The sequence below is a fragment of the Protopterus annectens genome, chromosome 1.part1 (genome assembly GCF_019279795.1).
Source record: "Protopterus annectens isolate FY-2018-M chromosome 1.part1, PAN1.0, whole genome shotgun sequence".
Lineage (NCBI taxonomy): Eukaryota > Metazoa > Chordata > Ceratodontiformes > Protopteridae > Protopterus > Protopterus annectens.
Genome location: NC_056726.1, coordinates 775,878,200 through 776,022,378, shown reverse-complemented (window position 1 = coordinate 776,022,378; position 144,179 = coordinate 775,878,200).

The window sequence follows — 144,179 nt, the reverse complement described above, 5'->3', positions numbered from 1 at the left end:
CCTGTTTCTATCAACATTTTTGCTACTGGTAACTCTGGTAAAGCAAATAATCCATGGACCAACATGTCCCTTATACTTCTACCTCTAACATACGATGTAGAAAGATGTCTTGGCAAAACATTTGCCAAAGATTTATCATACAACAAAAATTTCCAATAATGCTCTAACATCTCAATTATTTCCTTACTCCTAATGTTATACATAGAAACAAAGTAAATCTGTTGTATTTGATTTAATTTCGATTCCTTCATTTCATGTGTTGTTTTATTTTTTCTTAATTTGATTATTTACATTCTTATAATACACCCTATGTATTGCCTCCTTTACCATATCTGGACTGTAACCTCTATTTATAAACATATCTGCCGATTTACAAATTTCATTCTTTAAAAGGTCTTCATTATTACAAATTCTTGTCTAAGCTTAAAATTCACCTCTGCAAATAGCAAACACTCACAAAATTAGCTGCTATTTGGGTGCAAGGCTAAACAACCATGACAGAAATGTTATTTATAAATGTGTGTTTTATAGTTAGAATTGTAAAGTTAAATAAGGTAAACACTTGAAATATTCAAGTTGAAGTATGTTTTGCACTGGTTATATTTAAGCATATGTAATCTAAAACAAGACACAATCTGAATGGTACAAACTATTACATTAAAAGGAGCTTAATATAAGGATTATTAAAACAAGAATAAGGAAAAAATGTTAGAATTACACTAGTATGAAGTGTTTCATAAGCTGAATCACTTGTTTAAGGGATGAAATCACAAACTGTAGCTTTGCAAACAACACACTAAGCAAAGTAATCTATGTTTTCCAGTTCAGGCAAATTTTCACTCAAATTCTTCAGAAAGGTATCACCAAGCTGAATGTTTGCATAGCAGTTCAGGAAAAAAATTAAAGCATTCAAAAGTTTAACGCACAATTTTGAGATCAATATTTCACTGGATTACATGATATGTCATTCTATATTCTATATTCATTAATTTAATTGCATGTGTACAAGAGAATAAATGTGATAAGTTTATGCAGTATGTAAACATGTGCCCTAGTCTGTGTGTAACATTTCACAAGTCAGAAACTAAAATATACTTTTAACCAACTATAATGGATCTCATACTGAGATCAACTAAATGGCCAAAAATAACTGTGCGAAGGGTAACAGACTCATGGCAACCACAACAAACTGAACACAAGCATTTTTAATAAGTAATATATCACCGAGCAAATTGCTTTCATTGTCTAATAACTAGCAGGGACTTCTTCAGAAAAAAAGAAAGTTTATTTTGTAACATATTTAAACATAGATGTTACATCCTTTGCAGACAGTTATTTTTGGTGAAATATATTTTTGCAAATCTGGCATCAGTTTTTCCTTTTTTTTCTACTCACGGATTCCCTCTGTAACTGTCCATTCAAGAGTATGAAAAGGCTAACATGGATTTTGACTAGCTATGGCACTGATGTCAAAGTGTTAATACATCCAAAATAAACATAGAAAGAAAGATTTTCATGGTAGATCTGAATCACTTGAGCAGACTAGTTCATACATTTTCCTACCAACTGGATAAGGATTCGATTTCCTCCCTGCTGACTACAGTCATTTGGGGTTTTTATCATAGCCCCAGCTCCTGTTATCCTCATAATATCCTTGATTGAACACTGCCCCATAATGTTAGATCAGCAGTTTTTGTGCGCTTTCATACATGCACTTATTCTGTCTCCAACTACAGTAGGTTTGCTACATGGTTGATATGTGGAGATTATGAAATCAGTAAAGCAAATCAGAGTAGTATTTCTGGAACTGAATTCATCCTCAAGTCTCAGTGAGTACCTTCACAAGGTAAACCAAGACAACACTGACATATAGACTGTATTTCATATAGCATATATCATGGACAGAAGTAGGTTAAAAATAAAAAAGATAGCTGGGTGCACAAGTCCCAGGATAAAAAAGTGCCCAATCCTGATAGGTGCACTAGTGCCAGGAATGGAAAAAATGACAGTGTAGAATCCTCAACATAGAAACATTCCTACAATTGGGTTAGGCCAGGCTCAGGGGGAGGATGCTCCTCTGTTATAGAAAGTAGTAGTCTACAAAAAACACAAAAACTGACAGGCCAAAAAGGAGCCATAAAGACAACAGAGTTTACAGCTGAAGATAAGAAAGAAATTATGTATTGTTACTATTATGCAAGAAGCCAATAATTTCTGGACAGAAGATATATAGAAAGATTAAGAGATAAATTAAAGGAAACAAAAATACTTGCACAAGAAAAACTATCAAAAGCTTCAAATACAAATTTGTGTTCATTAATACAACAGATTCATGAAAAACATTATATAGAGAGCAAGAAACATTGGGCCATTTGGCAAAAGAAGCAACTGAGGAAGTGCAAAACTATAAAGAGATTTTTCAAAGATATAAAAAAGAAATATGCACATGGAAAAGAATGATAGATCTGATATGGAGCAATATTTATGCAAAGGAGCATGCCAAAATAATCAATACAAAAAATATATTTGAAGAGAAATACAGGCAATGGCATCTGGATATGAAAAATTTTACAATACAAAAATAGGAAATCAAAATGGAAAAGCAGGAAAAAAAAATAGTAATGTAAAAGTTAAAGAAATAGAAACTGAAGTTGTGGATTACCTGCAAAGTGAAGGAGTTAGTGCAGAAAATGTAATTCTGATAACATCGCAGCATAATCGAACAATGAGTCCCCAAATTAAGAAGAAAGTAGTGGAGCAAGCAACATTTGATCAGTTATCCTATAAAGATTCTTTAAAGCCTTCAGTAGGAAACCAGTAAAAAAATTCAGTTGAAGTTGCACAGCAATGGAAGGAACAGGAAACTATGGCAACTCTGGTGCAGTCAATGTTGTGGAGTGATCGGCCAGTGAGTTCTCATATGAAAGAGCAAAGGATAACTCAGGATGAAGCTGAAGAGAATATGGCACAAGAAGATTTTCTGGAACTTTCTACAGAATGCCTGCAGGAAACGAAGAACAAAGAATGTGCTCCTAGTTTAGAAGAAAATGATCTAGGGGAAAAGTTGATTGATTTAATGGCAATGGATAAACATATTAAAATCAGTGAAAGAAATAAAGTCAATAAGACACAAAATGTAAGCAGATTGATAAAAAGAACACAGTAATCAAAACTGTTCATAGAAATTCATGCAATATAACATAAGTAAATAGGATGTATTACTGTGCAGCTATATTAATATTCAGTAACAAAAGGCACATCACGACCATCCATGTAAAACAGGGTTTAATACATCCCTGTTTTATATGGATGGTCATGCTGTGCCTTTTGTTACTGAATTTTGAACTTTGTCTTGGTTTACCAGTATGTTCAATGATTCTACATCTGTCCTTTGGATTTTGTCTTGCCAGCTATATTAATAACAATAGGCAGGATTCACGAAGCCTCCGTGTAAGAGTTACAAGGCTTACACAGAGGCTGCAGTTAAACGGTGTGACGTCAGCATGTCATGCATATGCATGAGGGCATGCTGAATCACACCTAAGGCTTACACGGTCCATGGAAGACAGTAGGGGGCGTGTCCGTAGGCCGAGCCCTGCAAACGGACACGCCCCCAGAAGAGTAAATGTCCCGAAAGTAAACCCCCACGACAGAGTCCATGGAAATGTGAATAAACACAACACAACACATGCCCCCACAGACTATGAACATAAAATATATAAATGAACATGTTATATTTGTTTTAAATTGTAAAGATGTTTGCCCGTGAGTGCGCTCGTTTGCGCGGGCGTGCCCGTAGCTAAGCCACAGTTAGCAGTCAGTGAAAAAGCATATAAGAACTAAATATGCAAAGCAAGCCAAAAAGCAATAGCGTAGCGGTAGAGACATCGGCTGAAGAGCAGGCAGTCATGGTTCGAGCCCCCACAACATCAATTTTTAATTTTTAGTGAAATAAGCACGAAACAAGTCCCTGACATATATGTACACATATAAAAGTATATTTTATGTAAAATGTAATGAAATGGGCCATTTATTTTGAAGAAATGTGAGATAACAACATAATAAAAAATGCCAGATGTGCCTATAGCTGAGCTGCAGTTTAACAAGTTGAGTGTATCTGCCCGTAGGTGAGCAGTGGTTTAACAGGTGTAAAATGAGTGCCCGAAGGTGAGCAGTGGTTTAACAGGTGCAAAATGAGTGCCCGTAGGTGAGCAGTGGTTTAACACGCTGAAACTGTGTGCCTGTAGTTGAACTGAGTGTAATATGCGTGCTGACAGCCAAAAGAAGCGTAAAGCAGCATAACCCATTTGCGTGGAGCTGCGCACCGCGCCAACAAGCTAACCGACGGGTAACGTTGAGCAAGCTGTAACAAAACTGCCTTTACACAGACACACCTCCTAGCCTGTGTAGACAATCATAAAATATAAAAAGCAGTGACCAGGTTCGAGCCCAGGATACCATGCACCATAGTCAAGGTACTGAACCACTAAGCCATGACAGCTGTGCTTAGAAATGCAGTAATAGCAAATATATAGGAATGAATAGAAAGAGGAGCATGACAAAGCAGGTTTTGTGAAGCTGATACAATTCCAAAATGGCCAATCACAGATAAGTGCAGGAAAAACGGCATATATAAGCCCCATAGGCGGGAATACACAGCATAACCGATTGTAGAACCAACTTGCAGCCAGAATGTCAGGTGTAGGTGAGGGTAGTTGCTTTCGAGCACAGAGGTGGGGCATTGAGGAGTCCAAATATATGGTTTGGCTCCTTGTCCACAATCATGAGGCCCAACTCATGCAGGGCCAGGTCCTGTGGGGAGCATATAGGGCTGAGGCGTGGGACCGGTTGGCTCATGATCTTACCAGTGCCACAGGGATACCAAGGACTGGTGAGCAGGTCCGTCACCACCATGCGGACCTGAAGAGATGGAAGCAGGACCAACTGAACCATTGGATCCAGGAGGCCCGGCAAATGCCCAACACCCCACTACTGACTAAGTTACATCTAATTATTTATGTAAGAAATTAACCTAGCTGATATTATGGAGATGTGTATTCCAATATTACTTTATTTATATTACAGCTGCAGGTGTCCGTTCTGCGAACCGCAGAGCCTATGGCGATAGGCTGGTGCGGTTGCGCCACCAGGCAGGTCAGTAATCCTCTCCCTGTAACCGTAAATAAATATAAAAGTATGACAGTTAGCAAAAGAGTGCAGTGTAGTCACTAAGTAATAAAATGTGCAAGTAACAGTGTAAGATGGTTTGCAAGTATTGCTTGATTACAAAAGTGTGTTGCAGTCTGTAATCCAAACAGAAAAATGAAAATGTCTGAAATAAAGTCTGAAATAAAGATGTCCCACCTGTAATATAATAGTACACAACCTGCAGCAGGCTGAAAAGTACAGCTGCAGAAGCTGAGTAAAACACGTGTGAAATATATCCCTGTTGAAATACAGAAACATGACAGAAGTGAGACTGTTGGAAAGGATTGCAATAACTACAGGTAAAACATGTCAATAAAGTCTAGAAGTAAGTACCATCCTGAATTGTAAAAATAAAACAAGTGAGAGAGTGTGAGAAAGAGTTATGAATCCACCAATAAAGTAGTAATAACTCCTGAATAAAGTATACTGCAGTCAGTACAGAATGAAATGAATGTGACAAGCAGAACCAAATTGCGAAATGTGTTCAAAATGTTCCTGCAGCTGGAATGTGTATCCCAAAATCTGGATATGTTGCTCTCAGTCTGCAATATGCAGATAGTATGGTTGTCTGAAATACCAAACATCCACAGTTGTCTATAGCTATATAAAGCAAATGTAGCAGGATGATGTAGCCGAACAGAGCCAGATATGAATGTGTATGAATAAAAATGTAAATGTATATAGATGTAGCTGTAACATTCCTAGCACCAACTTGAAGTAGTTATCACATAGGAAACTGTAGGTAGAACTGTAGTGTGTATATATCTGCAGCTATTAGAAATGTACAGCATATGTATTGGTATTTGAAGGTGTTAATTAAATTTTCTTCACCCTACCCTATAACCACATATAATCCATTCCACGTGAAATTGGTATGTGCAATCACAATTAACACCACTGGACATTTGTCCTGTTGGGTCATACATATTTGCATGTACGTTGATGCATCTGTCCTGTTCATACATCCAAACCTGATGGCCTGTTGCCATCAATCAACCCTGCATGTTGTTGGACTGTGTATTGCTGTTCAAATTATGCATGTGTTATGCTTGCTGTTCAATGGTTTGAATATCTGGGTGTTTGGTTAATGGGAATACTAATGCATGCTGTTACAACTAATTGTGAATGGTATTATATGTTACTAACCCAAACTGTCATGACATAATGTAAAACATAGGACGACAGGGAAGACGGGTTCCAGCGGACCCACCTCTCCCACCTCAGCTGGCGAGTGCACCTGGCAGTAGTGCCCAGTCCGGACCCTCCTGCGGTGGTCCTGTGCCACCTGCGGGTGGAAGCGCTGCAGGGGATGGGGCTCGTCCCCCCTCTGCAAGTGTGGCCGGAGGAGAACAACGACTCACCCTCCGTAGCGTCCAGACTGTGGTGCGTAGGGAGATCCAGGAAGCTGTTCTTGGGCCCCTACGCCAGCTTGAGGCACAGGTGGCACAACTAACGGGCATGCCTGCTGCCCGGCCTACACAGCCCCCAGTACAGCCCCGTCCTGAGCAGTGAAGGCACAGTGGCAACTGCCCATGGGTGGGGATATCAGTTCCACTGTTGCCATCTGTGGGCTCATGGGCTATAGATATCCAAACATCCATCCCCGTCAATTGTGTAACCCCCCCACACGTGTCATACACCGCCCCTGTATGCGTCTTGTTTGTCTTGTCTGTTGACCTACCCAACCTACCTCCCCAGCTATACTGGCTTCCTTTACCTGACATACCACGCTCACCTGAAAAAAAAAAAAAAAGGGCACTCTGTACCCACAAAAAAATTACGCCCCATACATAGCTGCCCATGTCGCACACATGTCTGCTGGACATGGAAACTGTCAATTACAATTGGCTGTACAAGTATTATTGTTGTCCTTACACCTCTCTCAGGGGTGGAAGGTTTCAAATGTCACACCAAATTACAAACATATGCACAGCTGTTGCTGATGAAGAAATGGGCAGCTATGGGCCTTACCTACATCCCTCCTGCAAAACCCAAGCTTGTTTCCCTACTGTCTTACCCTCTTTGTGACCCCTTTTCACCACTTTCCTGTCTCCCCATTTTCATTTCTTTCAAAGAAAATAGTGGGTGTAAGCAAGAGTAAGCACTGTTAAGCAGTTGTAAGCGGTGTGCGCAGAGCTGAACGCCAGTGCGCATCACGGGAGCTCAGCAAACTAGCGCTAACCTGGTTACAACTGCTTAAAAGTGCCTTAGTCACTCTGAATGACAGGTCCTGTAGTTTGTTCAAAAGAAAAATAAAATCCCACTGTCAATCCCAAATCAGGACCTTGGAAACAGTAGTCTGCATGACTTACCACTAAGCCATGACTGTTATATAAGAACATTGTGCTACAATAAATATATCATGTAATAGTAGGAATGAATGTAAAGGGAATATAGGATGTGTAGTACACAAAGCATGTCATGTATATTTACTGTCAAATCTAGTGGATTTCTATAATAGTAGTGTGCGAACAGAAACAGCCATGCTAGTTGGTAGCTAGTAGGTAATAATGTCACTGTAGCACCTTGCAAGCCACACACATACTCACAGCAGGATAATCACTGCCCATACCCCACAACCTCTTACAGGAACACATCCGGACCAGGTAATAAAATATGTGGAGCAAAGGGCCAAAAACAGGGATACATTCCAAATAATGTTACAACAAACTTAGACAGTTCAGAGAGTAACAGGCTCTGCATTTTGTTGGATGTTTGGAAGGGTATGAAGTCTGAAACTTAAATGTTTGTCACTATAGTCTGACTTGAGCCCAGAGTGATTTGCCAGAAAGAGCTGTTCATGAGATATTGACCAAAATATGAGGCAGAAATGTGGACAACTTGCAAATATCTGTACACTTGAGAGGTCTGACACTGCCATATTTAAATAGTTAAGAGCCTGCACATAGCAACAGTGACTGAGTTACAGGGATGCCCCACAGACTTCATGTGAAATGTACAAACAGTAGGCAGAAAGGTGTTACAACACATGCAATGGTAACTATGAAGTACTGAAAGTATGCACCACTTGCACGGCAGAAATAGTGTAGTAATACATATGCTCATGCTATCCCACAGTCACAACTGCAGAATACCAGACAATTTAATGGGTGTACCCCACTGATATGTACCATTCCATGAGGCAGATAAAAGATGCACCTGAGAGTCTCTGGGGCCTGCTCAGCAGCATACTCAAATACCCTAATAGATGTCAAGGCCCACACCATGGCCAGACCACACTGCATGCAGTAACACCCTAGCAGATATAGCAAGCATTCCAAGGTGTGAATGTACATGGAAAATAGCAAAGCCACAGCAACACACTACAGTCAAGACACCTAGCAGGCATACAAGTAGTGAATGTAAAGGGCAAATATTGAAGCCATAGCAACAAAGTGCAAGAGCCACTGCTATACACCAGTTACACCACATGTCCCACAGGAAAGCACACACACCCACATTAACAGCAGTAGTAGTCTTAGGTGTCAGTGTACATACACACTTAGTACAGGAAACTGGAGAAATGAATGGAGAAATGTTAATCTACAACACAGCCGGAAATATGAGAGAGATACTAACCTTTAAACTCACAGAACAGTGTCCACAGCATACCAGCATGGTCCCTGCCCTTAAAATCTGAAAGGGCTATGCCTATCTCACATACCTTTTTATAGCACTGTCCTGAAATCACAGTGAGAACTGCAATCAGTACACAACTGGCTGCATGCAATTAGCAAATGCTGGCTAACAATCGGTGCAGAGGCCATCACATGGACATATGCAGATACCTACAAAAGCATGCTGTACTCCCAGTCCACACATGCAATACTTTCATTGCACCCTGTGGAGGTAGGGAGAGACAGAGAGAGAGAGAGAGAGAGACAGAGAAAAAAAATTAAACATACACAAACAAAACCGTTCAGCAACAACCACTTGAAAGCTGACAACTGGCAAGTGGAGCAGCAGGGCACAAAACCAGATGGCAACACAAGCAGCTGTGACAAACACAGGTAATGTAAAGTAATACTATAAAAGTCTACATACTGAGAACCCTCCATATGTGTCATTGGTCTGTATCCATATGTATATGAAGATGTGCAAAGGGCAGGGGACATACAGCAACTATCAGTGAAGGCTGTACATACATATGTATGTGAGAGCATCTATGTGCACATATCAATGTAGGTTGAATGTAGGTTGTAGTGCAATGTACAAAGTAGGTTTCACAGTTATGTATGTTTAGCAGTATGTTAGTGTGTGTATACAGTTTTGTAAACAAACATGTTGATATACCTATCTATCATATGGATACGTATGTATGTCAATATATGTATGTATGTATATATATATATATATATATATATATATATATATATATATATATATACATATATATATATATAATATGCATATATGTATACATACATAGAGAGAGATGTAGGAATACATAGACAGATGTAGATAGAATATGTACAAACATATATATGTAATACACACATACAGATATAGATATATGTAGATACATATACATAGACAGACAGATCTGACTATCTACAGGTATGACTGTATATGACGATCTCACACTCCCCCTGTCCCAACCCCTCTGTCACTCTCACCTCCTCTCTGTCACAAACCCCCCCCCTCTCTCCATATCTATAGCAATATATGTACATCAATATATATATGTGTATATGTATACAGACAGAGAGAGAGAAATGTATATATATTCTGAGTGAGGCACATGTGTACAGATGTATTGCAACAGGTGCCTGGTGACAATGGCATGGAGTGAACACCAGTGTCAAAACTGGAGTACCATACCACATTTCAAATCACCTACACCAGTAACCACCAGATATGTGATTGGCTGCCCACCACTGCATGTATCAGGGGTGAACAGGGTCATAAATGCGTACAATAGTCCCCCCAATGATATTCACAGTGGCTCACTATTCCTGGAATACCTGCACATGGTATGTGTCAGCAGACATGGTGTGTCAGCTATGGACATGTAGGTCAGTGTACCCCTCCACACCACATAATGGCTGCCACGTTATGTACCTCACATGACAGCTACAGATATGGAGAAGGACACAGTGACATGTACAACACTGTGACAATGCACTCAAACACATTACCAATGCACAGTGACTGACAACACCACAGAGTACACACATACTACCCAAATAGAGGTTACCACTCCTGTATTTACATACTTAAGTCACACCCATGACAGATGTCCAACAACCATAGTAACACCTCACACTATCCACAACCTAAATGACTGCTGTGTGTCGTCCGTGACACTGCAATAGAGAGCACATGGTGGAGGTACAGGTTCCTACCCACAGATAAGACATACCCTGCAATAAAACACACAGTGTTAAGAAGCAAGACTCCCCATGAGTACATGTCACACATACCCCTGCTGAATGTTAGTCAGATAGGTAATATGCCATATGAGTCACCCTGTGTAACTGTTTGACAGCAGCAGGTACCATCACATCACATGTGTCACAATGGTCAGGGTAGCAGAACAGTATGCTGCTGTAGTCCCAGGGGCAATAGCATATTGTATTGTATTGTATTGTAATGTATTGTATTGTGTTGTATTGTACTGGTATGTAGAGGTGCCTCCTTCGTGGAGTGGAACCACTGCTGCTGTGCGCCAGTGTACAGGTACATATCCTGTAGTCAGGCTAGTGTTACATAGCACTTCTATATGTGTGTTTAGCTCCTCTTGGAGTTCATGTAGCATGCAACCGGGGATACCATCAGGTCCCATTCATGTTGTGTATTCTGCTTTCCTGAGGGCGGCTCTCACCTGGACATCTGTGATGACAGGGAGGTTACAGTCAGCTGGGATAAGTATGTCTTATTTTGGGGGAGAGGGAGGGGGGAAACCTGCATTGAAACTGTCTGCCACAATGTTGCCAATATCTGTGGGTTCAATGAATTATTTGTTGTTGTGTACTAACTATGAGCATAGTGGAGGGTTTCTGACCAGGTTGCTAACATAACTGAAGAAGGCCTTGTGGTTATCTGTAGTGTCCCTGTTGATTTCCCTCTCAAAGTTGCCCATGGATGTTTGTATGAGAGAAAATAGCTCCTTACTAGTGCTGATCAGACATGCCTTCCCTTTATGGAATTATGCTCTGTCTTGCAGTAGCTTCCATCTTTTGTTATACAATCTGTCTATGGCTGGGGTCCACCAGACAGGATGCTGTCCCTTTGTGAAGAGTGTCTTGGTCTTATATGGGATTGCATGATCCATGCATTCTCGGAGATGTCCATAGAAATCATTTTTGAAGGGGTCAGCATTGTGGGTTGTGTCTTCCACTGGCCCAGTGGGCTGAAAGGATACCATGTCACTGTTACAAAGTGTAAAGTTTGCATTTGAAATGTTATTCACTATAGTCGTTTGTGCTGGTGGTGGAGGTGGGATATGTATATCCAGGGCAATTAGTTTGTGGTCAGCTCACAGTAGTTGATGATGTACCCCATACAGTACCTCGATACAAACCCCCAGAGTGAGGAGGTGCTTTGGACCTGAATCAGTGTTCTGATTGCTGGGGTTTGGTAGTATGTCGTATGGAGTGTGCCAGGTACTGTTGCACAGTTGTTGGCTTAGCACTGATACCTGGCCATTTACATGTGTATCCACCAATAGACAGACAGATGCTATATATGTGAGATATGTTCTATCACAACAGTCGAGTAGCATTTGTAGTATGTGTGCCAAATTCTGCTGACATATATTGCTGATATCATGTTATTTCCTTTTTCAGGACCATGGCTCACCCGCGCAATCCAGCTTACTCTGCAGCTGAGGATGAGGAGATACACCAGAGCCTGGTGCGGGATTATGCAATACTCTTTTCCCGCACCAGCCAGAATCAGCAGGAGAGGGCTGCACTGTGGCAAGACCTGGTCCGTCGGGTAAATGACATAGGCACGCATAATAGGACATATGAGCAGGTACGACATCACTGCAGTGATTTAATCAGAAATGTCTGTCAGCGTGCATCGGATATCCACAGGCAACAGGTTGCCACAGGTGGTGGGGTGGCTACACATCCCCCACTCACCAGACTGGAGGGACTACTCATAAGTGTTGTGGCTCCAGCCCGCCAACAACAACAACAGCAGCAGACATGCATTATGATGGAGGCTGGAGCCACGCAGCAGCAAGACTACGAGCGTGCAGGTAATATGCCATATGTATAGTTGACTGTTGTGTACACTTGTAGTTAATGCATGTGTGAGGTGTGTCCTTGGTTTGTAGCTGTCATCATAGTATTTAATGTGCAAGTGTGATATTCTCAATATCAGCAGCTGACCTGTGAAAGGCGACTGTTGTACTACTGACCTGTATCATACTCAGTAACAATAGCACAGTTGTGCCCACTGACATTAGTTTCCTCACTTCTGCAGGTCCCTCCGGTGTAACAGCAATGCAGCCTATCCATGCTGGTGAGTGTGTATTAACAATACCTTTAATAGTCTTGATAGTAATAGTAATATTAGGCTCACTGAGTAGTGCTCTGTGTATGCATGCAGGTGTGTCTGTGTCTGTGTGTTGATATCTCACATACTGAGTAGTGTGCAACTGTGTGCAACTGTGTGCATGTGTGCACATGTGCATGTGTGCATGTGTGCATGTGTGCACTTGTGCATGTATGCATGTGTGCATGTGTGCACCTGTGCACCTGTGCATCTGTGCATGTGTGCATGTGTGCATGTGTGCATATGTGCATGTGTGGACCTGTGCATGTGTGGATGTGTGCATCACTGGTAATATTGTGCAGACATTGTAAACTGTGTTTCCTGTTTCCCTCCCACAGGTTCTGGTGCTGCTCTGGTGTCATGCAGCAGGGAACCTGAATCAGGTGCCATGGGTACTGATAATGATGACATCTGTGTAATGGCACAGGAAGGTATGCCAGGGTCCGTCATTGGTCAGCCAATTGACAGTACACAGCTGTCAACCCCATCAATGCGCACAGTTATCCTGCCAATACACCCTTTGTCACCAATGTCCCTAGGTGATGGACAGGATACAGTGGGCATTGACCAGGGTAATGTGGTATCTGTGGCACATGCGTCCCCACACAGCAGCCATGGGCATGGCCCTGAGATGGTACCACACAGACAGATGTCCAGGGGTTCTCGTGGGAGGATCCGTGGGCGTACTGCCCCTGTCAGACGTGCCCACAGAGGTCTTACAACCTCAGCTATGTTTCGGGCTGTCATGCAGGCACAGTCACGTATGGAACGGTACACCAGACAGGGTCTGAGGGAGCTGACAGCATGTCGCACAGCCATGACTGACAGTATGCGTGACATTGCGGCTGCCATCCGTAATTTCACCGATGTCATAGACAGACGTTGTGGGGACATATTAGACTGGTTCCACAACTACATGTCCATGAGCCAGGGTGATGGTGGACAGCTGAGGTGTTGACGTGGGCGTATGCCAGCAACAGCAGCAGTTGGCAGTCGTCGCGGATGACAACAGGGCCGCGGCCGCCCCTATAGTGCCAGCAGCAGCCCCAGCAATGCTGGGTCTGTGCTGTCATCAGACCGCCCCAGGAGACCACGTGCACATGGCTCTGGCCAAGCCCGACAGGGATCTGTGTCCAGTCAACGAACACCTGCTTCTGATGACAGTACCCAGTCTGGGTTGGTACCGGATACGGTCCGTAGCACCCCTGCAAGGCACAGGTACCGTGTCCGTGGCCAGAGACACTGATCTGTATGACCTGGCAGGTACAGTCTGTGGCTGTCCACAAACACCAGTATATGGCAGCCATGAGGTGGAACTGTGTGCATCCATACACACATGCGAATTGACAACACCTAGGGCTACCGATACATGCGCACACACTGCATCAACATTGCCCCACCTTGTACTGCTGTCCCTCACCGACACACATACACATACATGTCAATTGGTGGTATCGGTGGCTGACTCAGGCATACCAAGTTCACACCCTGTGCATATGATGAAACTGTGCCACCTCCTGCAATCTGTAACATCAGCGCAGGTACAGGTTAACATGTTGCTGATGCACAGAGTGACTACATAGACGTGTAGTAATAGTATCATGTTGTTAACAGTACTGTGTGCTGATATAATTGTGGGTATATCCCAGCATGCCTGATGCAGTAAGGGTATGATTGTCATGCACTGTTGTCTACACCCATGGTAAGTACCATAGTGTATCATCTGCACATGGCATACTGGTGGTAAGGATGTCAACAGAAGGCTACATACATAGGTAGCACAGGGGATAAGGTAATGAAAGTATTGATACGCAATGATGGACATGTAAACTGCAAGTGGCATGTTGCCCACACTGGACTCTGCAATGCGGATGTTTGAGGATGTTGATATGTGTGCAGTACTACACGACTGGTACAGGACACACAGGAGCACCCTAGCACTGCAAGCTCACATCTCATAACATGCTAGACAGCCCCAACACACAAAACTAGCTGTCACAGGAGGGAGAGTCCCCATACATGTCAGGGATACTGTGGTGGCAGGCCAGGTAGCATACATCCTACTAAGTATGGAATCACTGAGTGAAGGCTCAGTGTCTGTTATTTAACATGTGTATTACTGCAGGTATGAGCACATGGGTTTCCATCCAGTTATTGTACATCCTGACGGTGCATGGTCTGTACACTTGTGTGCGCTGAGACTGGACCCTAGCCATCTGACCTGTGTATTTCCATGTACATGTGTATAGTGCCTGCATATTTGCAGTGTTACCTACTGGAAGTGGTACAGCTTGTTTGTTGTACAATGGACTACATGCAGCCCTGTTTACTGTAGCTTTGTTTGCATGCATGTTTGCTTGCAGTTACCCTGGAACACTGATCCCACCTGCAATGCAGAGTTACAGAGCTTCTGTGGACTCCTAGTGACATCTGCATAGCTTACTATATGTATGTCCATGTCTCACTTGACAGAACATCACTGTTTGTCCTGTTCACATGTACGTTGCCTGTGACACATTGCATATGACTTACCTGGCATTTGTCCATGTGAGCAGTCATATATGCCAGTGCTAACTAATCACAGGCACTACACCCTCACATACTCACCTTCTGTTGAACCACCTGCTTCACTAGGGACGGCTTGCACCTGTCACCCCTGGGCTTTCGGATATTGGCAAAGGCTCTTGCTACCCCCATAGTGCCTTTGTTAGGCAAGGCTCAAAGGACAAACCCACCTCCATAGGTATCACAAGGGCTAAGAAACTAAGAGTAATGCTACTCAACGCCAGAAGTCTAAACCTTAAGATGCACGCACTTGAAACTCTCCTTAGCATGGAGAACATTGATATCTGTGCAGTAACAGATACCTGGTTCAGGGCTACTGAGAGCAGCCCAGCACTACCAGGTTATACCTCATACCATGCTTTTCAGCCCCACAAAAGGAGGGGGAGTATCGATATTCATCAAATATACCCACACCTCCAGGTTGGTGGCAAAGCACGAAGCATCAGAGACTATCCATGTGCAACTAACAGTGGGTAGAACTGCCTTCCAGGTTATAGCCTGCTACAGACCACCCTCCCAAACCCAGGAACCGGACTTGGCCTTCCTGAGAACACTGGAAAATATGAAGGTCTCTCCAAACACCATTATATTGGGCGACTTCAACTACCCAAACATAGACTGGGAGCATGACTCTAGCTCCAACACCCTAGCGTAAAGGTTCCTAGAATTTATGAACTCAAATGCTATGGAACAACTTGTTACCACTCCCACAAGAGGGGAAAATATACTGGACCTGATCATCACCAACATGAGGACTCTATGCTCCAGACCAGAAGTGTATCCCTCACTGGTAAGATCAGACCATAAACTAATCTCACTGGATATTCACATCCCGACCCCACCCCCTGCCCAGAAAACCACAGTGAAAAACTTCTCTAAAGCAAATTCACACTCCTCAAAACCGAGGTGGAAACCTTCAAAGCCCCCGGGCCTGTGGAAAATACAGCCCAGACCGCAGATTCCTCTATAAACGCATTCTATGGACACCTTCAGGAATGCATGGATCATGCAATCCCAAATAAAAGCAAGACCCAATCCTCCAAAGGCAGACGTCCTGTCTGGTGGACCCCAGCCATAAACAAACTATACAATAGAAGGAGGAAGCTACTAAATGATAGAGAAAAATCCCAAAAAGGGAAGGCATTACTGATCAGTATTAGCAAAAAACTACGGGCACTCATAAAATTGTCTAAGGCCAGCTTCGAGAGAAAATTGCACAAGACACTAAGGATAATCACAAGGCTTTCTTTAGTTATGTTAGGAACCTGGGTGATAATTCCCAGATATGCTCAGAATTAGTCCAAAATGTCAAAAGAAACACTGAACCCACAGACATTGCCAACATCCTAGCTGACAGGTTCAGCGCAAACTTCTCCCCCCCTCCACACCGAAAGGGTAAATATCTATCCCAGCAGAGTGCTGCCCCCCTGAAATCTCAGATGCTCAGGTAAGAGCCGCCCTCTCCAAAGCAAAAAACACAGCATCAATGGGACCAGACAGTGTCCCGGGCTGTGTCCTACATGAACTCCAAGAAGAGCTAAACCCAAACATAAAACTACTGTTCAATCTCAGCCTTACTACAGGATATGTGCCCAAAGAGTGGCGTACAGCAACAGTGGTCCCTCTCCATAAAGGTGGTGCCTCAACGGATCCTGGAAACTATCACCCCATAAGCCTGACTAGCTTGGTCTGCAAAGCTATGGAAAGGATCATCATGGACCTCATAAATAAAGATATTGGGGACCTACAGAGACTGGATCCTACCCAGTTTGGCTTTGTTAAGGGCAGATCCTGCCTCTTAAACCTGGTTGATTTCTTTGAAACAGTCACCAAGGCCATTGACGAGGGGAAGGTGGTCCACACAGCCTACCTGGACCTCGCAAAAGCCTTTGATACAATACCCCACTCAGGCATTCTAGAGAAGCTCACCAGCTTAAATATAAACCCCTATGTCACTAGATGGATTGCACACTGGCTCAAGGACAGAACCCACATAGTTAGAATTGCTGGAGCCATGTCAGACTCCAAACCAGTTACAAGTGGTGTCCCACAAGGCTCAGTCCTGGGACCTCTCTTGTTCGGTATATATTTCTCGGAGGTACAGGCCAACACAGAAGGACTGTGGCTGACCAAATTCGCAGATGACTGCAAACTGGCCGCCATAATCGACTCTCCAACCGACACAAGCATCCTCCAAAATGGCCTCATGGAAACAGACAACTTGTGCCAGAGCCATGGCCTCAAGCTGAATGCCAAAAAGTGTATAGTCATCCCCTTTGGCAAAAACAAAGTGCCCACAAATTACCACATAGGTGGTAATCCATTAAGTACAGAAGAAGTAATTAGGGACCTGGGGACCCAAGTTGATAGCAATCTCTCATTTGACAACCACGTGGCCAAAGTGGTTAGAAAAACATTTTATATAGCCCACCTCATCATGAAGGGATTCACATCTAGATCAGGGGAGGACATCGTGCCTCTTTACTCATCCCTCATTGGGCCCATAATTGAGTACAATGCCCCTGTTGGGATGTACCTTACCAGACACCTGCAGCAACTGGAAAGACCCCAAAAGTACCTCACCAAGAGGATCAAAGGGCTCAAACAGATGCCATATGCTGCCCGGTTAAAGAAACTCCAGCTCTACTCAGTGGCATACCGCCTGTTCAGAGGCGATCTGTGCCTGACGTATAAAGCCATGTCCAACCTGGAATTAATGGGCATGCTGCACCTCAGAATATCCAAATCCCATTGAGCTATGCGCTCGAGAGACTTGAACCTCAGCACTGAAATAAATAGGACATGCTAGAGGGACAGATTCATAACCCAGAGGCTCCCTTCACTTTGGAATAATATCCCAGTCCAGGTTAGGCAGAGTCCCTCATTGACTCTCTTCAAGAGGAATCTTGATGAGTGGATGGGAGATCGTAGGTTTACCCCGGGTATCACTTCTGTGTCACTGTTAGACAGAGGCACAATATATTAACCTTGAAAAAGGGCATAGCAAAATAAATTTAAAATGGGTGGCGAAAGCCAAACACATTCTGGCTAGGCTTATAAATGCCCTAGGGCAGATAGCCTAGTATGAACCTATGAACCTATGAACCTATGAACCTATGTACCTTGTTCCCCACTGGCCCTATGTGCTGTTAATCACCATGGCAATCACAATACTATGGTAGCATGTGCAAAGGTCACTTGTCAGTCACCTCTATGGTACAGTTGTGGAATATGTGGGTCATGTGGCAATGTAACAGCTGCCACATGTACACAGTCAACCCTCTCCCCTACACATGGACGTACAACACATGTATGAGATGCAACCACATAGCCAAACTGGGGACTAAGCACTCTGAACCCAGTACTGGCATAACCTGTCAGGTGGCATGAAATACTACAGTGGCTACAATACCAGTCTCATGTAGACCTACACTGACAGCAATCCAAACAAGTGAACACACTAGGCCATTTGTAGAGCCTAAGAATAGCATCCTGCCTGAGCAGCAGACACCTCTGCAGCTGGCACACAGGCATACGTTAAGCCAGAACACAGCACGTGCAACACATAGCACACAAATCCTGTGTGCCAAACAGTCACAGCCTGTACAGCTAGACAACACACCTGCTACAGTTGTGTTAGGTACCTTTATTGTCCGGTACAGTGAGGGCCAACTCACCAGGCTGGACAAGGTGAAGGTCACAGTGATATGCCCGTGGGGCACTATGGTCCAACACATAACACAAGCATACAGGTCAGTCAGAGGCATGGACACATATGACTCAGTCATTGTCCATGCCACTATGGCTGACCTGTGATGTACCTCCCTGGACTATATGATAGGAAACATGGAAGGGCTCTCTGAGCATGTGGCACAGGCTGGTATGACCCTGACCTTGGTTGGCATCATACCCTCACCAGGAATGCTGACGTATTACTGAATGCTGATGAATTACTGTAGCTACAACACCCTAGCTGAAAGGTTACTAGCATGTAGTCACTGCATTGCTATGGAACAACTTGTTACCACTCCCATAACAGGTGAAAACATGCAGCACCTGTTCATCAACAACATGTAGACTATATGCCCCAGACCAGATGTGTATCCCTTGCTGCTAGGATGATACCATATACATCTCACACTGTATATACACATACCACATGCAGCACCCGCACAGAAGACCACAGTCATAATGTTATCCAGTGCAAATACCATGTATTCACATGTGGCAGGCGTCAGACATGGGAACTATTGAAGGGCACAGGTACATATGTGTATTTGGCACACACATACATCATCTGTGTCCATTGCCATTACTGGTTTAATTGATGTCATGCATTATTGTGAACAACAACCCACACACATGGGCATTCTGTGTGACAAAAACACACGTGGCATGCATGGAATTCAAAGCCATAACTAACTAGGCTATGACAGTAGTGGGAGACGCAGTAGCAGAGCATGCTATTTGCATTACTGGGAGATTTGCCCTCTTCCGCTGTACTTGTAGGGTGCTGACATCATCTCTGTGTAGAGATTGGAATATGCAGCAGCTGGTGTGTTGTACTGGTTGGCAAAAGGGTCAGTTCTCTCACACATGTAATTGCACACACACTACTTCCACCACACACCCCCCAGACCAGATGTGTATCCCTCGCTGCTAGGATGATACCATATACATCTCACACTGTATATACACATACCACATGCAGCACCCGCACAGAAGACCACAGTCATAATGTTATCCAGTGCAAATACCATGTATTCACATGTGGCAGGCGCCAGACATGGGAACTATTGAAGGGCACAGGTACATATGTGTATTTGGCACACATACATCATCTGTGTCCATTGCCATTACTGGTTTAATTGATGTCATGCATTATTGTGAACAACAACCCACACACATGGGCATTCTGTGTGACAAAAACACACGTGGCATGTGTGGAATTCAAAGCCATATATAACTGTGCTATGACAGTAGTGGGAGACGCAGTAGCAGAGCGTGCTATTTGCATTACTGGATGATTTGCCCTCTTCCGCTGTACTTGTAGGGTGCTGACATCATCTCTGTGTAGAGATTGGAATATACAGCAGCTGGTGTGTTGTACTGGTTGGCAAAAGGGTCAGTTCTCTCACACATGTAATTGCACACACACTACTTGCAAGATTCAAACCCCTACCTAACTATGTTATGACACTCGAGACGGACGCATTAGCAGAGCGCGCTATTCGCATTACTGGGAGGTTTCTCTTCTCCTGCTATACTTATAGGGTGCTGACATCATCAGTGTTTAGAAATGGGAATGTGCATCCTGTAGTGTGTTCTCCTAGTTGCCAAAAGGGACATTTCTTTCATACAGAATTGCACACACACTAACCCCCCTCCACACACACTGAGCATTTGTAGGATTCAAATCCCTACCTAACTATGTTATGACACTCGAGATGGGCGCATTAACACAGCGCGCGATTCACATTACTGGGAGGTTTCCCTTCTCCTGCTGTACTTATAGGGTGCTGACATCATCAGTGTTTAGAAAGGGGAATGTGCATCCTGTAGTGTGTTCTCCTAGTTGCCAAAAGGGACATTTCTTTCATACAGAATTGCACACACACTAACCTCTCTCCATACACACTGAGCATTTGCAGGATTCAAACCCCTACCTATGTTATGATACTCGAGATGGACACATTAGCCGAGCGCGCTATTCGCATTACTGGGATGTTTCCCTTCTCCTGCTGTACTTATAGGGTGCTGACATCATCAGTGTTTAGAAAGGGGAATGTGCATCCTGTAGTGTGTTTTCCCAGTTGCCAAAAGGGACATTTCCCTCACACAGACTTGCACACACACCAACCCCGCTCACCCACACACACACTGAGAATTTGCAGGATTCAAACCCCTACCTAACTATATTATGACACTTGAGGGAGACACATTAGCAGAGCACACTATCCGAATTACTGGGCATCTGTTCTGCACCTGCAGTATTTATAGGGTGCTGACATCATTATTTCTACAGAGGTATGTACATCTAGTACTACCTGTCAGGTGGGGGATAGCATATATATGCATTTTCAGCCACCTACTTCAGGGTCAGATATGCACATCGCACTGGCAGGTTATATTCTATACCATGCTTCGTGACCACAGGACCTGTAACACACAACACAACCAGTCCAGACCACCCCTCCCACATCCAGGACACACACATTGCTTCCCTGGGAACAGTGCCAAGATATGGAGGTGTTCACATACACCATTCCAGTTGTTAATGTCAGGTACAGGTATATTGTGTGTGGGAACTACTCAGGCCTCTACAACATTACCCTACAGCCACTACAATTTGTGAGTCCATGTGCTATGGCAGAACCACTCACCACAGCCACAAGGGGCAATACATATTGCACCTGACCATCTGCAACATGGGTACTCACTGTTCCACACCAGAGGTAGACCACCATTGTTTATATCTGACCATACCCATCTTTCCCTGGACATCCATATCCCATCCCCACCCCCAGGCAAGGTTGTCACTGCAAACAAAGTGTATTTATCAAAAGCAGACTTTACACTTGTGAAGACTGGGGTGGAAGACTTCAAAGGACCCATGCTGGGGGAGTATACAGGCCACTCTGCATAATCCTTGACAATTGCATTCTATGAGCATGTGGAAGGTTTGCATTGATCATGCTATCCCAAATATACCCATGACTGCTCCACAACAGGACACCTGTCAGGTGTACACCAGCCATATATGAGCTGTCCAACAGACAGAGTGAGCTAATACATTGCAGAGCAGTAGCCCACAGAGGGAGGACATCTCTGAACAGTACTGGCATGACACTTCAATCCCTCATATTCATCACGACACAGTGTTGACAGTGAAATTGTCCAGACAATGCAGATAAGGCTCCCCTCAGTCTGTTATTGATGCCCACTTACTGTTAGAGGTCCTCAGCAACCCTCTTCCAGCACACACCAACAACATGGATGTGGCTTAGCAAATTCAAACCCTGGGATCTCCACTGTGTCCCTGCTTGACAGAGGCACAGCACACTAGCCTCACACGGTGCCTTATGTGACCTACTTTACAGTGGCACAGTAGCCTACTATACTGGGGAGGCAGACGCCAAGCACACTCTGGCTAAGCTGTCATTCCCTAGAGCAAACAGCCTAGTGTTGACCTCTACACCCATATGTTTAATTGTCAGATGCACATTATTTGTTGCTGATAGACTGTTTGCAGGTCTTTATTGCCATAGCATTCTGTTTCTATGAACAACTTGTGTATCTGTGGAAGATGTTTGAATATGGGAGGGATACACTATATCACGTATGTCTCTGTAGTCATTTAACTGTGTGCACTGGGCAGATTGCTGTAATGTGGTTGGTTCCTGGAATAACACGTACAAATACCAGATATGTGTGGCCAACTGCTAAACTGAGATTTGGCCTAAGTGTGTGAGCATGCCCAGTTCAGGCTTCCCATGGCATGTTGTCTGACATATGTCTCATTTATCAAAGAGTGCGAGCATGCCCAGTGTGAGCTTTCCATATGTTGAACTCTGCAGCCCACCACATTTGTGGATGAGTGTGAACTTCAACAATATCTCCCATTTATGGTTGTGTGTTGTGTGTCATGTTGTGTAGTTACTGTCCAACTGCTTTGTGTCTGAACACAACAGGGATTATACTCTGCCTGCAGGGTTTGCATGGGATACTTTGCATACAGTTGTCAACATCCTTTCATACTGACCTAACACTGTAGTACCGTATAGTGTACTGGTTCAGTACTTTCACTGTGGTGGACAGTATCCTGGGCTTTAGTCCTATCACTGCTTTACATTTCCATAGTGAGCACAACAGCCTGGTTAGGGGCCAGTTGTGCACATCTGACCATGTTGCATTATGTTCAGATATGAACTACTTAAACCAGGCTTGTCCAACATTGGTAGTGTATTCCACAACATAGGTGTACATTGGCAAACACTAGCGATGTGCCCTAGGCCATTTCTAATGCTAGTCGGAGAGTGTGTTTGTCCTTCGACACACATTGTAAGCGGAGTTTGCCATGACATATGTCATGGTTAGTATACTGTGCCTCCGTCTACCTGTGACATAACAGTGATACCCAGGGTAAACCTACCATCTCCCATCCACTCATCAAGATTCCTCTTGAGGAGAATCGATGAGTGACTCTCTGGCTAACCTGTACTGGGAGTTTACTCATGAGTGGGGGTGGCTTCTGTGTTATGGATCATTCAGTACAGCTTGTCCTATGTATGTCAGTGCTGGGGTTCAGGTCTCTCATGTGCATAGCTCACTGCCATTCAGATTGTACAAGGTGCAGCATGTTCATTGATTCCAGCTTGGACATGGCTTTATACATCAGGCACAGCTTTCCTTTGGGTGGGCAGTATGGCAGTGTGTGGAGCTGCAGTTTGTTTAATCAGGCAACACATGGCATCTGTTCAAGCTCTTTGATACTCCTGGTGAGGTACTTTTGGGGACTTTACAGTTGATGGAGGTGTCTGCTGAGGTACATCCCACAGGGGCTATTGTAGTCAATTGTAACGCTGATGAAGGATGACTGCAGAGCCACAATGTCCTCCCCTTATCTAGATCTGACAACCTTCATGATTAGGTGGGTATATGGTATGTTTCTGTAACCACTACAGCCACATGTTTGTCCAATGCAGGATATCTATCACCTTGAGTCCCCAGGTCTCTCATTACATGTTAAGTACGTAATGGGTTAACACCTATGTGGTAATTGGTGGGCACTTACTGTATATCCACAGGGGTTGACTATACACTTTTCTGCAATTAGCTTGCTGACATGGCTATGGCACCAGTTGTCTGTTTCTATGTGGCCCTTTTCTGGGATGCTTGTGTCAGCTGGAGGGTCAGATATGGTGGCCAGTTTGTAGTCCTCTGCAAACATGTTCAGACACAGTCCTTCCATGTTGGCCTGTATCTATGGGATATATATACCAAACGAGGGAGATCCCAGGACCAAGCCTTGTGGGATGCCAGTTATATCTGGTTTGTAGTCTGACATGGCTGCAGCCAGTCTGACCATGTCAGTTCTGTCCTTGGTCTGGTTTGCAACCCCTCTACTGATATCGGGGTTTATATTTAAGCTGGTGAGCCTATCTATAATGAACACGTAGGGTATTGTATGGAAGCCTTTGCAAGGTCCAGCTACGCTGTGCGGACCACATTGCCCTCATCAATGACCTTAATGACTGTTTCAAATGAGTCAAACATGTTTAAGGGGCAGGATTTGCACTTAAGAAAGCCACACTGGGTAGGGTCCGGTGTCAGTAGGTCCCCAATATCTTTATGTCTGCGGTACATGCTGATCCTTTCCATAGCTGTGCAGACCAAGCTTCTCAGGATTCTGGGGTGGTAGTTTACAGTATCCATTCAGGCAACACCTTTGTTGAGAAGGACCACTGTTGTTGTACACTGCTCTTTGGGTACATATCCTGTGGTAAGGCTGACATTGAGCAGTAGTGTGATTTGGCATTCCAGTCTTCTTGGAGTCCATGTTGGACTCAGCCCAGGACACCACCTCATACCATTGCTGCTGTGTGTTTTGCTTTGTAGATGCTGGGTGTTACCTCAGCATCTGCAATGTCAGGGGGCCAGCAGTCTGCTGGGATAGATATTTTGCATTCTGGGGGAGGGGGGGGGGGGTTGCACTGCACCTGTCAGGTTGTATGTTGGCAATATGTGTGTGTGTTTGGTATGTTGTTTGTAATATTTGTGTGATTCAGAGCATATCTGTGAAGCCCCAACATGGTTCCTACCATCAGATGAGAAAGCCTTGTGATTATCCTTAGTGTCCTGTACAATTTGTATCTTCATAGCTTCATAGGTTCATACTAGGCTATCCACCCTAGGGCATTTATAAGCCTAGCCAGAGTGTGTGTGGCTTTCGCCACCCTTTGCTATGTGAATATTATGGCCATTTATGATTTACTTTACTGTGCCTCTGTCTGGACGTGACACAGTGAAGACCCCCAGTGTACATCTACGATCATCCATCCACTTGGCAAGATTCCTGTTGAAGAGTGTCAGTGAGGGGCTCTGCCTAACATGGAGTGGGATTCTGTTCCAGGGTGTAGGGAGCCTCTGGGTTATGTATCTGTCCTTCCAGCACACCCTATTTCATTATGTGTTGAGGTTGACATCTCTCACTCTCACAGCTCCGATGGCTTTGAGTTTTTTGGGGTGGAGCATGTCCATTACTCCTGTGTTGGACATGGCCTTGTACAACAGGCATACAACACCTCTGTGTAGGCAGTATGTGACTGCATTCAGCTGGGGTGTCTACAGCCAGGCAGCATATGACATATATTTGAGACCTTTTATCCTCTTGGTGAGGTACCTTTGAGGTCTTTCTAACTGCTGCAGGTGTCAGGTAAGGTACATCCCAAATGAGGCATTGTACTAGATTATGGGTCTGATAAGAGAACAGTATAGGGGCACAATGACCTCTGTTGACGTAGATGTGAATCCTTTCATGATACGGTGTCCAATATAGACAGTCTTCCTAGCCACATTGGCAATGTGAGTGTCACATAACAGGTTACTGTCCACTTGTGTCCCTAGGTCCCTGATTACTCCTTCCATACATAATGGTTTACCACCTATGTGGTAATTTGTGAGTACCTTGTTTGGTATTTGGTGGGACATTCATACTGTCCAGTGTCTTCAGGATGGCTGGGTGGGGTTCCTGTGTGTGAGAGTGTGGTCTGTAGCATGCTACAGACTGTACAGCAGTTTTGCCTACCGTTAGTTGCACATGGGTGGTCTCCGATGCTTTGTGCATTGTCAGTTACCTGGATGTATGGGTGTCTTTGCTAAATATGGATACTCCCCCTCCTTTTATGTTTTGGTCTAGGTTTTGGGGCCATAACGCATGATATGAGGTATAACCTGGTAGTGCTGGTGTGCTGTCAGGAGGCTTGCAGCAGGTTTCTGTCACTGCACAGACATCGATGTTCTCCATACTGGGGAGGGCCTCGTGAGCATGCATATTGAGGTTTACATGTCTGGCATTGGTCAGCATTACCCTTATGTTTCTTTCCACTTATGTTTTCTAGGGTGGTGGGTTAGTCTTTTCAGCCTTGCCTGCGAAAGGCTCTATGGAGGTGGCAAAAGCCTTATCCAATATCCAGACGCCCAGGGGTAACAGGTGCAAGCCATCCCTGGAACAGCAGCATGGCTTGTCAAGCATGACATCCCAAGCAGACAGACATTGGATCCCCTTGGAATGACACCAGTAATTGTGCCACTTGTTAAAGCTGATCATTCTGTGTTTGTACTGTGGCATCACTCTTGGTGAGAGTAGGATGTTGCAAACGGTCAGTGTCATACCGGCCTGGACTACATAATCGGAGAGCTCATCTATGTCTCTTTTCATGTAGTCCAGGGAGGTACATCTCAGGTCATTCACACGAGCATGGACTATGACTGCATCATATTTCTACTTGCTTTGGGGTGACCTGCGTACTTGTGTTATGTGGCGTATTGTAGCAGCCTGCAGGCAGCTTACTGTACCCTTTCCCTTGTTCAGTCTGGTGAGCGGGACAGCAGTGTGTCTGACTATGGAGTCACCTATTACAACTGTATCAGGCATGTTGTTTCTCCTTCTGGCCTGTGACTGTTTGGCACACCAGCTTTGTGTACTATGTGTTGCATGTGCTATGGTTGGAGGTTGTGGTTGCTTGGGTGTCTGCTTTGGAGGCCTCTGTTGGTGTGGTGTGTTTGTAATTAGGGCCTCCGGGAATGTTTTTCTGTGTTTATGTCTTTGGTTTGCAGTTGTGATAGGTCAATGTGGGACTTGGTTTGTGGTGTGTGTGGTTACCTTCTCCTCCTGACTAGTTTTGACAGTACTGAGTTGAGGGAGCTCAGCCTCCGGTTTGGATAAATGGTTGCATCTCTCACATATATTTGTATTTCTTGGGGGGAGTTGAGGGTTGTCTGTGTACTTGGGGCAGGTGTAACATTGCCTCAAGATTCACAAATTCAACTTGTTGTAGCTGGCCTTAGTGGATTGTATGCGTGGACATATTTTATTGCCATACTACTGATCAGTGATTACTTCCCTTTTTATGTTTGCTCTATCATGTAGTCGCTTCCTCATTCTCTTGCATGGTTTGGTAATGGCTGGAGTCCACCATGCCAGATGCCTGTGTGTATGGCATTGTGTCTTGCTTTAATTTGGGATTGCATAATCCAAGCATTCCTGGCAGTGTTCATGGAATGCCTGTGTAACAGGTTCTGAGGTGTGGCCCATATTTTGCACCTGCACAGGGCCTTTAATGGATTCCACATCAGTTTGGAGGAGTGCAACTTCACTGTGGTTTTCTGGCCAGGGACTGTGGTCAGGATGTGTATATCCAGTGTGATTACTCTATGGTCTGGTCTTACCAGTGAGGGATACACTTCTCATCTTGCCATCCAGTACCCATGTTGCTGATTATCACATCCAGTATGCTTACCCCTCTTGTGGGAGTGGTACGTTGTTCCTGGGCATTTTGGTTTATGGATTCTAGGAACTTTTGTCCTACAGTGTTGGAGCTAGTATAATGCTCCCAGTCTATGTCTGGGTATTTTCAGTCACCCAATATAATGTGGTTTGGAGGGCTTGATATATTCATGTATTCCAACATAGGCCAGGTGCAGTTCCTGGTGTTAGGATGGTAGTCTGTAGCAGGCTATAAACTGGGAGGCAGTTTTAGCCACTGTTACTTGACCATGGCTAGTCCATGCTGCTTCTTGTTGTGGTACCAACATGGGGTGTGGTTATCCTTGACAATTATTGCTAGTCACCCTCCTTTTGTAGCTTGTTCCATGTTTTGAGGCTGTACAGCACAGTATGAGGTGTAACCTGGTAGTGTTAGAGTGCTGTTGTGAGCCTTGACCCAGTTTTCTGTTACAGGACAGATATCAACATTCTCCATACTGGGTGAGTTTAGACTGCATGCATCTTGCTGTTTAGACTTCTGGCATTGGGTAGCATTACATCTAGGTTCTTATCCCTTGTGATACCTATGGAGGTGGGTTTGTGTTTTGAGCCTTACTTATTCAGGGCACGCTGTGGGTAACAACAGCCTTTGCCAGTATCCATACAGCCTGGACTGATAGGTGCACGCCACCCCTAGCAGGTGGAGCATCATGTCATGCTCAGCATGTCATCCCAGGCTGGCACACATTGGATCCCCTTTGACTAACTGCAATACTTCAGCCAATTATTGCAATTGATCATCTCATTGTCATATTGTGGCATCATGCTTGGTGAGGGTAGGATGTTAGTCAGGGTCCTCAAGTGTGCATATACTACATGGCATTCATGCCTCAGGTGGTGCTGCAGGGCTGCCTCTGTCGGATGCACATACTACACTCCCTGTACATGTTTAAGAGCAGGTCATGTCATTTTAGGCATCCCTGTTATTATATGAGTGAGTCAGAGAGGGGTATCATTCCCAGGGTTCCTACTGAGCCAGTGTATGTGCTATGCGTTGCCTCTTTGCCAAGGCCAGGGCATACTGGGCACACCTCCTTCTGCCTACTGGGGCAGGCTCAGGTTGTTCCTCCTCCGAGTCACGCTCTGCCTGTGATGGCCTTGGCAATGGTGGGGGGCTGTCTGGCCCGGCCCTATGCTGGTCCTGCTGCAGCTGTTTTCGCAAGATCATATTATGTAGCATAGCACATACCATGACAATTTGGGTACATGTAGTTGGTGAGTACTGCAAGGCTCCACCAGATGTGTCCAGACACCGGAACCGTGACTTGAGCAGCCCAAACACACGCTCTATTACATTACGTGTTTGTGCGTGTGCCTCATTATGGCGTTCCTGTTCAGGTGTGTGTGCGTTTCTGATGGGTGTCATCAGCCACGGCTCCAGTGCATAACCTGCATCACCCACTAGGTGTCCATGTGGGATGTCCCCATTGGCAAATGTCTGGTACAGCTGCGTCAAATGCCAGATATGGGAATCATGGTAGCTCCCAGGGCAGCCAGCACACACATTCATTATTATGCCCTGGGCATCACACATGACCTGGCAGTTGATGGAGGGGAAGCCCTTGTGGTTAATATAGGCCCTACCCCGCTCACCGGCTGGTGCTTTGATGCATATGTGCGTGCAGTCTATTGCACCCACTACCTCAGGGTATTCCGCTATTTGCTGGAAGAGATGCATATTGCTGGCCAATACCTCACAGGCATTGGGGAAATATACATGATCACCGACATGTGCTGACATGGCATCCAGGAACTGGTGCAGTACCCTGGAGGCTGATGCCTGTGATATCCCCATCATATCACCAGTTGGTCTCTGGAAGGTACCTGTTGCTAGTATTCTTATGCCAACACATACCTTGGTTTCCACTGGGATGGGTTCCCCTCTGTTGGCTCTGTGTGTGAGGCGTGGCCTGCACAGCTCGACAATTTGCTGCAGGAGGTCTCTGTCCACTCTATAGCGCTCTACTATCTCCAGCTCATATAACCCATGGTAGGTGACCCTGGGCCTGTACACTCTTCTCCGTCTCCTCACTATGGGTTGTCTGGCACCATCTGCATTGTCACCACCCTCAGCAAGTCGCCTATGTCTCCTTATGACAGCTATGGCAGCCCCTAGCATTTCTACTCTGAGTTCAGCTTTTTCAGTTTTCACCTCTAATAGCTTACTCCTGTCTTGCAGTGTCTCTTGAGAGAAACATCCTGCACTGCTGTTTGCAGAGTTTTAAGTGCTTGGCTGAGCTACTATTCTGCCTGTGTAATTGCCTGCTTCTAATTGTTTTCACCTGCTAGCTCCAGCAGTATTCCTGGCTAGCTTCCTACTAATTCTGTTGCTTCCTTTTTCCTCTCTGTTTCCTCAGGGGGAAGCAACGCGCATACCAGCAGAAACACGCTCACAGTGGCTTACACACGTGCACACATGCTTACACGGTTCAGAATCTGCTTATTCGGGTTAAAATGCGCGCACACCAGCGCAAACAGTGTTACAAGTCTGCCAACAGGCTCCCACATGCTCAGTCTGCCTTACACGCGCGCACACTGCCCTACTCGCGCTTCATGGCACACACATGTGCGCATGCATGCCCAGCATGAAACTTTGGTGCAAGCAATAGTGTACACCTTCCATTTCTTGACTTCCCCATGCTTATGTTGTGGCACTCCTCTTTTCATGATATGTGTCTGACATCTGTCATGTAACACTGACCTCCAATGAACTGCATTTCTTTCTACCATTCCCCCCTGTGATGTCACCTATCTCCTACTCTATTCCTCCCCCTTATGTATCTCTTACACTACTCAGAATGTGCTCATTTGCTATGTGACAGTGGAATTCAGTATCCTAACACTCATTTACATCAGATTGCCTACTAATGCTTAGTTACATGTCTTAGACTCAGCTTCCCCCCTTAGCAACCACTAAACTGTGGCCATGTTGTTTTTGGTCTGCTGGTCCCTGCATTGTAAATCCATGTATTGCATAAAACCCACATTTGTGGGTTTATAACCTTCATTTTTATGTTTTATACAGCGCAGCCTGTTTGCGCGGGGCTGCGCTGCGTTTAAACATCGGCGATCGCCGAAAAAAATTATTTATTTTTCATATTTGCATCAGGGTACCTTGTCAATGGCCACATATTTGGCCATTGGCATGCTGCCTGACACATATGCACCCTTTATTTGGAGCTGACATGGCTCCATTGTGATTTTTGCAGAAACGTACTCAGTTGTCAACTGAGTACATTTCTGCAGCTAAAACGGCTCTTACACGGGCTGCTTTGGGCTTCGTGGATCGCTAATCTACCTCATTTGCATGCCTTTGGGCTGCAAGTGAGGTGATTAGCATATCCACGCCCACTCCGTGTAAGAGACGTTTTAGCTGGTCTCTTACACGGACTTTAGGGCTGTTCCTGGATCACGAAGGCTGCATGGAGTCTTGCACTACTCTTAGACTCCGTGCAAGCCTTCATGAATCCTGCCCAATGTCTTACCACAAAAATATAGGGTAGTAAGGGAAAGAAAGGGGAGAAATCAAATGCCATCATGGGAGTATTGATTAGAGAAAGCTATAAAGCAATTAAGTTAAAAAGTGTTACTGTTAGAAGAGTACAGAAGAGGGAACAATTCAACAAACATACTCAGAAAGATAGACATGATAAAAGCAATAAACAATATCAGAACAGACCAGGATCTATTGTACAATACTGCAAATAATAAACTAAAGATATCAACACAGGCAGAAAAAAATAGAACACATGCAGATAAATATAAAGGAAGAGTACAAAATAAGCAATTTATTGATGACCCAAAAAGTTTTATAGAGAATTGGGAAACAAGGCAAAAGGAACATAAACACAACCAAAAAATAAAGAAATGGACACATTTTGGAGAAATTATCTATTAGGATCTTGAGGAATATAACAAAGATGCTGAATGGATAGAAGAAGTAAAATAAAACATAAGAAGTTCAAATGTACAGGATATGAAATGGGATGAAGTAAAGGCCATAGAAATTGAAACAAAATTAATGAAGTTCCTAACTAGAAAACCTCGGGCCCAGATGCAATACCTAACTTCTGGCTAAAAGTATTAATATCTTTATGTGAAGATTTAGCCATGACGAAGAACTATTTTATACACACCCTGAACAGACACGAACCTGGTTAAGAACAGGAAAAAATGATACTCCTCCTTAAGAGTGAACCTGCAAGATATCCTAAAAACTATAGAGCAATAACTTACCTTTCAACAATGTATAAACTATATACTGGAAGTGATGCTAATGGAGTTTATAGTCATTTAGAAGAAAACTCAGTCATGGCAATAGAACAAAAAGGGTTACAAAAGAAAATCATGTGAAAATGATCATTTGTTGTTAAATAAAGTCAAAATGGAGTATTGCAAAATGGGGAAGAATTTTTGTATGTCATGAATAGACTACAAAAAAACATTTGACAGCATCCCACATTCATGGATAGGGTCTACTTTAATTAAACAAAAGTGCAATCCATCGAATACAAATCCGTCGACACTTAAACAGCGAAACGCGGAAATGTCAAACACACTAAATAGCGAAATCGGAAATGCTGAATTGTCATAGTTGGCCCATCTGCAGTATAGCTCTGTAAGGTAAGTGTGTGATAGTTATGGACCTTAGGGTTAGGGTGCCGGTTAAGGTAAGTGCATAGATAGGTAATGTATGTAAGGTTTAGTGTAGGGTTTTGTTACGTGTATGTGTGTGCAATATTTACTTTGTGTGGGTAAAGTTCTGTAGGGTAAGTGTGCAGTAGTTACGGACCTTAGGGTTAGGGAGGGGTTAAGGGTAGTGCATAGATAGTTGTGTATGTGGGGTTTAGTGTAGGGTTACAAGTGGGGTTTTGGTGCTTTAATTTAGGGTTAGTAGTAGGGTTTTGGTTAGTGTATGTATGTGTTTTTTGTTGTTGTGTTTGCGTAGGTAGTATGTTACGGGCAGTGGGGTTGGCCGACTACTGAGGTTTTGATGTTTAAATTTTGTGGTTTTGCATGTTCGACGTTGTCGCGTTTCACTGTTTATGTGTCGACGGATTCGTATTCAGCAGATTGCGCTTTCATTTAATTAAAGTAGACCCCATGGATAAAGGAGTGCTTATAAATGTATAAGTTACACCCTACATTAATCAATTACATTACACTGACCATGAAACAGTGGCAAACCACTTTGCAGCTAAGCCATGATAAAAGAAAAATTAATATCTCATGAATAAAAATTAAAATGGGGATATTCCAGAATGACTCTTTGTCACCGCTGCTTTTTTGTTTTGGCATTAACCCATTAAGCTGTCTACTTAACACATTAGGTCATGGCTACAATTTGGCTCCCAGAAAGCAACAAAATGTAAATCTTCTTTTTGTGGATGATTTAAATCTATATAATTCATCAGGTGAGGAACTGAAAGCACAACTGCAAATGGCCAAAATGTTCTTAGATGATATAAAAAATAAAATAAAATAAATAAATAAAATAAAATATAAGAATGTCATTGGGTCTTGATAAATGTGCAAAAGCAACCTTTAAATCAGGAAAACTGCAGCACCAAGAAAATATCAGTTTGGGACAGGAATGTGATGTAAAAGAACTTGAGCAAGATGGAGTATATAAATATTTATGAATTGATGAAGGATCAACAACAAAACATGAACAAATACAAATAAAACTTAGGAAGTAAGATTTCAGAAGTCTAAAATTAATACTGAAAACAGCCCTGATAACTAGGAACAAACTCCAAGCTATAAACCAATTTGCTCTTCCTCTTCTAACGTATAGTTTTGGGGTGATTGACTGGCCCCAAAATGTATTAGATCAGTTGGAAAGGAAAACAAGAAAAATGATTCATGCTTATCAAATGATTTACAAAAATCAGTGTATACCAATATGATATATTCCTCATTCTGAAGGTAGTATGGACCTCATTGAAACTGATTATCTGTAACGATCTGCAGTCATAGGAATGCATACATATCTGTTGACCTCGCAAGAGCCAAACATAATGAAAGTTTTAAAACATGAAGCAAACAAGTCTAAGATGACTTCCCTGCTTAGTTTAGCAGTAGCATATCTGTATCAAGCAGGAATGAAAATCAATCTAGAAGTAGATAAAAATCAGGCAGCAGCTGAATGTGCTAAAAAACAAAAGAAAGAATATAAGGTGAAGGATCAGATGAGAAGGTATGAAATGTGGAAAATGCATACATATGGTTGCAAGTACAGAAAACTCCTGCAACAGCTTCATATTTATCAGGATCTAATGCAGGAATGGTTAAGGAGAGGTGAATTTGAACCAAAAGATGAAAGGTTAATATTAGCAGCCCAGGATAGTGGACTATGTACACTTCGTTTGCAAAGTCCATTGAAAATGTCGGCGAAGCAGACAAATGCAGGTTTTGTAAAACAGAATTGGAAACAGTTGCTGGGGGTAATACATTAATAGCAGAAGGCATGTGTACTGAAAGGCATAATACTGTGGCAAGACTGTTGCATTGAGGATTGTTCAAAGATTACAATATTGAAGTAGCTGAGAAGAATTGGAAACATGAGCCACAAACCATTATGGGTTCATAGGTTCATAGGTTGGTACTAGGCTATCAGCCCTAGGGCCTATACAAGCCTAGCCATAACAATTCCCTAGCTATTTCTTCCCACACTATTTACTTCCCCTAGAAAATGATGAAGTTTATATCACATGGGAATCACCATTATCAACAGTTCAAAAATAGATGCAAGAAAACCAGATATAGTAGTCCATGAAAACAAGACAAAAGTAACATTGATCACTCAAATCACTGCACCCAGTAATTACAGTGTCTTACATACCAATAAACACAAAGTCATAAATACCAGGATTTGCAGCCAGAAACAAGGGCAATGTGTACAAAGGATGTGCAGCCACAAACAAGGGCAATGTGGACAAAGGATTCTCATAGTTCCAATAGTAGTAGGAGCAATGGGTGTCATAAAAAAAAATGTACAGGCCTATTTAGATATGTTACTGATACATGTAACTCTGAATGAATTTCAGAAGGAGTCACTTCTGGGCATACTGCGGGTGCTGTGAAGAGCACTTTTGGCTAACATCAAAGATTGAAACAATACTAATTTCATAAACTTTAATCATACTTTGACTTATGAATAGGGTCCATTCCCGTCATGGTATTAGAAACCCAAAAGACTTAGAGAAATTAAACCAAGCGTGAATTGATATTTTTCCTTGGTCCTTTACATCATTGCTGTATATCCAGCTTCCACTAGGCGACATTTTATGCTGCAGACTGACTGCCTCCTTCTCCTCAGGAAAGGTAAGATAATATTTATTTGTAATTCCAATCCCCCATGGTCAGGTTTGGTGTTATAACCAAACCCAGGCTGTCCAGGTCACAATCAGAGCTTTATCCCTCTATACCTTAGAGATTAAATGTAGACTCTGTGTAACCTACAGCTAATATGTCAACACCCATAATAACTACTTTAAATGTGTTCCATTCATTGAATTGTTTGACTGTTTCTGAATGTTCAGGAAGTTTACTGCATTTGTCCATCTTTTCAGTAAAAAAAAAAACCCTGCTTTGTATCACTCCTGAATTGTCTACTGTGCCTGTCTACATTGTATTCTTACATTTTTCTACATCATGGTTTATATCTATGATGCCCTCATGGGCAGACTGTACATCACCCAAAAGTAGTGGATTGTTTCTATGTCGTCCCTTCACATTATTTTTCCAAGAATGTATCTATTACGCTGAACTAACATGATATGACATGATTTCTGCTGAAGTGTGTAATATGATCTTTTTGATCTTGTCTGAACTGCTTAGGTCCTGTCAGTACACTTGAAAGTATTCAGCTTAGTGAACTGTACACAATAGTCTAGATTGTGCTGGACCAACTGTCAATAACAAGAGGAGAAGTAGAATTGCTTTCCACCAGAGATGCCACATTCTTTGCAAGATCATAACTGCAAGCCTTGAAACAGACAGAAAAATTATGCAGAAAATAGTTTGTGTATAGTAAGTCTGAGCTCACTGCTGGTGTGGAGAGTACAGCTCCCCTGTGTCAGAGGTGCAGGGTTAACCTCATGTCAAGAACACATTAAAAGTATAACTCAGAGTTTCATTATTTACTAAACTACCTGTTATTTGCTGTCTGTTTTTCATGACTGTGGGACTCACAGTTACTGGTCTCATAATGCCACCCTCCCTCTCTCCTTTATTGATGTTTGTCACATTGTTTACTTATTTCACATTATCTGAGTTGCTAGGTATCCTTCCATCTTTGTAACTTGTATTGTTTCCTTTAGTTGCATATTGCTATCCTGGGTTATTGAATCCCAGACATACAGTTTCATGTTTTGGCAAAGATGAGTGAACATATGAGGCAGAGGTTTCTCCTATTTTTTTTTTAATGTTGGTAGAACAGTCTCTTGCACAGCATTTGATATATTGCTGAAATGATGCCTTTCAGGAGGCAGTTTTGATATTTACTAGTAGACGAATCAGTGCTTCATGTTTTTCAGTGTGTTTCAACCTTTTCAGCATTGCAAGGAAGGCTGGGACGGTCTCTGTGAACTTGTAAACTTGTATTGTGGTCACCATTTTCAAAAATGAAGACAAGAAGATAAGTTACCCTTACAGGATATGACAGTTAGAACAATGCTTAGCATTTCTGACAAAGAATATTCTAGGATGCTGGAAAGAAGATTTCATCCACTAATTGACAATTCCATTCGAGAGGATTAACACAGATCTGCAATGGTCATGAAAGATTGGACCAGCACGTGATCCTTGAACTGATGCACAAGTCGTCATGTTTGCCAGATCTGTGCAAAACTGACCAGTACAGATCTGCAGTAGCAGCAGTTGTATTGCAGATATTTCAAAAGGATTAGATGGCAAAGCAAGAACAGAGTCATGTGATGCATCTTTACCAGTTTACGCCACCATCATCACTTATGGTCATGAGCCAGTGAAATGATGAAGCAACAAATGCAGGTTATACAATTGAGGTTGCATTACAAGAGTAACTGGGCTCTTTCTCCATGACTAGTTGAGAATGTTAGCAATTGAGGAGGACCACAGAATGCAATCACTGCTCCTTCATGTTGAAAGGAGTCAGTTTTAGGGTTAATTGGGCCCATCCTTTAAATACTCACTGGGTATCTCCTATAGGAGGCACATAGGCATAACCCGATGGGATAATGACCTGGTTCATGGAGATTACAGTTCTCCAGGCCTGTCTGTAAACATATGGAGAGCTTACATTATATGTTGAAGACTGCTGCTTGAACTCAAGAAGTGTGGTCTACCCTGCTTAGCTTGTTACAGGAAAAGTGGTTTAGGAAATGAATGAATGAATGGATGAAGGAACCTGTAACCTCAATGATGTCTAGTATGATTCCTCTAAAATTATTAGACTGTGAAATATTTTCCCATGTGACCAATTGTTGTCACCAGTGGTTTATTAATAGAAACAATTTTGATGTGGATGTCTAAACATTACTTGGTTAGTACAGAAAAGTAAAACTTAGTAGGCATAAGTTAATGACCTCTGACAGCTAGATCAAAACAGACAAAAATCAAAAAAGTTCAAAGCACATTCTCTCAAAAAAAGATTCCCTGAAAACACGCAAAACAATACTATGCATAATTCTCCACAGTATTTCCAGTGGAGGGCAAAGATTCTTATAGAACACATATAGGATGTAACACCCCATAACTCTAACCTTAAACCTAATCATATCCATTATTCTAAACCAAACCTGAACCCTAAAGTGAAACCAAATCCTAACCTCAGAAGAAACAGTAACCGATTCCGAACTCCATATCAAAAACTAACTTCAATTTTACCCATCCCACAGACTTGTAGAACTACATTTGGAAAAAAACTACATTCCACTAAATGTAACATTAATAAAAAAATTCTCATTAAGTGTAACATCTGGACAAGACAAGCTAACCAAAATGAACAAATCATATTTGATCCAAAAGGACTCAACCAAACTATTCCTGACCAAACTGCCCACAAGCACGTAATCCAATCTAAAGTACAAGCAATAATTTTTAATTAAACTGAAGCAGCATAAATATAATAAACTGAAACTGCTTACTACCATGGATAAATCCTCATTCTATAGAACGTCACTGAAAGAAGGAAGAAAGCTATGCAGTTGTTATTATGCAGATTTTCAGGTTAACGTCAAAAAATATAGGAAGCATTGCTACATTCAATAGATTAGTGCTTGATAATCATGATTTTGTTTTGGATGGCCAGTTGTTTCATCAAAAGTAAGTCACTGTGATGGGTGCCATTGTGGCCCTCGGTTATGCTTCAATGTATATGTCATGTGGGAATATTTGTTTGTTTTTACCTTAACTTGTTTTTTGTTTTCTTTATTTTGGGTCAGGATGCAAAAGGTCTGTAATGCATGCAGGCTTCTATCGTGGAAGCAACGCAAGACCAATAAAAGATTAATGCTGATGAACAAAACAGAAGCATGTTAGAAGCAAATAATAAAAATGAGGGCTGTTTAGAGAATGAAACCAGAAAACATGATAAAAAGGAAACAAAGAAGAAAGGGAAAGAAAGATAGTAACAGGCAAAAATGGTCTGAGCTGGAAAATTAACCAGTAAGTGTTCAAGAGTTGGTTTAAGTTATTTTACTTTTTCCTTATTACTATACATAGGATCAATTCAAAGGAGATTTTGAATTCAGATGACAAAGAAATGTTAATCGATAGTGATTAAGTAAATAAAGTGATAGACCAGTGCATATTCAGAAACCATAGCGATAAACTACAGTGGTATGTATATCTACCTAGTGAAAAAAACAAACTGTATCTCTTATGTCTTACAGAAAGTAGTCAAACAAACCAGTGATTTCAGAAATATAAAGACTGTCTACATAGGTGCAAACAATATATCATTTAGAAATACAATGCCTGCAGTCAGGGAAATTGGAGAATTACTCACATGGAGTAGCGTCTTCTGTGTGGAGACATGCGTGAATGGGCGTACCTTCGTTGAAGGTTGTGCGTCAGGCCTGGCAAGCCAGTACGTAAAAATAAACTGCCAATCATTAGCGGACGGAGTTCCGCTGTGGCGACCCCTAACCGGGAAAAGCCGAAAGACACAAACAAACTCACATCGTGGTCACTCACTGGTATGAAAGTACTTTTTTCTGAAACTGTTCAAACAGAAACTGCATGCTCTAATATCAGTTCTAAGACTGACTAGGTTGATTGTTATTTATTTAAAGTGGCACTTCTTAAAAGATTGAATTATATCTCAAACCAGAACTTGTACCTCATTTTGCAACAATACCTACAGATAGGATATACTTAACTAAGAAAGGGTGAGGATCTTCTTGGACCAAAATATTTCAGTTTGCCCACTTGGAATCAAACCATACTTATATATTTAATTTGAAATGTTTAAGTACAAGCATTTAGAGCATTAACAACAGGATTTTTCCTCTCAAGGGTCTTCGGCTCTGCAGTCACGTAGACATAATCATTATCACAAAAAACACAGTTAAGGGTCTGAAAATGTTGTGCCTTCCTCTGTCAAAGGAATGCAAACACAGGGATTAATGGAAATAGTCATGATCCTGGCCAAAGAACATATGTATGCTGGAGTCTCAGTTATTTAACAGTAAGGTTAACAAAACTAACAGTGCAACTGTGATGCTAAGGATAGGCAGCAGATGTATTCTAGTTATAGGCATTTGTGGAACTCCTGGATCAAGAAAGTTGTACTTGGTAGAGATCATAGATTTTGTATATTGCAGAAACACAGAGAAAGGAATAATTGCTGGGGATTGTAATCATCACTGGACAAGCTGCTACACAGAGGATAAACAACGCGAATAAGAAAAGTTTTCAGCATAGTTTTGCTAGATAATGACTTGACACAAAGTTTAAACAAACCAGCTGGGATAAAAATATATTAAATATTCTATGTATTCCACTATGCATTAAGAAAAGTAGCTGTATGTTCTGATAACATGGTCATTCTGGCATATTTATGTCTATTTGTATACAGTCATACTGAGTATAAAATGTCACCTAGGAAAAATAATACCATAAATTACAACAATGCTAAGTTAGTGTGTCTTGGAAAAATATTTAAAGCCAATGACACACATAGGATATAGGGGACTCTAAAAACCAAGATTCTAAAATTTATGAAGAAAAGGGGGTAAGGATGGGGAAGAAATATTTGCAATCAGATGGGAATATAAAGCAAACAGGCTAAGAATTTTACCAGATGTAGACATCAATTGATTAAGAAGAGAAAACAGAATAGGTTTAAGAATAACAAATTTACTAACCTGGAAAACAGGAATAAAACAAGCGAACAGGGATCAAACAAAGTACAAAGAACATCTGATTCATAATATGAGGGTTAATAATAAGATTGCCTACAAATGTATTAGCAAAGATAAGGACACATAGGGTCTGATTCTAAAAAGACTTCTTTTTGTAAGCAACTTATTCATTGTAAGACTGCTTTACAAATGTCTTTACACCAGAGTAAATCACTTACAATGACGGCAAGTCTTTTACAGTCTGGATCAGGGTTGCCAAGTGATTGTTTCATGGAGAAAAGTATAGGAAATCCCTGAAGTTGTAGAGACTATGAGCCTGCTTTCAAACTACTTTATAAAACCATTAGGTTCAACTGGAACAAAATTACATACAGTGGTCAGGAAAAACAGAATATGATAACAGTAAATGAACAGGATAGTTTAAACAACTGTGGGCAAATCAGACTATCATACCTCTTAGTTTTGCAGAACTGTGTAGGCATCCTTGATTTTACATCATATTTTGCCCCCCCCCCCCCTGTAAAATTTTTGATTTTCTGGTAAACCTCTTTGGATTAAAATCATTCAATAATGTCAGAATTTAGAGTTTCATACTCGTATTTCTTATTGTTCAGAAAATGTACATTGTTGCAAAAGTGTTTGTTCTATTTACTTTTCAAGTGAATTAGAGTAATATTTAACAATTGTCCCTGAATTGGGGCCTCTTCTGCATCACAGTTTTTGGTTTTATACAGGATTAGATGAACTCCATATTACTGATAGACAAAAGTACTTGACTGTTCTTGATTTTGGGAATAAAACTATTTTTCTCATGCATTGGCCTACATTTCTTATGGTTGTGGACAAGACAGGTGGATATTTATTTTGTTCAGAATTCTTGAGCAGAGGAAGTGAGAGACATATATGAACTATACAGGTCTGGTTAGTGTCATAGAAATGTAACAACTCTTCTGGATGTTTTTAACTAAATGCAAAACTGGATCTTTGTGGTACCCCACTACCATATCCCATAATATCCCTACAGTAGCACCATGCCCCAACATCCCCTAGATATTTTTTATATTCCATTTTCCATTTCTTATTATTGACCCATGCTGCTCTCCAATTTACAAGTGGTCTTGATAACCTTGTTTTGGTCAGTTTACTAATAATGTGAAACCATTATTATACCTTTTAGGAAAACACTGCCCCCATCAGGTAAATTGGAGAAATGCTTACAATATTGTCACTAACTCAAACCCTGTCAAACCCACAGAGAAGTTGATAAAAACTGTATCCATTTGTATGTTCAATAAGTACATTACTATAAAAGTGCTAGTTACAGGTTGTGACAAATCTGTTTTTCATGTAAGTATGTTGGAGAATATTTGGCAATCATATAATTGCCAGTTCTTCAAGCAGTTTTGTTAACACCAGCTTCTCCATGACGTTCCCTGCACTGGTTTGTACTATCATGTGGACCCTTTCTTCTGTAAATTGGCTTAACAATGATGCATTTCAAATCCACAGATATTTCAGCAAACTCACTGCTGGTTATATAGTAGTAGTTTAGTGGCTCTACGTACACCACACATCCCAGGAATGTTGTCCCTTAAGTTGGGGGAAATGTGCTCAAACAAATTTTTGGAGGCAGTGAAAAGTATAAACTCAGGAATTTTGGCCTGAAAATTTTCTAAATAGGCCACTGTACCCACAAATCTGGCATATAAAATGCAGCTGAGACCACCAGTCTGCACAATAACTTGGTAATTAAATACAAAGAGAAAACAATCCAGGGTCTTCCCAAATAATCAAGTGGAATAACAAAACAAATTAGGGTAACTCTCAGCACAGTCTTATATGGCAGGAACACAATCTGTTTTAGCAAATATCTCTGAGCTTCTCAGAAACTCTTTTTTCTGGTTTTCCTTTGAAAGGATAGGTACCCAGGTCCCTTTTTTCTTCCTATAGGATTGTCCACACTCTGCATTGCTCCAGCAGAACTACTGACCTGGGCACAGTACCTGACAACTGGAAGAGTCAAAGAATACAGACTGTCTGACTTTAGCCCTACCTTTGTACACAGCTGATTGGCTGTCTTAACTAACCAGTTTTTGAGAACCTACTCTATTATAGCAAAGTCTTATTTTTTTAAAAAGAGTAGCTCAATTTAATGTAACAGTTTTATTTACAAAATATCCCACAACAGTTTATTATGTGACATTTACATCAACATTACTTACATTAGTTTATGGTAGTTTCACTTCCTTCTGACTTGTCACTTGGCAAGAACTGCCACACTACGTAAATATATATATATATATATATATATATATATATATATATATATATATATATATATGTATATATCTGTGTGTGTGCATGTGTGTGCGTGTGTGTGTGTGTGTGCGTGTGTGTGTGTGTGTGTGTGTGTGTGTGTGTGTGTGTGTGTGTGTACTATTTATATATATATATATATATATATATATATATATATATTTGGGTCCCCTTCGAATGGTCGACATTTCAAAATGTTGACATTCATATGGCCGAGACCATATGATCGACATTTGAAATATCGACCATGGAGAACCGCATCACACTACAGTGCGGAGTGGGAAGATTTCCACTTCTGTACTGTAGTGAGATCTTGGAGTTGGTATACTTAAGTTACGGGGGGTGGGGGGGTGCAGGGGGGGCAAAGCCCCCCTGCTAGCAGCGTTAAGGTAAGTTTTATTTTTTGTGTAATGTGTTTTACTTGTATGGTCGAGATTTCAAATGTCGACCATATGGTCTCGGCCATATGAATGTCGACATTTTGAAATTTCAGCCATATCAAGTAGACCCATATATATATATATATATATATATATATATATATATATATATATATATTTATATATATATATATATATATATATGTATACACACACATACATACATACACATGTATAACTTGGTTGTTCTCACCAAGTGTTTACCAATATCTATCTATCTATATATATATATATATATATATATATATATATATATATATATATATACATACATACACACACCCCCACACATAACCTCAAGAAAGCTCCTAACTAATATACCCCTCCTAATAAACATCAATGATACATAGGGACAATCTTTACCTATATTAAGGTGAAAAAGAAAAAAAATGCCAAGTGTTTTGCCAGCTTTCAAAGGCATAAAGTACAGAAATCACTGTCAGAAACGCAGAGTAACATAGTCCCTCTTGCTTGCACTCACCTTCCCATGCCTCTAAATTGTCCAGATTTCCACAGAATGTCCAGAATGTTGCTTTATATATCTGGTCAGTTACTTATAAAGTCTTTAGTTTTTGAACAAATTATTGAGGACTGCATTACTAATATAATGACATAGATTTATGTTTCAGAATTTGTATTCTTCAGAAACAGCAGGTGAATATACGTCCTGCTATTCTAGCAACTTTATTTTTAATGGGAAGACAGGGACATGTCATAATGGACAGCAAGCAGAAACAAATTTTTTATTTCTGCCACTGTCATTTGCTGGTCCATACTGGCAGATTTTACTGCTGTGCACTAGACCTGACCTTAACAACTTAAGCAGGGAGTGCTTAACCTTTATTAAATTCAGGTCTCATGCCACTCTAGTGCATAACCGATGTGTCTTTTTTCCAATTATCAGAGCATAATCACTGTGCTCCATGCACTACAATACTGTTATACCTATTATTTCAAATAGATTTAACCACATTAATAAATGTTTCATTAAATCCATGTTGTACCAAAATCTCTACTAAACTCTCATGATTAACATTATCAAACTCTTTTTCTATGACACGACACAATTTTCCATTCTCTTTTCTCATTTATAATACTATTAACTACTTCCTTAACAATTCTAAGCATATCCTTAATGTCCTTTCCTTTTATACCAAAACTCCCTTTATACAAGACACTCTTTTAATATCGTGTACATTTCTGAATAATTTTTGTAAATAATTTGTGAACTATATTATTTAATATTAAGGGTCTCCAGTTTCTTCGATCCTTTCTAGCTCTTTTTTATAAACAATCTTCATAATTCCTTCACACATTTTCTTATTATGTAGCCATTCTTGTAATTAATAAGTCATAATTTGTATAATTATTCTATTTTTTTCTCCTTCCATTTCCTTATAAAATTTATATCTCAAGCCATCAGGTCCTTGGCATCCTCATATATTTTATATCCTGTAAAACTGTTCAATCCCTGAACCTCATTTTTTTTTTTTTTTTTTTTTTTTACTATTTCTTCCACAATTTCTTTTTTAATCTTCTTAACATTCAAATTTTGACTAATTAAACTCTGTGATCTGGTGTATAATTCCTCCACACAGCTTTCCATCCTAATCATAATACCATTCATATCACATATTTCAGTCCCATCATTCAATAAAATGCTACTTTTTTTTGTTTATCCTTTTTAATTTTCCCCACAAATGGTGACAGTTCCTCATTTCTACCCATTCAACAAAAAATATCCTTATGTAACGAGTAACTTATTTTACCCAACTTTTCTTCTTTAAGTTATATTTTCCTTTTCTCTTGTATCTTTTTTTCAGATAAATATAAGCTTTTTTCACAGTCACACAACACAATTATATTTCTTGTGTTTACCCTTCCAAAATCCTGTTTCTATTTCATATACGTATTTTTTAATTTAATTTTAAAACATATCCACCAATGTTCAACATTTTTATAAAACCGAAACATATTTAAATAATCCTTCCATAGTTTATCAATATGCTCTTTATAAAAAGTTTCCCTAATAAAAACCTTCATTGCCCCCCCTTAATATACTCTGTAACATTTTTAAATCCTGCTTTCATAGCACAATGATCAGAAAACCACACCTTGTCAGTCTTTTTATCATACTCTTGTCAATCCCTCAGAAAAAATAAAATAATCTTTCTCTGTTCTACAATTTGATTTCTTATAAATAAAGCCTCTTTTATCACCTGATTGTAGCTGCACCACCTTAACCATTTGTTGACACACATTAATATCCTTGCCTATCTTCCCTACAGCTTTTCTTAGATGACAAATAAAATTACCTACAATAATATTCTTTCTTGGCATAACATACATCTTCAGTTCTTCAAATAAAATTCTCACTTTTTGTCATGTGTATAAACATAAATACCAGTTACAATTCAAACCTGATTATGAAGATGTAAATCACATACAACTCCTATGCCTGGACAAACAACTATATAATCCACAAACTTTATACTAATATCCTTAACTAATACTGCAATACCCAAACATAAATATTTCCCAAAACTTCACTTAATCTCTTTCCCCCAGCAAAACCCAACTTGTTTTTGTTCTTCATTTAACTTATGAATGTCTACTAGGAATATAATATCAACTTTCTGGGTTTTTTTCAGCAATTTAATATATAATATAACCAATTTTCTCTTTTTTTAACAATAGTGTTTACATGTATCAGCACAGCTTTAAATCAGCCTTTTCCTTTCTTAGAAATTTTCTTTGTATCTTCCTCACTTTTTTACCAATTGAATTTACTTCATTTTCCTTACTTACAGCCTCTTTTTCTTCTTTTTACACTAAAATATAAAACCTATTTTGCACGTCAGTATTTCAAATGACATTATCGTCTTTTCCATTACTTACTGATCTTCCATTATTTTCAACATGGCTATCCCTTAAATAACCTTCCTTAATTTCTGTGTCAATATTTTCATTATTTTCTTTCCTTCCATTAGCACATACTTCAAGATTCTTATTTTTGCAATCAAACTATAAGTGGTCTTTCTGTCTACATAATCAAAGTTCTATTTTACTTATCTCCCTCCTATGACTAGTATCCCCACATTGCTCACATTTTTTTCAAACGTAGACTAATCGCATGCTTATCATGCACTTAAAGAAAATATGTTTTTGGTTGCCCTAATACTTAAAAAAATGTTTCCATTTGCCATAATAACACTTGGTGTATGCATTATTTTCCATCTTTATAGTTTAAATACACATTTATCTCCCACCTCATCTCATAGTTTCTTTCCATGATGTGTTTTTTATTATTAAAGACATTTTTTACAAATAGTCTCAAAAACATCTTCTCTCATGATTAACATTATCAAACTATTTTTCTATGACACATGACATAATTTTCCATTCTCTTTTCTCATTTATAATACTATTAACTACTTCCTTAACAATTCCAAGCATATCCTTAATGAACTTTCATTTTATACCAAAACTCCCTTTATACAAGACACTCTTTTAATATCATGTACATTTCTGAATAATTTTTGTAAATAATTTGTGAACTATATTATTTAATATTAAGGGTCTCCAGTTTCTTCGATCCTTTCTAGCTCTTTTTTATAAACAATCTTCATAATTCCTTCACACATTTTCTTATTATGTAGCCATTCTTGTAATTAATAAGTCATAATTTGTATAATGATTCTATTTTTTCTTCTTCCATTTCCTTATAAAATTTATATCTCAAGCCATCAGGTCCTGGCATCCTCATATATTTTATATCCTGTAAAACGGTTCAATCCCTGAATCTCATTTTTTTTTTTTAACTATTTCTTCCACAATTTCTTTTTTAATCTTCTTAACATTCAAATTTTGACTAATTAAACTCTGTGATCTGGTGTATAATTCCTCCACACAGCTTTCCATCCTAATCATAATACCATTCATATCACATATTTCAGTCCCATCATTCAATAAAATGCTACTTTTTTTTGTTTATCCTTTTTAATTTTCCCCACAAATGGTGACAGTTCCTCATTTCTACCCATTCAACAAAAACTATTCTTATGTAACGAGTAACTTATTTTACCCAAATTTTCTTCTTTAAGTTATATTTTCCTTTTCTCTTGTATCTTTTTTCAGATAAATATAAGCTTTTTTCACAGTCACACAACACGATTATATTTCTTGTGTTTACCCTTCCAAAATCCTGTTTCTATTTCATATACGTATTTTTAAATTTTATTTTAAAACATATCCACCAATGTTCAACATTTTTATAAAACCGAAACATATTTAAATAATCCTTCCATAGTTTATCAATATACGCTTTATAAAATGTTTCCCTAATAAAAACCTTCATTGCCCCCTTAATATACTGTGTAACATTTTTAAATCCTGCTTTCATAGTGCAATGATCAGAAAACCACATCTTGTCAGTCTTTTTATCATACTCTTGTCAATCCCTCAGAAAAAATAAAATAATCTTTCTCTGTTCTACAATTTGATCTCTTATAAATAAAGCCTCTTTTATCACCTGATTGTAGCTGCACCACCTTAACCATTTGTTGACACACATTAATATCCTTGCCTATCTTCCCTACAGCTTTTCTTAGATGACAAATAAAATTACCTACAATAATATTCTTTCTTGGCATAACATACATCTTCAGTTCTTCAAATAAAATTCTCACTTTTTGTCATGTGTATAAACATAAATACCAGTTACAATTCAAACCTGATTATGAAGATGTAAATCACATACAACTCCTATGCCTGGACAAACAACTATATAATCCACAAACTTTATACTAATATCCTTAACTAATACTGCAATACCCAAACATAAATATTTCCCAAAACTTCACTTAATCTCTTTCCCCCAGCAAAACCCAACTTGTTTTTGTTCTTCATTTAACTTATGAATGTCTACTAGGAATATAATATCAACTTTCTGGGTTTTTTTCAGCAATTTAATATATAATATAACCAATTTTCTCTTTTTTTAACAATAGTGTTTACATGTATCAGCACAGCTTTAAATCAGCCTTTTCCTTTCTTAGAAATTTTCTTTGTATCTTCCTCACATTTTTACCAATTGAATTTACTTCATTTTCCTTACTTACAGCCTCTTTTTCTTCTTTTTACACTAAAATATAAAACCTATTTTGCACGTCAGTATTTCAAATGACATTATCGTCTTTTCCATTACTTACTGATCTTCCATTATTTTCAACATGGCTATCCCTTAAATAACCTTCCTTAATTTCTGTGTCAATATTTTCATTATTTTCTTTCCTTCCATTAGCACATACTTCAAGATTCTTATTTTTGCAATCAAACTATAAGTGGTCTTTCTGTCTACATAATCAAAGTTCTATTTTACTTATCTCCCTCCTATGACTAGTATCCCCACATTGCTCACATTTTTTTCAAACGTAGACTAATCGCATGCTTATCATGCACTTAAAGAAAATATGTTTTGGTTGCCCTAATACTTAAAAAAATGTTTCCATTTGCCATAATAACACTTGGTGTATGCATTATTTTCCATCTTTATAGTTTAAATACACATTTATCTCCCACCTCATCTCATAGTTTCTTTCCATGATGTGTTTTTTATTATTAAAGACATTTTTTACAAATAGTCTCAAAAACATCTTCTCTCATGATTAACATTATCAAACTATTTTTCTATGACACATGACATAATTTTCCATTCTCTTTTCTCATTTATAATACTATTAACTACTTCCTTAACAATTCCAAGCATATCGTTAATGAACTTTCATTTTATACCAAAACTCCCTTTATACAAGACACTCTTTTAATATCGTGTACATTTCTGAATAATTTTTGTAAATAATTTGTGAACTATATTATTTAATATTAAGGGTCTCCAGTTTCTTCGATCCTTTCCAGCTCTTTTTTATAAACAATCTTCATAATTCCTTCACACATTTTCTTATTATGTAGCCATTCTTGTAATTAATAAGTCATAATTTGTATAATGATTCTATTTTTTCTTCTTCCATTTCCTTATAAAATTTATATCTCAAGCCATCAGGTCCTGGCATCCTCATATATTTTATATCCTGTAAAACGGTTCAATCCCTGAATCTCATTTTTTTTTTTTTTAACTATTTCTTCCACAATTTCTTTTTTAATCTTCTTAACATTCAAATTTTGACTAATTAAACTCTGTGATCTGGTGTATAATTCCTCCACACAGCTTTCCATCCTAATCATAATACCATTCATATCACATATTTCAGTCCCATCATTCAATAAAATGCTACTTTTTTTTGTTTATCCTTTTTAATTTTCCCCACAAATGGTGACAGTTCCTCATTTCTACCCATTCAACAAAAACTATTCTTATGTAACGAGTAACTTATTTTACCCAAATTTTCTTCTTTAAGTTATATTTTCCTTTTCTCTTGTATCTTTTTCAGATAAATATAAGCTTTTTTCACAGTCACACAACACGATTATATTTCTTGTGTTTACCCTTCCAAAATCCTGTTTCTATTTCATATACGTATTTTTAAATTTTATTTTAAAACATATCCACCAATGTTCAACATTTTTATAAAACCGAAACATATTTAAATAATCCTTCCATAGTTTATCAATATACGCTTTATAAAATGTTTCCCTAATAAAAACCTTCATTGCCCCCTTAATATACTCTGTAACATTTTTAAATCCTGCTTTCATAGTGCAATGATCAGAAAACCACATCTTGTCAGTCTTTTTATCATACTCTTGTCAATCCCTCAGAAAAAATAAAATAATCTTTCTCTGTTCTACAATTTGATCTCTTATAAATAAAGCCTCTTTTATCACCTGATTGCAGCTGCACCACCTTAACCATTTGTTTACACACATTAATATCCTTGCCTATCTTCCCTACAGCTTTCCTTAGATGACAAATAAAATTACCTACAATAATGTTCTTTCTTGGCATAACATACATCTTCACTTCTTCAAATAAAATTCTCACTTTTTGTCATGTGTATAAACATAAATACCAGTTACAATTCAAACCTGATTATGAAGATGTAAATCACATACAACTCCTCTGCCTGGACAAACAACTATATAATCCACAAACTTTATACTAATATCCTTAACTAATACTGCAATACCCAAACATAAATATTTCCCAAAACTTCACTTAATCTCTTTCCCCCAGCAAAACCCAACTTGTTTTTGTTCTTCATTTAACTTATGAATGTCTACTAGGAATATAATATCAACTTTCTCATTTTTTTTCAGCAATTTAATATATAATATACCCAATCTTCTCTTTTTTTAACAATAGTGTTTACATGTATCAGCACAGCTTTAAATCAGCCTTTTCCTTTCTTAGAAATTTTCTTTGTATCTTCCTCACTTTTTTACCAATTGAATTTACTTCATTTTCCTTACTTACAGCCTCTTTTTCTTCCCTTTACACTAAAATATAAAACCTATTTTGCACGTCAGTATTTCAAATGACATTATCGTCTTTTCCATTACTTACTGATCTTCTGTTATTTTCAACATGGCTATCCCTTAAATAACCTTCCTTAATTTCTGTGTCAATATTTTCATTATTTTCTTTCCTTCCATTAGCACATACTTCAAGATTCTTATTTTTGCAATGAAACTATAAGTGGTCTTTCTGTCTACATAATCGAAGTTCTATTTTACTTATCTCCCTCCTATGACTAGTATCTCCACATTGCTCACATTTTTTTCAAACGTAGACTAATCACATGCTTATCACACCCTAAAAGAAAACATGTTTTTGGTTGCCCTAATACTTAAAAAAATGTTTCCATTTACCATAATAACACTTGGTGTATGCATTATTTTCCATCTTTATAGTTTAAATACACATTTATCTCCCACCTCATCTCATAATTTCTTTACATGATGTGTTTTTTATTATTAAAGACATTTTTTACAAATAGTCTCAAAAACATCTTCTCTCATGATTAACATTATCAAACTCTTTTTCTATGACACAGGACATAATTTTCCATTCTCTTTTCTCATTTATAATACTATTAACTACTTCCTTAACAATTCTAAGCATATCCTTAATGTCCTTTCATTTTATACCAAAATTCCCTTTATACAAGACACTCTTTTAATATCGTGTACATTTCTGAATAATTTTTGTAAATAATTTGTGAACTATATTATTTAATAATAAGGGTCTCCAGTTTCTTCGATCCTTTCTAGCTCTTTTTTATAAACAATCTTCATAATTCCTTCACACATTTTCTTATTATGTAGCCATTCTTGTAATTAATAAGTCATAATTTGTATAATGATTCTATTTTTTCTTCTTCCATTTCCTTATAAAATTTATATCTCAAGCCATCAGGTCCTAGCATCCTCATGTATTTTATATCCTGTAAAACTGTTCAATCCCTGAACCTCATTCTTTTTTTTTTTTTTTTTTTTTTTTACTATTTCTTCCACAATTTCTTTTTTAATCTTCTTAACATTCAAATTTTGACTAATTAAACTCTGTGATCTGGTGTATAATTCCTCCACACAGCTTTCCATCCTAATCATAATACCATTCATATCACATATTTCAGTCCCATCATTCAATAAAATGCTACCTTTTTTTGTTTATCCTTTTTAATTTTCCCCACAAATGGTGACAGTTCCTCATTTCTACCCATTCAACAAAAACTATTCTTATGTAACGAGTAACTTATTTTACCCAAATTTTCTTCTTTAAGTTATATTTTCCTTTTCTCTTGTATCTTTTTTCAGATAAATATAAGCTTTTTTCACAGTCACTCAACACGATTATATTTCTTGTGTTTACCCTTCCAAAATCCTGTTTCTATTTCATATACGTATTTTTAAATTTTATTTTAAAACATATCCACCAATGTTCAACATTTTTATAAAACCGAAACATATTTAAATAATCTTTCCATAGTTTATCAATATGCTCTTTATAAAAAGTTTCCCTAATAAAAACCTTAATTTCCCCCCTTAATATACTCTGTAACATTTTTAAATCCTGCTTTCATAGCGCAATGATCAGAAAACCACATCTTGTCAGTTTTTTTATCATACTCTTGTCAATCCCTCAGAAAAAATAAAATAATCTTTCTCTGTTCTACAATTTGATCTCTTATAAATAAAGCCTCTTTTATCACCTGATTGCAGCTGCCCCACCTTAACCGTTTGTTTGCACACATTAATATCCTTGCCTATCTTCCCTACAGCTTCCCTTAGATGACAAATAAAATTACCTACAATAATGTTCTTTCTTGGCATAACATACATCTTCACTTCTTCAAATAAAATTCTCACTTTTTGTCATGTGTATAAACATAAATACCAGTTACAATTCAAACCTGATTATGAAGATGTAAATCACATACAACTCCTCTGCCTGGACAAACAACTATATAATCCACAAACTTTATACTAATATCCTTAACTAATACTGCAATACGCAAACATAAATATTTCCCAAAACTTCACTTAATCTCTTTCCCCCAGCAAAATCCAACTTGTTTTTGTTCTTCATTTAACTTATGAACATCTACTAGGAATATAATATCAACTTTCTGGGGGGGGTTTCAGCAATTTAATATATAATATACTCAATCTTCTCTTTTTTTAACAATAGTGTTTACATGTATCAGCACAGCTTTAAATCAGCCTTTTCCTTTCTTAGAAATTTTCTTTGTATCTTCCTCACTTTTTTACCAATTGAATTTACTTCATTTTCCTTACTTACAGCCTCTTTTTCTTCCTTTTACACTAAAATATAAAACCTATTTTGCACGTCAGTATTTCAAATGACATTATCGTCTTTTCCATTACTTACTGATCTTCCATTATTTTCAACATGGCTATCCCTTAAATAACCTTCCTTAATTTCTGTGTCAATATTTTCATTATTTTCTTTCCTTCCATTAGCACATACTTCAAGATTCTTACTTTCGCAATGAAACTATAAGTGGTCTTTCTGTCTACATAATCGAAGTTCTATTTTACTTATTTCCCTCCTATGACTAGTATCTCCACATTGCTCACATTTTTTTCAAACGTAGACTAATCACATGCTTATCACACCCTAAAAGAAAACATGTTTTTGTTGCCCTAATACTTAAAAAAATGTTTCCATTTGCCATAATAACACTTGGTGTATGCGTTATTTTCCATCTTTATAGTTTAAATACGCATTTATCTCCCACCTCATCTCATAATTTCTTTCCATGATGTGTTTTTTATTATTAAAGACATTTTTTTACAAATAGTCTCAAAAACATCTTCTCTCATAATTAACATTATCAAACTCTTTTTCTATGACACATGACATAATTTTCCATTCTCTTTTCTCATTTATAATACTATTAACTACTTCCTTAACAATTCTAAGCATATCCTTAATGTCCTTTCATTTTATACCAAAACTCCCTTTATACAAGACACTCTTTTAATATCGTGTACATTTCTGAATAATTTTTGTAAATAATTTGTGAACTATATTATTTAATATTAAGAGTCTCCAGTTTCTTCGATCCTTTCTAGCTCTTTTTTATAAACACTCTTCATAATTCCTTCACACATTTTCTTATTATGTAGCCATTCTTGTAATTAATAAGTCATAATTTGTATAATGATTCTATTTTTTCTTCTTCCATTTCCTTATAAAATTTATATCTCAAGCCATCAGGTCCTGGCATCCTCATATATTTTATATCCTGTAAAACTGTTCAATCCCTGAATCTCATTTTTTTTTTTTTTTTTTTTTTTTTAACTATTTCTTCCACAATTTATTTTTTAATCTTCTTAACATTCAAATTTTGACTAATTAAACTCTGTGATCTGGTGTATAATTCCTCCACACAGCTTTCCATCCTAATCATAATACCATTCATATCACATATTTCAGTCCCATCATTCAATAAAATGCTACTTTTTTTTGTTTATTCTTTTTAATTTCCCCACAAATGGTGACAGTTCCTCATTTCTACCCATTCAACAAAAACTATTCTTATGTAACGAGTAACTTATTTTACCCAAATTTTCTTCTTTAAGTTATATTTTCCTTTTCTCTTGTATCTTTTTCAGATAAATATAAGCTTTTTTCACAGTTACACAACACGATTATATTTCTTGTGTTTACCCTTCCAAAATCCTGTTTCGATTTCATATACGTATTTTTAAATTTTATTTTAAAACATATCCACCAATGTTCAACATTTTTATAAAACCGAAACATATTTAAATAATCCTTCCATAGTTTATCAATATACGCTTTATAAAATGTTTCCCTAATAAAAACCTTCATTGCCCCCTTAATATACTGTGTAACATTTTTAAATCCTGCTTTCATAGTGCAATGATCAGAAAACCACATCTTGTCAGTCTTTTTATCATATTCTTGTCAATCCCTCAGAAAAAATAAAATAATCTTTCTCTGTTCTACAATTTGATCTCTTATAAATAAAGCCTATTTTATCACCTGATTGCAGCTGCACCACCTTAACCATTTGTTTACACACATTAATATCCTTGCCTATCTTCCCTACAGCTTTCCTTAGATGACAAATAAAATTACCTACAATAATATTCTTTCTTGGCATAACATACATCTTCACTTCTTCCAATAAAATTCTCACTTTTTGTCATGTGTATAAACATAAATACCAGTTACAATTCAAACCTGATTATGATACAACTCCTCTGCCTGGACAAGCAACTATGTAATCCACAAACTTTATACTAATATCCTTAACTAATACTGTAATACCCAAACATAAATATTTCCCAAAACTTCACTTAATCTCTTTCCCCCAGCAAAATCCAACTTGTTTTTGTTCTTCATTTAACTTATGAACATCTACTAGGAATATAATATCATCTTTCTGGGTTTTTTTCAGCAATTTAATATATAATATAACCAATCTTCTCTTTTTTTAACAATAGTGTTTACATGTATCAGCACAGCTTTAAATCAGCCTTTTCCTTTCTTAGAAATTTTCTTTTGTATCTTCCTCACTTTTTTACCAACTGAATTTACTTCATTTTCCTTACTTACAGCCTCTTTTTCTTCCTTTTACACTAAAATATAAAACCTATTTTGCACGTCAGTATTTCAAATGACATTATCATCTTTTCCATTACTTACTGATCTTCTGTTATTTTCAACATGGCTATCCCTTAAATAACCTTCCTTAATTTCTGTGTCAATATTTTCATTATTTTCTTTCCTTCCATTAGCACATACTTCAAGATTCTTATTTTTGCAATGAAACTATAAGTGGTCTTTCTATCTACATAATCGAAGTTCTATTTTACTTATCTCCCTCCTATGACTAGTATCCCCACATTGCTCACATTTTTTTCAAACGTAGACTAATCACATGCTTATCACACCCTAAAAGAAAACATGTTTTTGGTTGCCCTAATACTTAAAAAAATGTTTCCATTTGCCATAATAACACTTGGTGTATGCATTATTTTCCATCTTTATAGTTTAAATACACATTTATCTCCCACCTCATCTCATAATTTCTTTCCATGATGTGTTTTTTATTATTAAAAACATTTTTTTACAAATAGTCTCAAAAACAGCTTTAAGATAGTCTCTGTAACTTCTGCAGATTGAAACTGCACTTTTAGTTTTCTTATAACATAAATTGCAATCCTCCAATAACAAAGTTATTTCACAGTGAACAAAAAAGATTTAGCATCAAACGATGTGACAAAACATTCTGCAGAGTAAAAGATTCAAATCTTACCTCACAAAATGACTCTGAACCAAACTGAATAATATTTTTTACATCCTCTGGCTTGAAACTAAGTTGTGCTATGTCAAACCCAGAGCTGTTGGACATGCTACACCTAAAGAAATCCCAATCCCTCCAAGCTACACACTCTAGGGACCTAAACCTTGTCACCACAATAAACAGGACATGCTGGAGGGATAGATTCCTGTCCCAGAGACTTCCTATACTCTGGAACAAGCTACCCATCTATGTCAAGCAAAGTTCTTCATTAGCACTCTTCAAGAAAAATCTTGATGAGTGGATGGGAAATAGGAAATACACTCCAGGGATCACTTCTGTGTCTCTGCTGGACAGTGGCACAGGAAAATAACTTTCTTGGGTGGTGTAAGCTATGGCACCTTGCTGGCTAGGCTTATATAGGCCCTTGGGCCGATAGCCTAGTACCTACCTATGAACCTATGAACCTATGAACAATTACATTGTCCCAAGCATAGCATCTATCAAGCTATCCTTCCTTTGATTCAGTCCTTGCCACTGATTTTCATTTTACAGTTGACTCAATGGTTTTAGTTATTTATTTATTTAATTAGTTAGTTAGGTGATGTGTATAGGGAGAGAGCTAGCTGATATGATGGACCAAAGGAAGGTTGGTATATTGTGTGTGCAAGAGACCAGACGGAAGGGGAGCAAGGCTAGGTGTATCAGAGGTGGTTTCAAATTGTTTTATCATGGTGTGGATGGGAGGAGAAATGGCGTAGGCATTATCTTGAAGGAACAGTATGCTAAGAGTGTTTTGGAGGTGAAAAGAGTGTTGGATAGAGTGATGTTTATGAAGCTGGAAATTGATGGTGTAATGATGAATGTTGTTAGTGCATATGCTCCACAAGTTGGGTGTGTGATGGATGAGAAAGAAAAATTATGGAGTGAGTTGGATGAATTGGTGATGACTGTACCCAAGGGTGAGAGACTGGTGATAGGAGCAGATTTCAATGGGCATGTTAGTGAAGGGAACAAAGGGGCTGAGGAAGTGATGGGTAGGTATGGTGTTAAGCAAAGGAATGCAGAAGGTTGGATGGTAGTGGATTTTGCGTAAAGGATGGACATGGCTGTGATTAATACGTATTTTAGCAAGAGGGAGGAGCATAGGGTGACATACAAGAGTGGAGGAAGATGCACACAGGTGGATTATATCTTATGTAGAAGGGCCAGTCTGAAGGAGATTGGAGACTGTAAAGTGGTGGCAGGGGAAAGTGTAGTTAGGCAGCATAGGATGGTGGTTTGTAGGATGACGTTGGTGATCAAGAAGAGGAGGATGAGTGTAAGGGCAGCAGCAAGGATCAAATGGTAGAAATTGAAAAAGGGTAATTGTGAGGTGACGTTCAGGGAAGAGTGACGACAGGCATTGGGTGGCAGTGAAGAGTTACCGAATAGCTGGGTAACTACAGCAGAGCTAGTAAGAGAGATGGCTAGAAAGGTGCTTGGTGTGACATCTGGAAAGAGGAAGGAGGACAAAGAGACCTGGTGGTGGAATGAAGAAATACAGGAGAGTATACAGAGAAAGAGGTTGGCGAAGAAGAAGTGGGATTGTCAAAGAGATGAAAAAAGTAGACAAGAGTATAAGGAGATGTGGTGCATGGCAAAGAGAGAGGTGGCGAAGGCTAAGGATAAGGCGTATGAAGAGTTGTATAAAATTTTGGACACTAAGGAGGGAGAAAAGAACCTGTACAATTGGCTAGACAGAGGGACTGAGCTAGTAAAGATGTGCAGCAGGTAAGGGCGATAAAGGATAATGAGGGAAACGTACTCACAAGCGGGGAGAGTGTGTTGAGCAGATGGAAAGAGTACTTTGAGGGGTTGATGAATGAAGAGAATGAGAGGGAGAGAATGTTGGATGATATGCAGATAGTGAATCATGAAGTGCAGTGGATTAGCAAGGAGGAAGTAAGGATAGCTATGAAGAGGATGAAGAATGGAAAGGCTGTTGGTCCAGATGACATACCTGTGGAAGCATGGAGGTGTTTAGGTGAAATGGCAGTGGAGTTTTTAACTAGATTGTTTAATGAAATCTTGAAAAGTGAGAGGATGCCTGAGGAATGGAGAAAAAGTGTTTATGAATAAGGGTGATGTGCAGAGCTGTAGTAACTACAGCGGGATTAAACTGATCAGTCACAGCATGAAGTTATGGGAAAGAGTAGTGGAAGCTAGGTTAAGAAGGGAGGTGATGATTAGTGATCAGCAGTATAGTTTCATGCCAGGAAAGAGCACTACAGATCTGATGTTTGCTCTGAGAGTGTTGATGGAGAAGTACAGAGAAGGTCAGAAGGAGTTGCATTGTCTTTGTGGATTTAGAGAAAGCATATGACAGGGTGCCTAGAGAGGAGTTCTGGTATTGTATGAGGAAGTTGGGAGTGTCAGACAAGTATGTAAGAGTGGTACAGGATATGTACGAGGGTAGTGTGACAGTGGTGAGGTCTGCGGTGAGAGTGATGGATGCGTTTAAGGTGGAGGTGGGATTACATCAAGGATCAGCTCTGAGCCCTTTCTTATTTGCAATGGTGATGGACAGGTTGACAGACGAGATCAGACAGGAGTCCCCGTGGACTATGATGTTTGCAGATGACACTGTGATCTGTAGTGAGAGTAGGGAACAGGTGGAGGAGACCCTGGAGAGGTGGAGATATGATCTAGAGAGAAGAGGAATGAAGGTCAGCACGACTAAGACAGAATATATGCATGTGAATGAGAGGGAGGATAGAGGAATGGTGAGGATGCAGGGAGTAGAGGTGGCAAAGGTGAATGAGTTTTTGTACTTGGGATCAACAGTTCAGAATAATGGTGAGTGTGGAAGAGAGGTAAAGAAGAGAGTACAGGCAGGATGGAGTGGGTGGAGAAGAGTGTCAGGAGTGATTTGTGACAGACGAGTATCAGTAAGAGTGAAAGGGAAGGTCTACAAGAGGGTAGCAAGACTAACTATGTTATATGGGTTGGAGACTGGCATTGACAAAAAGGCAGGAGTCAGAGCTTGATGTGGCAGAGTTGAAGATGTTAAGATTTGCACTGGGTGTGACGAGGATGGACAGGATTAGGAATAAGTATATTAGAGGCTCAGCCCAGGTTGGAACATTTGGAGACAAAGCCAGAGAGGCAAGATTACGGTGGTTTGGACATGTGCTGAGGAGGAATGCTGAGTATATTGGGAAAAAGATGCTAAGGATGAAGCTGCCACGTAACAGGAAAAGAGGGAGGCCTAAGATAAGGTTTATGGATGTGGTGAGAGAGGACATGCAGGTGGTTGGTGTGACAGAGCAAGATGCAGAGGACAGGAAGAAATGGAATCAGTTGATCTGCTGTGGAGACGCCTAATGGAAGCAGCCGAAAGAAGAAGAAGTTAGGTGATGTGTCCTGTGTTGAAGTAGGAGCATTTGGGTTGGATGGAAAAGTGCTTTTTGAGTTCCTTTCTGAATTTGAAGTAAGTGTTGGTTTCTTTAATGTTGGTAGGGAGAGCTTACCAAAGAGTAGATGCCTGAGAGGAGAAATCATGTATAGTGCTGTGGAGTTTGGTTCTAGGGGTAATGAAAGTTGATATGGCTTGAGAGTAGTGTCCCAGGATATATGAGGAGGCTTTTTCATGGAGTCTGGCTGCACAGGGAGTAAATGTGTAGAGTTGGAGGAGTTGTTAGAATTGGGATCCTAAAACTTGATTAGATCTTACTTGTCTTTCAGTCACTGCCACTGCACAGGACTTGTTTTTCTTTAACAGTGATCCTCATCACCATTATCAACAAAGTCCTGCAAATACTATCCAGACCACTATACTATCTTCCTTCACTTCCTTCTTCTGTCTCCTCCACAAACACTTCATTAACTATGTCCAACCATGCAACATGGTTGCTCCTCATTAATCATCTGAAGCAAAATATCATCTTTTAGACCATCTTTGGGGATTTCTCTTACCTCAACATGTGGTAGTCAATACTTGCATTATTTGTACACTCCACCACTGTATTTACTTGATCTACTACATTATTCCATAAAACATCATCACCTGCTTTATTCCATGAAACATTACCTGCCATATTCCATGGAACATCATCACCTGCCATATTCCATGAAACATCATTGCCTGCCGTATTCCATGAAACATCATCGCCTGCCCTATTCCATGAAACATCATCACCTGCCATGTTCCATAAAACATCATAGCCTACCATATTCCATGAAGCATCATCACCTGCCATATTCCATGAAACATCATCGCCTGCCCTATTCCATGAAACATCATCACCTGCCATGTTCCATAAAACATCATAGCCTGCCATATTCCATGAAGCATCATCACCTGCCATATTCCATGAAACATCATCGCCTGCCCTATTCCATGAAACATCATTACCTGCCATGTTCCATAAAACATCATCGCCTGCCCTATTCCATGAAGCATCATCACCTGCCATATTCCATGAAACATCATTGCCTGCCATATTCCATGAAACACCATCGCCTGCCCTATTCCATGAAACATCATCACCTGTCATATTCCATAAAACATCATCGCCTGCCATATTCCATGAAACATCATCGCCTGCCATATTCCATGAAGCATCATCACCTGCCACTTTCCATGAAACATCATCCCTTGCCATATCCTATGAAACTTCATTGCCAGCCATATTCCATGAAACATCATTGCCTGCCACATAACTCAAACCAAACTCCTCCTCATTCTGCTCTTCCAAAGTCTTCTCTTCCTATGAGCATCCCACCAGCATCATCCTCCAGAAAACAGTAGCAGAATGTCTCCTATCCATTGATAAATTTCCTGTAATAGTATAAATACCACTTTGGGTATTCGCTGCAAAGAAATCAAATAAAAAAAATAAAATAAATTATAGAATTAAAATCCATCCTTTCAGGTTGTTAATTGAAAATAGCTATACAAATGTCCATATTTTTTCTCCTCTGGTAGTGAACTGCCTCCATCATGGATTACATATGATGGCAATGCAGTGAACAGTCATAGAACCTACTGACTTATTTTACATACTTTTTCTTTAAAGCTTTAACTCTGACAATAAAGCCACACTGTTTTGTTGCTTTGAATTCTTTCCCTTTTAATGAGCTCATTCCTCCTTAATAATAAGATTGAGTTTCTTTTTCACTTCTGGAACAACACACTGGAGAACTCCTAGGCAGCCTGTCTTTCTACCTTCTACCCATACTGTTGCCTTTCCCATGACCTACTTGCATCTGAACCATCTTCTTTGCTCTTTGCTGTTAATCTACAAATATGATCTAACCATTTCCTATGTGTCTGTGCCTCCTGACTGTGACATTTCCTTGTCTGACTACTTTGGCTAATCAAACCTATCAAAAACATAACCAAAGAAACTGTGTTGGGAATTTTCTTAGTCTCTGACGTGTCCATCTTGCTTTCTGACATGTTATACTGATGTCCTTCACAACAAGTCCTGTGAGCTTATTTTCTATACAGCTCATGGTTCGGCTACTTCAACCACACCAGTGTGACATGCTTCAAGGCACTTCTTCTTTACTCTGGACTTGCTTACATCCAGCACATAATGTCTTCACACCTCAGCACCATTCTCCTCCCCTCCACTCTCTCTCTCTCTCTCTCTCTATATATATATATATATATATATATATATATATATATATTATTCAGGCTGAATAGTGCATCAAGATCTGTACCATCATAGAGCTCAGCTCAATTTGCACATCACATATACAATAATTCTAGCTAGCCCTGAAACGCATAGAGAGTGTAGTTATCAGCTTATTCCCTTTTAATAAATTTGTTCCCTTTTCAAAAGCCAGTCTTTGGCTGCTTAAGAGTACAATGTTTTGATGATGTGCCAAGGTTTCAAGACTCCCACACCCACCAACCCCACTTTCAAGACATGATCAATTGAATAGTTAAGCATTTTGAATATTCGATAATTGCCATAAAATCCTACTTTTTATGATTCCAGACACAATGGCAAGACAGACATTTTCCTTTCTACTCCTGTTTTCTAGAGTTCATTGAGTTGTTAGCCTGACATTTGTAAGCTTTTTGAGCTCGATTATTTTTTTCTTTCTGCTTAGCATTTTGGGCTTCATGTCTAGCAGCTTTAATTTGCAGCTCCTCTATTTCATATAAAAGCTTTCTTTGTTCTTCTGGCATTTGGGCAACCATGTTCTGAGGCCCTCTGTCTCTTTATTGACTCCTCCAAAATCTGCATCATCTTTTCTAAAAGCCATTATCCCCTTCTCATAGATCTTGTGCTCACATTAGAGCCAATAGGAAGGGCCATCATCCAGGTATACAAGAAGGGAGTTCAAGTACTTTAAATGCCACCCATATGCCAGACCATCCTCATTCCATTCACCTGAATGTTTAATTTCATACCCTAAAAGGGGCTACATGTGTTAAAGTGTGAACACTAATTTTTTCCAGTATGCAAAACTGATATTAATGCTGTGTTTTGATTAGACAGGAGGATTCTATTTAATTTTAATTAGTCTTGCCCCTCACTCACCCATCTGACATACGCATCGCTTATTTAAGAGGGCACACCATAACAGCCCCCTGATACATGCTCATTTCCTCTCAGGTACTGAATTCTAGCCACAGTGTCATGTACTACTTATGTGACATGTATTTGCCATGATTCTTCACACTGTAGCAGAAGTCCTAGTCTCTGGTACAGGCCACTATAGCAGGAGGCTGGCCCACCTTACTCTGCTCAGGTGGATGAGCTAGCTGAGGATGCTCATTTAAAATCACTTATCAGCTCCTGCAGCACCAGAGACAGTATCTGAACCCTGGGTATTTCTCTCATAGTCAAGGATTTATACCTTTGTGTCCTATACCAAGCATATTTCTCTACATTTTTGCTATGAAATTGTACTTTACTTCATTCTGTGCCATCACCGGCTTTCTTCCCATATGGAGTTTCTCCTAGTGGAGTCACTCTTATCAAAGACACACAAACACTGACAAGAGCTTCTAACAGATTATTCCACAATCCTGTTCTCCTGCTCCTACCACATAAAATCAAGCAAGCCACAAAAATGGTTAACCAGACACATTTTTAAAGAATGTGTTGCAATAGCTGCAGATCTAGTGAAATGGCATATGACAGCTTCATTCAAAGACTTGTAGTTTTCATAAGAGACAAATAATACGATTAGCCATCCATTTCAAAAGTGCCCATTTAGTGACTTGGGCATCTTGCATTCCCTTTACAGATAAAAACATAAAATTGTTCAGACAGTCACACTGGTTTTGTGCTCTTAGTATAATATAATTTGAGAACCACCTTGGTATGGGAAAAAAAGTCTGACACATTTGCTTTCTTACTCAGAAAAGATGACTGGAAACTGGATGTACTGGTTCAAAGAAATTTCAGATTACCTTAGGCATAAAAACAAGAATAGCTTTCCAATTACACCTATCTGAAGATGGTACATGACTCTTTAGACATTAAGTTATAAAGCACACAGTTCTTTCTGGCTGAGATAACAGATCCTATGAAAACAGTTTTCTAGAAGGGCTATCTAAGCTGAAATAGTGCTAGCATAATCATAAAATTAAATTCTAAAATAAGTTATACAGGATGCTTTAGAAGCCTTAAATAAAGGATACCTTAAATAAGCATTTTAGTGAATATGAGATGCCAGCTTAGGGTATACATGCATTTAAGTAGAAATGGTACACATGCACACAAATGCACACACGTACACACACACACACACACACACACACACACACACACACACACACACACACACACACACGAATATATACACATACACACACACACACGCACACACACACGCACACACACACACACACACACACACACACACACACGCACACACACGCACACACACGCACACACACACGCACACACACACAGTTTTACAAAACAGTGAGACACATCAGTTTTAAACAAAGTAGTAAGATATTTCCAGGTGTGAAAATTAACTAGAAACCCCTTCTAAACAGCTGGCATGACATAAGATGGAAACACATCTATGTAGGTATTTTTTTATTGTGTAGTGTAGGGTTCTTGACTTCTTTTAAAATAAACAACACCTTTGGAGGAAGAGATGACTATTACCCATCATCTTATGCTATGCTGTCAGGATGATAAGTATGTAGAGCTGATAAAGCACACTGCCCTCCTGCTGGGTTAAATTTAGTTAAGAAAAAGAGCCAGAAGCTGGCCATAAGCATGCATGCCTGGCATTGTGTGGACATGGCTTGTCTAGACCAATGAGGAGTGACTGGAATCATGCTTATTTTTTCCTATTTTATACTTTCAGAAAGAGTCTTAGAATCAGAAGGGCTGAAAGGAATATGTATTTCAGGGCTCATTTCCAAATGAACATGTCTTGAACAAAACAAATTATTTTCATAGTTCAGATGAATGGCAAACAGATCCATCTTTGAAAGACTCCACATTTATGTGATCATGAGAAAAGCATGCCCACTTACCATGTAATCATGAGAGAATGATATTTCCCTCCTTATAATGTCTCCGAAATATTCTAATTACTTGAAGTGAAAATGAATTAACTGACTCTGTTTTTCGTATCATATTACAGTAGTTGTTGTGAAATAATTTTATTTAGTACAATTAATTGCAAAAAGAATGCCTCCTAGGTGTAAGGAGGTAATCACTCCATAATATTCAGCATTAATCAGAACAATTATTGAGTACAGCGCCCCCATCAGGTTACATCACACTAAACAAATATTAAACAATTACAAACCTAAACAATCACAGGCCTAAAGTCCCTGAATTATCAAGAGAGGCTGGAAACTCTGTCTTTTTGTTCAGCATCTTATGGGTTTTTGAGGGAAGAACACTATCTTGCTCAGTGCATTATAACAGACTTGGTTATCTTGGGCCTCCTGTACCTCAGTTAAATCCACCAATAATGAGGACCTAAATCTTCACCGACATAAGAATAAAACATAGTGGAGGGACAGGTTTATAACTCAGCACTTCCCAAGCCTCAGGAATAAACTCCCCTTGCTTGTTAACCCTTGCAACTCACTATGTTCTTTTAAGTATAACCCAGATGATGACTGGATGGGTACTCACAAATTTACATGGGATTGACTGTTATGGTCCTACTGGAGAAAAGAGATGCAGCCTGAGGGAAGGTACTGGAAAGTCTTAAATGATTAAAAGATTAAATTGCCTTAGAATATCCTTGCAACCCATCAAATTACATTAGACAGAAAAAGGCAACAGCTATCTAATGTTTTTTATATTACTTTAACAGTACATGCATTGTCAAGTCCATATGATGCATCTACTTCCAAATTATCAGGGCTACTCTATATTCTGAGAAAATGGATGCTCCTATGCTGCATGACATTGACTTTTATTTGTGACTCTCTTAAGAGTTTTTTTCAGTACTGTCTTGAATACACAAGAGAGAGACAGAGACCATACTTCTCAACTGTCCAGATTTTCACAGAATGTCCAGATTTTTGCCTCATATTTTCAGTCTGTTACTCATAAAATTTGTAGTTTCCTGACAAATCACTGGGGTGATCTGTGGATTGAAGTCACTAAATAATGATATACATTTGAGTTTCTGGCTTCATATCCTTCAGAAAAAAGGCATGCAAAGACAACACCTGTTATTCTGTCAACTTTTTTAAGTTTATAAGGGCGGCATTTACAATCAGTCCTTATTTTTGGACATTTCCCCCATTATGTCAGGCTTTGTCCAGATTTCTTGGGCTAAGAAGTATGACAGAGGCTGTGAAAAAGAGATAGAGACATATGTATGATATGGACATTCATATATATATATATATATATATATATATATATATATATATATATACACACATACATAAATAAGATAAGAATCTAGATCTATTCATTTCTCAGTATAGATTGATAGATAATTAGATATATGGGTCCATGTCAACTTACCAAAAAGCCTTATACAGAAAGTCATAATACTGGTTGATCAGTTTTGAAATGTCAAAATGTTGATATGTTAAGTGCTAAAATCAAAATACTTACTCCCCTACATGTGAAGAGAGCTGGACATGACACATACACACAAAAACAATTCAATACAACAGCATATTTTTCTTTTTTTTTTATCCATGCATGCTGACCATCAAGTCCTCTTCTCATAGATCCTGAGGCCATTCATTCCTCATGAAGGGAATCCTCTTGCACTAAGGAGAGCCAAAGGGGGAGGTGTGGGCATCATCCAAGCAACTTCAGAAGAGGCTTTCTTGCAAGCATCTGTTGGGCTTTGAGGGAATGACACTATTTTCCCAAAGACCTGAAGGTCTAGCTTCACCCCCTCAGACTATCAGATTGTGGTTCTGTATGTATCAAGATTAACTCTAATTGTGCCCTCATGGGGTACCACATGATACAGCTCCCCATTGTACAGTCCCCTTCAGTCATGGCACAGGCTAGAGAAGTATTTCTGTTATGTCTATAACTTTCAGCTGTTAGGTGTCTGATGTGAGCACCACCTCTATGTGAGTTATCCAAAGCCCTTACTTATGTGTATTCAATCTCACACACATGTCCATGGCACTTACCATCATAAGCTTAATATTTCTGGTTTGTAGCCATTGCTGCTATGCAATCCTCATTTGCATAGGATCAATTAGCTGACTGGAAACCACAATACCTTCCTCCAGGATAGGCAAGCCAGCATAATCCACTGACTCCCATTTCTTCTGTACAGGCCTTCCTGTATCTAAGCCACTATTTGTACTTAGGCTGTTTGGGTTGTCAGAGCTTTGTACCTCTGCAATACAGAGCTGGACAACATGTGTGTCATTTGATTTCTGCTATCTTTGATGTACAATGTATTGTGCTGCATGCATGCAGTATTCTTATTTTTCTTGAAGAGCTATAGCTTGTGGAATGTACTGTTACTTTGATGTAGATGCAAATATCATGGGCTTGTCATAGATGCATAAAACCCTTGATCCTGCTATTTAAACGTGTTCTTGTTAGAAACAGATTTACTTGCTGTAGTTAGTTTCAGGTTTGAAAACAGCCTTACCTTTTGATTATAAAAGTGCTTACAGTGCATTTTTTAAGGTTATTTTTCACGAGTGTTTTAATATCTTTAAAATCCACCTAAACTATTAACTAAAAAGGCACATATAACCTTAGGTTTGAAGCACCTCCACTGAAGGACTGGACCTCAGGAGTGCAAATTCCCACCCCATTACTGAAGTGAAGTATCAGTAATTAATATGAATCCAAATGTTTGCTGTAGAGATAATTTCCCCAGTATTTTTGTCTTTCAGCGATAAAGGTAAATGAAAACCCCTGAGCTACTTATACTATGTGTGTGCAAAGCAAGTTGTAACCAGTGATATTTTAATATTCTAGTAAATAGACACAAAATAGCGTAGGCTACCGTACTGCCTTAAACACTAGCAATACATGTCAGTGCATTATTGCTGTTATTGTGAATAAATTAAATATTTCATGTTACCTGTAATAATACTACACTTTTCATAGCTTTTCTCCTCCAATTCTCTTTGCCAGAAACCTTTGTTATCAGTATAACAATATATGAGCAGGGGCATACAGACTGAATTTCAGATAACTAATTTAGAAACAGTAATCTGATAGCTTGCAGCATTTCTTTTTTGAAGTGACTGGCAATAAGTTGCGCTTTTATATAATGGCAGCATTATATATATTTTTAAACTGTTTAAAGGTGCTTATATGAATAAAGCACAATAAAACGCATTTGGAGCAATGATTGCCATTTTTTGTCAGTACAAGAGAATAGTTTACAAAGCTTTTCTTTCATATGCATAATACAGAAAAGTCAAAACATCTCTAGTCTTTGAATTTCTTTTATTCTGTATTCAGACTGTAGAACAGTATTAGTAACTCAAATTAATGTTACTAGAATGCTAAGAGCCCATGGCGCTAATGTATTTTTGAGATGCTTATACAATGCTATTCATGGAATGCATGTGAACTGCCCACTGCATGAAGCACAGGATATCAATAACTCATTCAAGTGCAAATAAATTAATAATTTTAAAACATTTTCCTGACAGTGTATGTCTGGCAAGCCTGCAGAATGTACTGTCTAACATCAAAACTTTAAAAATAGGTTTTCCAGGACTGAAGATCAAAACTTGCAGTTTTATCGCAAACCTGGAAAATGAATTAGCGTTTCATTACAAGCCAGGCTAAACAGTACCAGAAACTAATGAAAACACTACAGAAGGGCAAATAATCTGCTGTATGACTGCAGGATGTCATAAAACAAAGTACTGTTTAAGGGAATGTTTTACTAGGTGACTATAGATGTGCTCTTTAATTGCAAAGCAAAAGCAGATAAATGCCAAGGTACCATATACTGCAAAGACCACACATAGCATCTTACATGGAAATGTGTTTGAGTGACTTTTGTGTCAAGTCTGAAAAATAGCACCTTAACTCATTCAAGCCTATAACACCTTTTTTGCATACTTCTGGTTCTCCTCCCTAGTTCCTTGTGGCATCCAGAACTTTTTGGGGTCTGGCTTCTTTAACTAAGAGGCTTACTAGCTAAAAATAGACATTATTAGAAAGTGCAAGGAGATATTAACAAAATGACACTAAGACTGTTACTCTAGGATGTCCTGAAGTAGAGAAATAAATCACTCTTTGTCACTTATTATGCATATTTTCATATATATATAATATAGATATATATTTATTTAGATATATATATATATATTCACATTTTCATAACTGAGAGCCCTATTTATCATTGAAGGGCATGGTGTGAAATGTTATGGTGAAGGGCAGGAAAATGTTTTGTCAATGTTCATTTATATTATACTATACCTGTGATATTGTTAGTTGTTTGTTACTAATTATGAAAATAAACAATATTTCCATATGTACTTCATACTTCAAAAACCAAGTGACATAAAGACTGTTAAATGACATCTGGTGAAACTTTAGATGCTACTAAAGAAATTTGTATTTTATATTTGCACTGTAAGCAGTAAATATCGAGGGATATTCAATGTTATTTATTTTGCAATTTATTTATTTTCCAGGTCAGAGCACCAATCTGCATGAACCATTTTCAGACTCAAATCTGAAGAGCAGTGTCTGGTTAAGTAATTTGCTCAGAGTAGCACAGTTAGTCAATGGAAGCTGTGGAAATCAAACCTTGCACCACTGAACCACAGGAAACAGCTTGTTAACAAATCCTTAATCCTCTAAGCCAGTGTCAGACTCATTTGCAGTAATGTAATAATGTATAATTACACCCTTGTAATTATACAATTGAGCATATGTTTTCATATTTTTGTACTTATTTCAATAAGCATGCACTTACAGATTAATTTCTTCTCATCATGTGAAATCTTTTGTCTTTGTTGTATCTTTCGGCTTTTCCCGGTTAGGGGTCGCCACAGCTGAACTCCGGTCCGCTAATGATTGGCAGTAGATTTTTACGAACAGAGTTGCCAACCCTGACGCATAACCTTCAACGAAAGTACACCCATTCACGCATGTCTCCACACAGAAGACGCTTTCGCTGAGAATCGAACAGGACAACGTCTTACTGTGGGGCGACAATGTTACCGCAGCACCACCACGGCAGCTTATGTCTAGTTAACAGAAATATGCTATGCTATAACAATGTACATCTAGATTGTAAACTTTCCAAGATATGACAATTTGTTTGTGAAAATTTTGCAAGAAATATATTTTGAGGTTTGTCTGATTTATAATATACTATAATATTTATAAAAAGGCTATGAATGCAGGGGGCAAGCCCCCTGTGCCCCCCAATATATATATTTCTTATGTGTATGTACTGTACTTCTTTGTATTGCAGCTTATGTACTATAATTGTCTATATTGGAGCTTCGAGCTTATGCACTGTAATTGTCTGTATGGGAGCTTTTCTCCTTGTGTCTCCACTGAAAATGGTCTCCTAGCCTATTTGTACCAACTCAATTAACAAATGTCAAATAAATAAAAAATAAATAAATAAATAAAAACACTACTGTTTATACAGTTGTGATAGCTTTTTTTGTTCACAAATATTTACATTTGTTTATCTTATATGCTTTTTAAGTTTACTTTTCAGAAAATGCTCTGGAATGCAAGATGGGTATAGACTGCTATTGGTGTGACATTCCAAACCACTTTGATGTTAAAGAGTTAAGAACATTAACTATTCTTAGTCCTCAGTAGTCATGTCAGACATTAGCTAAAGAGTTAAGAACATTAACTATTCTTAGTCCTCAGTAGTCATGTCAGACATTAGCAGGCGCACAAAAATTAAATTCTGTGTTAGTGGTGAAAAACAAAGCAGATGCCATTATAAAATGATAATGTCTTGATGGATGGATATTAGTTAGGAGATTGCTAAAGATTTTATAAGGGTGAGGGGGCATGTTAGTCAAGGAATATTGATTGTCAGCCTCTTTCCATCAGAGACATGAAGGCCAGACTAGATTCCAAGCACCCCGAAACCCAGTAAACACTTTAGAATATACTGAGCCATTTACAAAATATCTGTCCAGCCATATTAATAGCTTTATATAATGAGCTGTGACCACTCGTATTAAGAATAAGACAAACTCAAAAGACAAACCACCATGGTGGAATCACAAAATCAATTGGTTATACAACAAAAGAAAAAAAATTTGGCAAGCATAGGAGGAACAAAGCCATACATACTAAAAGCCCCAGACCAATCTAAACAGGCAGCTAAGACGATTAATTAATACTTTAAAGGCTAAATTTGAAGAAAAAAGCAGCTTCTCAGGCAAATGACAACCAGAAAGCTTTCCCCAGCTATGTCTGCAACCTCAGAGGAAATACACAACAATGTGCAGAACTTTTGTAAATGGCATCACCCACACTGAACTGGAGGCCATTGCAAATCATTTGGCTGCAAGATTCAGCTCAGATTTCTCCCCCCCGACAGTCCAAAGGAAATACCTCATAACACAATCCCCCATAGGGAGCACGTCACCACTGCACTTTCCAAAGCCAAAAACACTGCATCAATGGGACGCGATAACATCTTGGGATGTTTAATAAATAGCATGAAACATGATCTCTGTGGTCCACTTGAATCACTCTTCAGCTGGAGCCTACAATCAGGTTTTGTGCCCAAGGAATGGAAAATGGCTACAGTCATTCCCCTGCACAAAGGAGGTCAAACCACTGATCTGGGTAACTACAGGCTCATAAGTATTAGCAACCTGATATGTGAGTCCATGGAACAAATCATCATGGGTATGATAAATGAAGATATAGGTAATCTGCAAATTCTGGACCCTTCACAGTTCAGCTTTGTTAAAGGAAGGTCACGCCCATTAAATCTGGTGAACTTTTTTGAGAGGGTCACCAAAGCATTAGATGAAAGTAAGACTGTGTACACAGCTGGCCAAGGCTTTTGATACAATACCCCACTCAGACATTATAGATAAGCTCACTAATTTAGGTATAAACCCTTTTATCACCCATTGGTTAGCCACTGATAAGACCCAGGAGGTCAAAATAATTGAGGTCACCTCCACCAAGAGGTCATTTGCTAGTAGAATCCCCCAGGGCTCAGTACTGGGCCCACTTTTTTTTGGCATCTATTTCTCTGACATGGAAGCAAATGCTGAAGGTTTATAGCTGAGTAAGTTTGCAGATGCTTGCAAGCAGGGGGTTATCACCGACTCCCTTGTAGACAGTAGCATTCGTCAAGAAGGTCTATCTCTGATTAACAAATGGAGCCAAAGCCATGGTCTTAAACTCAATGCTAGGAAATGCAGAATTGTAACCTTTGGGAAGTCAACCATCCCAGCTAATTACCATGTTGATAATATGCCTTTAAGAGTCAACCCAGTGGTCATGGATCTGGGTACACACATAGACTGTAGCCTTACCCTTGACCACCATGTGGCCACAATGATGAGGAAATCCTTTTATGTTGTGCAACTTATAAGTAATGGCATGGCATCTAGGTCCAAAGAAGTCATTATCCACCTGTACGTCACCTTGATCAGACCAATCATGCAATGGTCCCTTTGGTATGTGCCTGACCAGGCACATGCATCAACTAGAGCGATCTCAGAGGTTCCTTACAAAAGGAATACAAGGCGTAACAAACCTGCCTTAATGCCCTTTCCCTCTACTCAGTCTCCTATAGATTGTTAATGAGTGCTCTATGCCTTACAAGGCATCTGCAGACTCCACACTGATGAATCTCTACATATTCGTAAGTCAAAAAGTATCAGAAATACAAGGTCTAGATACCTAAATTTTGGCTGTGACTTAAACAGAACATGCTGGAGAGACAGATATGTGTCCCAGAGACTGTCCCTCCATATGGAGCTGAATTTGTCTATTACCCAATTTCCGGGCAACTTAGACCAGTGGATGGAGAATAGCAAATTTACACCAGGCGTGGCACCTATGTTCCTTATGGATAGAGGTAGCTTATAAATGCCTGGCTCTCAATGTCCTATTTGAATATAGGATATCATTATTCTTTCGGGAAAACTTGGCTAGGCTTAGAATGATACTTTGAGTCATTAACCTAGTAACAGTCTATGAATCTATAAATCTATTTCCCATCCAGTGGTCAAGGTAACATTTGAATAGGCTCAGGGAGGAACTCTGTTTCACATGAATGGGGAGCCTATTCCATAGCATGGGGATCCTTTGGGACACATATATTGGTCCTGCTAGCATGTTCTATTTATGTCGCAAGTAAACTTTAGAACTTTGGATCTAATGTTTCTGATTTTTGATAGTAAAGTTCAATATAGCTTGAGTAAAACATGAGTTACACAATTTCAAGAATGCTATCTATATAAATTCTTTTTAGAATCATGTATCCATGACTGTTAAGTAGCTTTCCTTTGATTTACTTGTCTGGATCACAAGAAAATCTCAACATGACATATTTTTTTTAAAAAAATGAGCTACAATAAATAATATAGTCAGTACAGAAATTTATGAATATTAACCCATTTTCCATTAAAATGGATCATATTCAGGAGAACTGTAACAAGCAAACAGAACTTCTTAAATCAGTATTACAAAAACACTGAGGATTTCACTTTAAAGATATATATATATATATATATATATATATATATATATATGGGTCTACTTCAGAATGTTGACCATTCAGAATGCCGACTTTCATATGGCCGACACCATATGATCGACATTCTGAAATACCGACAACCTGAAATAGCACCGTTTACCTACCTGTAAACACGGTAAAACTGTGTTATGCAGGGGGCAAGCCCCCCTGCACCCTCACACCCCCTGCTACTTAAATATTCTCACTCTAAGATTGCACTACAGTGCAGAAAAGGGGAATCTCCCAGTCCTGCACTGTAGCGGGATCTCCGCTATCATTTGTCAGCCTTTCAAACGTTCGCTCATATGGTGTCGGTCATATGAGTTTCAAACATTTGAAAGTTCGAACAAATGAAGGGCTCCCGTGCATATATATATATATATATATATATATATATATATATATATATATATATATATATATAGATATAGATATTTCTGATGTAGATTACATATTAAAGAGGAAGACTGGAATTCAGAGATAGCTGCATCCTTGCTTATTGGCTAACATAGGTTGATCAAATAGCACAACAGGAAAAATTTGCAATTCAGAGACAAGATAAAGGCACATAAGCACATACCTCATTAACAGCTTGTTATTATTAATGACAACGCTAGCTATTCAGACACTGTGTGCTGTTCCCCCAATCCAAAGTTGAGGTGCAAAGAAAAAATAAAGACCTATTACCCCAAGCAGCCATCCATGGAGCACTAAATGAACTCCTGGGGGGGGGCTGTTTTCTCCTATTAAACTGTAGTAACTGCTTACTACATTTGTAGCAAAGAGCTGGTATAATCTACAGATGGAGTGCTAAACAACTTCATTTCTGAAGCTCTGAAACTGAACTTTCTAAAAAAATTTTGTTTTTCATGTTGCTTCAGTTTTATGCCACACACAGAGCGCTAAAGCAGTTTACTTCAGACTACAAATGCAATACTGATATTTAAATGTCATTATTGTACTGAAAACCAATTGAGATCTGCAGATCGGGTCCCTAATGCTTTGACCCAGAGCAACTTCCTCCTTTGCCCCACTCTAGCTACATTACTGAATACCATGTCTCTAAATCAGTCTGCAGTAAGACCTGACCATGCCATGCTAGAGTACCCCAACACACTTTGCATGCGCGTGCACTCACACACGCACACATGTGCACACATGCACACACACACACATGCACTCACACGCACACACACAGCAGTGGCTACAGTTTTATGCCGCACACCAAGTGCTAAAGCACTTTAGGTCAGACTGCAAATGCAATACCAGCATTTAAATGCCGTTATTATATGGAAGACCAATTGGGCTCTGCAGATTGTGTTCCTAACACTTTGCAACCAGGGCAACTGCCCTCTTTGCCCCACTCTAGCTACACTACTGAATACCATGTCTCTGAATCAACACTCTGCAGTCAGACCTGACCATTATAGTGATAGCATGTACACACCAAGACACACACACACACACACACACACACACACACACACACACACACACACACACACACACACACACACGCACACACATACAGTCTTTGCATACCTACTTCCCACACACATGCATTCACATGTCCAAACACTCACACACACTCACACACAGGCACGCACCAACAGCTTTGCCATATGTATATTTAGTCGTAGTAGCAGCCATGTTAGAAGATGGTGTTCACTTTTTCTACCTAGAGAAAGTCACCTCAGTAAAATGATTTTCTTAGTTGCTGTATTTTGATAATCTGCTGCCACTGCCATTTCTTTGTAGGAGAGCATATGGTTCATTTGCATTAGTTCTGCCCACTGGATTGCTGTATTAGCATATGGCTTCCCCAACAAGGCCAATCTCCATGCTGCAGTCACAACCAAGGGTAAAATGGTAGCAGGAGAATGGACTCTGTATCAATCAGGATTTGAGAGATGTGGAAGTCTTCCAAGTTAAGCCTTTACTATGTTGCAGGCCTCATTGAATACCAGGAGAGTTGTTCCAAACTTATTGAATTCTTGTTAAAATAAATATGTTTTGTTGCTTGATAAAATGGATGATTTAAAGAACAGAGAAAGGAGGAACATTTTTGCAATCCATGAACTGCTAAAAATGTAGGGTAAAAAATATAGTGATCTGCTTAACCACCTGGCTTCTAAACCATATTAAGCCATAAGCAACTACAAGATTCATAACAATAAAGTTTTATTTCCAATTTGGACAAGGAACATATACTAAGAACTGTATGCTCTAACACTCCAGTCAAAGTGGATAATGATATTGTGAGAGCTGAAAATCACTTTTCCATTAAAACAAAGGTAAAAAAAGTAAATACTGGTCCCTGGTAAATGCCCTTAAAAGGAGCACTATCAAAGTGGTTATAAAGGACATATTTTTCTCCAATTAAACTAAAGCCTTGTCTTTCTATTATGTCAAGAATATTTAGTACATCTGAAAAGAAAACTGTGTTTTGTGAAAAAGAAAAAAAAAACATAACCTACTCTCTAAATGAGAAGATGTAGATTGGAGTTACACTTCTCTGATGAGTTGTATTGAGAAAGACAGCTTGAAAAGATGCTGTTACTCCAGAGAAAAAGATAAATAATGTCCAAGTATTAAACTGAAGTAAAATACAAAAGGGAAATACTCAGGTAAAGTATACATAGCTAGGCTGTATTTTTGTTTCCTAACAGAGGGGAAAGAAGTGACACCGGGAAAGAAAATGGTTGAAAGGTTTGTTTTTAGCACTATTTTATTAATATATTTAAATCTGTCCATGTTTTAAACCTCAGATAAGCCAGTCTCAGAAATGTAATTTGGACAGGGTGAAGGGAGTGTCTGCCCTGGGCACAAGGTGTTAGGGGCACAATCAAAAGCTGGCATTCTGAAATGAATGCTGATACTGTACCTGAGGTCAGAGCCAAAGAACGTAGTGCTGAAGCACTTTGTGGGTAGTATTCTTACTGTAGCAAGGTGCAACCTAGCATTGAGGGCTGCCAGACTGGGGAACCGCACCGGGCTTTAGAAGAGATAGCTAAGGCAGTGGCCAGTTTCATCATTTTTGTTATGAATATTAATGCTCTTTTTTAAAGATTATTCAATCTGTTGACCACAATTCTGGTATTAGAACAAAGACATACCTTTAACTCATTCACTCCAACGGAACTGTAACTTCTAATGGGTAGAACCTAAGCCTTTTGACAGAATCAAATTATGTCCTCACATTTCCATCAAATACTCATATTTCTGGAATCATAGGAGTTATGAAATAAGTATAAATGGCAAACTCTTCAGCACAAACAATTTTTATAGTGGTAGTATTCTTTAGTAATATTCATAATATCATATCATATCATAATATTCATTTGTAATATTTTGTAAACAACTTACAATATCTCAGCAACCACTCAGGTTACACACATACTGTCAGCAGCATTTTATTCATCTTGCTGAGAGCTTTCATATGAGGCTAAGGAGTTCTGTCTGTGTTACGTGGTTGTGGAGATATTTAGAAAAATGTGAAATTATATCTATATAAATTAATATCATAAAAAAACATCAGCTAATTTCTATTTACCTGTACTAGATAGAGGTCAAATATTAACACAGTTGAGTTTGCCATTTTGTAAGCTGTAAGATGAAATCTTTTAAAACCTTGTACATAGCATGGTTTGGGAATTATTTTTGCATACTTTGCTTGGAGCTTATCTCCCTGGGCATCTACTGAAAAGGGACATGTATCCAGCTAGACTAGCCCAGTCAACACATGTAAAATAAATAAAATAAATAAAAAATAAGCAATATTTGACACCTAAAGGCGACAGTAGGAGTTAACTGCAGATGTGCCTGGAGGCGTCACTTGGATTTAATACATACACTGCTGGATTACTCTTTAAATATACTTTAAAACATTAAACTGATTATGTCATTTAAACATTGATGAGCACAGACCAGTCTCAGAAATACTTTCCTGTCATCTTTCAGACCAAAAGTTGCACATTTTAGGTTATCTCTGAGACACATGAGATGATCTCCTACAGGGGTAGGCATTGTTCACATAGCTGGTTTGTCACTTGTTTGTGGAATGGTTGTAAGTTTAGAAAGATGAGCCTAAGCTCCAGATTAAAGAAAACTGAGGTTAATGAAGTTTTACATTTTTAGCTTTTTACACACTTTAAATTGTTTGTAGTTATTATATGTAACGGAAAGTGAGAGCAGGTTTGGTTGGTAGAAGTAAAATACAGAGTATACCTTCATAGCAACAAGAAAAACAAAATAAAAGGGTGTGCATTTTTGTTTTTTTAGCATGGAGATATAGTTTCACTCAATGTAGTATTTTACAAAAACATAGACACTATAAGGTATTGTGTTAAACAGATTGGTTTAATTAAAATGAGCAAATACTACTTCTGTTTGGAGTACTACTGAAATGTGGTTACGTGAGTTAATATATAACATGCATACATTTCTTTCTGTCAAGTCATGCAGTTTGGTATGTGGCTAGATTGCAGAGTTTACCTCTTTTTACTGAACATTATATGCATGCTGCTTCTTCTGTCATTCTGCAAATGTTTATTTATATATATATATATATATATATATATATATATATATATATATATATACACACACACATAAACATGCGCAAGTGTGTGTGTTGCTTTCAGAAAAGTGTAAAATAGCAAGGGAAGACAGGTTAAAAAATGTGTTTGGTTGTTGAGTGATGTATTGAAAATTTAAATTCAATAGGAAAGGAAGATATATGCACCTCTCAAAAAATTCAGAAGCATTTATTACATCATGTTAGATAATTTGCATGATGTGTGGCCATAAGCAGTGTGTGTGTGTGTGTGTGTGTGTGTGTGTGTGTGTGTGTGTGTGTGTGTGTCTGTGTAATTCACAGACACCTTGACCATGGGAAGCCATCTAAGCAACTTGACTGCTCACAATATATGGTAATGGCAGTATAATCACTTGATAATGAGCAACATTATTAAAATGAACATGTCTGTGTATGCAGATGAGGAAAGCACTGGTAGAGTGGTTCAGAAACAGGTAAACTGTGTGATGTGAAGCACCAGCTGCAGTGAAGTTTGTCCAAAGTGAAATCACTGTGTTAATGCATAGGGGTAGCAGAAGTATGTTAGGGGTTGCCACAGCCTTAGATAATGTGGATATATATATATATATATATATATATATATATGTACAATGCCTTTGCATTCAGATTGAATATTAATCATAATAGATTAACAATAATTATTAGAGTTCATTGATGGAAATAATTTAAGGAATAACTCAACAAGGAAAAGACATTTCCTAGCCAATAATAATGACATTGCCTAGCCTATAATAATGAGGAAATAAATGGCATTATAATTTACTGTATCGTACTGTACTATACTGTATAGTTATCTTTAAATTTCTGGGTGATACCATAAAAAATAAAACAACAGGACAAAGATTTAATTGAAATAAAAGAGGAGTTAAATGCAGTAGCAGTTTGTAAACTTATTAATGTATGTCCTGGAATAGTTAGACGTAATGTGCAACAATGTGACTTAAAAATATTAAGTCCATGATCACTTTGCCTTAGATAATTTCCCTTTCTGAAAAGCATGGCAGTCTCAGAGCTATTTTACACACACATACACACACACACACACACACACACACACACACACACACACACACACACACACACACACACACACATACACACACACGTGCTCACATGTGTGTGTGTGTGTGTGTGTGTGTGTGTGTGTGTGTGTGTGTGTGTGTGTGTGTGTGTAGATATATATACATACTGGGGGTGTTGGGGTATAACCCACTTAAAAAAAACAACAACTTTAAATGAACAATTTTAAGAAAGACCAGCATTTGTCAACATTTGCTGTTCTTCTGGTTTTTGTTTTTTTTTTTTTTTTGCATAATTTTTGGACTCTCATTTGCAAGTCTTTGAATTACAATAAAGAGCCATTAAATGCTGCCAAATTAAATGTCCAAAAAGGGGAAACTCCTTTCTAGACTTAATTAATGCAATAAATGGGAAAAGAGAGACAGCTTTTAAAAAGATGAAGCTTCAGGCATAAGCGATATCTCCAGTGAGTTTGCATAGACTGTCAACTAGGTCCAGAAGTCTATCCAGAGTTAATCAAATAAAAATCTATTAAAACTACAACATGTAACACATTGTAGATATGAAGGATATCCTTCAGAAAATATGAAATTATTTTTAAAGTAGATAGGAATTAGAGATAAGTGTTAAATGAATAAATACATATTAACATGGTAAAAGACTTTTGAAGGAGAATATCACAAATCTTAGAAAACGTATTATTAACCTAGAATTAGATAGACAAATGCAAAAATAATAAATAAATAAAAATAAAAGGAGATTGCTGCTGAGCCATGGAGCAGTATGACTTCTTAGTGTCATAGCTCATTGACTGCTGTAGCAGTAGGATGTAGGATATCTGTTTGTATTTATTTATAATAGAAAGGGTGGTATGGAGTTTTTGGTGGTGCCAGGACTGTGTGGCTCAAATTGGAAGAGAAATCAGTGGTGTAAACTGAGATGAAAAAAAATCATAAATTAAAGCAAATGCAGTGGCTAGCTGTTAAAAAGAAGCCTTGAGGGCAGAGTTGAGTGACTCAAGGAGGGAGGTTGCAGTGTCAGAAGAAGAAGTGTCACTTCTGGATGCAAAGGTGAATATGGTAGAGCAGCATGAGACTAAATAAATAAAGCAAAGTTCAGAAATGATAGCAGCTGAGTGTGAAAATCTGGATAGCAGAACTTGCAGAGACAACATACATCTTAACTGAACAATATCCTGTCTCTGTTTTGTGTAAGCAAATGCTCTCTGCCAGGACAACCAGCAGCTATAGCCATGTATACTACATCCCCTATACTCCCAAATTAGCATCTCTGTTGTAACACTCTCTCCTCCTTTTATCCATTTAATTCCATTTTTCTTCTCTCTTCTCCTATTTCCCTCACTATTACTCATTTTACTTTTGAATGAGCATTATTTGACAGTACCTAAAGTGACCACTAGAGGGCAGTAGTACCCTTTACCTTTCCATTACTTCCTGCATTCTAGCCTTGGTTATTAAACTAGATTATGACTCTTTTTGCCTCAGTCACCTACATTACCTTTCCCTTTGCCACTACTTTTTACCCTTTTTCAGCTCTCTACTCCCTTACGTCATAGTCCCTAACAGCCTAGATACCTTACTTGACCTCACCTCCCTACCTGTCTGATTCTTTTTCCTTTGCACTGGTCTTCTTGGTTCTACCCCACTCCATTCGCCATGAGGGCTCACTCCGCTCCCCTAGCCTACCCCCAATTCCCACCCACCCCCATTGGTCTTAAATTTATACCTCCTTAACCACACCCCTTCTACTACTCTACCCTATCCTATGCCTTGACCAATCTATACAACTTAACCACACCCCTCCTCAACCCTTTTCTCCTCATCCTACTAGCTCAAATACCTCCACCTCCAGTATACTTCCCTACTTACTTCCTTTTTTCTTTTTCCTTCTAACACTCCATCATACCTTCATTCCTTTCTATTTCCTCATCCCTGTTCAACCTCTTTCCTAATTGTACAAAGAACCATGCTACAGTTGCACAAGTAATAGTAGTAATATGCCCACAAAACTAAACCTGTCCTAATTATGTTAATGCTCATAGCCATACTTATACCTGTCCTCACCTCTGCATATCTCCTTACCTCATTTGAAACAGTAAATTATTACCACTTCAACTACTCTCCAAAACACACAAATTTTCAAAACAATACCCTTACCCATACTCATATAAATATCACATCCACACCATGTTACCTACTAGCCAAATACCACCGACTCTTGCACATTAAATTCCATAACCCCACTGTAAGGAAGCTAAAATACCTAACTAGCTATATTTACAGCCCAGTCTCCAGGCTAAAAGCTCCAACTTTAAAAGATGGTGATATTAATCTTCATGGATTTAGTCAAACAATCACCATCACTACTAGAATAAACAAACCAAACAAAAAAGAGAGTATCTTAGATTGGATTCTTATTAACAAACAACAACAAACTTACAAAGTAGGAACTTTACCTGACGATGTAAGTGATCATACCTTAACTTACATTATTAGACATAAAAATGATATTCCAAACACCCCCATTTATATAACCTCACAGTCCAATAAACACTTTAACCCTGTTTATTTTCAAAATGAACTTAACACCTGCAACTGGAACCCTTTAAAGACGCTTCCACTTGAAGAAGCTGTTAAGTATTTTAACACTAAATTCTTAACAATCCTAAATGAGCATGCACCCAAACGGTCTATTAGAATATGATCCAAAACTGCCCTGGCTGTCAAAAGACACAAGAGAAATGATATTGTTTAGGAACAAATCCTGGGTCAGGTGAAGAGCTAACAGAACTATCTCTGAGCAACATACCTTTAGACAGTTGAGAAATATTACAAAAAAAGCTATACTCACAGCCAAAAAGAACTACTATTGTAAACTACAGGAAACCCACCATAGTCCACAAAAGTTCTGGTCAAGCATAAATAGACCTCTACACCCTGGGCACACTAGTAATCCATCCCCACTAGGAGCTGATAATAATACCTCCCAACAAACTGCAAATGCCTTCAATACCTACTTCACAGACACCATACAATCACTAGCCCATCACCTATCCACAGACAATGCTAGTTTCCCTATCTCAATGAATGACACTCTACCATCTTTCCAACTTCAACCCATCTCAATCTCTTCCATCCAAAAACTCATCCAAAAACTTAAACCTTGCACCCCTTCTGCTGACCAGTTACCATCTAAATATTTGCAAGTAGCAGCTAAATCGGTAGCCTATCCTATATCCATCCTCATAAATAGAACCATAAAAGAGGGAATAATCCCAGACATCTGGAAAATCTCACACATAATCCCTTTACATAAAGGTGGTAACTCTAATGATTATTGCAACTATAGGCTTATAGCCCTCTTATCACTCTTAGCAAAAGTAATGGAAAAATGCATTCGCCGTCAGCTAATGGACTACTTAACACAACACAACATGCTAGCTAATTGCCAACATGGCTTTAGGCCTTTTCATAGTATCACCACTGCTCTCCTATCTTTCACCGACTCTATTAACAGAAACAGTAATAACAACATCTTCTCATCAGCACTCTTTATTGATCTGTCAAAAGCTTTTGACATGGTTAACCATCCCCTACTCATAAAGACCCGTGAATCCCTTTCTCTAGACCCAAAGGCTATTGTCTGGTTCAAATCCTACCTTAACAATAGACAACAAACAGTTCTCTGGAAAAATAAGATATCTTCCCATCTGCCAGTTTCCCTTGGAGTCCCTCAGGGCTCCATTCTGGGACCTCTTCTTTTCTCATTATTCATTAATGACCTCTATGTAGCAATCCCTCAAGCCACCTGCATTCAATATGCAGATGATTCTACACTCATATGTTCTGCCAAATCCACAAATGAACTACATTCTCTAACCCAGAAAGTATTTAGCACAGTAGAGGCTTGGTTCTTAAAATGTTGCCTCCTTTTGAATGCCAAAAAGACCAAGCTCTTACTCTTTACACCTAACAGTAAGTCCCCCCCAACAGATTTCTCAATCAAATCCAACAATGGTACCCTTATATCCCCTGACACTACCACCAAACTTCTAGGAGTCACAATAGACAATATCCTTACTTTTGATAACCATATTAATATTAACACCCTTAAATTAGTTAATAGAAAATTGGGCTCTCTATATAGAATAAAACCCTTTTTAACTCCAACAGCCAGAACCACAATTGCCCTCTCCCATTTAATCTCAACCCTTCTTTATGCTTCACCCATTTACACTAACCTAAAAATAAATAATCTTGCCAAACTAGCTAACTCCTATAATAATATAGCCAGATTTGCCACTGGGAATCCATTTAGAACTCATCATTGTCAGAACTTAAAGCAACTAGTCTGGCTAGAACTAAACAATATATTGATATTTTCCCAACTTACCACTGTTCACAGGTTATTTTACCAACCTTACAACACTTCTGTACTTTCTAACCTAATTACCTCCTATAGTAATCTGAATTCCTTATACTCTTCTAGCAAACTCCTAGCTACCATAAGCAAGTCTAATAACCTGGATGGTGATTCCTTGTTCTCCAACACTGCTGGAAAAAAATGGAACCTGCTGCCAACTGATCTAACTTTACTACCCCCTCTTCCACTCTTTAAACAAAGGCTTAAGAAACAACTTAAAGTACACTGGCTATGACCCTCTTGTAACCCTGACTAATCTTCTGCTTTCACTATTGCTACCTCTTCACTGGCTACCTCTTTACTGTCTTCTTTCTCTATTCAAAACTCCTTACCCTCCTAAAGTGCATATAATCACTTCTTCTTCTTTCAGCATTTCCCGGTTAGGGGTCGCCACAGCGGATCACCTGTCCGCTCATGATTGGCAGTGGAGTTTTACAGTGTCGAGTTGCCAGCCCGACACCCAACCTTCCGCAGAAGGCACACACACACACACACACACACCTATGGCCAATTTAGAGTGTCCAATCCACTTGCAGCATGTCTTTGGGATATGGGAGGAAACTGGAGCACCCGGAGGAAATCTACGCGACCACAGGGAGGACATGCAGACTCCGCACAGAAGGCACCCTAGCCGAGGATCGAACCAGAGAACCTCTTGCTGTGAGGTGACAATGCTAACCACTGCACCACCGTGGCCAACCAAAGTACATATAATCACTAGTAAACTAAATGTACTTATGAATTTAATCTTGTATGTAATGTACATTAACTCAGATGACATAATGTAAAGTGACTATTCCTATATTGTTTATTGATTAGAATTAAGTGTATTTTTTTTCTCTTCTCTTGTCATTCATAGTGATTTTTTAGTATTTTAACTTCCTTTCTTTGTTTAATTACGCATGAGATACATTGGTGTGTTACTACTGGAGCTTTTCTTCCCGGGCCTCCACTGAAAATGGAAATATATCCAGTTGGACTAGCCCAGTCAACAAATGTAAAATAAATAAATAAAATAAATACTTGGCATGGCTGAAGGCATGCAAGGCCATGATTCTATCTCTTTCATGGAGCACCAAATTAAAGAAATGACAGCGAAAGCATTTTACCTAGGCGGTCATGTGGACAGGGTCCACAGAGTTGGAAAACAAGTACCAAGTGGTAAACTGAGAAATTTGATTGTTAAACTACATATTTAAATATATAAAGGGTAATTAATGTGACGAAGTATATTGAAAAACATACTATAACCAGTATGCATGGTTTCTTACTGAATAGGTATAGTCTAAACAAATGGTACCTGCACAAGAAGGGCAGCTGTGTGAATGATATATCCACTCTTTCTGAAGATGAATTAAGGTGTCAGGACTACTGGGTTGCAACAACACCAGAAGTATTTCACATTTATTCCCATGTATTCAAGGATTGTGGAAGGATGACAAAAATAGAAGCTGCTTCTAAGGGTAATGGGCTTTGTATATATTCAATGAGATGACAATTAAATGCAGTATGGGGTGGGATTGGGTGAATGTTTGGTCAATGAATAATGCAGACAGAAATGGATAAGAACTCTGTACAAGGAAATAAATTTGTGAGTGGAAACAGATTGAGATAGAAAAAGAAAGATATAAATCACCTTTGAACAGCAACATTTAATAGTTTTGTATGACAGAGCCTTTATGAAAGGAATAACAAGGGAAGAGAGCAACCCAAGCATGTGAGACAGAGGCAGGTCTCCTTTGAAGGACCTAGGTCAGTTAAGTGGGCTTGCGGAGATTCACAAAAATGTTATGAGGACGAGGAAAGGAGCTGGAATGAGAGGGAAGAATGCAAGTGACAGTGTGGGTGGACCAGGACACATTCGGCTTCAATCCCCCAGAGGATGGGCAGTGACATGGTAAACACCCTGGATAGAGGTTTTTCAACTCATGAATCCATGAAGATAAGATGGATGGAGAAGAGAGAGAAAAGAGGTCAATGGATTTTTGAAAGGCTGACCACCCAGACAGAAGCCACACATCAGCAGCTATCAGGTACATTCAATGCAGAGTGGGATGGCTGCTATGACTGAAACTTATTATTATTATTTTTTATTTCAATGCCCCTGTGCATCCTAATCATGTGGTCAAAAATAAGTGAAGGGAAGGAATGCAGACTGTGATAATAGGTACTGCAGAAAGAGCTGTGGTGGAAGAAGGCAGAACAGATTAGCAGTGTGAGATGGGGAGCAGATAGAAGAGAATGGGTGCAAAGAGACATTGGCTTGGTAAATTCCAGTGACCTATGGTAATGGGAAAATGGGCGGAGTAATATCTTTTCTCACATGGGAGCATACTGAACTCTGAATATGATCATTCTGATCTTGTTGATTTTATTAATAATGAAAGGGATGGCCAACTGGAGAGTGCCAATGGACAAGTGGGGTAGTCTTCCATTGACATCAGGTACATTAAACTTTGAGGAATTAAAAATCGCCTGCAAGGATGGTCAGAAATATGCAATTTTATTGAAAGATTGTGTTATGTGCTAAATAGGAGAAGAAAGGAGTAAGTATGAAGGTCATATTTTGCAAACGTGGGCACGTAATGAAGGGCAGGTTATGATAGGTCTTTCCAGTAACATAACAGACAGAGTGTTATGAAAATATGGGCATGCAGGCTGAAACTGGGTTGTATTCTTGTTAAGTATCTTATTGCATTCACACCATGTTTTTACTTAAACTTTTACCATATTGGGGATTTTGGGATTTTTTTTAGGAAAATTGTGGGAAAAATTATTTGTGATCTACAGTAAACAGAAATTGTATGTAGTTTGACATATATGTCCATATTCCTTGCAATGAAGAGCAAAAGGGAATGAGTAGCCATGATAATGTCTGTTGCAATAAGTGTGAGTGAGGCAAGTCATAATTTAGTATCAGTATTTTTAAGGTAAAATAGTATATGCAAGTTAATGGGAGTTAAAAGACTTAAGGATATGAAAATAAGAGTAAAATGTTACTCTGGAAAAGAGTATTAAAATTCCGCTGGAAGATGAGTACCAGTAGGAGCAATTGTCTGGCAGGTACAACTAGCCTGACCCATGTTATAGCCTGGCTTACAGGGGCTGGCATTCTACTTGGCTGGTGCGGGCATAGGTGGAGTTTTTCCTCCTATCAAAGGGACAATGAGTCCTAATATCAATGGAGTGATGTGATGACACAGAAGGGGTTATAGTGATTAGACTGTCCACCTGAAAAGTTGGTGGTAGAGAACCAAATAATAAAGAGATAATTGTTTAGCAGGTGAATGAGGGACGGAGATAAGATAGCCCTTTTGCTGCAGTTGAAACTGAGAAAAACAGAAATGTTGAAAAAAGGGTATTTATGGTTAGGGAGAATTATGTGTAAAGTAGAACAAAAACAGGGAGTAGGGATTCTGGCAAAGAGAAAAACATATATGAGAAGTTGAAGCAGGATGCAGAAGGCAGGTAGACAGATGGAAAAGAGAAGGTTAATGTACATTCCTAGCAGGACTTTATGGTCATAATAAGGACAGGAATTAAGTGATTAAGGAATGTATGGACTGCATCAACAATTTTAAGGTGGTGCGGATTCAAGGGGATTGTAATGGGGTTTTGGAGTCTGACAAGGATGGATTACTCTAAAAAAGATAATTCCACACAGTGTCAAATCCCATAGGTTAGTAATGATGATTTTTGGATGAATGAATGTATGGTGATTACTAGGTAAATTGGGGGGATTTACATTGTCAATAGATGAGAAAATGCAGTCCAGTATCTTAGACAGTTTTGTAGTGGATCAGGTGAGGTGAGAAAAAAGATATTCAAAGATAAATGAGAGGCAGTTATCTGATCTTAGTACGTTATATAGTAGTTAGATTGCTGAGTTGGAAATAAAGATGTAGGTGAAATTATGGACATTGCTACAATGGAAAACAAGTTGACTGGTTGTAGAAGATCACAATGCATGTGATGAAAGAAATTAAGACAAATATGGAATTTTATGGATTAAGGAATGAGATGGGATGGGATAAAAGCTGCTTGCAAAGACATAATATTGACATGAAGGGAAAAATGAAGCAGGAATAGGAAGGCAAACTATGGAAGATGGCAGATAGATTAAGAGTGCAGGATAGCCCAAGGGGCATGGAGGAACCATTATTCTCCATGTAATATTATCCTTCAATTAAAAAACAATGATCAAAAACATTTACTAATCTTTTCATAATTCAGACTCCTTACAATCGCAAAGGCTACCATATACTGTTGCTTTTTATGAGAGATCCTTTTCCGACATTGCACCTGCAAGTCAAAACGCAATCCCTGACACTATAACAGAAATCAATGAGCTTAAAAGTTTAAAAGACTCTTTGGGCATATCTAGTCAAAGAAAGCAAATTCAGCTGATTCAGAGGCACAGACTGATTCTTATAATTACCTCCACACTAAGACAATCTCTCATGTTAAAGGCATACTTTAAGTACATAAGAAACTATTGTGTTTTACTCTTCATTCACTAACATCTTTAATGTCTGACTATGTTACTGAATTCTCTCTTTAAATTATTACAGTTCATTTATTTGTTTTCCATGAAAAGCATCAACTGGTTCAGAGTAAACACTCCTGATATTTTCTATGCAATGCATACATTATATACTGCAGTAATATTTGCATTATGCAGAACTCTGTTAATCATTTGCATATGTTTTCTTAATTATGCACAACCGTGTTAATTATTGCTCTGTATCTTGTATTTGCCTCCATGGGTGGGTCACAGCTGAAAAAGGTATTTGGACCAGTCCACTCACCTAGTTAGCAAACATTAAATAAATAAAAGAAAAGAAAAAGGAGGCTATTGAAAACATTAAGATGCAATTAAGTGACTAGAATAATTCATGAATGAAAAGGAATTAGCTAGAAAGGAGCTAAATGATAAGGAACATAGGCAACAGATGTTAAGATATTATAATTTTTGTTGAAGGACCTGAACAAAAAGATTTCAGTGATGGAGAATGAAGAGGCATTGTTTAGGATGAAATAGATTAGGAAAACGATGGGTTTTATAAGAAATTATGTTTAGAGCACAATGTAATAAAACAAGTTCGTACACTAAAGTCAAAGGGAGACATTTTCAGAGGAAGACATTTAATAAAAATATACGGGTGGGAGATGTGGTAGTGGCCACTAGATATTTAAAGAATGGCAAGGCTGAGGGATCAGTTCATCACTTATTTTTGCAAGTATGAATGGTAAAAAAAGAGCAGGGTGGGGTGTATAATAAGATCTTCCTCAAAGGAAAAATTGACAGATTCTCTGCCCAAGGCAACAATTGTCATTTTGTGTAAGGTGGGGGGGGGGGGGACTCCTGGGAACTATAGACTAATCTGCCATATAATGCTGATATCAAAATATTTGCTACAATTTGCCAAGATGTCTTGAGTATTATTTACCAAATATTCTTAGGAAAACAGAACCTGGATTTGTTGCAGGAGGATCTTTAGCAGATCATCAGAGTTTTGAAAAAAAATGTCCATATCACTCAAATTACAAGGCATGGGGAAGTAGATGGAGGTTTTATTGGGCAGTTAGAAACCATTCAGTAGAAAAAGGTGATGAGTTATATCTCAGTTTTTAAGATAAGTGTTGGGACCTGGAAAGTAGCTAAATAGAAAATAAGAATTATAAAAGAAGCAATAGTAAGAGGGCAGCCTTATAGAGAAGGACAAGGTAAGGTTGCCCACTCTGTCAGAGTTTGTTTTGATAGTGATAGAAAGTCTTATGCAAAGAGTTAAGCTCACAATTAGGGGAGGGAATACATTTGGAAAGAGGGAGAGTATGCATTGTTTTGTTGGTGACTGCATGATTTTAACAGAGAAGATGGAGAAGGAATTGCCAAAGGTTCTGCATGCTTTTGGTAGTTTTGAAGATGATTCGGAATTTACATTTAAATGTCACCCAAATGAGGTCAGCCACTGTTAAAATGGGGGAATGGAGAGAATATAAAGTTGCCTTGGTCAGAGGGATAGGATAAGTATTTGGAAACTATGATTTACAATACAGTAGAAATTCACCAGATACGATAGCTAAGTTGTTAGGTTATGAGAGTGAGTTCACTAAGAAGAAAGTCTGAAGCAATTCAGACCTTGATTTTTGTCTCATGTCATATATTTGGAGAGATACATTGATATTAGTCCCAAGGAAAATGTTGAACAGGACCTTTCAAAATTCTGCAAAAAGGTTACATGAAAAGGAAATTGGTGAAGGATTTCAAGAGGCATATGGATTAATTTTCCATTACTGGTGCTGTAGTACAGTATTAGGGAGTGTTTTCACTCCTGAGTAGTGTGCCATCCTTTGAATGAAATGTTAAACCGAGATCTCATTTGCCTTAAGGGAAACTGCCAGCCTAGTGGGAATAACATTGTAAACAAAGAATAAGATAAATAAATAAGACAAAAAAATTTAAGTGGGTAGGATGACGACAGGCTGGAAATTAACAAATTTCCACCATGATCTATTGCAGCAATTATTGTAGTGCAGAGGTTAAAGGGTGCTGAAAATGGTAATCTTTGCTGATTCAGGTGGGAAATTAAAGTATTAGGTAACGGAGGTGTTTTAAATGTGAAGGAAAAGACCATAAACAAGATTGTTTATAAATTAATGGGTATAAAGAAAGGAAGAAGGGATACAAGTTCAGGATGTCCTGCTGAGATATTAGGAGTATTGAATGGGAATTGCAGGAGAAAGATTTTGAGTTAACATCATTTAGGCATAGAAAAGATAGAATGTGTTCTAGTAAAAGGAAATGTATGGAAACAGTTGGATTTTAAAGATTTTGAATAATTGAGGAGAATATATGAAGTAGGAAAGGGTAACTGATTATTTTATGTAGGATTTATGAAGATGAGTAAGTGGTATTAGTCAAAGAGGATTAAGGCAGTGGTACTAGAGAGAGAGAGAGAGAGTGAGAGAGGTGAATGCAAATGCTGTGGGGATGTAGATGGGAAGTGGAGATGTGATTAGGGGAATATTCAGAAAGGTGTGATAGAAGTGATCCATAGATCATTAAGGCAGTTAATGATAGAAGCAGCAATGCAACAGCTAAGAGAGCAATGGAAAAAGCTAAGTGGAAATGGGGCTAGAAAGATTTATGAGCACCCCATGCATGATGACTAAGAGGGTGGTAGTCTGTCAAGCAGTAGAACTTTAAAAGAAGAGGTAGTGGCCAGGTAATAATTGCTGTAGGTGCGGGGAAGAAGTAGATTTGTTATATAAGTGATGAAGTTATTAGGAACCGGAGAATATTTTGGGACAGAGCCTAGATCTATGTTAACTAGTTCTATATTTGTGGTGAAACAACTTTAAGTCATATTTGTGTTTTATGCCCAAATATTTAATTGGGCTCAGAATGTTTGATTGTTGGGAATATGCAGACTTCACTGTGCTTTTTGAGGACACAAAGGAAGCAAAGTTGACTTGTTTAAATTTAGCTTATAGTTTGAATTTCTGCTATAATTTTCTAACATTCCAAATATATATTTTAAATATGTGATAAGAGTCTGGATTAATTAAATTATCAATTGCCACAAAAATACTTTTAGAGATTGATATTTCAAATCCTGTTCCTTTTATTAGTACATGTTTCACTACGTTGTCAAAGAGGGATTCCAGATATGACATGAAAAGATACAGAGACAGCAGGTGCCAGTATAGATTTTAATTGGAAGACAGGTATGTCCACTGATGGTACAACAAGTAGAACTATAAATGTATAGAAAATTAAGACAGCACCATATGGAAGATAGTGTCAGTTATCTAACAGTTAGGAAGATAATGACTATGTACTTTTCCAAATGCTTTGCAGCCATAACAAAGACAGCTTAATTGCTGAAGTTTTTCTTTTTGTAGGAACATGGTTCTAACATTATATTATTGTCTTGATTTTGTAGTTATTCCAAAATATAGGATATTACAAAACTGCCAATAGCTCAGGGTCTTTTAGGGAAGATCATTGACATTAGTTTTATGGCAATATTTATTAAAATGGTCCTTGGTTCTTAAATAATTAAAGATCAGAGCTTGATTTAAGTATAAAATTTGCTGTGGAGTGATTGAGGTAGATATCTTTAACGGCATATATCCTGATGTAGCTGTAGAGATTATTATTTTTTTAAATATAACTGCCTAATTCAGATGCTTTGCCTAATTTGAAATTATCACGAGCTTCCTCAACTTTTGTTTTCCAAAATTCTTTATTTAGATGAAGGAAAACATCAGCAAGAAGAAATATGGCCTGAAAAGAATTTGAGTGCTAGTCAATCTTGTTATCAGTTATTTGGAAGTTTTATTGTAGAATAATGTGCATATGTCATAAACATATTTCAAAAATGTCAGTGTAATTCAAGTGGGTGAGCTCATTGCTTTATATTAGGCAAATACAATTACTAGAATGGCTGTGTTTTACTATACTGGTTAGTTGCTTGGATTAGTATTTCCTCATTCTGAATATATCTATTACAAGACACTCACGTTGCTAAAGTGGTTAGAAAGACCTTCTACATTGCCCACCTGATCATGAAGGGATTCACATCCAGATCTAGTGAAGTCATTGTTCCCCTGTACTCTTCACTTATCAGACCAATGATCGAGTACAATGCCCCATTCGGGATGTATCTCACCCGACATCTGCAGCAATTGGAGAGACCCCAAAAGTTCCTCACCAAAAGGATAAAGGGACTCCAAAATCTGTCATATGCTGCCAGATTGAAGAAACTCCAGCTCTATTCAGTTGCATACCGTCTGCTCAGAGGTGACATGTGCCTGACATACAAGGCCATGTCCAACCCGGAATTAATGGACATGCTCCACCTCAAAAAATCCAAATCCACCAAAACCACTAGAGCAAGCGACTTAAACCTTAGCACGGATATAAATAGGACGTGCTGGAGGGATAGATTTATCACTCAGAGACTCCCTATGCTGTGGAATAAAATCCCAATCCATGTGAGGCAGAGCACCTCGCTGGCTCTGTTCAAGAGAAATCTTGACCTGTGGATGGGAGATCGTAGGTTTATCCCGGGAATCATCTCTGTGTCACTGCCGGACAGAGGCACAACAAACTAATGGGCACAGTATTTTTTCATATAAGGGGTGGCGTAAGCCACAAAAATTTGGGCTAGGCTTATAAATGCCTTAGGGCAGATAGCCTAGTATAAACCTATGAACCTATGAACCTAAGAGGTTTAAGGTATCACACAGTGAAATAGCTTGGCTAGGTTTTACTTGTAGTTTTTTTGCCTTCTGAATACATCACAGTAATCCTAAATTAAAAAAAAAATGAAATATCAGTGGCATGAACTATAAATTTGTTAGTATCAAAATGTAATCTAATTAACTTTGACTTGTAGATCTCTATCAATTTTTTGCGTATGCTTTTCTATTTTTTGAACTTGCTCAAAATAGTTTATTTTGATAAAAAAGACATTTTCAACTGATCTGTATTTGTGGCTTTGAAGACTGTCCTTCCAACATCATACACAAAATGTTTATCTATGTTTGAGGTGACAACGTATTTTAATTCTGATTCAGTTTTGTCTATCTGCATATTGTGTAAAAGACTGTAGTTTAATCTGTAATCTGGAAAGCTGGACAGTACATGGCCTAGTAGAAAAGAGGTTAAAGAGTGAGCCCAAATGGCATTATATTTCATCTTTAATTCAAGAGAAAAAGAGGTCTTAAACTTAGAAATAAAAAAAAAAGTTTTGTGAAAAGCAGTGAAAATGTAAACCTGTAACTTCAAGAAGCAATGTTCTATAAGGATCAGAAGGATAATTATGTTAAATTTCATCTTGAAGTAAACTAAGGTGCCACTTGTAAGTTGGTGGCACTGTACCAGGCTTATCAAAAGAAGAACCCATTGCTAGATTCTACTTTTTAACTAATATAAGAAGTGATTTTTGCACTCTGATTGTGATAATTTGGAGAAAGATGTCTATTTTGACTAATTGAAGGTGAGAGCCAGTTATGTGGATTTCTTGGAAACAGCACACACATTAGTGTGTACAATTATAAAGCAAATGTTAAAAAGCTTTCTTTTGGAGGTGTTTGTATGTCACCGAGATTCTGTGAATATATTGTCATAGCTATAGCTATCTGTCACAGTTAAATACAGTACTGAAAAGTAGACTGCTTGTATAGGTCAGGAGTAGGAAATGGGAAATGACACAGGGTAGTTTGTTAATGAATATATATAAGAGGTAGGAGCAATAATGGATCCTAGTGGTACACTTTTGATAATCAGTGTAGTTTCTGATTTAGAGGATCCCATTTTATCTCTGAAGTGACTGTAAGTGAAAAAAAATTTAAACCTGGGATAGATGTTTGGGCTAATACCAACTTCAGGCAGTTTGTTTAGGAGAAGACAGTATGGTCTATGAGGTTGAATGCATTTGTTAGCTCTATAAATATGGTCCCTGTAAGGAGGTCTTTATCAGTATTTTGCAGAATGTCATCAGTTAGGGACCAAAGTACTGACAGTACTTCATGCAGACCAGAATCCTTGATGTTTGGAGAATATCAGGTTGTACTGCTGGACATAGTGAGAGAGTTGAGGGTAGATTATTTTCTAAACATTTTCCCAAAGTTGACAGAATAAATACTGGATGGAAGAGAGAGGCTATTTTTTGTTTACTTTGCTTTGGGAGTAGCTTAATTGGAGCAGGTTTTCCAAATTTGTATCATTGGGGCTTGTGTGTGACATAGATTATATATTTATGTGTCCATATATATATATTTATATATATATATATATATATATATATATATATATATAGTTGTATGTTGTTCACCCTGGGGATCACGTCAGTCACCCTGATAGACAGGGGTCCAGGGAAGTAAATATTGTGGGAAGAAATAGCCAGGGAACTGTTATGGCTAGGCTTGTATAGGCCCTAGGGCCAATAGCCCAGTACCAACCTATGAACATATGTGAGTGAGAGAGAGGAAAGCATAGGTGATCTCTGCAGTGATATATAGACCGGGCGGTTATACTCTTAGAGCCAGGACAGGTGTCAGTAGGACCATTTCCTAGTAAAATAATGAATTCTTCAGGATGTATGCATTTGAAGTGGAAGAGAAGGATGAATGGTGGCAGCCTGGGTAATTCGTGATCTGTGTGAGTGGAGTGTATTGACAAATGGTTGTTAAACTCTTTAAAGAATTGAATGGTATTTGGGCCTGGAGTGTCATGACAAAGTTTTACTCCTGTAAGAAGGTTAACGTTTTCCCAAAATTGTTTGGGGACTATAAGAGAGTGCTTTCTTTCTTTCTTTGGAAATTGCTTTTGTGCCTTCAGATAGACAACTTGGCTTGGTTACATAAGGCTATAAAGGAGGCTTGGTTCTCGGTTGTGTGGTTTGTTTCCTTTTTGCTATGTTTCATCTCTTAGAGTAAAGGGGCATTTCAGTTTAGTGGATATTCATTCAGTTTTGTTGGGTTTAGAAAGCCTGTAGATAAGTGGGAAGAGTTTGTCTTGCCACTAAAGAAGAAAGTTGGTTAGGTTACAGTTACTGTATTAGGGTCACCTAAGGACAGAATATTGTTTCAATTGTAGACTATGAGAAAGATTTTGAGTTTGTCAATATTAGGGCTAAACTGGTTTCTAAAGGCTTTTAATATTGGTGGTATTTTTAGAATGGCTAATACCTGTAAAATTAATGGGCAGTGGTCACTTAAGCATGATGAGAGAATGTTTATGTTTGAGATGGAGTTTTGTATGTCTGCAATATTGAGACTGAGTGTAAATGCTTGGAGCATCAGATGTTAGGTCTAGCTGGTTCTTTTATAAGTTTAAGCAGACCTAGGTCTGCTAGGAAAGTACTCATGTTAGGTGAAAAGGGGTCATGGCAATTAAGATTGAAGTCATCGAGAATGATTTTGTTATTATTTTTGGGACAATTATTCAGGAGGTTCATGATAAATGATTTAAATTTGTTTTGTGGTTAAGGATAGCAGACAGGATACAGCAATCCATACTGGTAATGTAATTTCTGACATTCTTGTGGGAGGTTAGAGTGTTGAAAGTTGGGGGGGGGGTCTGGTTTGACACAGGATTCTGTGCTTGATATAATGTCTGGATTGTGCTGAAAGATAAAAACACTTGTGCATTCTAGCTCAATTCTGATGCCATGAGCATTAAGGAGGGCACAGTCCAATGAATGGAAAGAATGGTTTTGTTGTTAAGGTAAAGCAGTTGTTCAACCTGGGTTGGGTTCACTGTTACTCTTTACAATGAGTATAAAAATCGTGAAGAATTGTCTGCAGGATTTTTTATTTATTTAGCATTTATTTACCGGGAAAGTCTAACTAGGATAGACCCCATTTTCAGCAGAGGTCTGGTGAGAAATGCTCCAGATGTATGTTTTTGGAATGTGGGAGGAAACCGGACCACCTGGAGGAAACCCACACAAACACAGGGAGGGCATGCATACTCTGTACAGAAGGCACCCCAGCCAAGAACCAAATAGGAGAACATCTTGCTGTGAGGCAATAAGGCTAACCACTGCACCACATCACCCCTTCTTTCGTTCATATTTTTAGAGAAAAAGAAACATGTTTCTGAGTTTTTCATTTTATATAAAACATTGATACTGAGAGTTGCAAGCTGTGTATGGGTTTGGCATGTTTACCAAGGGGGGGGGGGGTGGTAGTTTGCTACTGTGGACGTTATAGAGATAGTGGTAATACTTGTGGATCTGTTAGTGTTCTTTAAAGATGTATGGTGTTGATTATAAGGGGTGAAGAGATGAAAATGAAAGCTGAAGAATGTAGAACAGGGTAAGTTGTAAAAATATGAAATTTTATTATGTGGGTATGTGATGCGTTTGTTAACAAAGTTGTACATATGCATCATTAAGACCTACTATTATTGTAATAGTGAATTTCAGGGCTGTGAGGTACAGAAGATTATGTGATTTCATGGTGTTGTATCTTTAAGAGGTGTATCTTGATTGTGTGACTATGGATGGAGATCCTAGCAAACCAAAAGATCTCCAACATGACTGATGCAATACATTTCACCAAACTAAAACTGTGAAACTATATTTTACTATTTATGATGGTTGTCCATTTATTATGGCTGTATGCTTACATCTGCATTATCATCTATAATGGAAATTTTAATATAACTGCTTGCTTTCATCTGTAAAATCTTGGTTTCAAAGGATTGTGCTTTATTTCCAGTGATCATCTATAAATATCTTTGCCCCTGCACCTGAGTCATGGCTGTAATAGGTCCAATGACCAGTCCTCTACATGGTTAACAAAGAATGATAAAAATAAATAATAAATACCACATGCCCAGCTAGATAAACGTAAAACTAGTAAAGAAGACAATTCAGTAAAATTAATGGATTAAAAATGCAGTCATCTTTTACAAAGTACTATCTACATCTGTAATCAATGGAAGGGGAAAAGCAGAAAAAAAAATTCCTGCCTAAATGAGGTTCTAGTCCTGTACATACACTGATAAAGATTTATTTGTAGAAATCACATTTTAATTTTTCAAGGTAACCACAACATTCTCACAACATGTATAACTAATAATGTGAAAGTCAGTCTGGCTGATGGACACAGCAACTATGTAAAAAGTGAAAAGCTGCAGAAAATATGATAGTATGATTTCCACAATGGTTTATAAAGAAAATAAAACTTGACAATTTAGCACAAATGCTAATTCTATGAATGACATTTAATAATAAATTAAGATTTCCATATAGTTAAGTTAAATAGTCATGTACTAAGGAAACTGATTCAGTTTCCATAATTTCCTTACGTAAATCAAAGGTAACAGAAGGGTTTTAAAGATAACTAATTTATTTATTTACATTTGTTTACCGGGAACATCCGACTGGGCCAGAAGCCCATTTTCAGCAGAGGCCCTGGGATAAAAGCTCCACAGAGATACAAGCAATATACAATAATTAGATAGTACAACCGTATACATGCAGTAAGATGCAGAATACATATATTCTAGTTAGTCTATACAAAGTAGTATTCAATACAGTTTTCTAGTAGATACAGGTTCAAAAAGAAAAACACAAGCATTTCAGTGAAGATGATTGTAAGAAAAAATAAAGTTAGTAGTGTGTACATATTAAATAATAGTTATGACCAAATGACATTTCCTTTATATATATTTATTTTTGAGTAGCAATAAACACTGAGAAGAGGGAGACATGAGATAAGGAGTGGACAGAGTGTTGAGAGAGTGACTATCTTATATGTTATATCTGAGTAAATAGTAAAAGTGACATGACAGATGATAAAGCAATAAGAGGATGTGAGCATATCTGTCTCAGAATAGGTCAAGCCTCTTATATGATAGTATTGAAAATGGCAAGATTCCTTACTCCAAAACTGTAACCACTCAGTCAGCTAGAGTTATAAATTATTGGGTTAAGATTGTGCCTCAAATTAGGAATTGTTAAATATGTGAACAAAGTGGGGCAATTCAACAATGTCAAATACAGTCATCTGGTGTATTCTGTAGTAACATCAAACTAACTTTTAAGACGTATGACCCTTAGAAACATTAGGGTGGTCATGGTAACAATTCATCACTTTAAGCTAGCAGCAGACTTATGCATGAGTATTGCATCTAATAAAATAGAACATGATGTTGTGACGCCCGTGCACTGGCCCAGCAGTCAAGGAGCCTCAATCATCATCACTAACACTAGTGAGGGGCATCCATATAGGGAAAGGATAATAAATACACACACATTAAAATACAATTTCCCTTAAGAGCACACAGAGATCAGAGTCAGTCTGGGGCTGGTTTCTCCCTTTCTCTCCAGGTCCCCAATAAGACTCCCCACTGGCACAGCTGTATGCCTAGTGGGCAAGCTAAAACCTCTAGCACCCTCTCTGTCCAACCAGTGCTTCATGTCCCTGCCCAAGTAGCTGACACACACACACACTTTGAGATAGGAGTTATATATAACCACACAGACACTCTATGGGAAGGCTGGCACGGGTTCTCCAGCTCTGCCCCTTTTACCCAGACTATATGGTAGAAATCACTGTCACCACCCACTAATATTTATCAGCTACCAAACGGCCCTTATAAAAGTGTGTCCAATTACACTGTGCAATATTATTATCCAAATGGTAAGTGCTATATATATGCAATGTACTCTAGAGATTAAACTATTGCTACGCAAAACAGCCACAGTTGAAAGGTTTAAAAATATTAAATAATAAATAATAAAAACATAAGGCAATACTTCTTACTTCACAGTGCTAGTCAAGAGTTCAGAGATCACAGGAAAATGCTTAAAATAATACAGTAGAATAGTTCTGACATCAACACAAACAAGACTAATCTAATCTTCCGATTTCCTAGCTATATCTAAGAGAAAACACAGTTCTAAAATAGACTTACATATAGAGCAAGACAGTGCTGGTGAGTTGGATGTTCTTAAGACAAATGCTCAAATGCTTTCATTCTTTCTGTCCTTAAATTGATAACACAGTACCATGGATTCATTTCAGATTACATCATTTCTTTCTGGTTCACAGGCTAACAGAACTCAGAGGTTAATAGCCCTTTTGATCTTGCAGCTAGTCAGGAAGCCAGAGTAATAAAAGAAATTATACATGCAAATTCTAGCCATTAACTCTGGTCTCTAAACAATAGGCAGAATGCCTTTATCTAGACATCTCAGCTCCAAGTTTTGACATCAAAGAATTGACTTATCAGCTTTGTTATGGCAGAGTGCACTGTTGTTACATTTTTGCAGTTCCACATCTAACAGCATTTTCTTCCATTTAAGACAACAAGCCTGTGGCTTATATTAATATTTACAAATGACAGAATTATCTACAAAATTCTGTCTGGCTTGGCTGGCAGCCTTCACCTTTCTTCACAGATGTGTTGACAATAATGTTTGTCAGAACAAGTCAGTCAATTGCCTTGAATGAGGAAAAGAGTAATACCTTTTTTCTATGAGAAAACAATAAAAAAAATGTTGCTGGTAAACTCATTCCAATCCTTAACCAGAACTCTTCCTGTGTCTGTGGAGTTGTGACAATGACAACCTTCCACTATAGTGAGCTCATGGTTTGGTATTTGTAATATAAAACACACCAGTTCATGTAAGCAGTAAGAAAAAGGTAAAAGAAAAAAACAGTAAAAATTAAAAATTCACTTGGCAAGCAGGTTGGCATTAACCCAGTTGCAAAAAAGTAGCCTACTACTTTATTAAAAACAATGCTGTTTTTATAGTCTTTGAAGAAACCACCTGAAAGAATTTAAAAACATACAATGACTTCATACTAGGAAAATTACAGTATTGGAAAAATTTAATTATACTGTTCAGAAATGATGACCTCTTCCTAGTCTGTAAGTGAATCATAAGGGATTATGGAATGTGCCTGGATCATACCACTAAATAACATAACACCAAATCAGAAAATTCAGTAACAAAAGTAATTAAAATAAAGAATAAAATGACAGTTCCATTACACAGTACAAAAACTAAATAACCATGATAAAACTAAGAACCAAAATTGTCCAGAAAAATACAAACAGGCCACGGGTTTCACTCGAAAACTTTAATTGAGCGCTTTCATCAGTATAAATTTATTGATTTTTTCATAACAACTAAAACAAATAGTTTTGTTTGTTTGTCTTTTCGGCTTTTCCTGGTTAGGGGTCGCCACAGTGGAACTCCAGTCCGCTAATGATTGGCAGTCGATTTTTATGGTGCCAAGTTGCCAGCCCGACGCCCAGCCTTCAGCGAAGGTACACCCATTCATGCATGTCTTTTGGAAGCCACTCTTAAAGACATGCGTGAATGGGCGTGCCTTCGCTGAATTAAAACAAATAGTAATGTGTATAAAAGCCCTCGCTTAGAGTCACATGATCTAAAAAAATCAACAACTGCAACAAATAATTATTCATTAAACAAAATCATCTATTCTCAAACATTAATCTACTATCTAATTAAAATTATATAGAACATTATTTAACAATGCACATTAAAACAATATAAGAAAATTCATCAAATAACTAGTTATTGATCAACTGTTTAAATTTCATACAAAGTCATAACACACTATTAATAGGCAACTGCTCATTCAAGCCTGTCAACCATTGCACATTTAACTTGATTTGCCAGACCAACTCCCTGTAGTCAATCAAATCTAGGGTCCATAATTACCCCATCCACTACAAAAAATCAAAAATCATGTAAAGGGAAGTTAATAATATGAACAGTAAAAATTAAAGCAGGAGGTAGCAGCCACAGCTATGTAGAATAACAGCTTTATTAGTAAAAGAGATGAGCGCTTTCGTGGCACCAGCCACTTCATCAGACAATCAAAGAACAGTAAAACACAGCATTTATACCACGCTTATCATTGCCATCAACTACCCAATTAATCCTTAAAACCATATACCTATTATAAAAAGTTTTATACTTAGTGTGAAAAATTTTAAAAGCTTAAAATTAAAAACAGTCTGACAATAGAAACAGCATATCACATCATACAACTTAATACATACAATATAAAAGTATAAGAAAGTATAAAAGGTCGAGGTGGGGGTACTACCTACTATTTCTTTAAATCTCTATTTAGAAGAATGGGTTTAATATTAATTTTGTCATTCAGGCCTACCCCAATGTTAACTTGTAGCTTTATAAATGCTGTGTTTTACTGTGGCTTATATTAATATTTGATTGTCTGATGAAGTGGCTGGTGCCACGAAAGCACTCACCTCTTTTACTAATAAAGCTGTTATTCTACATAGCCATAGCTGCTACCTCCTGCTTTGTTTTTTACTGTTCATTTCATTGTTGTTGGAGGTAACTCTTGCCAGCACCGTTTGGTTTTTACTGCGAAGTTAATAATATGTTTTGATGGAACGTTACTCTCTTTTTATTGTTTATATACAATGTATGTTCATATATCTATTCCTTAAATTTTATCTGGTTTTTACCGATATAAAACAGGCATTCAGTGCTTGAAGCCACATAAATGACTGCCCTGGAGTCACAAGTGTAAAATATATTATGTTTAATAGTTTGGTTGTTGATTATAATATTATCTTGGTTGATAATGTATTTGCATTGTTTGCAACTACCACATGCAAATGTATCTGTTTTTTTCTTGTGTGTCCCCCTTATACAGGTGTCATTTTTGGGCTTCTAACAAGTTTTTATTTGTTCTGCCTCTCTTAAAAACTAGTTATCACACTAGTAACACCATCAAAACAGGTAAAAATGCTTCAATTATTGTGTAGTATGTTCAATATATATGTATAATCTACACTGAATCTGGTAATGAAAGAATACATGTATTTCTTTTCCCTTAAGCCTGAGGACTCCATACCACCATGTCCTGTCCTGTCAGCCAGCAAAAAGGGGAAATAAATCCTTTGGTTTCTTTTTGAGGCAACTTCTTCTTTAATGTTTTCAACTAAGTTTCTTGGGTATCCCCCACACTAAAACATGCTTGCCAATATTTCACTCTGTTCTAGTAATTTGGTATTATCAGATACCATCCTTGCCAACCTGACAAATTATCCTTTGACAATCCCAAACTTTGGATGTTCTGGGTGGGAGCTAGTATAATGAAACAAGCTGTTTGAGTATGTTGGCTTCCTATAAATATTACTAACTAGTTTTCTGTTAATAAAATCCTTGAGTTTGTTGTATTGTTAAGGTATTTAACAAAGGTGTCAATTTCAGTAATATCCTTGTTCCACACTATAAAGATGTCATTCAAATAATGCAAATAAAGACTCCATGGTGGTGGTAATGAACCATTAAATGACTCGAACAATGTACCGGCCCCTTCTGGATAACTGTCTTTAGGCCAGACTTCACTGAGACTGCTAGAAAGAATAAATAACTGACTGAAACCTTCAGCAACCAATCAGAATCAACCCAGGAGAGACACAAGTGCTCACAATTGGCAGAACAACAACAAGCAGAATCCGAGGTGGAGAAAGAACTATGCTTGGATAACTTTTCATCAGTAAGCTGTTTTTTGATTCAGTTGAGCAGTACCCGGTTATAACTACCAATGATAAAGGTGATTTTATGATTTACATTTATTCTGAGTTTGATTTTGAGCCTAATTTATAGGTTCATAGGTTCATAGGTAGGTACTAGGCTATCTGACCAAGGGCATGTATAAGCCTAGCCAGAGTGTGTCGGCTTTCACTGCCCCATTGATTAATTAACTGAGCCTCTGTCAAGCAGAGCCAATGAAGTGATCCCAGGGGTGTATTTTCTGTTACCCATCCACTTGTCAAGGCTTCTCTTGAAGATTGTTAGTGAGGGGCTCTGCCTAATGTAGTTAGGAATTTTGTTCCAAAGCATAGGGAGTCTCTGTGACAGGAATCTATCCCTCCAGCATGTTCTATTTATTGTTGTGGCGAGGTTTAGCTCACTAGAGTGCGTGGCTCGCAGTGACTTGGATTTCTTTAGGTGGAGCATGTCCATCAATTCTGAGTTGGACATGGCTTTGTAAGTCAGGCAGAGATCACCTCTGAGTAAGCAATATGTCACTGAGTACAGCCGGAGTTTTTTCAGTCGGGCTGCGTAGGACATATGTTTGAGGCCAGTAATCCTCTTGGTGAAGTGCTTTTGTCGTCTTTCCAGCTGTTGGAAGTGTCTTGTGAGGTACATCCCAAATGGGACATTGTACTCTGTAATGGGTCTGATGAGTGACGAGTAGAGGGGCACTATAACCTCTTTATTTCTAGATGCAAACCCCTTAGTAATTAGATGGCCCACATAGAAGGATTTCCTAACTACTTTGGCAATATGATTGTCAAATGAGAGATTACTATCTAACTGGGTCCACAGATCTCTTATTACCTCTTCTGTATTAAGGGGGCTGCCACATATGTGGTAATTCGTGGGTGTTTTATTTTTCCCAAATGAGATGACTATGCATTTTTTGGCATTTAGCTTGAGGCCATGACTTTGCCACCAGGTGTCTGTCTCAGTAAGGCCTTTTTGAAAGATGTCTGTGTCAGCCAGAGTGTAAATTATGGCTCCCAGTTTGCAGACATTGGCAAACTTATTTAGCCATAGTCCTCCTGTGTTTGCCTGTACTTCTGAGAAATATATGCTGAACAGTAGGGGCCCCAGAACCGAGCCTTGTGGGACACCACTTGTGATTGGTTTAGAGTCGGACCTGGAGCCCGCTATTCTTACCGTGTGAGTTCTGTCTGTAAGCCAGTTGGCAACTCATCTTGTGACATAGGGGTTTATGTTCAGGCTGGTGAGTTTTTCTATAATACCCGAGTGAGGAATGGTGTCGAACGCCTTGGCGAGATCAAGGTATGCTGTGTGAACCACCTTTCCCTCGTCTATGGCCTTGGTGACTGTCTCGAAGAAGTCAACCAGGTTTAGTAGGCATGATCTGCCCTTAACAAAGCTGAACTGGGTCAGGTCAAGTGTTTGGAGGTTCCCAATGTCTTTGTTAATGAGTTCCATGATGATGTGTCCATAGCCTTGCAGACCAGGGTAGTCAGGCTTATGGGGCAATAGTTACCAGGGTCAGTTGTGGTCCCTCTTTTGTGGAGTGGAATAACAGTTGCTGTGCACCATTCTATGGGCACATAGCCTGTGGAGAGGCTGAGGTTGAACAGCGTGTTTAGGTGGGGGGGTCAGTTCGTTCTGTAGTTCATGCAAGACACAGCCTGGGACACCATCTGGCCCCATTGATATTGTGTTTCTGGCTTTTGAAAGGGCTGTTTTTACCTGTGCTTCTGTGATTTCCAGGACACTACACTTTTCCGGTATTGTTGTGGGCCCTTCTGAAGGTGAGGGGGAGGTGAAGTTTGCACTGAATCTGCCAGGATGTTGGCAGTATCAGTAGGTTCAGTATATTTTGTGCTATTTTGCACTAGCTCAGAGCATATCTGCAAGTTGCTACTTAGATCCTTGACATAGCTAAAGAAGGCTTTGTGGTTATATTTTGAATCCTTGGCTATTTTTCTTTCGAAGTTAGCCTTGGATCATTTTATGAGGGACCTTAGTTTCTTACTGATACTGATCAAGGATGTCTTTCCTTCTTGGGATTTTCTTTTTTTCTGAACTAGTTTCCTCCTTTTGTTGTATAACCTGTTTATGGCAGGGGTCCAACAGACTGGTTTCCTTTTCTTAGTGGAGTGAGTCTTGGCTTTGCTAGGGATGGCATGATCCATGCATCCTTGTAGGTGCTCATAGAGTGCAATTGTAAAGGATTCTGCATCTTGGGCAGTGTTCTCCTTTAGCATGGGGGCTGTGAAACTTACCACCTCTGCCTTAAGTAAGGTGAAGTTTGCTTTAGAAAAGCTTTTCACTGTGGTTTCCTTGGTTGGGGCTGGTGGTGGAGTGTGGACATCCAGGGTAATTAGTTTATAGTCTGATCTAACCAGTGACGATCTCCGATACGGAACACCTGTCACCTATGTTGGTGATGACCAGGCCTAATATGTTGTGGTCTCTGGCAGGGGAGTTTACCAGCTGATCCAGGGCATTTGAGTTGATAAATTCTAGGAAGCGGTGAGCCTGGGAGTTACTGAAGTAGTTTTCCCAGTTAATGGTAGGGTAACTGAAATCGCCCAATATCAGGGTGTTTAGTGGGACCTTCATGTTTTCCAGTGTCTCCAGAAAAGCGTAGTGGTGGTCCTGAGTCATGGATGGTGATCTGTAGCAGGCCACAATTTGCATTGCAGATTTGCCCGATGTTAGCTGCACATGGATGATCTCAGAGATATCATGCTGCGCCACTAACCTGGAGGTGTGGGTATCCTTGATGAATATGGATACAGCCCTCCTTTTGTGTTTCGGTCTGTGTTCTGTGGCTGAAATGTGTGGTATGAGTTATAGCCCAGTAGTGCTGGAGTGCTCTCAGGAGCCTTGAACCAGGTTTCAGTTACTGCACAGATGTCGACTTTCTCCATACTTAGGAGTGCTTTGAGTGCATGCATTTTGAGATTTAAACTCCTGGCGTTGTGTAGCATAACCCTCATTTTTTACTTGTGCAGTTTACGGAGGTGAGTGAATTCTGAGCCTTGCCTAAAAAGGGAGTATGGGTGCAGCAAGAGCTTTGGCCAGTACTCGAAAGCCAAGGGATGACAGGTGCAAGCCGTCTCTTGTGAAGCAACGCAGCTTGTCGAGCATGTCATCCCTGGCTGACAGACACTGAATCCCCATTGAATGACACCAGAAGCTTAGCCAATTGTTGAAATTGATCATTTTTTCTATATCATTCTTGGTGAGGGCAGGATGCTACTCGGGGTCAGGGTCATATCCGCCTGGGCTACATGATCAGAGAGCTCTTCCATGTCTCTTTTCATGTAGTCCAGGGAGGTACATCTCAGGTCATTCACACCAACATGAACAATGACAGAGTCATATTTGTACTTGTTCTGGAGTGACCTGAGTGTGTGTGTTATGTGGCGGATTCTGGCTCCCGACAGGCAGCTAACAGTAACCTTCTCCTTGTCCAGCCTAGTGAGTGGGGCATCAGTGTGCCTGACTATTGAGTCAGCTATTACTAGTGTGTTAGATTTGTTATTTCGCCTTAAGGGCTGTGATTGTGTGGCACATTGATTTTGTGTTTTATGTGTTGTCTTGTTTGTGATGGGAGGTGTAGGTTTTGTGGGTGTCTGCTTTGGAGCTCTCTGATGCTTTTGCAGGTTTTTATTTAGAGCCTCTGAATATGATTTTGTGTATTTATGTGTATTTTTTGCCAGTGCTGGTTTAGTAGGTCTATGTGAGGCTGGAGGTGTGGTGCAAGTGTTAACCTTCTCCTCATGACTGTCTATTCCAATCTTGGGTGGAGAGACCTTAGCCTCCAGTTTGGCTGTATAATTGCATCTCTCACATATGTTAGTGTTTTGTGGTAGGAGGAGAGGGCTGTCTTTGTACATGAGGCAGTTGTAACATTGCCTCAGGATACCCAGATTCACCAGCTGGACTGGAGAGTACACCTGAAGTTGCCCTTTGGTCATGCCTGAATAGTAGGGTGAGCTGCTTAGTCACTTGGTTGGTGAGGGGTGGATAAAGAGCCTTGCCCTGCTGGGCACTCAAGTGTTGGGGTATATTAGTGCTTGCTATTAGGTCTGAGCAAGTGCTGGACTGTAGGATGCTTTTTGAGTGCTTAGGTTGAGAGTTAGACTAATTTCAAGTGAAAAACTGAAGAGGAGACTTAGTGGAGCCTGGAATAATTTAACCCTAGATAACCGGTGCTGCCCAGCGCGCAAAAACGTGCAAACGCGTTTTTTAAACTACTAATTTCTGTGCTGGAACAACTCCTCCAGGAACAGATGGCTGCTCAAAGTTCCCCTCTCTCACAGTGAACAGAGAAACTTCCCTCTATCCAAGTAAGGTATGGGTACCTCAGAAACTTGTAACTCAGCCCGGAATTCAGCACTAACCTGAAAACTGGACTATACTAGCTTAGAAAGGCAGGAAACAATAATTTTTTTTTTTATATAAGAGAAGGCAAAAACAGTAAAAAATACACTTAAAACAGCTTTAAATGACTACAAGCGATCAGAAAATCAATTTATTTAAACAAAAAACAACTTTTTAAAACTACAGGCAGAAAAATAAGTACAATATGTGAAAAAAACAAGCTTTTAAATCACAATACGTGCTGGAAAATCAGCGTTTCGGTGGAAAACAGTTAAGTACAGCAAGAAAATACAGAAAACTGATACTCAAATCACTCCAAAGTCTCTCTTTTAAGCTAGAAAGCTTGTATCAGTTTAAGGCTTTCTAGTGCTTTCCAGTAGGTTAGTTACAGGAAAGATGGGAAACAAGTGCAGATGTGGTCTTTTAAACCAGAAAGTTGAAAGAGATGGACAACTTCCTGAATGATCAATAAACTACAATTCCTGGGCCAAGAACCACTCCTCTTGTGGTAGACAGGCTACCTAGTACTTACCACTCCCACTGATAAGCTAGAAGGCTGCACTCCAACACAAATGCTTGGGGGACTCAGAAGCATACAAACAGTCCTGGATACAGCAAATCTTTACCTGGGCTAGACTAGTTACGGGAAAGGTGGGGATCAAGCGCAAACACAGGCTTTAAAACCAGAAAGTTGAGAGAGATGGAAAAAAACTGCCCAAATGGCCAATAAACTACAATTTCTGGGCCAGAACCACTCCTCTTGTGGTAGATAGGCTACCTAGTGCTTACCACTCCCACTGATGAGCTAGAAGGCTTCCCTCCAGCACAGAAAGGCTTGCGGGGCTCAGAAGCTTACCAACAGTCCTGGATGCAGCAACTCTGTATCTGAACTAGGCTAGTAACAGGAAAGGTGGGAAACAAGGGCAAGTGCGGCTTTTAAACCAGAAAGTTGAAAGAGATGGGAAAATTGTGAAGAGAAAAAGTTTTAAAAACATACTGTTATTTGTCTTTTTCCTGTTCTTGCAAAATGAACATGTTATTTGTTGGGATATGCCTATCAAAGATGGGCCTCATCTGTGAACAAAATGCAGCATTGCTTATGAACCTGAATGATATCTGTTTTCTGCATTTCAGAATAAAGAGATTTGTTTATAGCTCAGTGAAGCCTGGGATAAGGACGAACGGCTGAGTAAGAGTTAATTTACTGGGGCAGGCTGTGTGTCCTGGAAAATTTGAGCTACCGTTGTTGAATTGAACATTTTGTACTTCTTGAACATTCTGTACTAGCTGTGGGTTTGAGGTAATTTGTGATAAACATGTTTTTCCTATATGTTTTTCATAGCCAACTGTCAACGGTCAGAAATGTAACAAAAAGTTGTTTTGCTTGCAGTATAAAAGTTGATGTCAGTAAACAAGTTGATCAGATCAGAGGAGATCAGATTAGTCCAGACCGGACATCTTGGCCAACATGCTGTGTAATCTGGTTAGCTGCTAATAAAGGAAAATTCATCGCCTGAGGCAGATGTGACTCATTTGAATTTTTTCTTCTGACAAAAATACTGCCCAAATAGCCAGTAGCTACAATTTCTGGGCCAGGAACTACTCTTCTTGTGGTAGATAGGCTACCTAATACTTACCACTCCCACTGATAAGCTAGAAGGCTTCCCACCGAAACAGAAAGGCTTGGGGGGCTCAGAAGCTTACAAAGAGTCCTAGATACAGCAAATCTGTACCTGGACTAGACTAGTTACAGGAAAGGTGGGGAACAAGTGCAAACGCAGGCTTTTAAGCCAGCAAGTTGAAAGAGATGGAAAACTGCCTAAACGGCCAATAAACTACAATTTATGGACCAAAACCCACTCTTACCATGGTGGATAGGCTACCTGATGCTTACCACTCCCACTGATAAGCTAGAAGGCTTCCCTCCCAACACAGAAAGACTTGGGGGGGGGGGGGGGGCTCAGGAACTTACAAAGAGTCCTGGATACAACAAATCTGTACCTGGACTAGACTAGTTACAGCAAAGGCAGGAAACAAGCACAAACACAGGCTTTTGAATCAGAAGGTTGAAAGAGATGGAAGAGCTTCCCAAACGGCCAATAAACTATAATTTATGGGCCAGAAACCTCTTCTCCTGTGGTAGATAGGCTACCTAGTGCTTATCACTCCCACTGATAAGCTAGAAGGCTTCCCTCCAACACAGAAAGGCTTGGGGGGCTCAGGAGCTTACAAATAGTCCTGGATACAGCAAGTCTGTATCTGGACTAGATAAGTTACAGGAAAGGCAGGAAACAAGCTAGGAATTTTTTTTTTTTTTTTTTTACAGAAAAGCAGCTAAAACAGCAGTAAATTCAATTCAAATGCAGTGCAGGCTAGCCCACGTGTATCAATATTATGGCAAATACAGTTTAATTAAATGCAATTAAATTAACAAATGACTAAAAAACAAGTGCAGAAGGCATTAAATTAGAAGGCTACAAACAAGCAGTAATAAGTGCAGAGTAAGAACAACTGAACAGATAGCACGCAGAACAGCAACTAAGACAGTTACAGTAAGAGCAGCTGAATGTATACATATATATATATATATATATATATATATATATATATATATATATATATATATATGTATATATATTTTTTTTTCTTCTTTTTTTTTTTTTTGAGGGAGGGAACACAGCAGGATTAATAGGCTACAGGGGTTGTCCTTCTCAAATGCTCTCTTTGTACACAGTAGGAGTGCCTGAAATCAGAATATGATCTCACTGCACTCAGCTGAGTGAGCAAATGAGATAGGCCCAGAAGGAGTATCTAAATACAAACTTACAAGAGGGATGGGCAGTTTCAAAGCCACCAAGATTAACAACAAAATGAAGAACAGGGTGGGTGGGAAAAATACAGTGGAGACAACAACACACAGAAACAATACAGCACATAGAGCTCTCTGATCATGTAGCCCAGGCGGGTATGACCCTGACCCTGAGTAGCATTCTGCCCTCAGCAAGAATGATACTGCAGTATAAAGAAAAAAATATCAATTTCAACAATTGGCTAAGCTTCTGGTGTCATTCAAAGGGGATCCAGTGTCTGTCAGCCTGGGATGACATGCTCGACAGGCCTCGTTGCTTCACAAGAGACGGCTTGCACTTGTCACCCCTAGGCTTTCGAATACTAGCCAAGGCTCTTGTTGCCCCCATAGTGCCTTTTTTAGGCAAGGCTCAAAAGTCAAACCCACCTCCGTAAACAGCACAAATAAAAAAAGTGAGGGTTATGCTACTCAACGCCAGGAGTTTAAATCTCAAAATGCATGCACTCGAACCACTCCTCAGTATGGAGAATGTCGACATCTGTGCAGTAACTGAAACCTGGATCAAGGCTCCACAGAGCACCCCAGCACTACTGGGCTACAACTCTTACCACACATTTTGGCCACAGAACATGGACCGAAACACAAAAGGAGGGGGTGTAAACATTTTCATCAAGGATACCTACACCTCCAGGTTAGTGGCGCAGCATGATACCTCCGAGATCATCCATGTGCAACTAACATCAGGCAAATCTGCAATGCAAATTGTGGCCTGCTACAGATCATCCTCCATAATGCAGTACCACCACTCCACCTTTCTGGAGACACTGGAAAACATGAAGGTCCTACCAACACCCTGATATTGGGCGATTTCAATTACCCTATCGTTAACTGAGAAAACTACTCAAGTACAAACTCCCAGGTCCAGCGCTTCCTGGAATTTATCAACTCAAATGCCCTGGATCTCTCCCTACCAGAGGTGAAAACATATTGGACCTGATCATCACCAACATGGGCGACAGGTGTTCCACACCAGAGGTCAACCCATCACTGGTTAGATCAGACCATAAACTAATCTCTCTGAATGTCCACACCCCACCACCACCCTCAACTAAGGAAACCACAGTAAAAAACTTTTCTAAAGCAAACTTCACCTTACTTAAGACAGAGGTGGTAAGTTTCACAGCCCCCATGCTAAAGGATAACGCTGCCCAAGATGCAGAAACCTTTACAAATGCACTCTATGAGCACCTACAAGGATGCATGGATCATGCCATCCCTAGCGAAACCAAGACTCACTCCCCTAAGAGAAGGAAACCAGTCTGGTGGAGCCTTGCCATAAACAGGCTATACAATAGAAGGAGGAAACTAGTTCAGAAAAAAAAGCAAATCCCAAGAAGGAAGGACATCCCTGATCAGTAAGAAACTAAGGTCCCTCTTAAAATCCTCCAAGGCTAACTTCGAAAGAAAAATAGTCAAGGATTTGAAAGATAACCACAAATCCTTCTTTAGCTATGTCAAGAATCTAAGTGGCAACTCACAGATATGCTCTGAGCTAGTGCAAAATAGCACAAAATATACTGAACCCGCTGATGTTGCCAACATCCTGGCAGACAGATTCAGTGCAAACTTCACCCCCCTCTCACCCCCAAAAGGGCCCACAACAATACCAGAAAAGTGTAATGTCCCGGAAATCACAGAAGCACAGGTAAAAACAGCCCTTTCAAAAGCCAAATGCACAGTGTCAATGGGGCCAGATGGTGTTCCAGGTACATCTTGCACGAACTACAGAATGAACTAACCCCCCACCGAAACACACTGTTCAACCTCAGCCTCTCCACAGGCTACGTGCCCATAGAATGGCACACAGCAACGGTTATTCCGCTCCACAAAGGAGGAGCCACAACTGACCCTGGTAACTATCGCCCTATAAGCCTGACTAGCCTGGTCTGCAAGGCTATGGAGCGCAACATCATGGAACTCATTAACAAAGACATTGGGAACCTCCAAACACTTGAACCAACCCAGTTCAGCTTTGTTAAGGGCAGATCAGGCCTACTAAACCTGGTTGACTTCTTCAAGACAGTCACCAAGGCCATAGATGAGGGGAAGGTAGTTCATACAGCCTACCTTGATCTCACCAAGGCTGTTGACACCATTCCCCACTCAGGAATTATAAAAAAACTCACCAGCCTGAACATAAACCCCTATATTATGGAATGGGTTGTCAACTGGCTTATAGACAGAACTCACACCGTAAGAATAGTGGGCTCCAGGTCCAACTCTAAACCAGTCACAAGTGGTGTTCCACAAGGCTCAGTCCTGGGACCCCTACTGTTCAGCATATACTTTTCAGAAGTACAGGCAAACACAGGAGGAATATAGCTAACCAAGTTCACCGATGACTGCAAACTGGGAGCCATAATTGACTCTCCGGCTGACACATTCTTCAAAAGGGCCTTACTGAGACAGACACCTGGTGTCAAAGTTATGGTCTCAAGATAAATGCCAAAAAATGCATAGTCATCCTGTTTGGGAAAAACAAAACACCCATGAATTACCACATAGGTGGCAGCCCCCTTAATACAGAAGAGGTAATAAGAGATCTGGGGACCCAGGTAGATAGTAATCTCTCCTTTGACAATCATGTTGCCAAAGTAGTTAGAAAATGCTTCTATGTAGCCCATCTGATTACTAAAGGGTTCGCATCTAGAAATAAAGAGGTTATAGTGCCCCTTTACTCGTCACTCATCAGACCCATCATAGAGTACAATGCCCCGTTTAGGATGTACCTCACAAGACACTTCCAACAGCTGGAAAGACCACAAAAGTACCTCACCAAGAGGATTACTGGTCTCAAACATATGTCCTATGCAGCCCGACTGGAAAAACACCAGCTGTACTCAGTGGCATATCGCTTACTCAGAGGTGATCTCTGCCTGACTTACAAAGCCATGTCCAACTCAGAACTGATGGACATGCTCCACCTAAAGAAATCCAAGTCACTGCGAGCCACTCGCTCTAGTGAGTTAAACCTCGCCACAACAATAAATAGAACATGCTGGAGGGATAGATTCCTGTCACAGAGACTCTCCATGCTTTGGAACAAAATTCCTAATTACATTAGGCAGAGCCCCTCACTAACACTCTTCAAGAGAAACCTTGACAAGAGGATGGGTAACAGAAAATACACCCTGGGATCACTTCATTGGCTCTTCTTGACAGAGGCTCTGTTAATTAATCAATGGGGCGGCGAAAGCCGACACACTCTGGCTAGGCTTATAAATGCCCTCGGGCAGATAGTCTAGTACCTACCTATGAACCTATGAACCACTATAAATAATAGGCAAGTGTATAAATACAGCAAAGTGCAAATTAAGTTGCAAAAAGTGTACTTATCAGTTTGGAGTAGATTCCAACTTGCAGCTCACAGCAAATCTATCAGCTTTCCAGCAGTTCACAGAAATGATTTAACCAATGTTTTGAGTAAAGGGCTGAATTTTGTGCCCACTTCATGTTCTCGTATACACAAGCATATTATTGACTTGAAAATGTATTTGAGAAAACTGAACCTGAAACTTATTTTTAAGGATGCATGTACACATGACGTACCCAATCTTTTGCATAGGAAAAGTGCTTTTAGTCCTCCTTTGCCTTTACGTTTAGTTATTTTTGAAAAGTTATGTGAATTTGATTTTAGAGTGTTAATTACTCAGAAAAGCAATGCATTTGAGCACAATTTAACATGTTCGGAGACTCTTTTACTATAGCAATTTTGTAATAACAGAGATTTCTGAGTAATGAAACCTGATAAGGGAGGTGGGATTTTCATTATATTTAAAAATGATTATGTGGACAGAATGAATTTGCATTTGTTAAGCAGTGAATTTTACGACCAATCTTCACTTAACTGTGTGAACATATCCTATAGAAAGGTGGACATGTTGATTAAAGATTTGTGTGATCAGGGGCAAACCGGTTATGAGCTTTCACTGTTTTTGAATTCTAAATACCCTAAATACCCTATGGTGCATGCCAATTTTGGTATACCAAAGATACACAAAGATGTTCACAACCCCCCTTTAAGACCTATTGTTAATGCAAGCAAATCAAAAATAAATTCCCTAGCAAAGTTTATTATGTCACTCTTAAAAATTGTTTGAATTCTTACAACCATTTGTGTGTTGACTCCTGGCATTTTTTAAGGAAGCTAAATGAAGTCAATTTCAGGGAGGATTTTATTTTTGTAACTATTCATGTTGTCAGTCTTCTTAATGTCATTCCCCATGATATAGGAATGAAGTGGTTCCACAGCTTTTTAGTTAAGTCGAACCAATTTAAGAATGAAGAAATGACTCTGCTGTGCAACTTAAAGGAAACAATTTTAAGTAACAACTTTATTTTGAAGGGAAATATTTCCTGCAAAAACAAGGAGTAGAAATGGGGGCCGCTTGTGCCCCCATGTTTGCTAATATAATAATGCTGCAATGGGAGAAGAATTTTATTTTTGACTCCTGTTGCCCACCACCTTGGAGTCTTTCTATGTGTTATTTGGATGACATCTCTATAGTGTAGAACAAAGATGTTACTGAAACTGACAAGTTTGTTAAATACCTTAACAATACAACAAAATTCCTGAAATCCACATATAACTATAACACTTCTAAGATCAGTTACTTGGATGTAGAGATTCCCAAGGATTTTGTTAACAGAAAACTAGTTAGTAATATTTACAGGAAGCCAACATATTCAAACCGCTTGTTTCATTATACTAGGTCCCACTCAGAACATCAACAGTTGGGATTGTCAAAGGATAATTTGTCAGGTTAGCAAGGATGGAATCTGATGATACCACATTACTAGAACAGAGTGAAATATTAGCAAGCATGTTTCAGTCTAGGGGATACCTAAGAAACTTAGTTGAAAACATTAAAGAAGAAGTTGTCTCAAAATTAAACTAAGGGATTTATTTGCCCCTTTTGCTGGCTGACAGGACAGGGCATGGTGGTGTGGATTCCTCAGGCTTAATGGAAAAGAAATACATGTATTCTTTCATTACCAGATTCAGTGTAGATTATGCATTTATTTTGAACATACTACATGAGAATCTGAGTATTTTTAACCTGTTTTGATGGAATTACCAATGTGATAGGTGAGGAACCTCATGAGGATTTTTTAAAAGTGGCAAAACTATTAAAAACTTGTTAGATGCCCAGAAATGGCACTGATATAAGGGGAACACACAAGAAAGAAAACAGGTACATTTGCATGTGGTAGTTGCAGACGATGCAAATACATTAGCCAAGACAGTGTTATAATCAACAACCACACTATTAAACCTAATATGTAGTCCACTTGTTCCTCCAGGGAAGTAATTTATGTGGCTTCATGCATTGAATGTCCTTGTTTTTATATTGGTAAGACCCAGAAAAAAACTTAAGGAATGGATATATGAACATACTTTGGATATAAAAATAAAAAAAGAGAATAACACTATCAAAACATATTACTAACTTCCCTTTACATGGTTTACAATTTTTTGTAGTGGATGGGGTAATTATGGACCCTAGAGGAGGACCATGGGGAGACTGATTGAGTACAGGGAGCTGGTCTGGAAAATCAATTGTTGCCAGGCTTGAATGAGCAGTTGTCTGTTAATAGTGTGTTACGACTTTGTATGAAATTTAAACACTTAATCAATAACTAGTTATTTGATGAATTTTCTTCTATTGTTTTAATATGCACTTTTAAATAATGTTATATCTAATTTTAATTGGATGCTAGATTCATTTTTGAGAATAGTTGATTTGTTTAATGAATAATTATTTGTTGCAGTTGATTGTTTTGTTAGATCATGTGACTTTAAGCAACGGCTTTTTAAACACATTACTGTTTTTTACATTGTTCTGAAGAAGTCAATAGATATATACTAACGAAAGCACTCAAAAGTTTTGGAGTGGAACCCGTGGTCCGTTTTATCTTCAATTCCATTACCAGTATCTTTGGATTTTATTGAATAATTGCGATCAGAAGATGTAATCCATTAACTCCCTTCAAAAATATTCTTGACAATGGTACCATCATTTAATATGTGATTTACAGCCCAGCCTTTGTTTTGGAAGCAAGCAGGAATTTTGCTGAAGTAAAAGCAATCATATTTAGAAAAAACGTAAGTTACTTCACTTAAAAACATAAACATGAAGAACTTCATGCAGTCACCTTATACACAAAATAAACAGATCTTATCACAGTTCTCTCTTTTTGCTTGTATGGAAAGTGCCTCATTTGTAATGACAAGCTGGTGCTGCTGCAAAAATCATTCCAGTATAAACAAGAATATAAATAGACCCTTTAAACATTCTATTCTGGCAAATTTGCTACAAAGGGAGTTGTTCCAGTTCAATCTGGGTCAAGCCTGCAAACAATTTCTAACACAGCAGCACAAATGTGCTAATTCTAAGTTGTTTACGATAATGCAATAGATTCTAGCATTTTCCCAAGGTTTCCTGCAACAGTCACTAAACACCAACAATTGCTTCTTTTATTCTTTGACAAAGTAACAGGATCACCTTCCCATTGGTCACTGCCATGTTAGAATATCATTAAGCATACCGATGACAGCCTCCAACTACACCTTGGCATCTTGCAGGCTGATCTCAGACTACATAGAATTCCCAACAAATTTTCAGCATCATAAAATAGGAAATTCAAGCCATATGAAACTTAACAGACCATAGGTATAATATCAGCCCTCTGACACCAGATCCTGTGGTCTAGCATACCCTCCTCCTCCCACCTTAGGCCCAGATTGAGTAACTGCAGCAGCCATGACATGGACATAGGGCAGCATACTGCCATTATTATGCCATGCTCCTGGTTGATGTTCAAAACTGTACCAAAAAGGCAGTAAGCTCAAAAACTAGTGGGTCGTCCTAGAGTTTTTGTCTCAGTGTTACCTTATCCATGCAAGGTAAAAATGGCCAGTAGTTAATGAAAATGTTCTTCCCAACAAATGATACCTTGTGATGATTAGTGCCCACTTGACAGTTGGGCACTTCTCCCCTGTGGGTTCAATTTCTTACTCGGGTAATATACAGGACATCACTCATCATTTGTAATCAACACAGTCAATGTGCAGTTTTCAGCCAACAGATGTCCTTTAAATATTAATAGCACAATTGGCTTTCAGTCATGCCCTGGATTGTGGTGAGGTCTATTAAAAGACTTGCTGGAGTGGGAAAACAATAGGAATGAACTCCTACAATTATCAGCTTGACCTAAAAATGATTTGCCTTGATTCTTAGTAGTTTTCGCCAGTTTTTATGGTCTCAATTTTTTTTAACTTGTGGTATCACCAATATTCCTTGAATAATAACATATCCTAACTACTTAGTCTCATCCATGTCTAACTTGAATTTAGCAAGGTTAGCCATTAATATCACTGCCCTGAGGGAATCTAAGACTGGCAGGACCTTGAACAACTGACTTTCACAATCTTCACTAAAATTATGACATCACTTAGCATGCAGCAGCATACTTGGTATGGGGCCACAATGGAGTGCCCATCATGTAATGGAATGTAGACATCAAGAAGGCCAATGGTAGAATTAATCTTCAGGATGAAAAAACTATTTTCTTTAGCCTGGGAATGGAGAATTTGCCAAAACCTCTCCCAGGCTGAAGGATATTGCACTTTTCCTAACCTTTCTAACACTTTGTCTATTTGAGCAGTGAGCTGGTATCAAACACTGAGACTTCATTGAGTCTGCAATAGTAATTATTACACTATAGGATGGTATCATATAACTGTGGTACTAATACTACTGGTTATTCCAGGTCCTCTGAAATTCCTTAATATCCCCTAATAGTAACATCTTTAATATTTTGCTTAATGGCCTTTTGTTGAGTTTTTGAGATTCTATCTGGCTTTATTGTTACCCTTTTTCTTGGTTGTATATTTATGTCATGTTGAAACAAATTAGACCTTCACGGAACAACTGAAAAAAACATCCTCATTCCTTAGTACACATTTCTTCATTTTTATTTTCTTGTGAACTAAACAGTGTTAGATAGTCAGACAGAGTCATAGGTCTGACAGCTACCCAGGAACATGTTTGCTACCAGCACCCCCTCCCTGGTCTCTTCAAGGCTTATCCCATTCACATGGGTGCTTTCACCTTAAAATTTCTCTCCCCATAATTTATTTCCTCTACTGTTTCAGTTATTTCATAGGGCCCCTGCCATTTTATCAGAAATTTGCTTTCTACTATAAGTGAAAGATTTAGGGCCTTATTTCCTGATAGAAAATCCTTATTATGAGATTTTTACTATAATTTTCTTTTTGTGCCTCTTCCACTTATTCTATGTGTTACAGTGGGTCTGCTTCACAAACCCAAATGCTCATTTACCTGACTTCCAAAATGCCTAGACAAAAAGGCCGACAACTGCACAACACTGACATCCTGGAACACTGACTTTCCACTCCAAGTAAGTAACCACTTGGCCATCCTGAAAAAAAAAAAAAAGTAAAACTGAAGGAAAGCAAACCCAGACATGTGGGGTCTTTTCTCCCCCCCACACACACACACCCTCCACCACCCCCAACTAAATATACCAGCTCTGAGATCACATTACCATGGGGATAAGGGGCAAAGTCCAACAGGATGGCCAAGCGATTACTTACCTGGAGTGGAAAGTTGGTGTTCTGGGATGTCGGTGTTGTGCTGTCATTTGCCTTTTCATCTCAGTATTTTGGAAGTTGGGTAAGTAAGCATTTGGGATTCTGATGGGGACCTATGACAATAGACAGAACAGACACTTCCTTTCTTGTATTTCATATGCCTAGCCTGTTTTGTGCCCTATTTACATTCACAGAATCTTTCAGGCTGTCTTTCTAGAAAGAGAGATTTCCATTCTCATCTTTACCTCTCAGAGCAGTCTTGCACAATTTTTGGGGTTTGTTCACCTGGTTTGGTTTCTTGGCTGCACCTTATAATAATTCAGCAACTGCTGCACATCTCTCAGTCAACTGTATCAACTGCTCTGCCATGGTTGATTTTCCATGGTGTAGTCACCAGCATCATACTGAGGAATGCAGAGACTGCAAGCAGTTATCCAAGTCATCTTGGGATTAGTGCTTCTGTTTTCTCCTGGTGAGAGAAGGAGTGCAGTTACATTATTTCCTGGAGACTGCTGATCACCAGAAAGCTTAATAACTGCTTTATAGGTGACAGCCTGGAATCTGTACTTATGTTCTGATCCTGGTGAGAGTAGGACCAGAGTTCATTGATTCCTGACTCTTTCTGGTTGGAATGATTGTCTGTGCTTTACGTACCCGATTGGTCTGGTTGCTATTCGAGCCATCTACCAGAAAAAGGCTACAAGCCTACAGATCATTGCATCATCTGGGCAAGACTGTGGATCACCAAACAGGACATGGCCTTCTTGGGATTGGTGTTAACATTCTGCTTCTGGTGAGAGAAGAAGCAAAGGAGTATTGTATCCCAGCAGACTGAAGCTGTGGTGAGACCAGCATTAGTAGTAGCCAGGCAGTAGCCATTCATGCGACTCCCTTCTTTTCATAATTCTTGACAAGCTAATTCTTTATTTTTCAGAAAGTACTGCTTGATTTCTTTGTAACTTCAGAATATCTGCCTAAATACTTCATCCTTAAATTTTTAGGGTCAACATATTAGTTTCCCCTCAAGTGTTTGGCAGTGCTCTGTACAGACTCAGACACCTTAAGTGACATTTTTCCTGTAAAAGGAATATATAAGGAAACATCTCCAGTACTTATTAATAATGACCATCCCTTCTGACATGTCTAAAGGTCAGTTCCCTGTGCTTTCTCCTATTAACCTGGTGAATTTGGGCATTCTAGCAGTTACCTCATGTACACAGACAACCCTCTCTTCTTACCTCCCAACACTCAGACTTGTGAGACATGCACGTATATATCCAAATTGGAAGCCATGCACTCTCAAGCCAAGACCAGAATAGCTGGTCAAGAGTTGAAGGTTAATACCTGCACCACACCACATGCAACACATAGCTCTCCAGAACACTCACCATCACAGCTCTCACATATAAACACAAACCACACACCCACCTTCACGGAGGCTCTCAGTAGAAATCTACCCAAACAGCTGAGACCTCCAAGGCAGAAATGCATTTGATCACCACAACACAACACAAACCACAAGACACATAAGCTCACCTACACAGTGTGCCCCTCAACCTAAGCCCCTAAGGCAAAACAGCTTGCCCAATACACTAATCATAGGTGACTCAATAGTGAGGCACACTGATATCCCACTCACTAGGTTGAATAAGGAGAAGGTAACAGTCAGCTGTCTATCAGGTGCCAGAATCCGACACATAACACACGCACTCAGGTCAGTCCACAAAAAGTACAAGTATGACTCTGTCACTGTCATGTGGGTGTGAATGATCTGAGACGCACCTCCATGGACTACATGAAAAGAGACATGGAGGAGCTCTCAGATTATGTGGCCCAGGCAGGTATGACCCTAGCCCTGAGCAGCATCCTACCATCAATCAGAATGATACCGCAGTACAAGAAGAAAATGATTGACTTCAACAATTGGCTGTTTCTGGTGTCATTCTAAGGGGATCCAGTATCTGTCTGCTTGGGATTACATGATTGACAGACCACGATGCTTTGCCAGAGATGGCCTGCATCTGTCACCCCTGAGTTTCCGGATACTGGCTAAGGCTCTTGCTACCCCTATAGTGCCTTTTTAGGCAATGTTAAAGATGAAATTACCACCATAACAGCTATAAATAAATGCAATCTGAGGGTCATGCTGCTCAATGCTAGACGTCTAAATCTCAAGATGCACTTGCTTGAAGCAATCCTCAAAATGGAGAACATCAACATTTGTGCTGTAATGGAGATCTGGTTTAAAGCAGCAGAAAGCACCCCTGTGCTACCAGGCTATAACTCATTCTACACCTTTCGGCTCCAGAACATAGACCAAAGCTCCAAAGGTGGTGGTGTCTCCATATTCATAAAGGATATGCACACCTCCAGACTAGTAACCAACCATAACACATCTGAGATACTTCAAGTACGACTAACGTTGGGTTAAATGACGATTCAGGTCATAGTCTGTTATAGATCCTCAACCATGTCCCAAGACTCTCACTCCACATTCCTAAGCACCTTGAAAACTATTTGGGTCCAACCCAACACTCTCATATTAGGTGACTTCAAGTACCCCTCAACTGGGAAAACTACTCATGCATCAATACACTGGCCAACGCTTCCTGGAATTCATCAGTGCCAATGCCCTGGACCAGCTCATTCTTACCCCCACTAGAGGAAGCAATATCCTTGACGTGGTTATTACTAACATGGGCAAATGTTGTCCTGCATCAGTATTCAATCCCTCACTGGTTAGATCCGACCAAAAACTAATCACCATGGAAATCCGCATCTCACCCACACCCGCCGCAAAGGTAACCACCATGAAAAACTTCTCCAGCGCTGACTTTGGGCTTCTAAAAACAGAGGTGACTAACTCCATGGCACCAATGTCAATAGAAAATAGATGCATGACTGCTGAATCATACACCGAAGCACTGTACAAACATGGACATAAATGTATGGAACTAGCCATACCCAACAGAACCAAAATACTCTCCTCCAAAAAATGGAAGACAATCTGGTGGTCCCCTGACATTAATAAACTCTACAACAGAAGGAAGAAACTGTTGCAGAAAAAGGTGAAGTCCCAAGACTGGAAAAACTCCCTTATTAGCCTCAACAAAAAGTTGAGATCCCTCATCAAAACCTCTAAAGTCAACTATGAAAGCCTTCTATAGTTACATCAAGAATCTCCACGGCAATACCCAGATTTTCTCAGAGTTACTGCACAACGGTACCTCCTATACTGAGCCAACAGATATTGCCAACATACTTGCTGACAGATTCAGTGCCAAGTTTACCCCTGTCTCCCCTCCAAAGGACCAATCACAATACCAGGGGAATGCCAGGCACCAAGCAGTACTGCAGCACAGGTTAAACCTGCATTGTCTAAGGCCAAGAATACAGCTTCCATGGGACCTGAGAACATCCCTGGATGTGTTCTACATGAACTACAAAATGAACTGGCACTACATCTGTGTGCCCTGTTAATCACAGCCTCACCTCAAGCTTTGTCCCTAGCAAATGGGGTGCTGCTACAGTCATTCCTCTCCATAAAGGGGGAGCGACTACAGACCCTGGGAATTATCACCCCATTAGACTGATGAATCTGATATGTAAGGCTATGGAATGCATCATCATGGACCTCATTAACAAGGATATAGGGAATCTCCAAATTCTAGATCCCACGCAATTTGGTTTTGTGAAAGGTAGACCGTGCCTGCTCAACTTTTGAGTCAGTCACCAGAGCTGTGGATGTGGGCAAGGCAGTTCATACAGCCTATCTTGATCTAGCCAAGGCCTTTGATACCATTCCCCACTCAGGAATTATTGATTATTTATTTATTTTATTTTACTTTATTTTTTTTATTTATTTATTGCATTTGTTAACCGGGAAAGTCCACTGGGCCAGAAATTAGCCCATTTTCAGGGGTTCATATTAGAACAACGAAAATGCATTTTGTTGAATGCGTTTTTGTCGACACATGTAGGGCGAACAGGCAAAACAGTGAAGCAGCTGTTCAATTAATTCTTTCCCTGGGAAAAAAGTCACTTGACCGCTTCATTGCTTTGCCTGTTCTAGAGTGTAGTGTGTTCCCTTGTCTGGTATAGCGCCCGAGCATGATTGTGCAACAGTTACTGACATTAGGGTTAGGGTGCAGGTTAAGGAAAGTGCATATGTATGAAAGTGTTTACTGTTTTTTTTTTATTTTGCGTTACATGTATGGTTGAGTTACGTGTGTGTGTGTTTTTAGCTGTTTACTTTTGTTTTGGGGGCGGTAAGATTAGGGTTAAGGTAAGTTTGTTTGTGTTTGGAACTGTTTATGTAAATGTGCGAGAGCTACTGACATTAGAGTTAGGGTGCGGATCAAGGTAAGTTGGTATGTTTTAAAATGTTTACTGGGTTTTTTTTTGTTAGATGTATGGTTGGGTTACCTGCATATGTGTATTTAGTTGTTTACTGGTTTTTGGGGGGTATAATTAGGGTTATGGTATGTGTGTATGTGTTTGGAAGTGTTTAATGTCTTTTGGGGGGGGGGGTTGGAACAGCGATTTCTTTCCAAAGGAAAGAAATCGTTGTTCTGTGGTTTCAACATTTTCAGTGTTCGCTGAATATGTGTCGATGTAACACCATTCGCTGTTTTCAGCATTTGGTGTTATAATATGAACCCCATTTTCAGTGGTGGCCCGGGGAGAAAACCTCCACAAAATTACATAAAAAGATAAATATTAATACAATTCAGAAAAGTTCACAAAATTAAGCACAAAGAATGTGTTGAATCACAAAGCAGAAAAACCTCAGATAGTACTAATACATTGAATTAAACTAATAAACAAAATATTGAACAAGTTATAATTGTGAAAAAATAATAGACTTAATAAATGGCAATATATTCACATACCACATGATGAATAATAAAACTGCAAGGTGTGTACAGTGCGTTTGATGTGATATATCTGTTAGGCTAATTGCCACAGGGAGTTGAGTTCAATGTAATAGATAGTAGTAGATTTGAAGGGGTAGGGAGGGTAAGGACAGTATAAGGTGACAGGGAAGTAGTGAGTAGTCAGAGTGAAGGAAAAGGAAATGATAGTGAGAGGAATAACACTGGGGAGAGGTAGTCAAGAGTTGGGGTTGTGTGTTGGGGTGCAGGAGCATAACCAAACTGAAGAGAGATCCAAGTACCAAAGTTTAGATATAATGATTCAAATTTTCAGCTGCATATAATGATAGTAAAATCAAATCATCTCTCTAAACTGACAAAATGTAGATGATAAAGGTGAACTAGAATTGTTAGGTGCAGCAAAAATAAGACAAAAAAAGAAATGAAAGACAAATTATTAGGCAGCATTATCACATTTTAATCAAAGAAGAATTAACATACACTGTACATCAACATCATTCAGGTATAAATGAACAAGTTCAATTTTTAAAGCCATTTATGAAAGGCAAAATAAACAATAAAATTAGTAAAAAGTCCAGAATCATTGGATAGATTATTAAATGTGCAAATCCCCTCAAATAACCAAGGAAACAATGTTTTGTTAGGAAGCAGTAAGAAATAATAGCGATAAAAAGTCATTTGGGATGAGCGTTTAGAAGCGCTGTGGTGACTAAAGGCCTATTTAACTATAAAAAAGGTTAGGGTAAAGCCAAAACATAATTGAGAGGAGAGTTGCACTTTAGAAAAAGGAATACTACATTTTAGTGTTCTCCAAAGTTGAGCAATCAGTGCCTAACAACATCATTAATATCCATATTAATATCCATATAAATAATCCCCAGAAAAATCATTCCCACCATTCAGTAGTGTACCAAGGGGGTGGGTAGAAGTGTTAGGGGATGCAGTCAAGAGCTCAGCAGTTTTTTAATGTACCAAAATACTGAGACGGAAAGGCACTTGACTTCAGAATTTTTATGTTGTTATTGTTCTTCACTTGAAGAGCTGGGGGGTTTGGACTGGTTCTCTTACTATAGGGAGCCAATCATACAGTAAGCAAGCCAAAGACCTAGCTTTGTCCTGTGCAGTGTTGTCAGCAGAAATACTACAGTGAGAGTTAACTATGAGGGCTGTATGCAGGAAGAAGGGAGTTATTAGAATGATACACTATATCAGCACTGTATTAGCCGTAATCACTGAAGCAATGATGTGTGTTTATATATTTTAGGTGTTGTCTGAGTGTACTCTTAGAGAGTGATATAGCTTTTATTTCACTGAAGTCAGGAGGGAAAATACTCTACTCAAAGTGATTTTTTGTGAAGGCTGTTTCAGTACAAGTTAATTTAAATGGATATAATCCGAGGAGAACTGTCCTAGTGCTTCTCATAGAATATGTTGGTTATCTGTCAAATGGTCTGCTTTTTAGGGCTGGGCAGTATTCATCATTTGTTAGTCTATATGTAAGGATATTTAGTAGTAGAGATGTTCTGGTTTGTACTGGCAACCATTTCCATTTGGAAACAGTTCTGCAGTAATGTATGCTGGATTATCCAGGTTACTGAAATGGATGATTTTGTTTTCAGAGGTTTGAGTCAATCTAGAATTGTGAGATGACCCCATGGCAATTCCATGTAGTTCATATTCCGGCCTACATATGAGTACATTAACAATGATTGCCTACCTACTTTCTAGGGTAAGTTAGAGATTCGGTAAGCAATACAGAGTTGTGGAATGAATTTGTTAGCTGCTAGTTTGGCATGTTCTGTGAATTTTAATGTGTGATCCAGTAACAGACCGAGGAACATCTATGTGGTACTTCCTGGCAGTAGGTTGCCAAAGGGGTCAGTTAAGGCAAATTTGCTGTGTTTTCTTAACCATTTAGCATTGACAAAAGCATAAGGTTAGTCCTTTAGGTGTTAATTGTTAATTTGTTAGTGGCCATCCAGTTCCATAGTGCTTTGAAATAATTCTATAGTTCTTCTGCATTAATGTTAGAGGTATTCCTGTCAGCTTTAGTGATTACAGTAACATCTGTGTACATTACTCACTGTAGCTAAGGAATGATCCAGGGTAAATAATTGATGAACAGGGATAACAAGAGGAGTCCTAGATCAGATCCCTGGGGAAAGTCACAGTATGTTTTCTGAACATGCTGAGGATATTGCTTCCAGATATTCTGAAGATTCTGTCTGTTAAATTGTCTGTAAATCATATGTTTACTTCTTTGGAGAATCCAATAGATTATAAGGTGAAAATAATAGCAAGTGGTCTAGATAAGTGCTGCATACTAAACCAGAGTATTTTTGGATGGATTGTATGGAACATACGTTCATAAGAGCAGCCTATTTTTATTTATTTGTTTATTTATTTTTGTTGACCGGGAGTGTCTGACTGGACGTAGGTCCATTTTCAGCGGAGGCCCGGGGAGAAAAGCTCCACAGTTAAAATAAACAGACAGTAGTTACATTGGATTACAAAGCGATTAGCAATTCACATAGCAATTACTTACAACATATTTACAGATGAAGAACATAGTACATCAGTAGACAACTAGAATCTTTATCTGTGAAGTACATAACAGACATTAACAAATGTTACAATAAGAAGTTCCTGCTGTATAATAAGTACTAGGCTTATGAGCATCTGAGCTTGCTATAATCAAGGTAGTTATTGGAGTGGAAAAAAAGGTAGTGGTTGGATGGGGTGGGTGATATTAAGAGTGGGAGTTGCAAGAGCATAGCCAGCATGTTTTTATCAAGTAGTACTTGGACTTGGGAATTTGCCTATCACCTTGAAGTTGAAGGTGAGAATATCTAAATATTTATGGAGCAGGGTGTTGTGGGTAATGCTTGCTATGAGGCTGAAATGCATTTGGGAGTCAGTAGGTGGGAGTGTCATGTTATTTTATTGAATATTCCTTGTACAATATCATCCTGTGGGGTATGAGACCCCAACTGCTTTGGAAATATTTTATAGATGGTTAGGTTTTTAACAGTGTTCCACAACTATTTAGTCAGACTAAGATAATTACCCTGCATATTCCTAGTATAGGTAGATTTCTGGTCATTAATTTTAAATCGAACCTTGTTACGCAGTTTAAGTTATAGATTCTGCTTGTCTTGATTTGAAGGTCAACATTCAAGATTTCCAGTCTTGGTCCCTGATTTTCATTTGGTGTTTTAGATCACCAGTTATCCAAGCAGTGGGCCTTCCTCTGAGTCTAATATTTTTATGTGGGAATAGTTTGTCTTGAATTGGCGGCAGTACATTGTAGAAAGTGAATAAAGCAAAGGTTACATCAGTAAATTGGTATAAAGAGTCCCAATTGGTTTGCATGAGTTCTGTATTTAGTATATTTTCAGCTGTTTCAGGAGCTTGTCTAATTGTCTTAATGACTGAGGGGATTTTATTTTCTTTGAAAATGCAAGAGGTATGCATTAGGCAGTGGTCGCTGAGAGAGTTTGGCAGGATTCTAATTGAATTTAGTTTGTCAGGTATGTTGGCTAGTATAATGTCAACTATTGAGGCTTTGCCTGTTTGAAAGTTGGGTATGGTTCCTTGTGAGACTACCTGAGTTAAATTAAAGTTGCAGACTATATGCTTTAGTTACTGGATTTGTCGTCCATTCCAATTGATATTAATGTCAGCCATTGTAATAGTTTTATGATGCTTGTAATGTCTGTGATCTCCATAAGGATTTGCTGTAGAGTGTCTTTGCTGGATAATGGGGGGAATATATTGCTACTATGAAGACCTTAGCATGGTGGCATGGTTGAATTTCTGCCAAAAGCCAGGTAGGAGAGTGGTCATAGGGATGTCAATAAACTCCAGAAGGGTCTCACACAGACCTGTGAATGGTGTATTGGTCACAGTCTCAAACTGAATGCAAAGAAATGCATCATCATTCCCTTCAGCACAGAACTCCAGCTTTATTCAGTCTCATACCGCTTGCTCAGAGGTGACCTGTGCCTGACATATAAGGCCATGTCAAACCCAGATTTGATGAATATGCTTCACCTCAAAAAATCTAGATCCCTCAGAACCACAAGGGCGGGAGACTTAAACCTTGACACGGTTATAAATAGAACGTGCTGGAGGGACAGATTCATCACCCAGAGACTCCCTATGCTGTGGAACAAAATCCCGGTACATGTGAGGCAGAGCACCTCGCTGGCCTTGTTCAAGAGGAATCTTGACCAATGGATGGGAGATCGCAGATATACCCCAGGGATTACTTCAGTGTCACTGCTTGACAGAGGCACAGAAAAATGATAGGCATAGTTTTTATTCAAACTAAAGGGGTGGCGAAAGCCACATAACTATGGGCTAGGCTTATAAATGCCCTTGGGCAGATAGCCTAGTATGAACCTATGAACCTATGAACCTATGAACAAACAATATCAAATCAACAACAATATCCTAAGTACCTATGAAGTGGTAAGGGACCTGGGATCACAATTTCAGTGTGACCTTAACTTCGACCGCCATGTGTCTACTGTAGTAAGGAAAGCTTTCTGCACTGCACACTTGCTTAGCAAAGGCATAGTCTCGAGAGCAAAAGAAGCTATAACCCACTATACTTAGCACTTATCCAGCCCATAATTGAGTATAACACCCCTTTTGGCATGTACCATACTAGGTACATGCAGCAATTAGAGAGACCTCAGAGGTTTCTAACAAAGAAGATCAAGGGGCTCCAGCATGCGCCTTACACAGGCTGATTAAAATCCCTGTCACTATACTCCATGTCATATAGACTTCTTAGGGGAGACTTATGCCTGGCCTACACAGCAATCCAAGACCCAAACCTAAATAACTTGCTGCATATCCATAAATCAAATGGGACTAGGACTACCCAGTCCAGGGACCTAAATATGGCCTGCGACTTAAATAGGACATGCTGGATGGACAGATTTATCTCCCAGTGACTGCCACATCTTTGGAACAGGCTACCAATTCATGTTAAACAGAACACCTCTATGACACTGTTCAAGGGGAACCATAAATTCTTACTGGAGACAGAGCCCCAACCCTCCTGGACATGGGCAGTCATCACTAAATGCAATCTTGATTATTGACTATTCAGGAGGGATATTGGGTTGACTGAGTCATTTTTCACCAGTCTCTGTAACGATGATCTTATTACTGTGAGGGGTGGACCACTGCTCATACTGAGCCCATTTATTATTTAGACTAAATGCATTCAGGTAAGTGATTGTAACATTTTTCTCTGGTGTGTCATAATGGAGACTGGGTTGGTCTCTATATCACCTAATTTTAGTATGGTAAATGTTATGAATAGTATGACTAGTTTAGTAACTTTGAGGCAAATGTTGTGAGGTGTCGTATTGTTCATAAGCTTTACAGTAAGTATATAAGTTGCACTTGGAAGGGGAGCTAACAATTTAGTGTAGTTGCTCCATCAAACAGATATATTGCTTTGTAGGTGTAAGGGTTGGAAATATTAGTGCTGTCTGTAAGGCCTCTTTTTTAATTTCTCCAAATCTTTTAGGTTTCTAATACTATGACAGGAATAGACTCCATTCGTAAGTCAAAGTATGATTAAAGTTCATGAAATTAGTATTGTTTTGATCTTTGATGTCAGCCAGAAGTGCTCTTCACAGCAACAGCAATGTGCCCAGTAATGACTCCTCCTGTTATTCATATGGAGTTGCATGTATCGCTAACATAGATAAGTACGATTGTAAATTTTTGTTTATAAGATCCGTTGCTCCTACTACTACTACTGGAACTGTCTGGGTGTCTTTCTTCCACATTGCCTTGTTTCTGCCAGCAAATCCTAGTATTTTATGACTTTATATCTCTCTGTACGTAAGACGCTGTAGTCACTGGGTGTAGCAATTTCAATAATCAGTGCTACTTCTGTCTTCATTTCATGGACTACTATATCTGTTTCTTTGCATCTTTTTTTGAACTGTTGTTAATGAATGATCTCATGTGATATAAACTTAATCGTTGTCTATGATGCTTTGTGGCTCATGTTTCCAGTGCTTTTCAGTTACTTCAATATTATAATTTTACACAATCCCCAGTGCAACAGTCTTGCCACCTTATTATGCCTTTCACTATATAGTCCTTCTGTCATCAGTATATCACAGCCAGGAACAAAATGTGCAACTGTTTCCAATTCAGTTTTACAAAACCTACATTTGTCTGTTTCTCCCACATGTTCAATGGACTTTGTAAACCAATGTGCATGTAGTCCACTATCTTGGGCAGCCAATATTAACTTTTCATCTTTTGGTTTAAATTCACTTCTCCTTAACCATTTCTGCATCCTATCCTAATCAACACGAAGCTGTTCCAAAAGTTTTCTATACTTGCAACTATATTTATGCATTTTTTCCACATTTCGTGCCTTCTTATCTGATCCTTCACCTTATATTCTTTCTTTTTTGGCACATTCAGTTGCTGTCTGATTTTTATCTGCTTCTGTTTTGATTTCCATTCCTGCTTGATGTCGATATGCTACTGCTAAACTAAGCAGGGAAGTCATATTAGATTTATTCTCCTCATTTTTCAAAAGTTTCAATATGTTTGGGTCTTGTGAGGTCAGCAGATATGTATACAGTCCCACTATTGCAGATCTATACATGTAGTCATAGGCTCATAGGAAGTTATTAGAATAATGGCCCTAGGGCCCTTACAAGCCTAGCCAAGTTCATACTCTTATTTCCACGGTCAGCACCTATTGCCCCTGTCTAAGAGGAACACAGGTGGAAACCCTGCAGTGAATTTATGTTCACCTATCCAGCCATCCAGATTGCTTTTGAAGAGGGCCAAAGAGGTACTCTGTTTGACATGAAGTGGGAGTATTTTCCAAAAGTGTGGTAACCTCTGCGCGACAAATCTGTCCCTTCAGCAGGTTTTATTAAAGTTACATACCAGGTTAAGGTCCTTAGATTGAGTTACCCATGTAACATTTGGCTCACAGAGCATTTCCAATAAGGCAGGGTCAGAGATTGCCTTGTATGCAAGGCAGAGATCACCTCTAAGTAATCTGTATGAAACAGAATAAAGTGACAGTGATTTCAAACAATCCACAAAAGACAGATACTGAATATCTTGAATTTTCCTTGTAAGGAACCTTTGTGGTTTCTCCAATTGCTGCAGGCTCTTGGAAGGGTGCATACCAAAATGGGCATTGTACTCAATTACTGGCCTGATGAGGGAAGAGTACAAGGAAGTTATAACTTCTTTTTTTTTCTGGAGGCAATGCCCTTAAGTTTGAGATGAGGAATATAGAATGCCCTTCTTACCACTGTGGAGACATGGTGGTCAAAGGTAAGGCTGCTGTCAACCTGTGTGCCCAGGTCTCTCACCACTGGGTGTGTGCTTAAGGTGTTGCTATTGATGTGGTAGTTAGCAGGAACATCACCTTTACCTAAAGGAATGATAACACATTTGTTTGCATTGAGTTTAAAGCCATGACTGGCACCAATCATTTGTTTGTGTAAGACCCTCTTGTAGGATGTTGACATAATTTGGAGGACCACCTGACCAGTCCCATCATCACCAAACTTTGTCAGCCACAGACCTTCAGTTTTTGCTTGTACTTCAGAGAAATAGATTCCAAACAGTAGAGGTCCCAGTGGAACACCACTGGTTACAGGTCTGCTGTTGGAGGTGGATTCCCCTTTTTTAACTATATGAGTTCTATCAGTGAGCCAGTTAGTAACCCATATAACATTATAAGAGATGATGCCTAGTTGGGTAAGTTTGTCAATGATGCCTGAGTGGGGGTGAGTGAAAAAAGCCTTGGTTAAGTCCAGGTAGGCTGTATGCACAGATTTCACTTCATCCAGGGCCTTAGTGACTGTCTCAAACAAGTCCACCAGGTTTAACAGGCATGATCTCCCTTTGACAAATCCAAACTGAGTAGGGTCAAGTGTTTGGAGATTACCTATAACTTTGTTTTTAAGGTCGGTGATGATTCATTCCATGACCTTACAGATAAGGCTAGTCAGGCTAATAGGTCTATAGTTCCCTGGGTCAGTGGAAGCACCACCTTTGTGCAAGAGAATAACGGTGGCTGTTTTCCATTCATATGTTATGAAGCCAGTGCTTAGACTATGATTGAAAAGAGTACCCACTGGTGTTGCTAATTCATGTCATTTGTTCTGACACAGACAAACAACTGGTGTCAGAGTCATGGACTAAAACTAAATGCCAAGAAATGCATAACAGTATCCTTTGAGAAGTCATCCATCCCTGGTAACTATCATATTGAAAACACACCCCTTAGAGTTGACCCAGCAGTCAGGGACTTAGGGACACACATAGATAGTAACCTGTTCTTTGATCATCATATGTCTACAGTGGTGAGGAAATTATTCTATGTTGCGCAACTTATAAACAAAGGTATGGCATCTATGTCTAAGGAAGTTATTGTTCCACTGTATTTGGCATTCATCAGACCTATCATTGAGTACAATGCCCCCTTTGGTATGTACTTAACCAGGCATATCCAACAACTGAAATGTCTACAGAGGTTCCTCACTAAAATAATACAGGGCATAAGTAATATGTCCTATGCAGACCGCCTCAAGGCCCTATCCCTATATTCTGTCTCCTACAGGCTTTTGAGGGGAGATCTATGCCTGGCATACAGGGCATTGTCAGACCCACTCTGATAGACCTCCTGTATATCCACAAAACAAACTATCAGAATTACCCATACTAAAGACTTAAACCTTGCCTGTGATATAAATAGGACCTGCTGAGAGATAGGTATGTATCCCAGAGACTACCCCATCTATGAAACAGGCTCCCCATCAATGTGAAGCAGAGTTCCTCCCTAATCCAATTCAAGTACAACTTAGACAATTGGATGGGAAACTGTAAATTCATCCCTGGTTGGCACCTATGTTTCTGATGCAAACAGTTAACCTGTAAATGGTTCATCTCCCAGGCCCATGCTTACACTTATCAAGGGTAGCAGAACTCGTCAGAGATTTGGGATGCATGGCTTGGCTTAAAAAGGCCTTGTGGTCATTAGCCTAATAAACACCTATGAACCTATGTCGAAACCCATGTAGGACACTGCCTGGGATGTTATCTGGTCCCATACATGCTGTGTTTTTGGCCTTAGAGAGGGCATTTATGATCTGCTGTTTAGAGATACAAAGTAGTCGGCAAAAGTCCAGGCCTTCCCATTTAGGTTACGGATGTAAGCATAGAATGCCTTGTGGTTGTCCTTTGTTGAAGAGGCTAATTTGGACTCATTGTTTGCTTTGGAGGACTTCACAAGAAGTACTATTTGCTTGTTTAAGCTGAGGAGGGAGTGTTTCCAGTTTAGGATGGCTCGCTTCCTCTTACCCTTAGACAGCAATTTCTTCCTCTTATTGTAAAGCCTGTTAATGGCAGTTGTCCACCAGGCAGGTTTGCTCTTCTTTGAGGAGCTTGTTTTGGTCCTATCAGGTACAGCTGAGTCAATGCAGGTATACAGGTGTTTGTATAAAGCATTAGTGTAGGGTTTGGCATAGTTCCCAGTTCCATCTAAAGAAGGAGGTGCAGTGAACCTATTTATACCATCACATAAAAGGTTATAAACTGCTTTGGAGAAGTTTTTAAGTTTAGTTGCTGCAGGTGGGGGGGGGGGCAGGTGTGATAGTTACTTCAAATGAAACTGATTTGTGGTCAATTCTCAGCAGTGAGGACCTCACAGTAGGAGTGCTACAGTTGTCCGCCATATTGGTAAGCACCAGATCCAGGATGTTGGCACCCCTTGTGGGGGTATCAACTAGCTGGTCCAGGGCACTAGAGTTAACAAAGTCAAAGAACCTTTGGGCAACTGAGTTTGAGCACTAGTAATTTTCCCAGTCAATGGCTGGGTAGTTAAAGTCGCTCAGAACCATGGTGTTCAAAGGTATCTTGATAGACTCAAGTAGATCCAAATAGGCAGAGTGGGTATCCTGATTCATGGAAGAGGTCCTGCAGCTGGCAGTGACTTGAATAGCTGTCCTACCAATAGTTTATTGTACCTGAAGTGTCTCCAGGGATTCATACTGTTTAACCAAACTGGAAGTGTATTTATCTTTAATGAATATTGATATACTGCCTCCTTTAGTTTTCATGCCTTCAGTTTGAGGTCTGAACGTGTGGAAGGATGTGCAACCCGGTATGGCTGGGAAGCTCTACACAGCCTTGAACCAGTTCTCCATGACTGCACTAATGTCTGTGTCTTCTAAGGTGAGGACAGCTGCTTCCAGTGAGTGCAGTTTCATGCTGAGACTCCTAGCTTTTAGCAGCATAACCTTGAGGTTGTTTTTAGATGGAGTTTTTATGTTGGGAATTTTGTCCTTGAGACACTATTTAAAAAAGGCACTATTGGGATGGCAAGAGCCTTAGCCAGTAGCCGAAATCCTAGGGTTGACAGATGAAGACCATCTCTGGAAAATCATCGCGGTCTGTTGATCATGTCATCCCAGGTTGACAGATAGTGGATCCCCTTAGAATGACATCAGAAGCTAAGCCTATTATTGAAGTCAATCATTTTCTGTTTGTATTGAGGCATCATCCTAGGTGAAGGTAAAATACATAGTCCAAGTGCTCAGTCATGTATCTCTTCATATAGTCCAGAGAGGTAAGTATCACATCATTCACATCAACATGGACTATGATGGAGTCATAATAGTACCTATTGTTAAGAGACTTGAGTGCATGTGTGATACGGTGTATCCTGGCACCTGACAGACAGCCGACCGTGACCTTTTCCTTATCCAGCCTGGTGAGGGGGACATCAGTGTGCCTCACAATGGAATCACCTATGCCTAATATGTTTGATTTTGTGTTTAGAGTTAAAGGTTTGACTGGTGAGACACTGGTGTGTGAGCTATTATGTGTAATGAGTTCTGCAGAGGAAGTATTATGTGTAGCGTGCTTGTGTTTGTATTTGGAAGGTCTCTGGTCTTTAAGTATCTTCCTGGTGAGAACATCTGCATATGTAGGTATGTGTGGTGTGGGTTTTGGTGGAGTTGGAGGTGAGGTGTGCATGCTGGCAACCTGCTCATTGTCATATATACCGACTGGTGTGTGAGAGAGCATGGATTTGAAGTTCTTACATCTCTCATACATTGTGTTTGTGTGGACTAGGAGTAAATGGTTGTCGATGAACATGAGGCAGTTGTTACACTGTCTAAGGATGTCCATGTTGACCAGGCTGGCTGGAGAAACTGTAGGAAATTGTCCGTCCATAGTGATAGATAAATTTATATGATCAGGATAAGAGTCAATTTCGAGGAGGCCCATATCTCCTTCAGAACAGGGAATATATAAATTTTGGTATGCACTGATTTTTATAAATCATTTGATGAGCATGATGCATCTTTCTTGTTTTCCTGTCCAAACTATCCAACACCTTTTGGGTATTATCAATTACTCCAAAACTGTAAGTTAGGACAGGAAGAGCAAATTGTTTTATAGCTTGGACTTTGTTTCTAGATATCAGTGTTGTTTTTAGTATTAATTTAAGTGTCCTAAAATATTCCTTACTGTGTTTTATTCACATTGGTTCATGATTTATTGTTGATCTTTCATCAGTTCCCAAATATTTATACACTCCCTCTTGCTCAAGTTCTTTTATAACACATTCCTGTTCCAATCTGATGTTTTCTTGGTGCTGCAGCTTTTCTCCACATTTATCAAGATCAAATGACATTCTTATATCATCTGAAAAACTTTTGACCACTTGCAGTTGTGCTTTCATTTCCTCATCTGATGAACTATACAGTTTTAAATCATCTACAAAAATAAGATGAGAAGTCTTTACACTTTGTTGTTTTTTGGGAGCCAAATTATAGCCATAACCTAATTAATTAAGTAGGCAGCTTAATGGGTTAAGGGCAAGACAAAAGACCAGCAGTCACCCTAGAATATCTCCCTTTGAATTTTTATCCCTGGAATAATAATCTGTCCTTTATCATGGCTTAACTGTAAAGTGGTTTGCCACTGATTCATGATTTCTGTAACGTAATCAATCAGTGTAGAGTATATCTTACACATTTTAAGCACTGTTTTATACATGAATGTGGGATACTATCAGGTGCTTTTTTGTAGTCTATCCATGCCATACTTAGATTCTTCCCCTTTTTGCAGTTCTCCATTATGACTTTAACATCAAATTATCCTTTATTCCATATGACTTTCTTTTATTACCTTTTTGTTCTGTTGTCATAATTGAGTTTTCTTCTAAATGACTATAAACTCTGTCCACATCAATTCGGGTGTATAGTTTATATGTAGTTGGAAGGCAAGTTATTGGTCTATAGTTTTTATGATAGCTTGCAGGTTCACTCTTAAGTAGGAGCATTGTTTTTCCTGTTGTTAGCCAGGATTTTGTCTGTTTGGGGTCTGCATATAAATAGTTCTTACTCATGGCTAAATATTCATGTAAAGATGTTAATGCTTTAACCAGAAGTTAGGTACTGCATCTGTGCCAGGGATTTTCCAATTAAGAGCTTTTCTTAACTTTGTTTCAATCTCTCTGGCTGTTACTTCATCCCATTTCATATTCTGTACCTTTGAACTTCTTATTCTTTCTTTTATTTCTTCTATCCATTTAGCATCTTTGTTATGTTCCACAGGATCTTCATAGATATTTATCAAAAATTATCTGTTTCTTCCTTTTTGGTGGTGTTTCAACTCCTTTTGCCTTGTTTCCCAATTCTATATAACATTTTTGAGTCATCAATAAATTGATTGTTTTGTACTTTTCCTTTATATTTGTCTGTCTGTCTTCTAAGTTTTTCTGCCTTTGCTGATATTTTAGTTTACTATTTGAGATATTTGTGATAGTGCACGATAACTCCAGATCTGTTCTCATACTGTGCATTGCTTTTATCACATCTATCCTTCTGAGTATTTTTATTGATCTGTTCCCTCTTCTATACTCTTCTAACAGTGACACTTCTTGTCTTAACTGTTTTCTAGTTTTCTCTGTCCAGTACTTCTGTGATGGCATTTGATTTCTCACTTTCCTTTCCCTTACTACCATGTGTTTTTGTAATAAGACTTTCTCTGTTATTAATTTAGCTGCACAGTAATATATCCTATTTATGTCTGTTATATTGCATTAATCTATATGGACAGTCCTAATTACTGTGTTCAATTGTTTTATCAAACATCTAACTTTTGGGGTTTTATTAACTTTCTGTAGTCTATTTCTTCCATTGATCTTAATATGTCTGTCCATCTCTATCAAATCAAGCAACTCTTTTCTCAGCTCATTCTCCTCTACACCAAGGACACGTTCTTTGTTCCCCATTTCCTGTGAGCATTCTATAGATAGTTCCATAGCATCTTCCTGTACCACATTCTCTTCAGTTTCATCTTGTGTCATGCATTGCTCTTTCATATGGGAACTCACCGGCCTATCATCCCACATTACTGGCTGTGTCAGAGTTCCACAGTTTCTTGTTCCTTGCCTTGCCATGCAACTCCAACTGAAGGTTTGTAATGGTTTCCCATGGGAGGCATTAAAGTGTCTTCATCTGGTAACTGATCAGATGTTTTCCACTCCAATGGTTTTGCTTTAATTTGGGGATCCATTGCTCTGTCATCCTGTGTTTTTTTCTGAGTTAGATTTTCTACACTAATCCTTCACTTTGCAAGTAATTCATAAACTCAGTTTCTATTTCTATAACTTCTCCATTACTAATCATCTGTATCATCATCTCCCATTTTAATTTCTCCAAGTCTTTTGGGTTTCTAATACCATGACGGGGATGGACCCCATTCCTAAGTCAAGGTACGATTAAAGTTCATGAAATTAGTATTGTTTCACTCTTTGATGTTAGCCAAAAGTGTTCTTTGCAGCACCCGCGATGTGCCCAGTAATGACTCCTTCTGCAATTAATACAGTCTTACATGAATTGGTAACATATCTAAATACGATTGTAAATTATTTTTTATAAGACCAGTTGCTCCTACTACTATTGGAACTGTCTGGGTATCTTTCTTCCACATGGCTCTCGTTTCTGCCTGCAGATCGAGGTATTTTATGACTTTGTGTCTCTCTGTACACAAGACACTGTAGTCACTAGGTGTGGCAATTTCAATGATCAATGCTACTTTTGTCTTCTTTTCTTGAACCACTATATCCGGTTTTCTAGCATCTATCTTTGGACTGTTGGTATTGGGTGATCCCATGTGATGTAAACTTCATCATTTTCTATGATTCTCTGTGGCTAATGTTTCCAGTGCTTTTCAGCCACTTCGATACCATAATGTTTGCACAATCTCCAGGGTAACAATCTCGCAACATTATTATGCCTTTCAGTATATAGTCCCTCTGCCATAAGAGAGTTGCAACCAGCAATAAAGTGTGTGACTATTTCCAATTTGGTTCCACAAAACCTACATATGTCTGTTTCTCCCACATGTTCAACAGACTTAGTAAACCAACGTGTACGTAACCCACTATCTTGAGCTGCCAATATTAACCTTTCATTTCTTGATGTAAATTTACCTCCCCTTAACCATTCCGGCATTCGTTCTTAATCAACATGAGGCTCTTCCAGAAGTTTTCTATACTTGGAACTATATTTATCTTTTTTCCACAATTCTTGCCTTCTCATTTGATACTTCACCTTATAGTCTTTCTTTTGTTTTTTAGCACATTCAGTTCCTGCCTGATTTTTATCCACTTCTGGTGTGATTTCCATTCCTGCTTGATGTTGATATGCTTCTGCTAAATTAAGCAGAGATGTCATCTTAGATTTATTCTCCTCATGTTTCAAAACTTTCACCACATTTGGATCTTGTGAAGTCAGTAGATATGTGTGGAGTCCGATGATTACAGATCTGTACATATAATCAATTTCAAGGAGGCCCATCCCTCCTTCAGAACGGGGAATATATAATCATGGTATACACTGATTTTTATAAATCATTTGGTGAGCATGAAGCATCCTTCTTGTTTTAATATCCAATCTATCCAACACTTTTTGGGGCCAGTCAATCACTCCAAAACTATAAGTTAGGACAGGAAGAGCAAACTGATTTATAGCTTGGATCTTGTTCCTAGGTGTCAATACTGTTTTCAGGATTAATTCAAGTCTTCTATAATACTCCTTACTAAGCTTTATTCGCATTTGTTCATGTTTTATTGTTGATCCTTCATCAGTTCCCAAGTATTTATACACCCCCTCTTGCTCAAGTTCTTTTATATCGCATTCTTGTCCCAAACTGATGTTTTCCTGGTGCTGCAATTTTCCTTTTTTAAATGTTGTTTTTGCACATTTGTCAAGACCAAATGACATTCCAATATCATCTGAAAAAGTTTTGACAACCTGTAGCTGTGCTTTCAATTCCTCATCTGATGAGCTATACAATTTTAAATCATCGACATAGAGAAGACAAGAAGTCATTATACTTTGTTGTTTTCTAGAAGCCAAATTGTAGCCATGACCTAAGCTGCTAAGTAAACAGCTTAATGGATTAATGGCAAGGCAAAATAGCAATGGTGACAGGGAGTCACCCTGGAATATCCCCCTTTGGATTTTTATCCCTGGGATAATAATCTGTCCTTTATCATTGCTTATTGGTCTATATTTTTAGGTTAGCTTGCAGGTTCACTCTTAAGTAAGAGCATTGTTTTTCCTGTTATTAACCCGTGCTGCATCTGTTCAGGGTGTGCATATAAATAGTTCTTACTCATGGCTAGATCCTCATGTAAAGAAGTTAATACTTTAAGCTAAAAGTTAGGTACTGCATCTGGGCCTGGGGTTTTCCATTTAGAGGCTTTTCTTGATTTTGTTTCAATCTGTCTGGATGTTACTTCATATCCTGCACATTTAAACTTCTTATTCTTCCTTTTACTTCTCCTATCCATTTAAAATATTTGTTATGTTCCACAGGATCTTCATAGATATTTCTCCAAAATGCATCTACTTCCTCTTTTTTGGCAGTCTTTCAATTTGTTTTACCTTATTTCCCAATTCTCTATAAAACTTTCTGGGGTCATCAATAAATTGCTTATTTTGTACTTTTCCTTTATATTTATCTGTGTATCTTCTAAGTTTTACGCTTGTACTGAAATTTTTAGTTTGTTATTTGCGATAGTGCATGATAGATCCTGGTCTGTTCTAATATTGTGCATTGCTTTAATCACATCTATCTTTCTCAGTATTATTGTTGATCTATTCCCTCTTCTATAGTCTTCTAAGAGTGACACTTCTTGTCTTACTTGCTTTATAGTTTTCTCTATTCGATAGGTCCATGATGATATTTGATTTCTCCCCTTCCTTTCCCTCACTACCCTGTGTTCTTGTGGTAGAACTTTATCAGTTATTAATTTAGCAGCACAGTAATATATATTGTTTACTTCTGTTATATCACATGTATCTCTATGGACGGTATTAATTATTATTTTTTCTATGATGACTGAGTAATGGTGTGTGAGAAAAGTTGACATGAGTAGTAGAGTGAAGATGACAACAACAGTTAATGTAGGTAAATAACTGAAAATTAAGCAGTAGATCATAATGATGGCCATGATGAGGCCACTTTTTTTTCTGTGTGTGTGTAACCATTAAGTTTCTATCAGATGTCCTGAAGAAAAATCATTAAAGGTTCTGATTCTTTTATTGGACTGCAGGAGACTTCAAATTAGAATTTGGTGCTCTCTTTAAAAAATATAGAGTAAAATAAATGTGTGTGGAACCCATAAAGAACTGTCGATTTAAGGGCAACCACAAGTCCCCTGCTATTGTGCCTCAAATTTCAGTTATTCAAAATTTTGAATTCATTAACTTCTAAATCTCTGAATAAACATGCCTTGCTAAGCTAGGCCTGCTCTTGAACTGCTTTTCACCATTTCTGCTCTCACTTGTTTTTTTTCCATATCACTAGAGATTTTACATTTCTAATTTTTAAGCTATTAATGTAAGAATAGTAGTCATTGTTGCATTAAGTTCTATTTTATTTTCAATTAGTTCTGATGTAAATATTGTACTATATTTTTATTTTTCATTTTCAATTAATTCTGATATAATTTCTGTATTCTACTCCTATTGTTCTGATGTAATTTCTGCATGTTTTTATAACTGTAATGATTTGTAACTGGAGCTTTTCTCCCCAGGTCTCTGCTGAAATTGGGCAATCCAGCCCAGTCAGATACTACCCGGTAAACAAATGTAAAATAAAATAAATAAAATAAATAATAAATAAGTCTAAAGTCCTCATTAGGTTTATAGATAAGTTTAAGGTGGTAAGAAGAGCCTGTAACAGAGATAGACACTAAGTCCCAGACAGACCCTTTGGAGGAGAATGATCCACTGAAGACAGAACTCAGGTCATTACTGTACATCCAGATAAAGGTATTTAACATTTATTAAATGCTCTATAGTTTTTGAGACTGGATCTGACTAAACAGTGTAACAACCACTAGGGGCATGGAAAACTTAGAAAAAGCTGTTGAAATCATGGATTTAAATTGACTAATCAGACCTTGAAAATGAAGCATAGAACAGATACATTAGATGCAGCCTAACAATCGATACTGATAAACAGGTGTGATGAAAACATTTGCTTTGTCTCCATAGGGGTTCCCCAAGGATCCATCCTTGGACCACTACTCTTCTCTGTTTTCACCAATAATCTAGCCTCTGCCACCAAACATGGCACACTCATACAATATGCAGATGACTCAAGCATCATCTGCTCAGCCCAGTCCCTACCCAAACTGCAAAATGTCACACAGGAAGCCTTTTCCTCTGTTGAAACTTGGTTATCCGATGCCCAATTAACACTCAACCCAAACAAAACTAAACTACTCATCTTCCAACCCACCAAACATACTCAAAACAACTCTCACTTTAACATCACAGCAAAAGACAACACCACTATATACCTAACTGAACACACCAAATTGCTAGGAGTGGAAATAGACAATAAACTAAAATTTGACATTCACATATCCTTGACCATAAAAAAATTTCACAAAAAACTAGGAGCACTATACAGAAATAAGCAACTTCTCACCAAAGCAGCAAAGATTTCAATAGCAAATTCCCACCTTATCTCCACCCTACTTTATGCCTGTCCAATATATACCAACCTAAGGCAATGCATTCTAAACAAGCTAGAGACCTGCTACAACAAAATCGCCAAATTCGCCACAGGGGCATCCTACTGTAATCATCACTGTCTCTCACTTGCTGAACTGGGCTGGCTTGAACTCCCTCACCTCCTTCAATGGTATCAACTCTCACTCGCCCACAAACTAGTAAATCATCCACTAAATGTCCCATCCCTCCAGAATCTACTCCAACCCTATCGTACCACCAGACCACTAAGATCCAGCAACAAAAATCACTTGCAGATCGCTAAAGCCAATAACTCTGCTGGTGAAGCACTATTCTCTTGCACCATAACCAAATTATGGAACTCTCTCCCACCCACAATTGCCTCCATACCATCATGTACCCACTTCAAAACTTTACTAAAAGCGCACCTAAAAACATGCTGGCTATGCCCTTGCAACTCCCATTCTAATATCACCCTCCCCATCCAACCACTACCTTTCTTTCCACTCCACTAACTACTTTGATTATAGCAAGCTCAGATGCCCATAAGCCAGTACTTATTATACAGCAGGAACTTATTCTTGTAACATTTGTTAATGTCTGTTATGTACTTCACAGATAAAGATTCTAGTTGTCTACTGATGTACTATGTTCTTCATCTGTTAAATATGTTGTAAGTAATTGCTATGTAAATTGTTAATCGCTATGTAATCCAATGTAACTACTGTCTGTTTATTTTAACTGTGGAGCTTTTCTCCCCGGGCCTCCGCTGAAAATAGACCTACGTCCAGTTGGACACTCCCGGTCAACAAATATAAATAAATAAGTAAATAAATAAAATAAATAAATACAGCTATGGCACAAAATATTTTGTTTATCACCAATCTGCTCACATCTCCAAATATTTGCCACTAATCTACACACATCTTCAACAGTTTATACCCATTATACCCACCTCATCATTATATGGCCTAATTAAACGTATTTACAAACTGGGAAAACTGATGTAACAAACACTATTGGACAGTGAGACTTCTAAAGGAATATATTAATGCATAACTCTCAAATGATTTAAGCAGAGCCCTATAATTTTGGCTCCCTGCTTTAACCTTGCTTCTCCTAAATTTGTGATGTTCCTCATAAACTCTCCCCCAGATTTACTAATCTGCCATGCAGGACTAAACTAGTCCTGCATGTAAGTGGCAGTTTAAGAGGAGTACGTCAGCACGCAATGCATATTAATGAAGGCACGCTGCCTGAGCTCCAAATCCTACACTGAGTGTGGACAAGTGCAGGGGGCGTGTCTGAGAGCAGAGCTCTCAGAATAAACATGCTCCTGCAAAGTAGAACAGAAAAAAGTGTAAATAAATGAGTGAGACCGTTCATAGGTGTTCGCATATCCCCACCAACAGTCCCCATTTGTTCAACAGCAGCAGTCCATTGAAATAAAACGAAGAAACCCTTGTATTTATTTTTTTCAAAACCCCGAGTACAGCTAACTGTAGGTGCGCAGGTTTGCCCATCGCTTAGCTACTATTAAAGCAGCTGAAAAGGCTGAAGAGGATAACAAGGAGTATATATGCAAATGAAACAGCACAGCAACAGTGTAGTGGTTAGAGTATGGCCCAACGAGCAGGCATTCCCGGTTCGAGTCCCACTGCAACACATGTCATTTTCCATGTGAAATCTGTATATGAACATATTTCTACATCCTTTTGCCGTATAACCTACATAATATCATTTAAATGTGAACTGGAGTACTGCATGAAATGCACATGTGAAGTGTCAGTGTCATAATGAATAAGGCACTAGTAAGCAGGTTTATGCACAAATAAGCAGTAGTAAGCATGTCTAAGTGCGTTTGCATGGGGGTAAGCATTGCCTACACAGATTAAGCAAAGTAGAAGCTAATTGAGTGTAAGAAACTGTAACCGGAGCTTAGCAGTGCTTATTGTCGTGCAAACCCGCCTACAACTGCTTTAAAGTGCCTTAATTACTCTGGATCCAATGGCCCATGTTCTGCCCAGCAACAAAATAAAATGCCTCTACAAGGCTCAAACTCAGGACCTTCTACACTATAGTCACTGTAGTTAACCACTAAGCCATCATAGCAACAAATATGCATGAGGTATCAGCAAACTAATTCTCACCACAGAAAAATCAAACCAAACTTGTGAACTGAATCTATGTAAAGTGTGAAGTGTTATAACCTGCTACATAACATAAATATGTGAACTGGAGTACTGCAGTAAGGCCAGATGTTTGGTGTTAGTGCAATAAAGTGTTGAAATTCCGAGGACCCCATAAAGCATACATACACATGAATCAAGGATACAAGACACATATATAACATGAAATGAAGAAAATGTCAAAAGGCAAATATCATGCAAATCGAATATAAAGCACTGCTACCCAGAATACTGGCAGGATACTACCAGTGAGAGAAACAGTGTCAACCTGCAAAGTTTAATCTTAAACAAATGCATGTTTATCCCTAGCGGGACAACCCCAAACATTCTGCTAAAAATAGTCCTTGGGGTAACATACCATGCATTACAGGTAAGCAAAGAATGATATGTATGTTCGCAGACTGAATGTGAGGGAACCCGAAGATCCATGGGGTGAGACAACTTACATGATGGGTCCCGAGAAGTGGAGAGTGGGCAATATGTAGTGGTGTGGTGAGATGCGGATGGAACCTGTAGGAAGGATGATTGATGTGCAGGAGGGAGGGGGTTGAGGGAATGATGGGTAAGACATTATGGGCCGAGGCGTGCCGGGGTTGGATGGACCCATTCTAATGGGACCGCCCCATGGATGTAAGCGAGAAAAGGGGGGAGGGACAGGAAGGTAACTGAGACATACCATTTCCCATGGAAAAGCATGTTATGAGTAATATGTATGTTGCATAACCCATGGAATAACATATATATGACCTGGAGTACTGCTGCCACGAAAGCACACACACACACACACACACACACACACACATATATATATATATATATATATATATATATAACCTGAAGTACTGCAGGAAATGCACATGTGAGGTGCCAGTATCATTATGCATAAAGCAATAGTTAGGTTAAGCAGCAAGAAGCAGTAGTAAGCATATGTCAGCACTAGTAAGCGAGTGTAAGGCCATACATCCACATGTCATTAGATATATACAGCAATATATATATATATATATATATATATATATATATATATATATATATATAGACATATATATATATATATATATATATATATATATATATATATATATATATACATATATATATATATATATATATATATATATATATGTGTGTGTGTGTGTGTGTGTGTGTGCATAGATATACACAGATATATACCTATGATAGAAAACAGCACCCAAGAATGACATATG